Here is a 144,179-nt window from a genome sequence, read left to right as displayed (position 1 = left end):
TATATACATATACACACATACACATATACATACATATATATATATATATATATACATATATACACATATATATATATATATATATATATATACATATATACACACATATATATATATACATATATATATACACATATATATATATATATATATATACATTTATATATATACAGTGGGGCAAAAAAGTATTTAGTCAGCCACCGATTGTGCAAGTTCTCCCACTTAAAATGATGACAGGGGTTTGTAATTTTCATCATAGGTACACTTCAACTGTGAGAGACAGAATGTGAAGAAAAAAAAATCCAGGTAGTTATATTGTGGGAATTTGAAATAATTTATTTGAAAATTATTGTGGAAAATAAATATTTGGTCAACCATTCAAAGCTCTTGCTGATGGAAGGAGGTTTTGGCTCAAAATTTCACGATACATGGCCCCATTCATTCTTTCCTTAACACGGATCAATCGTCCTGTCCCCTTAGCAGAAAAACAGCCCCAAAGCATGATGTTTCCACCCACATGCTTCACAGTAGGTATGGTGTTCTTAGAATCCAACTTAGTATTCTTCTTCCGACAAACACCACGAGTTGAGCTTATACCAAAAAGTTCTATTTTGGTTTCATCTGACCACATGACATTCTCCCAATCCTCTGCTGTACCATTCATGTGCTATCTGGCAAACTTCAGACGGGCCTGGACATGCACTGGCTTAAGCAGGGGGACAAGTCTGGCACTGCAGGATTACAGTATATTCCCTGTCGGCGTAGTGTGTTACTGACGGTAACCTTTGTTACTTTGGTCCCAGCTCTAAGCAGGTCATTCACCAGGTCCCCCCGTGTGGTTCTGGGATTTTTGCTCACCGTTCTCATGATCATTTTGACCCAACGGGATGAGATCTTGCGTGGAGCCCCAGATCGAGGGAGATTATTAGTGGTCTTTTATGTCTTCCATTTTCTGATAATTGCTCCCACAGTTGATTTTTTTCACACCAAGCTGCTTGCCTATTGTAGATTCACTCTTCCCAGTCTGCTGATGGTCTGGAATTCTTTTCCTGGTGTCCTTCGATAGCTCTTTGGTCTTGGCCATAGTGGAGTTTGGTGTCCGACTGTTTGAGGCTGTGGACAGGTGTCTTTTATACAGATAACGAGATCAAACAGGTTCCATTAATACAGGTAACGAGCGGAGGACAGAAGAGCTTCATAAAGAAGAAAGTTACAGGTCTGTGAGAGCCTTCCTTGTTTGAAGTGACCAAATACTTATTTTCCACCATAATTTACAAACAAATTCTTTAACATTCCTGTATTTTTTTTCCCACATTCTGTCTCTCACAGTTGAAGTGTACCTATGATGAAAATTACAGACCTCTGTCATCATTTTAAGTGGGAGAACTTGCACAATCGGTGGCTGACTAAATACTTTTTTACCCCACTGTAAGACTTTTAAAGTCATTTTGATAGTAGGCTAATATAGCTAATATAAACACTTACATAATGTGTTGCCTTCATTATAACACTTACACAAGACAAAGTAATTTTGATTGTAAGCTAATAAAGACACATGTGTTGCCTTCATTATAACAATACAATAGTTTCAAAGTCATTTTGATAGTAGGCTAATATAGCTAATATAGACACTTACATAATGTGTTGCCTTCATTGTAACACTTATACAAGACTTTTAAAGTCATTTTGATTGTAGGCTAATATAGACACATCATGTGTTGCCTTCATTATAACACTAATACAAGACTTTTAAAGTCATTTTGATAGTAGGCTAATATAGCTAATATAGACACTTGCATAATGTGTTGCCTTCATTATAACACTTACACAAGACAAAGTAATTTTGATTGTAAGCTAATAAAGACACATAATGTGTTGCGTTCATTATAACACTAATACAATAGTTTCAAAGTCATTTTGATAGTAGGCTTATATAGCTAATATACACACTTACATCATGTGTTGCCTTCATTGTAACACTTATATAAGACTTTTAAAGTCATTTTGATTGTAGGCTAATACAGACACTTACATCATGTGTTGCCTTCATTGTAACACTTATATAAGACTTTTAAAGTCATTTTGATTGTAGGCTAATACAGACACTTACATCATGTGTTGCCTTCATTATAACACATTAGAAATTTTAAAGTCATTTTGATAGTAGGCTAATATAGACACATCATGTGTTGCCTTCATTATAACACTAATGCAAGACTTTTAAAGTCATTTTGATAGTAGGCTAATATAGCTAATATAGACACTTACATGATGTGTTGCCTTCATTATAACACTTATATAAGACTTTTAAAGTCATTTTGATAGTAGGCTAATATAGACACATCGTGTTGCCTTCATTATAACACTAATACAAGACTTTTAAAGTAATTTTGATAGTAGGCTAATAAAAACATTTACATCATGTGTTGCCTTCATTATAACACTAATACAAGACTTAAGTCATTTTGATAGTAGGGTAATATAGACACTTACACCATGTGTTGCCTTCATTATAACACTTATACAACACTCTTAAAGTCATTTTGATTGTAGGCTAATATAGACACATGTGTTGCCTTCATTATAACACTAATACAAGACTTTTAAAGTCAGTTTGATTGTAGGCTAATACAGCTAATATAGACACATCATGTGTTGCCTTCATTATAACACTAATACAAGACTTTTAAAGTAATTTTGATAGTAGGCTAATAAAAACACATCATGTGTTGCCTTCATTATAACACTAATACAAGACTTTTAAAATAATGTTGATAGTAGGTTAATATAGCTAATATAGACACTTACACCATGTGTTGCCTTCATTATAACACTTATACAACACTCTTAAAGTCATTTTGATTGTAGGCTAATATAGACACATCATGTGTTGCCTTCATTATAACACTAATACAAGACTTTTAAAGTAATTTTGATAGTAGGCTAATAAAAACATGTGTTGCCTTCATTATAACACTAATTAAAGACTTTTAAAATAATGTTGATAGTAGGTTAATATAGCTAATATAGACACATCATGTGTTGCCTTCATTATAACACTTATATAAGACTTTTAAAGTCATTTTGATTGTAGGCTAATAAAGACACTTACATCATGTGTTGCCTTCATTATAACCCTAAAACAATACTTTTAAAGTAATTTTGATAGTAGGCTAATATAGCTAATATTGATACTTACATCATATGTTCCCTTCATTATAACACTTATATACAACTTTTAAAGTCATTTTAGTATTAGGACAATATAGCTAATATAGACACTTACATCATGTGTTGCCCTCATTATAACTCTTATACGACTTTTAAAGTAATTTTAGTATTAGGATAATATAGCTAATATAGACACATCATGTGTTGCCTTCATTATAACACTTATATACGACTTTTAAAGTCATTTTAGTATTAGGATAATATAGCTAATATAGACACTTACATCATGTGTTGCCCTCATTATAACACTTATATACGACTTTTAAAGTCATTTTAGTATTAGGATAATATAGCTAATATAGACACTTACATCATGTGTTGCCCTCATTATAACACTTATATACGACTTTTAAAGTCATTTTAGTATTAGGATAATATAGCTAATATAGACACATCATGTGTTGCCCTCATTATAACACTTATACAAGACTTTTAAAGTCATTTAGATTGTAGGCTAATATAGAAACTTACATCATGTGTTGCCTTCATTATAACACTTAACAAGACTTTTAAAGTCATTTTGATTGTATGCTAATATAGACACATCATGTGTTGCCTTCATTATAACACTAATACAAGACTTTTAAAGTCATTTTGATAGGCTAATATAGACACTCACATCATGTGTTGCCTTCATTATAACACTTATATACAACTTTTAAAGTAACTTTAGTATTAGGCTAATATAGCTAATATAGACACATCATGTGTTGCGTTCATTATAACACGTGTATAAGACTTTTAAAGTCATTTTGACAGTAGGCTAATACAGCTAATGTATATATATTATATAAGGCTTTAAATTTTTTTTGGTCCGATATGGCTCTTTTAACATTTTGGGTTGCCGACCCCTGGACTAAGCATTTCACTGGAGAAGCGCTCCAATTTTGTTGTATTTTTAATGCAGTGACAATAAAAGTATTCCATTCTACTTTTCCACTACGAGCCAAGATGCCTATGTTTGAAGGGGGTATGGACTTAGTGAAGTGTACTGATGGAAGTATTCCAACGGAGACACACCCCAAGTGTGCGTAGCGTACCATTTGGTAGTGTGCCTTGGTGAGGAGCAGGATGCCGCCCACGTAGGTCTTGTAGTGATAGATGGGGTGGAGCTCAGGCGACGCCACATGGAAAGGTCCTTCGGCGGGGAACGAGTAGTCCAGCGCTTCGTTTAGCGGCAGCAGGTCCACGTCGTGCATGGCCAGGTAGTCGGTGTCGTTGCCGCTCTCCAAGTAGCCCACGTTGATAAGAGATGCCCGGTTGAACCTGAGGCGGGGAGGAAACATGTCATCCTCCTCTTAAAGGGGAACATTATCACAATTTCTGAAGGGTTAAAACCAATAAAAATCAGTTCCCAGTGGCTTATTTTATTTTTTGAAGTTTTTCTCAAAATTTTACCCATCACGCAATATACCGAAAAACGGCTTCAAAGTGCCTGATTTTAACCGTTGTTATATCCACCCGTCCATTATGCTGTGACGTCACAGCAAGTCCACACAGATACAAACATGGCGGATAGCACAGAAAGGTATAGCGATATTAGCTCAGATTCAGACTCGGATTTCAGCGCCGTAAGCGATTCAACAGATTACGCGTGTATTGAAACGGATGGTTGGAGTGTGGAGGCAGATAGCGAAAACGAAATTGAAGATGAAACTGAAGAGGAAACTGAAGAGATTGAGCCATATCAGACAGCGGCACGGGAGGAAGCGAGGACGAATTCCGCGATCACCTTCTAACCAACAATTGGTATGTGTTTGTTTGGCATTAAATGTAGGTGGAGGTAAAGGCTGGATGCATATATAGCTACAAATGAGGCATAATGATGCAATATGTACATACAGCTATGATAGGAAAGGATAGGATAGGTCTTTATTGTCATTGCATGAGTACAACGAAACTTTGTTTTCAGCACAAACCTGTTCAAGATTAGACAAACAAACAGTGTACAGGGTTACAGAACAAGAACGCTGATTGGTCGCCATAAGGCGCCCCGTAAGAGATGGGAAAAAGGTAAACGCTGGGGAAGGATGAGTAAAAAAATACAATCCAGACTGGGATCCTAAGGGGCCCAGTTCGGAGTGGGAAAAAACCTCCGTAGCAAAGCACATATACATATTACAACATACACCTCGAGATAGAGGGGGTGTATGTGTGGCGTATATTTTTTTTGTGTGTGTGTATACGCCCGTAGTGTGTCTCTGTTCCGGGGCCTTGATGCATTGTGCCATCTCGTCCAAAGTCAACAACAAAAGGTGTGTGTGTCCATGAGAGACAAGAAGGGAGTTTGTTGTGTCTTCGCTGCGCTGTCCTTCGGGAGAGTTTTGAAGCCAGGGAAACAATCTAAGTTAGAATGATTTTTTTATACGGGTGAAAATAAAATTAGCTTTTCAGTCTAAATTGTCTATGACTGATCCTCAAACCTGCGGGGTAGAGAGTCCGATGTAATCCACAGTTCTTCCCGCATCCTCTAATCATTTGTGGCAGCTTTGGGGTACTTTGAAGACTGCCAGCAACTTTCATTTTGTCGACAAACCAGAGCAACGCTTACTCCAATCAGCAGAAGTCCTGTTGTCATAATTCTGAATAGGTGGATATCTTCACGTCCTCGACAGAAAAGGAGTGCCGCCAGGCACGCGGCCCTCCTTCTTCTCCCAAGAGTCCGTCGTGTGTCCAGCAACAACCGCTTCGTCACAACAACAGGTTCCCTCAAACCCAAGATCTTGTCAATTTTGTTGAGGCCAGTTAAATAGTTCCAATGTTTAGATATGGAGAGCAGTGCAAAAAGAGGCAAAAATAAAGTTAAGACAAGACAAAACAAAGAAGCAAGCAGGAGAGATAAGGGAGAGGAATGGGGAGCGTCCACCCTCGATGAGTGCCAGAGAGAATGCCAAAATAGCATGTTAGCATCGATTAGCTTGCCGTCATGCCGTGACCAGATATGTCTGATTAGCACACTCCACATAAGTCAATAACATCAACATAACTCACCTTTGTGCATTCATGCACGTTATAAGTTTGGTGGACAAAATGAGACAGAAAAAGAAGATAAATCACGTCTCAGCCAACATATCCAGGGGGTTTACCTCGCTCGTCTGCGGGAAAAGTCTGCCGTCGTCCCTGAATAGCTCGCACTCCGGCAGATTCAGTGGTGGTCTATTTTCCAATATTGCATATTTCTTTGACTTTATCGTTGTAAATGCATCTGCTTTGAGTGTCGCAGGATATCCACACATTCTTGCCATCTCTGTCGTAGCATAGCTGTCGTCGGTAAAGTGTGCGGAACGAACGAGGGACTTTCGCATCTTTTGGCCACTGGTGCAACTTAAATCCGTCTCTGTTCGTGTTGTTACACCCTCCGACAACACACCGACGATGCATGATGTCTCCAAGGTAAGAGAAAACAGTCGAAAAAACGGAAAATAACAGAGCTGATTTGACTTGGTGCGTGTAATAATATTGAGAAAATGGCGGATGCTTCATGTGGTGACGTCAAGGGTGAAAGGTCATCGCTCCGACAGGATATCAAATGAAAGGCGTTTAAATCGCCAAATTCACCCTTTTAGAGTTCGGAAATCGGTTAAAAAAACATATAGTCTTTCTTCTGCAACACCAAGGTAGATATTGACGCTTACATAGGTCTGGTGATAATGTTCCCCTTTAAAGGCCCACTGAAATTAGATTTTCTTATTTAAACGGGGATAGCAGGTCCATTCTATGTGTCATACGTGATCATTTCACGATATTGCTATATTTTTGCTGAAAGGATTTAGTAGAGAACATTTAGTAGAGAACATCCACGATAAAGTTCGCAACTTTTGGTGCTAAGAGAAAAGCCCTGCCTCTACCGGAAGTAGCAGACGATGACATCACATGTTTGATGGCTCCTCACATATTCACATTGCTTTTAATGGGAGCCTCAAACAAAAAGAGCTATTCAGACCGAGAAAACGACAATTTCCCCATTAATTTGAGCGAGGATGACAGACGGACTAAAAAAAAAAAAACGCGATTGCATTGGGACAGATTCCGATGTTTTTAGACACATTTACTAGGTTAATTCTGGGAAATCCCTTATCTTTTTATTGTGTTGCTAATGTTTTAGTGAGTTTAATAGTACCCGATAGTCGGAAGGGTGTCACCACGGGTGTCTTGACGCGCAGTGTCTCAGGGGAGTCGACGGCAGCTATGGACAAGCTCGGCTTTTCTCCGGTAAGAACTGACTTTTTAACCATAATTTTCTCACTGAAACCTGCTGGTTGAATTCCGGTAGGATCCATGTTCGCTTGACCGCGCTCTGATCCATAGGAAAGTTTCACCTCCAGGAATTTTAAACAAGGAATCACCGTGTGTTTGTGTGGTTAAAGGCTAAAGCTTCCCAACTCCATCTTTCTTCTGTGACTTCTCCAATATTAATTGAACAAATTGCAAAAGATTCAGCAACACAGATGTCCAAAAAACTGTATAATTATGCCGTTAAAGCAGACGACTTTTAGCTGTGTGTGTGTGCAGCGCTCATATTCCCTAACAGCCCGTGACGTCTTGCGTACACGTCATTATTACACGACGTTTTGAAGATGAAACTCCCGGGAAATGTAAAATTGTAATTTAGTAAACTAAAAAGGCCGTAACATTGCAACACATTGGCATGTGTTGCAATGTTAATATTTCATCATTGATTATATAAACTATCAGACTGTGTGGTGGGTAGTAGTGGGATTCAGTAGGCCTTTAAATGAGGTCACATGACTAGATCACCTGTAGTGGTCCGCCTGGTTGACGATGAGGATCTTGTGGCGGATCTTCTTCTGGCTGAGGAAAGTGTGCATGAAGGGGACGAAGACCATCAGTTCCTCGAAGCGCTCCCTGAAGGGGACCACCACGGCCAGCGCGTGCGGGCCCCACGACGTCTCGTCCCCCCACGCCGACTCCGCCTTACTCTCAGGCCGGCATGGCTGCTGGGGGGCGTCCCTGCCGTGGTGCGGGGAGGCGGCCGGGCCGTCGCCGGAGCAGCTGAGCTGCAGCCAGAGCAGCGGGGCGGACAGCAGCACGAGGCAGAGTGCAAAGAGCTTCCACACTGAACATCTCCTTGGAAGACACCTGCTGGCGTGCGCACACACACACACACACACACACACACACATGCTATCATTGCATAACAACTCCCATCACAACAAACTTTTTCGCCAACCGCTCCTACTAAACACCAAAATCAGAGATGTTGTCACGTTGTGTAAATGGTCAATAAAAACAGAATACAATGATTAATACAACCTTTTCAACCTATATTCAATTGAATAGACTACAAAGACAAGATATTTAACAATCGAACAGGAAAACTTTGTTTTTTTTAGCAAATATTAGTTCATTGGGAATTTGATGCCTGCAACGTGTTTCAAAAAAGCTGACTCAAGCGGCAAAAAAGACTGAGAAAGTTGAGGAAGGCACATCAAACACTTAATTGGAACATCCCACAGGTGAACAGGCTAATTGGGAACAAGTGGGTTCCATGATTGGGTATAAAAGCAGCTTCCATGAAACAAGGATGGGGCGAGGGTCACCACTTTGTGAACGAATGTGTGAGCAAATTGTCCAACAACATTTCTCAACCAGCTATTGCAAGGAATTTAGAGATTTCACCATCTAAGGTCCGTAATATCATCGACAGGTTTGGAGAATCTGGAGAAATCACTGCATGTAAGCAATGATATTACGGACCTTTGATCCCTCAGGCGGTACTCCATCAAAAAGCAACATCAGTGTGTAAAAGATATCACCACATGGGCTCAGGAACACTTCAGAAAACCACTGTCAGTAACTACAGTTGGTTGCTACATATGTAAGTGCAAGTTAAAACTACTATGCAAAGCCAAAGCCATTTATCAACAACACCCAGAAATGCCAGCGGCTTCGCAGGGCCTGAGCTCATCTAAGATGGACTGATGCAAAGTGGAAAATTGCTCTGTGAGCTGACGAGTCCACATTTCAAATTGTTTTTGGAAAGTGTGGACGTCGTGTCATCCAGAACGAAGAGGAAAAGAACCATCTGGACTGTTATAGGTGCAAAGTTCAAAAGCCAGCATCTGTGACGGTATGGGGGTGTATTAGTGCCCAAGGCATGGGTAACTTACTCATCTGTGAAGGCAATATTAATGCTGAAAGGTACATACAGCTTTTAGACATGTTGCCATCCAAGCAACGTCATCATAGACGCCCCTGCTTATTTCAGCAGGACATTGCCAAGCCACGTATTACAACAGCATGGATTCATAGTAAAAGAGTGCGGGTACTAGACTGGCCTGCCTGTAGTCCAGACCTGTCTCCCATTGAAAATGTGTGGTGCATTATGAAGCCTAAAATACTGCAACAGACTGTTGAACAACATAAGCTTTATATCAAGCAAGAATGGGAAAGAATTCCACCCGAAAAGCTTAAAAAGTTGGTCTTCTCAGTTCCAAAACTTTTACTGAGTGTTGTTAAAATAAAAGGCCATGTAAAATAGTGGTAAAAATTTCCCTATGACTACTTTTTGCTACGTGTTGCTGCAATTAAATTCTAAGTTAATGAGATTGGCACCAGCGGCCCCCGCAGCCCCAAAGGGAATAAGCGGTAGAAAATGGATGGATGGATGGATGATTATTTGCACCAAAAAAAATGTTTCTCAGTTGCAACATTAAATATATTGTCTTTGCTGTCTATTCAATTGAATATAAACTGATAAGGATTTGCAAATCATAATATTCTGTTTTTATTTATGAATTACTCAACGTGCCAACTTCACAGGTTTTGGGTTTTGTACATATACGTGTACAGTAGATCTTCGCCACCCAAAAAAGGCTTGTCTTGGTCTTGAGACTTGAAAAGGCTGAGAGATGGTAGTCTTGTTTCTTTCCTGAACGGTCCTTTAGCTAAATATGCTAGGAGGATATGCTAACCGCCAGCTAGCGCACTTGAAAATAAGCAAGGCGGATTGACAGAAATATCAACACCAAGTAGTATAGTATCAGGGCGATACCACAGTGGTTGGATCAACATTTTTTTTACTATCAAAAAATATTTTCTATTGTTTACAAACTCAGGAAATAAGCCCTTAGACACAGGAGGTCTTTAAAGGGAAAAAAACCAAAGGATTTTAATCAGAGCCAACAAATTAAATATTTAATTGACATCGTTACGCCGCCATCCTTTGTTTTGGTCTGATTCTAATGGTGATGAAAACATATCAGTATCAGAACTGATATGACCAATAATGTCCCTGTAACTACTTGGTATTGGATCGATACCCAAATCTGTAGTATGAGTAAAAATACATTGAAGTATTGAAATAACTGAAGAATAAGTGATTATTACATTTTAACATAAGCGGTAGAACATGGATGGATGGGTAGATAGAACAAAAAGTAACCAATTATTAACAATAAATTAACAAGTAGATTACCGTAAATTCCGGACCACATGCTAAATCTTTTTCAGAAACTTTGAGCCCTGCGGCTGATGAAATGGCGTCGCTAATTTACAGATTTTTAACAAACCATTTAGTGCTTTCAACCGGAAGTAGAAGTGTCATTCCATCTTAAAACCACCCACTGCGGTTCTACTCGTTTGGATTCTTCATTCACCACTCCAAGCAATGTTTATAAGTTTCACAATATAAGCAAAACAATACTTACTTACTAAACCATGCCCTTTGTGATGTCCGTAGGAGTGTTTTCATGCATATTTGTAAATACTACTGTAATGACACTAGCTAATGTGCTAACACATTTATGAGTATATTTGTTAGTATTGTTACCTTCAGCATTCTTTTTGTATTGCTTCAGTTTCACAAATTCCTCAGTAAATTCAACAAAACGTCACTGTGGAGTTATTGAGTATTGAATTTATTAGAGAGCTGGCTTCCGCAGCTAGGGAGTCCATGACGATGACTTCTGTTTTGTTTGATCAGCCGTTTTACTGCTGTGCTACAGACACATTTTGGAAACAATTAAGGTATGAAAACAAACATTTACAGAATCTTTGTGTAAATTACTAATTTCGCTACATACATACATACATACATACATACATATAAATATATATGTATATATATATATATATACATATATATATTACACATATATATATATACATATATATATGTATATATATACATACATATACACACACATATATATATGTATATATATATTACACATGTATATATGTATATATATATACATACATATACACACACATATATGTATATACATACACACATACACAAACACACATATATATATATATATATATATACTTATCTACATATACATACATACATATACACACACATACGTACATATACAGTATATACATATACAATTTTTTAAATATACATACACATACAAATATATACATATATATATACACACACATATAAGCATATACATATATACATACATATATAAATGTATACATACATATATAAATGTGTGTATATATATATATACACACACATATATAAATATATATATACACACACACATGTATATATAAATATATATATATATATATATACACATATATATATACACACACACACATATATACATACATATGTATGCTTATATACATATACATACACATACACATATACACACATACATACATATACAGTATATACATATACAAAATTTACATATACATACACATACAAATATATACATATATACACACATATATATATATGCATATATATATACATACATATATAGATTTATGTATATATATATACATATATAAATGTGTATATATATATACACACACATATATATATCTCAAATATATATACACACACACATATATATACAAACACACATTTATACAAACACACGTATACACACACACACCTTATAGTTTGGTGCGGCTAATATATGTGGGAAATATTTTTTCCCCAAAATGTTGTGGGTGCAGCCTATAAGCCGGTGCGCTATACAGTCTGAAAAATTAGGGTAAACAAAACAAAATAAAACAATTGGAAATTATGTGATATGTTATTGCATAACTTAGCAGGTACAATAGAAGCGTTTGTAACCGGTTTTGAAAAAGTAATATCATCATATATATACCAAATAATATATTATAATACATGTACATCGTTATAGCATGAGGCTGCAGTATATATCGCGGTAAAGATAGCACCCATCCGTACTCTGTATGCAACCTGTTTAGCCTGGTCCTCCAGTGATGATAACACTCAATAATAAGAAATGAAGTTTATTTGCCGCAATGAAGAATTATTGAGTTAGGAGAGTGGCACCACACAGACATGGAGACTGACACTTTGCCGTTAGCCGCCTCTGTATCAGCTATTTCTTCCGGTGGACGGGCTGAGCATCAAAAATAGGAATCGATGTTTAAAAACTTGGAACAGTTCCGAAGAGAATTGGAATGTGAGACATGGTTCCAATCGATGCCCGACGCCAAACCCTACCTTTATTCTGACCGAACCCAGGGTTTAAGATAAACTTTTACCGCCTTCAGGATAATTTTTCTCAGTTTTTCTCACCTTTTCTTGATCATTGTAAAAGGTTAATGTACCAATACATCATCTACATCAGGGGTCTCAGACACGCGGCCAGCGGTCCAATTGCGTCTCTCTCTCTCTCGCTCTCTCTCTCTCCCCGGCGCCAGGGAGCCGAGCGGACCGGTAGCTTCCGAAGCACTCCGCTGAAGGACCGAGCGACAATACAAAACCGTGGTGCACTGGACCCCAGCGCTGATACGCCGACAGAGAGTCGCTGGGCGAATCGGACGTGTAACATGTTAGTCGTGATGTTAGCCCGTTCGGGGCTAATTGTGCTACCGTAACTGTAAACTCCAGGGTGAGCCACACACCCCACCCTCGGTGGCTCCAGACAGAGACAATTTCTGTTATTAGGGTCCAAAAAGGCTCTTTCAACATTCTGGGTTGCCTACCCCTGCGTTAAGGGAAAAACGGCAAATGTGTGAAAGCGACAGAAACGTTGCCATGGAGACAGGTTTTTTTTTACGTGCCTGGCTGGAGTTGCACCGCGACACCTGTTTGTCAATGATAACAGTCCCCAATAACCTGGACCAATTCAAACCGATATATTTTTTGTTTGTTTAATTTGCATTGCCTCATATTACTTAATTCTCATTTTGTTCACTTATATTTTGTTGTTATTTTGCGTTGAAAATAAAAATAAAGGCATTTAAAAATATATTTTTTTAAGAAATATTTTCTTGCAACCCAGCCTCACCAACACTCTGCATCCAGTGGCCCCCAGGCAAATTGAGTTTGAGACGCCTGATCTACATATTGTTGGCTGCCTTCTTCAAAAGACTAAATACGATACTTCTTGAGGTTTCATAAACGATTACTCATTTTGTCGTGAAGTTATCTTCCCCTTAGGTCTTTCTTTCTAACTGTTGTCTCTTATAGAATGGTTTCTCATTAGCCCCCGTGGCTTTACCTTTGCTGTGGTCGCTGCTAATAACATCAGGTCTCGGCTTAGCAGCACATGCGGCTTTGTGCCGCTTCCATAAGTCTTCAAGTGAGAGACTTTTAAAGTGACGTGTCAGACGCTCGTCTTGAACCCTCCATGTTTAATTATTGCAGAACAAGTTTGGCGTACTACTAGTGAAATGTCTTCTTCTAAAATGCTGAAGAAATGCCCAAGCGCAGCGCCATGATGATTTATTTTCACACTACAGGTGGCACACGTGGTATAATGACACCACAAATATGCAACCACACCGTAGGCAAGGGAACGGTTGTAGCTACAAAAGCAAGACCAACGACTTTATTTTTATCAGCTCATTTTATTGGTTGATTTATCGTAATTATTGATGTGACGTCATGATTACCATAATTGCCCAAGTACCACATTAATAGATTAGAATAGAATAGAACATTGTTCAATTCTTAGAAAGTAATCAGTACATGTATTTTGGGACCAACAATAGTTTAAGTATTCTTTCCGGTCTTTTCTCATTCCTAACATTTCAGTAGAACATGCAATTACTGGCTGTACAACTCCCTTTGTTCATGCAAGGCAGTCACAAATGTCTCAAACATTTCCCGTTTGTCTCACTGTTTTGGTAAAGACGTGCATTATAGGGCCTAAAAGTGTGATGTGGAAACGCATTGCATTGTGGGTCTTGCTGGAATTAATCACTTATCAACATGGCTGAATGCAAGATTATGCGCTTGCTGAATGCAAGATTATGCGCTTAATTTTTTTTTTTTTCTTCCGAATGCAGCTGAGATAGGCTCCAGCACTCCCTGCGAGCCCGAAAGAGACAAGCGGTAGAAAATGGATGGAGGGAAGTTCAAAACATGGCGCAAACGTGCGGCATCATTAACTACCAGCACTGTGGTCATGATTGCTTTCGGGGGGATTTGGTGACAATTTTCTCATTTCCAGCGTGAAAGTCAAGCTGAAAGAAGTTGGGTTATGAAGCTGTTTAAGAGATGGCGAATATCAGCCCTGAGATGATTGAACATAACTTTTAACGCCATCACAGCATTTTCACACTGCTAAGTTTTAATCAGAGCATGTTTTATTGAGTTTCACACATAGCATTTAGTAGGCGGTTAGTGTTAGCCAAACTAGCTGCGGGTGAGTTTAAAAAAACAACGTACAGTACTTTTGATAAAAGTATGTTGTCTGTTTACTTTTAGTCTTGGGTAGGCACAAAAATTAATGAGTATTGTTTCAGTGATCAAAGTATTTAAAAAGTTTTTGTATTTTCTGGGAAACCTGCTAACGTAATAAAATCAACGTTATGAATTATTGATCTTTTTAAGGGTCCAATTATTATTCTTTGCATCTTTGCAAAAAGTTCTACATTCCTGTTTTTTTCTGTCAAGATGAGTAAACATTATGAGATATAAATTGAACTTTTAAAAATTAATTTATAATATTTTTTTATTTTTAACATTTTTATGAGAGACACACTTCGGTGTCCCGGGACCAAACCTGAAGGGAGCATGAACGGTTAATTTATATATATATATATATATATATATATATTTATATGTAGGTGTGGGAAAAAAATCACAAAAAATCTCCTGATGATTGAGGGAACCCCTCATGAAACAGATCTGTAGAGATGAAGTAGTCTTGTGATTTTTTCCCACACCTACATATTGCGCTCTACCACGGTATCGAGCACTATTCTCCGGATAATCCAATCAAGACATATATATATTTATATATATTTTTTTCTATATACAAAACCCAAAACCAATGAAATTGGCACATTGTGTAAATGGTAAATAAAAACATAATACAATTATTTGCAAAACCTTTTCAACTTATATTCAATTGAATAGACTGGAAAGACAAGATATTTAATGTTCCAACTGAAAAACATTTTTTTTTTGCAAATAATCATGAACTTAGAATTTAATTGCAGCAATACATTGCAAAAAAGTTGTCACAGGGGCATTTTTACCACTGTGTTACATGGCCTTTCTTTTTAACAACACTCAGTAAACGTTTGGGAACTGAGGAGACCAGTTTTTGAAGCTTTTCAGGTGGAATTATTTCCCATTCTTGCTTGATGGATCCCGACTACATGTCAACCGTCAGTTTTCGGTGAGAAAATTGTGGTAATAAGTCGCCTCTTACCGGGGATAAGCGGTGTTTCTGTCCTGCTGCAGCTTCGTGACTTCCCTCAGAGACTCTGGCGTCAACACACCCGTGGGCACATCCCTCCGACTATCAGGTACTATTTAACTCACTAAAACACTAGCAACACAATAGGCAGATAAGGGATTTCCCAGAATGATCCTAGTATATGTGTCTAAAAACATCTGAATCGCTATCACTGCAATCGCCTTTTTTTTTTCTCTCTCTAGCCCTTCACTCAAATTTCCTCACCTACGAATCTTTAATCCTCGCTCAAATTAATGGGGAAATTGTCGCTTTCTCGGTCTGAATAGCTCTTGCTGCTGGAGGCTCACCTTATAAACAATGTGAGGAGCCCTACAACCCGTGATGTCACGCGCACATCGTCTGCTACTTCCGGTAAAGGCAAGGCTTTTTTATTAGCGACCAAAAGTTGCGAACTTTATCGTCGATGTTCTCTACTAAATCGTTTCAGCAAAAATATGGCAATATCGTGAAATGATCAAGTATGACACATAGAATGGACCCACTATCCCCGTTTAAATAAGAAAATCTAATTTCAGTAGGCCTTTAAATAAAACCTCTGCTGCGTTTTTTATGAAAACTTAGGACTACTACGCTACTGCGTTTTAATGTCGGTCCTTATGATGGTACTTGGAGAGCTAAGTGTTGTCTGAGGTGATAGTTGGTGAAAAAAGATGTTAGCAGCACACAACAAGCAAACATGACAAGCAGGCTCACTTCAACCTCTGTTTTCTCAACATGCTAACTCCTTATTAAGGCCTACCGAAACCCACTACTACCGACCACGCAGTCTGATAGTTTATATATCAATGATGAAATATTAACATTGCAACATATGCCAATTCGGCCTTTTTAGTTTACCAAATTGCAATTTTAAATTTCCCGCGAGTTTCTTGTTGAAAACGCCACGGAATGATGACGCACAAGCGTGACGTCACGGACTGTCAGGAAATATTAGCAGCTGCACCACTCGCGGCTAAAAGTTGTCTGCTTTAACCGCAAAATTACACAGTATTTTGGACATCTGTGTTGCTGAATCTTTTGCAATTTGTTCATTTAATAATGGAGACTATAAAAAAGAATGCTGTTGGTGGAAAGCGGTGGATTGCAGCTGTCTTTTGCATCGAGACACAGCCGGTGTTTCTTTGTTTGTTGTGAAGCACAGCGGTCAAGCGAACATGTTTTCTCTACGTCAACCAGCATGTTTTGGAATGGGGAAATTGTGATATATATTTTACCGGAGACATCAGTGGATTATTCGTCGTCCTGCAGCAGCTGTCAAAAAAGGCAGCGGTGAGCTTGGCTCCTCGGCTTCTCTCTGAGACACTGCGTGTTCACCGCAGCCATCTGACCTCGAGGTATGTCCTTATAATCTTTAAAATCTCACTGAAACACTATTAAAACAGTAAGCAGATAAGGGATCTTCCAGAATTATCCTGGTAAATGTGTCTAATTACATCGTTTTTTTTTCACTATCAATATCCTAATTCACAAATCTTTTATCCTCGCTCAAATTAATGGGGAAACTGTCGCTTTCTCGTTTTGAATTGTTCTTACTGCTGGTGCCTCACATTATGAACAATGTGAGGATGTGAGGAGCTCTACAACCCGTGACGTCACGCGCACATCGTCCGCTACTTCCGGTACAGGCAAGGCTTTTTTATTAGCGACCAAAAGTTGCGAACTTTATCGTCGATGTTGTCTACTAAATCCTTTCAGCAAAAATATGGCAATATCATGAAATGATCAAGTATGACACATAGAATGGACCCGCTATCCCTGTTCAAATAAGAAAATCTCATTTCAGTAGGCCTTTAAATAAAACCTCTGCTGCGTTTTTTATGAATATTTAGACCTACTACGCCACTGCGTTTTAATGTCGGTCCTTATGATAGTACTTGGAGAGCTAAGTGTTGTCTGAGGTGATAATTGGTGAAAAAAGATGTTAGCAGCACACAGCAAGCAAACATGACAAGCAGGCTCACTTCAACCTCGGTTCTCTCAACATGCTAACTCATTATAAAGGCCTACCGAAACCCACTACTACCGACCACGCAGTCTGATAGTTTATATATCAATGATGAAATATTAACATTGCAACACATGCCAATACGGCCTTTTTAGTTTACTAAATTGCAATTTTAAATTTCCCGCGAGTTTCTTGTTGAAAACGTCGCGGAATGATGACGCTTACGCGTGACGTCACGGACTGTCAGGAAATATTAGCAGATGCACCATTATCGGCTAAAAGTCATCTGCTTTAACCGCATAATTACACAGTATTTTGGACATCTGTGTTGCTGAATCTTTTGCAATTTGTTCATTTAATAATGGAGACTATAAAGAAGAATTCTGTTGGTGGAAAGCGGTGTATTGCAGCTGTCTTTAGCACCGAGACACAGACGGTGTTTGTTTGTTTGTTGTGAAGCAGAGCGGCCAACCGAACATGTTTTCTCTACGTCAACCAGCATGTTTTTGGATGGGGAAATTGTGATCTATATTTTACCGGAGACATCAATGGATTATTCGTCGTCCTGCAGCAGCTGTCAAAAAAGGCAGCAGTGAGCTTGGCTCCTCGGTTTCTCTCTGAGACACTGCGTGTTCACCGCAGCCATCTGACCTCGAGGTATGTCCTTACAATCTTTAAAATCTCACTAAAACACTATTAAAACAGCAAGCAGATAAGGGATCTTCCAGAATTATCCTAGTAAATGTGTCTAATTACATCTGAAACGCTCACACTGCCGCCGCCACATTTTTTTTTTCCCTAGTCCTTCACTATCCATCCATCGATTTTCTACCGCTTATTCCCTTTTGGGGTCGCGGGGGGCGCTGGCGCCTATCTCAGCTACAATCGGGCGGAAGGCGGGGTACACCCTGGACAAGTCGCCACCTCATCGCAGGGCCAACACAGATAGACAGACAACATTCACACTCACATTCACACACTAGGGCCAATTTAGTGTTGCCAATCAACCTATCCCCAGGTGCATGTCTTTGGAAGTGGGAGGAAGCCAGAGTACCCGGAGGGAACCCACACATTCACGGGGAGAACATGCAAACTCCACACAGAAAGATCCCGAGCCTGGATTTGAACCCAGGACTGCAGGACCTTCGTATTGTGAGGCAGACGCACTAACCCCTCTGCCACCGTGAAGCCCAGTCCTTCACTATCAATATCCTAATTCACAAATCTTTCATCCTCGCTCAAATTAATGGGGAAATTGTCGCTTTCTCGGTCCGAATTGCTCTTATTGCTGGTGGCTTCCATTATAAACAATGTGAATATGTGTGGAGCCCTGCAACCAGTGACGTCACGCGCACATCAACTGCTACTTCCGGTACAGGCAAGGCTTTTTTATTAGCCACCAAAAGTTGCGAACTTTATCGTCAATGTTCTCTACTAAATCCTTTCAGCAAAAATATGGCAATATCGCGAAATGATCAAGTATGACACATAGAATGGACCTGCTATCCCCGTTTAAATAAGAACATCTCATTTCAGTAGGCCTTTAATTAACTCAGTCTTTCACTCACTCAGCCTTCACTTCGTGATGAACAACTTTTTGTGATGACTCATTTCTTGGGAAACCAACAAGGACTGACTTCAGTTTTCTTTTTTTTTTTTTAAATAAATAAATAAAGCAAATGTTATGTATAATAAAAAAAATTCTCACCTTCTCTCCTCCTTGAAGTAGAGCACAGGCTTTCTTCTCGACGAGAACATCATGTTTTAAAAAGTCATTCATCTAACAGTGGCTGTGCTTTGATTTTTTTATTTTTTTATTTTTTTTTTTCAATTTTTTACCATTGTGGCATCAATAGACTAAATAAGTCCATGGACTTGGCCAAAGATTCAGCAAAAAGTGAGCAGATTAAAAATGCAGTTTTCCAGGAAGCTGCTGCCCGGTGTGTACACGTAGCATGCTAGCATACCTGCAGCTAGCTATGCTAACGTGCTAGCGCTAGCTTCAGGCTAAAAAGCAAGACGTGGGTCGCCGTGACAGCGCCACGCACCGACCGCTTTTTAAATGTGTGAGCCGACACGGACGAGCAGTTAGAAGACATAAACACAACCAGACATTTTCTTCCTCCTCTCAGTAAAAGTTCACGTTAAGAAAACATCCGGCGATAACAGGTGCAACGTGTATAAGTTCGAATAGGAACAAATTGGATGCGAAATTAATGTTCCTACCTCCTTAAAACCTTGGCCATGTCCAGGGTCTGTTGCGCAGCAGCATGTTCCCCAAACAATTATTGCTTGTGTCTGCCGACCAGATTTTTTTTTTTTAATTTATTGATTTTAAAAGGTCAGAGGAGAAACTCATCTGTCGGGAGTTTACCTCCGGTTAGTGCGAAATTCTCTCTTCCTGAAATATTTGTATCCGTATCGCGGGAGCGCGCATGGGGGCGGAGCTTTGTGGCTCGTTCAGACAGCGGCAGCACTCTGCGCGTTATTAGCGATGCCAATCCATCCATCCATCCATCCATCCATTTTCTACCGCTTATTCCCTTGTGGGGTCAATGATTGTAAATATTAGGCTGACCATATAGTGAAATCCCAAAAAGAGAACACATACAGTGGGGCAAAAAAGTATTTAGTCAGCCACCGATTGTGCAAGTTCTCCCACTTAAAATGATGACAGAGGTCTGTAACTTTCATCACAGGTACACTTCAACTGTGAGAGACAGAATGTGAAAAAAATTCCAGGAATTCACATTTTAGGAATTTTAAAGAATTTATTTGTAAATTATGGTGAAAAATAAGTATTTGGTCACTTCAAACAAGGAAGATCTCTGGCTCTCACAGACCTGTAACTTCTTCTTTAAGAAGCTCTTCTGTCCTCCACTCGTTAACTGTATTAATGGCACTTTTTTTTTTACTTGTTATCTGTATAAAAGACACCTGTCCACAGCCTCAAACAGTCAGACTCAAAATTCCACTATGGCCAAGACCAAAGAGCTGTCGAAGGACACCAGGAAAGGAATTGTAGACCTGCACCAGACTGGGAAGAGCGAATCTACAATAGGCGAGCAGCTTGGTGTGAAAAAATCTACTGTGGAAGCAATTTTCAGAAAATGGAAGACATACAAGACCACTGATAATCTCCCTCGATCTGGGGCTCCCGTGGGGTCAAAATGATCATGAGAACGGTGAGCAAAAATCCCAGAACCACACGGGGGGACCTGGTGAATGACCTGCAGAGAGGTGGGACCAAAGTAACAAAGGTTACCATCAGTAACACACTACGCCGACAGGGAATCAAATCCTGCAGTGCCAGATGTGTCCACCTGCTCAAGCCAGTGCATGTCCAGGCCCGTCTGAAGTTTGCCAGAGAACACATGGATGATACAGCAGAGGGTTAGAAGAATGTCACGTGGTCAGATGAAACCAAAATAGAACTTTTGGGTATGAACTCAACTTGTTGTGTTTGTAGGAAGACGAATACTGAGTTGCATCCCAAGAACACCAGACCTACTGTGAAGCATGGGGGTGGAAACATCATGCTTTGGGGCTGTTTTTCTGCTAAGGGGACAGGACGATTGATCCGTGTTAAGGAAAGAATGAATGGGGCCATGTATCGGGAGATTTTGAGCCAAAACCTCTTTCCATCAGTGAGAGCTTTGAATGGTTGACCAGATACTTATTTTCCACCATAATTTACAAATAAATTCTTTAAAATTCCTACGATGTGAATACCTGGATTTTTTTTTCACATTCTGTCTCTCACAGTTGAAGTGTACCTATGATGTACCTACACCTGTCCACAGCCTCAAACAGTCAGACTCAAAATTCCACTATGGCCAAGACCAAAGAGCTGTCGAATGACACCAGGAAAATAATTGTAGACCTGCACCAGACTGGGAAGAGCGAATCTACAATAGGCAAGCAGCTTGGTGTGAAAAAATCTACTGTGGGAGCAATTTTCAGAAAATGGAAGACATACAAGACCACTGATAATCTCCCTCAATCTGGGGCTCCCGTGGGGTCAAAATGATCATGAGAACGGTGAGCAAAAATCCCAGAACCACACGGGGGGACCTGGTGAATGACCTGCAGAGAGGTGGGACCAAAGTAACAAAGGTTACCATCAGTAACACACTACGCCGACAGGGAATCAAATCCTGCAGTGCCAGATGTGTCCACCTGCTTAAGCCAGTGTATGTCCAGGCCCGTCTGAAGTTTGCCAGAGAGCACATGGGTGATACAGCAGAGGGTTGGAAGAATGTCACGTGGTCAGATGAAACCAAAATAGAACTTTTGGGTATGAACTCAACTCGTCGTGTTTGTAGGAAGAAGAAGACTGAGTTGCATCCCAAGAACACTAAACCTACTGTGAAACATGGGGGTGGAAACATCATGCTTTGGGGCAGTTTTTCTGCTAAGGGGACAGGACAATTGATCCGTGTTAAGGAAAGAATAAATGGGGCCATGTATCGTGAGTTTTTGAGCCAAAACCTCCTTCCATCAGTGAGAGCTTTGAATGGTTGACCAAATACTTATTTTCCACCATAATTTACAAATAAATTCTTAAAAATTCTTACAATGTGAATTCCTGGATTTTTTTTCTTCACATTCTGTCTCTCACAGTTGAAGTGTACCTATGATGAAAATTACAGACCTCTGTCATCATTTTAAGTGGGAGAACTTTTTTGCCCCACAGCACGACGAGGCCGGTACTAAGTGAAAATTTGCCAATGATACTTGAACCATGAATAGATTAACGTGGACCCCGATTTAAACGAGTTGAAAAACTTTTTCTTTTTTTTAAACTTTTATTTATAAATTTTAACATTTACAAACAGACGAGAAACAATAATCAAAGTAAGTACAAAAACAGTACAAAAACAGTACAAAATAAAACAGCGCCAGGGGGTTGTAAATTCAAAGTAACTAAAGTAGAATATATATTTATATATATATATATATATATATATATATATATATATATATATATATATATATATATATATGTTAAGGTAACGTGTGGAGTTCCCCAGGGTTCGGTCCTTGGCCCTGCACTCTTCAGCATCTACATGCTGCCGCTAGGTGACATCATACGCAAATACGGTGTTAGCTTTCACTGTTATGCTGATGACACCCAACTCTACATGCCCCTAAAGCTGACCAACACGCCGGATTGTAGTCAGCTGGAGGCGTGTCTTAATGAAATTAAACAATGGATGTCCGCTAACTTTTTGCAACTCAACGCCAAAAAAACAGAAATGCTGATTATCGGTCCTGCTAGACACCGAACTCTATTTAATAATACAACTCTAACATTTGACAACCAAACAATTAAACAAGGCGACACGGTAAAGAATCTGGGTATTATCTTCGACCCAACTCTCTCCTTTGAGGCACACATTAAAAGCGTTACTAAAACGGCCTTCTTTCATCTCCGTAATATCGCTAAAATTCGCTCCATTCTGTCCACTAAAGACGCTGAGATCATTATCCATGCGTTTGTTACGTCTCGCCTCGACTACTGTAACGTATTATTTTCGGGTCTCCCCATGTCTAGCATTAAAAGATTACAGGTTTTACTACTTACGTATAAAATACTACACGGTCTAGCTCCATCCTATCTTGCCGATTGTATTGTACCATATGTCCCGGCAAGAAATCTGCGTTCAAAGGACTCCGGCTTGTTAGTGATTCCCAAAGCCCAAAAAAAGTCTGCGGGCTATAGAGCGTTTTCCGTTCGGGCTCCAGTACTCTGGAATGCCCTCCCGGTAACAGTTCGAGATGCCACCTCAGTAGAAGCATTTAAGTCTCACCTTAAAACTCATTTGTATACTCTAGCCTTTAAATAGACTCCCTTTTTAGACCAGTTGATCTGCTGTTTCTTTTCTTTTTCTTCTATGTCCCACTCTACCCTGTGGAGGGGGTCCGGTCCGATCCGGTGGCCATGTACTGCTTGCCTGTGTATCGGCTGGGGACATCTCTGCGCTGCTGATCCGCCTCCGCTTGGGATGGTTTCCTGCTGGCTCCGCTGTGAACGGGACTCTCGCTGCTGTGTTGGATCCGCTTTGGACTGGACTCTCGCGACTGTGTTGGATCCATTGTGGATTGAACTTTCACAGTATCATGTTAGACCCGCTCGACATCCATTGCTTTCCTCCTCTCTAAGGTTCTCATAGTCATTATTGTCACCGACGTCCCACTGGGTCATTATTGTCACCGATGTCCCACTGGGTGTGAGTTTTCCTTGCCCTTATGTGGGCCTACCGAGGATGTCGTGGTGGTTTGTGCAGCCCTTTGAGACACTAGTGATTTAGGGCTATATAAGTAAACATTGATTGATTGATTGATTGATATATATATATATTATATATATATATATAGATATATATATATATATATATATATACATATATATATATATATATATATATATATATATATACAATATATATATATCTATATATCTATGGATATATATATATATATATATATATATATCTATGGATGTATATATATATATATATATATATATATATATCTATGGATATATATATATATATATATATATATATATATATATATATATATTAGGGCTGCGAATTTTTGGGTGTCCCACGATTCGATTCAATATCGATTCTTGGGGTCGCGATTTGATTATATATCGATTTTTCCGATTCAACACGATTTTCGATTAAAAAACGATATTTTTCCGATTCAAAACGATTCTGTATTCATTCAATACATAGGATTTCAGCAGGATCTACCCCAGTCTGCTGACATGCTAGCAGAGTGGTAGATTTAAAAAAAAAAGCTTTATAATTGTAAAGGACAATGTTTTATCAACTGATTGCAATAATGTAAATTTGTTTTAACTATTAAACGAACCAAACATATGACTTTTTTTATCTTTGGGAAAATATTGGACACAGTGTGTTGTCAAGCTTATGAGATGCGATGCAAATGTAAGCCACTGTGACACTATTGTTCTTTTTTTAAATTTTTTATAAATATCTAATGATAATGTCAATGAGGGATTTGAAAATTTAAAAACAAAACGTCTTGGGTTTTGAAGAGCAATAACAACGCCTAAAACGGGCCGATTTTAATTCTATTTCTATAACAAAAATTTAGATCCTTAGTAAAATGAAACGAAAACAGACCAAAAGGGATGTTTTATTTATTCCGACAGCGGAAGTTTTTATTTTCAAAGTAAAAGCAGGATACTACGGTACCCTTGCAACCGGCTAAAATGTATTTGATGCCCCCACAAATGAATTATTTTAGACATGGCGCAACGATCATAGAATACATCTATAGATATCTCTATACACATACAAAAAAAGGTGGAGGCAAAAAAAAAAGATTGGATTTATAGTACCGTTTCTACAGGCCAGCACGGTCCAGGCTTTAAAATTGCTACTTCCGGTTACAGTGTTGGCATATGAAAAGACGTCCATTCTGGTCTGTTTTCCAGTTTCTGTTGATATGTGCGTAGAGATTTCCGTAGGTGTCAGCCCTCCTTGTGCATTATCTAAAAATAATTTATGTGTAGTACCCCAAAGACATTTTAGTCAAAGTCAGTAATCATCCCTGCTTTTATTTTGACATTGATTGAGTGATTGATTGACACTTTTATTAGTAGATTGCACAGTTCAGTACATAAATGGTAACACCCGAAGAAGTTTTTCAACTTGTTTAAGTCGGGGTCCACGTAAATCAGGGGTGTCAAACTCAGTTTAGATCGGGGGCCACACGGAGAAAAATCTACTCCCAAGAGGGCCCGACTGGTAAAATCACGGCACGATAACTTAAAAATAAAGACAACTTCAGACTGTATTCTTTGTTTTAAAATAAAACGAGCACAATCTGAAAATGTACGAATCATAATATTGTTGTTTTGTTTTTTTCATTTACATGTTGCGGTTTATATTATCCTATTTTTATTTGTTGTTATTTATACTTTCTGAATAAATTATGTGATAATGTTCATCAGTCAACACATTGGTGTTAATTTTCAAACTCATCATGATTCAAAAATGTTATCAAAATCAATTTACAGGATGTTATTTATGTAATTTGCTCATTTTCCTCGACTGATGTACTAATATGTGTGTTTGGTTTTTTTTACATATGGAGCATCATCTGCAAAGATACAAATAATTGCTATTGCGACATCTAGTGGACACATTTAGAACAGCTGTTTTTTTCATTAAAAAATTTCAACTAATTTTTATACCGAGCAAACTCATCCCGCGGGCCGGATGAAACCGGTTCGCGGGCCTCATCCGGCCCACGGGCCGTATGTTTGACACCCCTGACGTAAATCAATTCATGGTACAAATATATACTATCAGCATAATACAGTCATCACACAGGTTAATCATCAGAGTATATACAGTGAATTATTTACATTATTTACATATATTTTCTGGTGTTTGTACATTTAAAAAAACATTTGTTTGGTGTGTTTTATCGTTTTTTATTTACTTATTTTAGGTATCGTATAATACATAAAATTAAAATTGAGGTAATTATTGTTGTGTACCTCCCTTTATTCGATCTCGAATTCTCAAATGCAATTCAAAAAAATAATTTTGGGCAATTTTTTCTATTTTTATTTCTGAAACAAAAGTTGAACAACTATTTAATGACATGTTTTTTAAAACGACAATAGACTCTTGCTGAACAAAGGTGTTAGTGTAATGCTAAAAACATTTACCATGAATCGATTAACGTGGACCCCGACTTAAACAAGTTGAAAAACTTATTCGGGTGTTACCATTTAGTGGTCAATTGTATGGAATACGTACTCTACTGTGCAATCTACTAATACAAGTTTCAATCAATCAACTTGCTTTATAGATAATATATTTATTTAAATAGAGCATTTTTTCCCCTCTGTTGACAGCAGTGTTGGCGCTAGGAATTTTCCAAATGGGGTCCATAGGACCCCATCAAGTCCTAAAAATGGGGTCCCACAGTAAATTTTTGGGGTCCCACTTTTTTGTAAGCGTTTTGAAAACAAATGATAAACGTATGCATTGTCCTGTAATATCTCACATTATGTACTGTGTTTTGGAAAAAGGTTGTGATAAACGTTAATTAATTCATTAAAATAAATAATATGCATATGTAAATTTATTCAGTTATAAACATTCATTCACTTTCTTCTTTCCTTCATGGATCTAAACTTTACTGCTGCTGGTAGTTTTTTTCTATGTTTTTATTTAAAAAGTTGTAGGTGTATCTATTTCGGTATAAGAGTGTAAAAAGTATTTTGCTTGGGTCATGAAATGATGATAATGGTGTGCCAGGGCATACATACATTTTATATTTAACGCTTAAATCTCTGGAGTCTACATCAACTTCAGATCTATTCCTCATTTCAAAATGTTTTAGTTTTTTTTATGTTGTTTTTTGTTTTTTTCTTTTCCGCCCTTTTTTGTCAAACAAAACTATGTTTTTTTAAGGCAATCACACAAAATATGCCAAATATTCCACCCAAAATATTTTTCATAGTGTAATATTTCATGTGATGTAATCAGGGTTGAGGTGGGGGGTTGGTGGTAGCAGGGGGTGTGTATTGTAGTATCCCAGAAGAGTCAGTGTTGCAAGGGGTTCTGGGTATTTGTTCTGTTGTGTTACGGCGCGGATGTACTTCCAAAATGTGTTTGTCATTCTTGTTTAGTGTGGGTTCACAGTGTGGCGCATATTTGTAACAGTCTTAAAGTTGTCTATACGGCCACCCTCAGTGTGACCTGTATAGCTGTTCAAAAATAATGCCTTGATTGACAGTCATCCACTGCCTCTTTCTCTCACACTCTCTGTTCCTGCCCCTCCCTCATGAATGTTGCTGCCTGCGCACACCTTTTTGCGTTCGGACCTGTTCTTCCTTCGGTCAACGCCCCCCTGGTTTTTTTATGACGCATAAGCTGGTTTTAAATCAATCAGAGACAGAGGTTGCTCATTTCGATATTTTATATCCAAAACGCTTTGGGAGATCAATCTAGATACAACAGTTCAATGCACGGCCCAAATTGATCTAAACTAAAAATGGCAGTTTCTCCCTCCTTCCTCACACTCCCCCCTCCCTCGGACAGTTGAGATAACAGATTGTTATGGCTTCATTCCTACATTCCAAATTCAAGGTCTATGGAAAGCCTCACACTTTAGCTGTCCTAATATCTGACTAGGAAATTAAAAGACAACCAAATCCAACAACCTTCACAATTTGTTTTGTATTAAACCCCTCTTAACCCTTTCCGTACATTGAAAATATACGCAACCTTGGCTCATAATTCCGGACATTTGAGGTATTTAAGAAACCCCGCCCGGACACCCCGGACAGTCCCGCAAAAGAGAACATGTCCGGGGAAAAGAGGATGTATGGTCAGTCTACTAAATATTATGTATACTTTTTATGCGATTATTAACATGAGTCCAACTTCACAAGTTTTGTTGTTGATGATGCTAAGTATCTACAGAATAAAACACATGATGTTAGGATATCAATTAAAGAAAATAGCGGGGTAGGGGGGCACATTTTATGTCAGCACAGAAATATTAGCTGTGTCCCATTTTAGGGTCTGCATCCTTCGAAGGACACATACTATGCGGTCGACAAAGTGTGGGTCCTAGCGAGAGTCCTCCAGCAGCGGCTCAGTCGCACAAGGTTAAAAAAATGGCCAAAAAAATAAATAATATAAAATAAAATAAATGATAAAATAATAATAATAATACTTAAACAAAATACATAAAAAATTATAATTAAAACAACAAAATAAAGAAATAAAAAAAGATTAAAAAATGGCTAACTTAAGAGAAGAATGTCGAATCATTTTGTGTTCTCTTGGTCCTTTACATTATGTTTTCACCTTATTTATTTTAATAGCTACCGGCACCGTCTGATTTTCCTGCGGTTAGAGACGACCGCTCATGGGAGACGGTTGTCATGGAGATGTGTCACGTGTTGACCAGCGTTGGAAAGCTGTTTTTCCTAATTATTAGTTAATGATGGATTTATTTTCATGCTTGTTGAAGTGGAACATGTACCTCTCAGTCTATCTATACAGCAACACCACACGATCTTACTTTATTTAGATGTGATTCACAGTCGATGTAACGGTAATTTTCTAATCTTGTCAATTTGTCAACTCCTTTGTCCCACGCGCCATTAGATGTAACACTCCTCTCTGGGGGGAGGGGGGAAACTAGGATGACAGGGGATGCAGAACAATAAAAGTGCAATAATTTTTCATGACATGGTCACTACTGCCTAGTTTCTCTTGCTATATTCTTATTGTACTGTTATATTTTTATTCTCATTGTTTATTTTTATTTTTATTCTTATTGTAATCATTTTCTATTTTGTTTCCATCGATACACCCATTTTTTACTTTTTAAATTCGATATCAATTCTGTACACTGCTGCTGGAATTCTAATTTTCCTGAGAGAACTCTCCTGAAGAAATCAATGAAGTATTATTTATTCATCTATCTATTTGGTTTTATTATAGCCTGTAATAGTCAATCAATCAATCAATCAATGTTTATTTATATAGCCCTAAATCACAAGTGCCTCAAAGGGATGCACAAACCACAACGACATCCTCGGTAGGGCCCACATAAGGGCAAGGAAAAACTCACCCCTGTGGGACGTCGACCATGATGACTATGAGAAACCTTGGAGAGGATCACATATGTGGGAACACCCCCCGTAGTAAATATTGGGATAGCATAATATTATTATTATCATATAATTATTTGCAATGAAGGGAGAGGAAATTAATCACAACAACTACAGTTTCAGTGCATGAGTTTATACATTTGTATCTGTTGTAAAACAAATTTTGTGGAGATTGTCCTCTAGTGGGTTCCTCAGACCACCACACACTGCCACGAGAGCCCGGATTTCCGGGTACAACACTGTTTTATTTTCATAAATCCTGCAAGTGTCGTGGAAATTTCTTAAAGACGATCCTTTAGTGAGAAATAGCTTTAAAATGATTTATTAAAGTAACAAACAAATAATAACAAGCTTTGCAAAGTGAGACCAAACCAGAACGACACATGCGTTCGTTCCAGCTTGTTCTAACTCCTTAAGAGTTTGACATGACAATTATACATTCTCAGAAGTCCCACCCTCCATGCTCATTTACATACAGTACACCAGTGGAAGGAATACCCAAAGTCCTGTGAAGGGGAGAGGGTGTCGTTTGCCCAGAGGGGGTGGGGTCACTCAGGAAAGGGAACCAATTTAGCTCTGTTGGGAGTCAGGAAGAGGAACACACGTGCCCACGTCAACTATAGTCCACATGTTACATCTAAGACACAGGAGACAGAGCCTAATCAGATAATACATCTCATGCTAAGTGTCACATTCTTGAGCCCAATAAACAACTTTTGGCGAGCCGTTCAAAGAACATCATCAATTAAAACGAGTACAAGTAATTTTGCTATCACACAAGGCTTTTGCTTTCCAGCAAAATGTCTTTTTATGAGTCCGTGTCTCTCAGTCTCTCTCTGGCTCCCACTCCAACGCCAACCACGTGTCTCGTTCCGGCTGCTGCTAATAAAGGCGACAGGTGATTAGACAACAAGGCCCACCTGGGCCATCTACTCACTTGTCGCTGTCTTCGAGGCCGGTCCTGGCACGCCCCATTCCGCGGCAGGCTCGCAGGCCACGCCCCCCCTCCACAAATTTGTTTTTAAATGATCATCCAAACTGGTATATAAGTGTTTTGTGTCATTTCTTTTTGGTCATTTGTTGTCCAAGTCCTCCTCCTTGATTATTCTGCACAGCAACAAAAAGTAAAGTTAAACACTAGATCACAATAATCAGCAATAGAAGTAAACATTTTCAAATAAAATGCAAATGTACGCAAAAAAAAAATAGTAATAACTAATATCGGCATGTTGTGAACTTCTGGATCTGCCTCCCGGGAGACTTTCAGCTGCTGGGTCTCTGCAACACCAGAGTCCGTTAGGAAACACTGGATGAGATACCAATGAAGAGACAGGGCTGCGGTGCTGAGGTCGTTATGGTGTCTTCTGAGGTGGGGTGGCACTTGGTGAAAAACGTTTGAAAAGTGCTGATCTAGTGTTTTCAAACAGGACAAAAAACTTAGTGAAATCTTGTAACTTTTATCAGAACATTATTGCAGTTGTTTTACAGTCAGATTTATTCTCAAATTGTAGCTCAGTGAAAGCAAAACATTGTTAAAAATGTTTTTTATCTTAAATGGAAGTATAAGTAACTACAGTTGGTCGCTACATCTGTAAGTGCAAGTTAAAACTCTACTATGCAAAGTCAAAGCCATTTATCAACAACACCCAGAACAGCGCCAGCCTCCCTGGGGCCGAGCTCATCTAAGATGGACTGATGCAAAGTGGAACAGTGTTCTGTTGTCTGACGGGTCCACATTTCAAATTGTTTTTTGGATAGTGGACTTTGTCCTACAGACCAAAGAGGAAGTGATCTTCAAACTGAGGTACGCCGCTTGAAGAAAGTAGTGTTTTACTTTCCTATATCAAATGCTATATTAAATGTTACTGTTCAAACTGTGTGTAATGTTAGTGTATGATTATACCCTTTAAATTAAACCTCTGCCTTGTTTTTAATGAGTACACTACTGTGTTTTAATGTTGGTCATCATGGTGTTTTCTGAGGTGGCACTTGGTGAAAAACGTTTGAGAAGCGCTGATCCAGTGTTTTCAAATGTACCAAACAGGACATAAAAAACTTTGTGAAATCTTGTAAACTTTATTAGAACATTATTTCAGTTGTTTTACAGTCAGATTTATTCTCAAATTGTAGTTCAGTGAAAGCAAAATATTGTTAAAAACAGGTTTTTAATTTTCAATGGAAGTATAAAGCGAACTGTGGACACAAACAAATGGGACAGATGTTGATGCGAGTGCAGTTTTTGGAAAAATATTTTCAAGCCCGTCATTCAAAATTGTACATTTTCTTAAGTGGGACACAAGTAACAGAAACGTGACCCCCCCTTCTACACACTGATGAACGTAAACACTGCATAGATTGTTAAAGAGTCGTTTAAAACAAGTCCACGTGCACTCGGTAAGATAATCTCTCGTGATCTTCACAGGCTAAAACCATGTTGCCGTCTTTTTTTAAAAGAAATCCCACGGGGCGACGCGTGCGTCACTAAGACGACAATTTGCGACAAGCGGTCATCGAAGCAGATGGCGGACTGCAGGCGCGTCGTCACAGAGAGCAAATATGGGGTGTATAAAAACAACGGAACGTGTGGCGACGACGTTTCGGCTCGACTTCAGAGCGAAAGCCGTCAATAAATAGTTCGCCTGACCACTTGTCTGTCATCGTCTCGGCAAGGTTCCAGTAACTTCTCTGCAAGTCATGTGCTGCCACGGCGCTCTACTCAATCACTTCATAGGGTAAATACAAATATACATTCATACATACAAACACATGTACACATACATACATACATACATACACACGCAAACATAGATACGCATACAAACACACATGCATGCATGTATGTATACATACCCACATTCACACATTCACACATGCATACATTCACACATGCATACATACATACATACATACATACATAAATCTACACGCAGTGAAAGATTTAGACTAGCTTCTTGGCCTCGAAGAAGCTCTTTAGGTGTTTCATCTGCCAGATGCCGATGGCCACCAGAATGAGGGTCTGGACGATGGACCACCAGAGGACGCGCTGGTTGGTGCTCTCACTGGTCTGACGAAAGCGCTCCTCGCGGTACTAAAGGAGAAAAGACAGCAGTGTTGATTATTTCTTCACTTGAATTAAAGGGGAACTGCACTTTTTCAATCCAATCCAATCCACTTTATTTATGTAGCACATTTAAACAACAAGAACGTTTCCAAAGTGCTGCACAGCCAGGTTAAAAACAATATTAAAAAACAATATTATGCTCCACCAATGACTGAATAAAGAAATAAAAAAATAAATATAAAACCAATATAAAAAACAATATGATTAAAAACAATTTTAAAGGGTAAAATCAATTAAAACAGTAAAATAGAAATCAAAGTGTATAAAAAACACAGAGGACAACAGAGGACCACACAACTCACGTAATGTTAAAAGCCAAAGAATAAAAGTGGGTCTTAAGACAAGACTTAAGCAGTTAGAACATGGAAGAGCACAGTGTTCCAGGGCTTAGGGCCGACCACAGAGAAGGCCCTGTGTACCCTGGTTTTAAGTCTGGTCTTGGGCACCACGAGCTGCAACTGGCTCTCGGACCTCAGAGCGCGCGCAGGAGTGTAAATATACTGAGGTGCCAGTCCATGTAAAGATTTAAAAACAAACAGCAATGTTTTAAAATCAATTGTAAAATGAACAGGGAGCCAGTGCAAACTCTGAAGAATTGGGGTTATATGCTGGCGTTTCCTGGCCCCTGTTAAAAGTCGTGCTGCCGCGTTCTGGACTAACTGCAACCGGGAGAGATCTTTTTGGCTAATGCCAGCATAAAGTGCACTGCAGTAGTCCAGGCGACTTGAAATAAAAGCATGCACGACTTGTTCAAAAAGGTTAAAAGATAAAAACAGTTTAACCTTTACTAAAAGACAAAGGTGATAAAAACACGATTATAAAACGCCATTGACTTGTCAAGTTTAAAATGATTTTTGGATGGAATTTTGCCTGTCATTCACAATCCATATGTAAGAAGAGAACACTTTTTTTTTTTTAATGCACTAAGCCAGGGGTGCCTAAACTACGGCCCGCCAGCGTGCAAAATCCGGGCCACAGGTAGTCCCGAGTAGAAAAAACAACAACTTTTTATTTATTTATTTTTTTAGTCTGTTCTTTCTAGCCCATCCATCAATCCATTTTTACCATTTGTCCCTTTTGGGGTTGCGGGGGGTGCTGGAACCTATCTCAGCTGCATCCCAGCAGAAGGCATTGTAGACCTTGGACAAGTCGCCACCGCATCGCAGGGCCAACACAGATAGACAGACAACACTCACATTCACACACTAGGGACCATTTAGTGTTGCCAATCAACCTATCCCCAGGTGCATAGCTTTGGAGGTGGGAGGAAGCAGAATACCCAGAGGGAACCCACGCAGTCACGGAGAGAACATGCCAACTCCACACAGAAAGATCCCGAGCCCTGGATTGAACTCAGGACTATTCAGTTTATAGTGTGTATGTGGAGAGAGATAGATAGATAGATAGATAGATAGATATATATATATATATATATATATATATATATATATATATATATATATATATATATATATATATATTAGGGCTGGGCAATATTGCCTTTTTTTAATACCGCGATATTTTTAGGCCATATTGCGATATACGATATATATTACGATATTTTGCCTTAGCCTTGAATGAACACTTGATACATCTAATCACAGCAGTATGATGATTCTATGTGTCTACATTAAAACATTCTTGTTCATATATGCTACTTTTAAACTTTCATGCACAACTAAGTCAATTTACCAAAACTGTATTTATTAAAGTTATTAGCAGGTGACTTTTCAAATGATGCTACATATTAGCAGTAATGCTACTTTTGGTAGCAACGCTTGTGCCCCACACTTGAAAAATTAAAGTTGTCTATTCAACATATTCCCGCTTGAAGCCGAACCACCGCCAGACGATGGACCCCGTGCTGTTTTTCTTGGGAAATAGTTCTTCCTTCATTTTTTACGTGATTCGCGCCTTCTTTCTCCGCAACAAACCGCTAGCATCACAGCTAACGTTAGCCACGCCGCGACCTCTCCACTGGGCGAGGGCGTATACGTATGACATGACAGTGACGTATGAAAGTGTGCCTGCTTGTCTGTGAGTAGACACAGGAAAGAGTGTAATGCCCGCAGCTGTGTGAAAACGTCTACTCGAATATTACGATAGTCATTTTCTATATCGCACAGAGACAAACCAGCGATATACTGTATATCGTATATCCCCCAGCCCTTTTATATATATATATATATATATATATATATATATATATATATATATATATATATATATATATATTAGGACTGCGAAACTTTGGGTGTCCCACGATTCGATTCAATATCGATTCTTGGGGTCACGATTCGATAATAAATCGACTTTTTCGATTCAATGCGATTCTCGATTCAAAAACGTTATTTTTCCGATTCAAAAGGATTCTCTATTCATTCAATACATAGGATTTCAGCAGGATCTACCCCAGTCTGCTGACATCCAAGCAAAGTAGTAGATCCAAAAAAAAAAAAAGCTTTTATAATTGTAAAGGACAATTTTTTATCAACTGATTGCAATAATATAAATTTGTTTTAACTATTAAACGAACCAAAAATACGACTTATTTTATCTTTGTGAAAATATTGGACACAGTGTGTTGTCAAGCTTATGAGATGCGATGCAAGTGTAAGCCACTGTGACACTATTGTTCTTTTTTTTTTTACAAATGTCTAATGATAATATCAATGAGGGATTTTTAATCACTGCTATGCTGAAATTATAACAAATATTGATACTGTTGTTGATAATATTCATTTTTGTTTCACCACTTTTGGTTTGTTCTGTGTCGTGTTTGTGTCTCCTCTCAATTGCTCTGTTTATTGCAGTTCTGAGTGTTGCTGGGTCAGGTTTGGTTTTGGAATTGGATTGCATTGTTATGGTATTGCTGTGTAGTGGTTTGTTGGATTGATTAAAAAAAAAAAAAAAAAAAAAATAGATTTAAAAAAAAAAAAAAAAAAAAGAGAATCGATTATGAATAGCGCAACGTATTCAAATTCGATTTTTTCCCATTCATCCATCTTCTTCCACTTATCTGAGGTCGGGTCGCGGGGGCAGCAGCCTAAGCAGGGAAGCCCAGACTTCACTCACCCCAGCCACTTCGTCTAGCTCCTCCCGGGGGATCCCGAGGCGTTCCCAGGCCAGCCGGGAGACATAGTCTTCCCAACCTGTCTCGGGTCTTCCCCGTGGCCTCCTACCAGTCGGACGTGCCCGAAACACCTCTCTAGGGAGACGTTTGGGTGGCATCCAGACCAGATGCCCGAACCACCTCATCCGACTCCTCTCGATGTGGAGGAGCAGCGGCTTTAATTTGAGCTCCTCCCGAATTACAGAGCTTCTCACCCTATCTCTAAGGGAGAGCCCCGCCACACCGCGGAGGAAACTCATTTCGGGCGCTTGTACCCGTGATCTTGTCCTTTCGGTCATGACCCAAAGCTCATAACCATAGGTGAGGATGGGAACGTAGATCGACGTAGATTTCTAGCGCCAACACTGTATAATGTTGCACTATCCCGCCGAGACCCCCGTGACACATCAAAATGGTACAACCCGCTTACTCTTTGGTAGTTCTGCTCCTTCTGGATCTGGTCCACTTGCTCCACCAGCTGTCTCACTCTCAGCTGCAGCTCGGTCAGTTTGTCTTTGGCGGCGATCTCAGCGTAGTTGTTGGCGTGCTCGCCGACTTGAATGTCCAGGTGAACCCTCTGCAGTGCAGCGCCAGGAAAACACTCATCAGGATGTTGCGGCGGCATTCAAGTGTAAAAGATAAAAAAACATCGGGCGCAGTCCTTACCAGCATGCCTCCAGCAAAGAGGGAGAACTTAGAGGAGTTGGAGTGAAGGCAGATCTGATGTTCCCCGGGTGTGTGAGACGTGAAGGTGAACCTTCCCTCGGAGCCGTACTGTCGAGACAGAATCACCTGCAGCCAGCACACATGTTAGTCAATCCTGCACCTTTAAAGTCCTACTGAAACCCACTACTACCGACCACACAGTCTGATAGTTTATATATCAATGATGAAATATTAACATTGCAACACATGCCAATACGGCCTTTTTAGTTTACTAAATTGCAATTTTAAATATCCCGCGGAGTTTCTTGTTGAAAACGTCGCGTATGATGACGCGTGTTTGTGACGTCTCGGGTTGTAGCGGACATATTAGCCCAGCACCACACACGGATAAAAGTCGTCTCTTTTCATCGCATAATTACACAGTAATTTGGACGTCTGTGTTGCTGAATCTTTTGCAATTTGTTCAATTAATAATGGAGACTATAAAGAAGAATACTGTTGGTGGAAAGCGGTGGTTTGCAGCTGCCTTTAGCACCAAAACACAGCCGGTGTTTCTTTGTTTGTTGTGAAGCTTTAACACAGAGCGGTCAAGCGAACATGTTTCTCTACGTCAACCAGCAAGTTTTTGGATGGGGAAATTGTGATATTAAGTCGGCTCTTACCGTAGACTTCAGAGGATTATGGGACCTCCTCCTGCAGCTCAAAAAGGCAGCTGTGATCTTGGCTCCTCGGCTTCTCTCAGAGACACTGGCGTTCACCGTAGCCACCCGACTTTCAGGTATGACTTTACAATCTCACTAAAACACTTTTAAAACAAAAAGCAGATAAGGGATCTTCCAGTATTATCCTAGTAAATGTGTTTAATTACATCTGAAACGCCGCCTGCCGTCGCCTTTTCTATTTTTTTTTCTAGTACTTCACTCTCACTATCCTCATCCACCAATCTTTCATCCTCGCTCAAATTAATGGGGGAATTGTCGCTTTCTCGATCCGAATGGCTCTAGCTACTGCTGGCTATGATTGTAAACAACGTGAGGATGTGAGGAGCCCCACAACCCGTGACGTCACACGCACATCGTCTGTTACTTCCGGTAAAGGCTAAGCTTTTTTATTAGCGACCAAAAGTTGCGAACTTTATCGTCGATGTTCTCTACTAAATCCTTTCAGCAAAAATATGGCAATCTCGCAAAATGATCAAGTATGACACATAAAATGGACCTGCTGTCCCCGTTTAAATTAGAAATTCTCTTTTCAGTAGGCCTTTAAAACCTACTGAAACCCACTACTACCCACCACGCAGTCTGATAGTTTATACATCAATGATGAAATATTAACATTGCAACACATGCCAATACGGCCTTTTTAGTTTACTAAATTGCAATTTTAAATTTCCCGCGAGTTTCTTGTTGAAAACGTCGCGGAATGATGACGCGTATGCGTGACGTCACGGACTGTCAGGAAATATTAGCAGCTGCACCACTCGCGGCTAAAAGTCGTCTGCTTTAACGGCATAATTATACAGTATTTTGGACATCTGTGTTGCTGAATCTTTTGCAATTTGTTCATTTAATAACAGAGACTACAAAGAACAATGCTGTTGCTGGAAAGCGGTGGATTGCAGCTGTATTTAGCACCGAGACACAGCCAATGTTTCTTTGTTTGTTGTGAAGCGGAGCGGTAAAGCTAACATGTTTTCTCTACGTCAACCAGCATGTTTTTGGATGGGGAAATTGTGATATATATGTTACCGGAGAAATCATTGGATTATTTGTCGTCCTGCAGCAGTTTTTAAAAAAGGCAGCTGTGAGCTTGGCTCCTCGGCTTCTCTCTGAGACACTGCGTGTTCACCGCAGCCATCCGACCTCGAGGTATGTCTTTACAATCTTTACAATCTTTACAATCTCACTAAAACACTATTAAAACAAGCAGATAAGGGATCTTCCAGAATTATCCTAGTAAATGTGTCTAATTACATTTGAAATGCTCACACTGCCGCCGCTTTTTTTTATTCCTTCACTATCAATATCCTAATTCACGAATCTTTCATCCTCGCTCAAATTAATGGGGAAATTGTTGCTTTCTCGGTCCGAATTGCTCTTACTGCTGGTGCTCCCATTATAAACAATGTGAATATATGTGGAGCCCTGCATCTCGTGACGTCACGCGCACATACTTTCGGTAAAGGCAGGGCTTTTCTATTAGCGACCAAAAGTTGCGAACTTTATCGTTGATGTTCTCTACTAAATCCTTTCAGCGAAAATATGGCAATATCGCGAAATTATCAAGTATGACACATAGAATGGACCTGCTATCCCCGTTTAAATAAGAAAATCTCATTTCAGTAGGCCTTTAAGGCCTACTGAAACCCACTAGTACCCACCATGCAGTCTGATAGTTTATATATCAATGATGAAATATTAACATTGCAACACATGCCAATACGGCCTTTTTAGTTGACTAAATTGCAATTTTAAATTTCCCGGGAGTTTCGTCTTGAAAACGTTGTGTAATTATGACGTGTACGCAAGACGTCACGGGTGATTAGGAAGTATGAGCGGTGCGCACACACACAGCTAAAAGTCGTCTGCTTTAACCGCATAATTACACAGTATTTTGGACATCTGTGTTGCTGAATCTTTTGCAATTTGTTCAATTAATATTGGAGAAGTCACAGTAGAAAGATGGATTTGGGAAGCTTTAGCCTTTAGCCACACAAACACACGGTGATTCTTTGTTTAAAATTCCTGGAGGTGAAACTTTACTATGGATCAGAGCGCGTACATGAATCAAGACGGAATGTCAACCAGCAGGTTTCGGTGAGAAAATTGTGGTTAAAAAGTCGCTTCTTACCGGAGAAAAGCTCAGCTTGTGCCGTCCATAGCTGCCGTCGACTCCCCTGAAATTGGCGTCAGGACACCCGTGGACACACCCCTCAGACTATCAGGTAATATTAAACTCACTAAAACACTACTAACACAATAGAAAGATAAGGGATTTCCCAGAATTATCCTAGTAAATGTGTCTAAAAACATCAGATTCCGTCCCAATGCAATTGCGTTTTTTTTTTCTCTAGTCTGTCGCTATCAATATCCTCAAACACGAATCTTTCATCCTCGCTCAAATTAATGGGGAAATTGTCGTTTTCTCGGTCTGAATAGCACTTTTTGTTGGAGGCTCCCATTAAAATCAATGTGAATATGTGAGGAGCCCCCACACTTGTGACGTCATCGTCTGCGACTTCCAGTAGAGGCAGGGCTTTTCTCTTAACACCGAAAGTTGCGAACTTTATCGTGGATGTTCTCTACTAAATCCTTTCAGCAAAAATACGGCAATATCGCGAAATGATCAAGTATGACACATAGAATGGACCTGCTATCCCCGTTTAAATAAGAAAATCTCATTTCAGTAGGTGTTGGAGCCAAATGTCCTTATTTGTATATATTGTTTTTATTGTATTTTCTCTAATTGATGCTTGCCTCAGACCATGTTGAATTTCCTTTTCGGCAAATTGCTCCACCCACTTCCTGTTAAGAACCAGTAAGTGTTGACAGGGATGGGACGGTTGCTATGGTGTGGTTACCCTGGTAACCTCCTTAAATAGGGTCCAGGTGTGAGCACGGGATGGCGATTGGAAGACAAACAGTTTTCGACTTATTGTATTGCCCTTGCCTCTGGGCCGATACCGAGGGCGACTGTGTTGACCAGTTTGACGCGTGTCAAGGAACGTGTCGTGTGAAGCCGTGACTGACGTGAGTTTTTGTGACAATGCTGTATGCCAAGGTCAGCATACTTTTGTTGTATAGGATGCATTTGATTTTATTTGTTAGCTTAAAAATAAACGGATTCTCATATCCAATCACAGTTCTACAGTACTGGACATTCTATCCCTTACACGCGTCAAACTGGTCAACACAGTCGCCCTCATTATCGGCCCAGACTAAAGGGCAATACAGTTCTCCCGTCGAAAGGCAAAACCTAGTAACTCACTTCTAGCTAATTTTTAGAAAACAAAGGAAAACCAATCTATCTTGATGCGGTCTTACAAAGATTTACAAAGTCATCAAACGTATAGATGTTTTCTTGAGCTTTCATTTTCTTGCCGATTGAGCCATGGATTGAATCTGCTCTCATGAACGTGTGCCCTTTCTCCAGATATTTTATCACAATCTCGGGTGGGCCCCATTCTGCGTTTGCACATTGGGCAAGAGCCGTGTACAGCGTCCAGTTTTTATTTTGACCTCCACAGTTATCTGCCCAAAAGAGTATGCAAGGGGAATAATCAAAAACAATACATTTAATGAAGGTGCTTCCAACGTCCTGGGCCAATCTTCCAAATATCCCCTCGTGCCATAATATCACATAATCAGGTTGACCGTCGGCCCCCATTCGTGCAAATGTCTCATTAAAGACAATAAGGCGACTGACAAAGAAGCTCCGATTGGTCCCTTGAGATACTAGGTTTTTCTGTTGTATCTACGCGGTTATGTGGTAGTTGCTAGGTCCTGCCATGCGCGTAACAGCTTACTTACGGAACAAATTACAATACCGCATACACTAATGTAAAGCATATCACCTAGGAACTCCAAAATTATTATCAGCTCAGTTTTGACCCAAATTGAGTTACTGGGTTTTGCCTTTGGACGGGAGAGTAGGCCATTAATGTCTTGATGAGAACTGATGTACCTTTTCGTCAGGGTCTTTGACCTCCACAAACATGCCTAGACCCTGCGTAGCCGGGAGATATTCCTCTTTCTGTTTGTCGTACAGCTGAGTCCGATAGTTTCCTGTGAAACAAAACACAAATCCTGCTATAATTCAGTTGGCCATTTTATTGCAGCCACAAACACTGAAATAAAGTGCCTCCAGGTGAATAAGTCATATTTGACGTTATGATTAACTATTGCAAAGAACCAAATAGAAATACAGTAAAGTAATGCATAATTCAGCCAAATACAATAAATAAGACGTATCCACAGTTGCTGCAACTTTGATATAAATGATTAGCTTCAGTGTTGCCATGTTAGCTAAAAGTTGGTCAGCTAGCCGTTAGCGTTAGCATGGCAGCTCGCTTCGTTACCGATGATCATCGTCTCATCTGGGATTTCTTCTATGAAACATTTCTTTTCCGTCTCCCCGATGTGGAAGTACAAGGCGGAGACGAGGCTGCAGAAGACGTTGAAAAGTAAAAACGACAACAGAGCAGAATACATTCTGACAGTCGCCATCTTATTGCCAGGAGAGAGCGTTACCGCGCCTGCGCGGACGCCGCAGCGCCACGTAACCCCACGGACCGACACTGACCAATCAGCGAAGCGCAAGATAATGCCTCGATTTTAAAACTGTTTATATTTTCATCTAATATCAATAAAGTGACTGAATAGAGCAGGGGTGTCAAACTCAAATACGGGGTGGGCCAACATTTAAAACTGAACAAACCGGTGGGCCAAGGTTAAACAAATTAACCTTTTAATAGGGACCGAAAAAAGTTTTGCATTGAATATTGAACAAGCAAGGCTTACATAACTTTATAGTGACATGCAAACTCGAGTTTCAAATAATAATAATAGTAAAAAAATTTAAATGGCGTATCAAATAAAATTGAAATAAAAATTAAATGCCTATTTTTTATTTGCTTTCCATCCATCCATCCATCCATCTTCTTCCGCTTATCCGAGGTCGGGTCGCGGGGGCAACAACCTAAGCAGGGAAACCCAGACTTCCCTCTCCCCAGCCACTTCGTCTAGCTCTTCCCGGGGGATCCCGAGGCGTTCCCAGGCCAACCGGGACACATAGTCTTCCCAACGTGTCCTGGGTCTTCCCCGTGGCCTCCTACCGGTTGGACGTGCCCTAAATACCTCCCAAGAGAGGCGTTCGGGTGGCATCCTGACCAGATGCCCGAACCACCTCATCTGGCTCCTCTCGATGTGAAGGAGCAGCGGCTTTACTTTGAGTTCCTCCCGGATGACAGAGCTTCTCACCCTATCTCTAAGGGAGAGACCCGCCACCCAGCGGAGGAAACTCATTTCGGCCGCTTGTACCCGTGATCTTATCCTTGCGGTCACGACCCAAAGCTCATGACCATAGGTGAGGATGGGAACGTAGATCGACCGGTAAATTGAGAGCTTTGCCTCCCGGCTCAGCTCCTTCTTCACCACAACGGATCGGTACAACGTCCACATTACTGAAGACGCCGCCCCGATCTGCCTGTCGATCTCACGATCCACTCTTCCCTCACTCGTGAACAAGACTCCTAGGTACTTGAACTCCTCCACTTGGAGCAGTGTCTCCTCCCCAACCCGGAGATGGCATTCCACCCTTTTCCGGGCGAGAACCATGGACTCGGACTTGGAGGTGCTGATTCTCATTCCGGTCGCTTCACACTCGGCTGCAAACCGATCCAGTAAGAGCTGAAGATCCCGGTCAGATGAAGCCATCAGGACCACATCATCTGCAAAAAGCAGAGACCTAATCCTGCGGTCACCAAACCGGAACCCCTCAACGCCTTGACTGCGCCTAGAAATTCTGTCCATAAAAGTTATGAACAGAATCGGTGACAAAGGACAGCCTTGGCGGAGTCCAACCCTCACTGGAAACGTGTTCGACTTACTGCCGGCAATGCGGACCAAGCTCTGGCACTGATCGTACAGGGAGCGGACCGCCACAATAAGACAGTCCGATACCCCATACTCTCTGAGCACTCCCCACAGGACTTCCCGAGGGACACGGTCGAATGCCTTCTCCAAGTCCACAAAGCACATGTAGACTGGTTGGGCAAACTCCCATGCACCCTCAAGAACCCTGCCGAGAGTATAGAGCTGGTCCACAGTTCCACGACCAGGACGAAAACCACACTGTTCCTCCTGAATCCGAGGTTCGACTATCCGGCGAAGCCTCCTCTCCAGTACACCTGAATAAACCTTACCGGGAAGGCTGAGGAGTGTGATCCCACGATACTTGGAACACATCCTCCGGTCCCCCTTCTTAAAGAGAGGAACCACCACCCCGGTCTGCCAATCCAGAGGTACCGCCCCCGATGTCCACGCGATGCTGCAAAGTCTTGTCAACCAAGACAGCCCCACAGCATCCAGAGCCTCAAGGAACTCCGGGCGGATCTCGTCCACCCCCAGGGCCTTGCCGCCGAGGAGCTTTTTAACTACCTCAGCGACCTCAGCCCCAGAAATAGGAGAGTCCACCACAGATTCCCCAGGCACTGCTTCCTCATAGGAAGACGTGTTGGTGGGATTGAGGAGGTCTTCGAAGAATTCCTTCCACCTATCCACAACATCCGCAGTTGAGGTCAGCAGAACACCTATTTGCTGTCCTTTTCAGGTAAATATCAAAATAAACTTTTTTCACAGGTTAAAAATAAATTTAAAAATAAAATAACAATAATGAATGAATCAAGCATTCAAGTCTTGAAGTAGCAAGAGAAATAAATACATACTGTATTTAAATAAATACGTTAATTATTGCTCAGTTTGCTTAGCCAATTTGCTTTAACACTAAATATGAAAAAAGCAACACTTATATTACTTAACAGTGCAAAATCTTAATAGTGGTGGTTGCGGAGGGTGTATATTGTAGCGTCTTAGAAGAGTTAATACTGCAAGGGGTTCTGGGTATTTTGTTTATGTTGTGTTACGGTGGGGATGTTCTCCCGAAATGTGTTTGTCATTCTTGTGTGGTGTGGGTCCACAGTGTGGCGCATATTTGTAACAGTGTTAAAGTTGTTTATACGGCCACCCTTAGTGTGACCTGTATGGTTGTTGACCAAGTATGCCTTTCATTCACTCATGTGTGTGTTTAAAAGCCGCATATATTTTGTGATTAGGCCGGCACGCTGTCTGTATGGAGTAAAAGCGGACGTGACGACAGGTTGTAGAGAACGCTTTAAGGCAGGGCCTTTAAGGCACGCCCCCAATATTGTTGTCCGGGTGGAAATCGGTTGAAATTCGGGAGAATGGTTTCCTCGGGAGATACTCGAGAGGGGCACTGAACTTCGGGAGTCTCCTGGGAAAATCGGGAGGGTTGGCAAGTATAAGTATTAGCGGTGAATGCAGCTGTTTAATATCGGTGGGCCAGAACTAACGTTAATTTGATATTGCTTCAAGGGCCAAATTAAATTACACGGCAGGCCAAATTTGGCCCGCGGGCCAGAGTTTGACACCCGTGGAATAGAGTGTAAAAAATGTTTTAACAAAAAATACTTATTTTTAAAGGTAAAAAAAGGACTAGTTTATTTAATTTAATTTAAAAAGAAAACAAAATTGAAAAACAAAACTTCGTAGGTTTTGAAGAGCAATAACAACGCCTAAAACGGGTCGAATTGAATTTGATTCCAATAACAAACATTTAGATCCTTAGTAAAAAGAAAGGAAGACAGACCAAAACGGATGTTGTTTTTTTTTTTTTTTCAGAGTAAAAGCAACGTTACCCGTGCAACCGGCTAAAATGTATTTGATGACCCACAAATAAATTATTTTAGACATGGTACAACGATCGTGGAATACATCTACCGATATCTCTATGCACATACAAAACAAAGGTAGAGGCAAAAAAAAAAAAAAGTTGGATTTATAGTACCGTTTCTACATGGCCAGCACGGTCCAGGCTTTAAAATTGCTACTTCCGTTTTCAGTGTTTGCATATGAAAACACGTCCGTTCTGGTCTGTTTTCCAGTTTCTGTTGATATACACGTAGTGTCAGCCCTCGTTGTGCATTGTCTAAAAATAATTTCTGTGTAGTACCCCGAATACATTTTAGCTAAAGTCAGTAATCAACCCTGCTTTTATTTTGATATAGGTTTTCCGATGTATGTATTTTAAAAAAACATCTGTTTTGGTCTGTTTTATCGTTTTTTATTTACTGGGGATTTTCATTATTTGTTACATGATACATAAAATTTAAATTTAGATGATTATTGTTCTTCGGTCCGTGTACGTCCCGCTCATTCGGTCTCGAACTCTGAAATGCAATTCAAACAACTAATTTTGGGCCACTTTTTCTATTTTTATTTCCTAAACAAAAGTTGGACAACTATTAAATGACACATTTTTTTAAAACGACAATAGGATAAATAACTGCTTGATTGATTGATTGAAACTTTTATTAGTAGATTGCACAGCACAGTACGTATTCCGTACAATTGACCACTGAATGGTAGCACTTGAATAAGTCTTTCAACTTTTTTAAGTCGGGGTCCACGTTAATCAATTCATGGTAATCAATTCATGCTTCCGGTTCAATTTGTCATCACACAGATAAACACACATTTTTGTATTTTGAATAAACATTAATCGGATTTTTGTATTTAAAACAGCAAACAATCAAATTTTATGGCAATATTTTAATGACAAGCAACCCTTTTTGTTTCTTTTTTCAAATCTGCCACATATTGTAAAATTCGAAAAACAGCCCTAACTATTGTTTTTTGAATGGCGTTTCAGAATTGGAAATGTAATGAAAGGACACGGACCTTCATTTTCACCCAAAAATAACGCTTTGTTTTTTTATTTGTGTGTGTTTTTTCATTTATTTTTTTTGCATTTTATAATTTCATTCAAATAAACCTAGTCGTTCTATTGTTTCATAATTTCCATACATAGAATTAAAATAATTAAAGCAAAATATAAAAATCACGTGTGTTTTAATCGACGGATGCCGAAACGTCACTTCCGCTCAGGCGTTGCCACGGTAACCAGAAATGGCGCCGGGTAAGTAGCGCTGCCGTATTGTGTTGCGATGTACGAGTAAATGATGGCTTTTAAAAGTTGTATTTGACTGTAGTTGTATTAGAATACGTGAGCGCTTTTTACTCTGAGAGGCTACAGTTTGACATGTTTTAATATTCCCTTCTAAATGCAGTTTTGTAAATTGAACGAGCAAAAGTTAAGAATCGGAAGCTAATACTAGAACCTACCAGTAAAACCACAGTAAATTACAATTTTACTAGCACCACATGTTATCGATCCATTTTCTCCCGCTTTTCCCTTTTCACTGTTTCATTATTCTGATAATTACAATTTTTCACTGTTGTTTTGCTATTTCGTTGTTTCTTCTGCAGGAAGCCAGCCAATCGTATCCTCCATGTAAACAGTGAGGTTGATGTTGCACGTGTGTGTGTGTGCGTGCGTGTGTGTGTGTGTGTGTGCGTGTGTGTGTGTGTGTGCGCGTGTGTGTGTGTGAGAGTGAGTGAGGAAACGTCCCGCAATTTAGGGATATCATCATTAGTAATATCATCAAAAAGTTCAGATAATCTGGAGAAATCACTGCACGTAACATTGGATGCCTGTGATTTTCGATCCACATGCTAAGGAACACTTCAGAAAACCTCTGTCAGTAACTACAGTTGGTCACTACATCTGTAAGTGCAAGTTAAACCTTTACTATGCAAAGTGAAAACCATTTATCAACAACACCCAGAAACGCTGCCGGCTTTGCTGGGCCCGAGATCATCAAAGATGGATTGATGCAAAGTGGAAAAGTGTTCTGTGGTCTGACGAGTCCACATTTGAAATTGTTTTTGGAAACTGTGGACGTTGTGTCCTCCGGAACAAAGAGGAAAAGAACCATCCGGACTGTTCCAGGCGCAAAGTTGAAAAGCCAGCATCTGTGATGGTATGGGCGTGTATTAGTGCCCAAGGCATGGGTAACTTACACATCTGTGAAGGCACCACTAATGCTGAAAGGTACATACAGCTTTTGGAGCAACATATGTTGCCATCCAAGCAACGTTATCATGGACGCCCCTGCTTATTTTAGCAAGACAATGCCAAGCCACGTGTTACAAAAGCATGGGTTCGTAGTAAAAGAGTGTGGGTACTAGACTGGCCTGCCTGTAGTCCAGACCTGTCTCCCATTGAAAATGTGTGGCTCTTTTCAATAATTCCAAACAAACCTTCTCAAATCTGGTTTAAATCACTAGACTCACACATCAATTAATTTCTTTGGAAAAATAAACCAGCACTAATCAGCCTTAAAACTTTACAAAAAACCCAAAGAATATGGAGGTCGAGAACTTCCAAACTTTTCCCATTGTGTGTGTGTGTGTGTGTGTTTGAAACCTTGACCTTTGCCTTCAGCTGTCATCCACTCCTCTGCAGGTCCTCTTGTACCTCAATAGTTGGTACTTTGGAGCTTTCTACCTGGCTGAAGTTCTCATGTTCATCTATAAAGGTGCCTTTACAACCTGTCAGACATCTGCATGTATACTACATTGACTTTTACTCATGTTGTCTGCAGGTATTTTACTGCCGTACCCAACTGGTAATTTGGTTCTGGATGTGGTCCTACTGGTTCTCTTCCTCGGACTGGAGATACTCAGGATATTCTATGGTGGGTGTGTACTTCTAGTGCGGTGGGTCTCAAATGGGGGTACGCGTACCGCTGGGAGTAGTTGAAGGTATGCCAAGAGGTATGTGAGATTTTTCAAAAATATTCTAAAAATAGCAACAATTCAAAAATCCTTTATAAATATATTTATTGAATAATATTTAAACAATATATGAATGTAAGTTCATAAACTTTGAAAAGAAATGCAACAATGCAATATTCGGTTTTGACAGCTAGATTTTTTGTGGACATGTTCCATAAATATTGATGTTAAATATTTCTTTTTTTGTGAAGAAATGTTTATAATTAAGTTGATGATTACTTCTATGTGTAGAACTTTTTATTTATAATTGAATCACTTGTTTATTTTTCAACAAGTTTTTAGTTATTTTTATATCTTTTCTTCCAAATAGCTCAAGAAAGACCACTACAAATGAGCAATATTTTGCACTGTTATACAATTTAATGAATCAGAAACTGATGACATAGTGCTGTATTTTACTTCTTTATCTATTTTTTTCAACCAAAAATGCTTTGCTCTGATTAGGGGGTACTTGAATTTAAAAATTGTTCTCAAGGGATGCATCACTGAAAAAAGGTTGAGACCCACTCTTCTAGTGGACCAAAAAGTCAATTTAAGCCAAGGCCTGTTCATTCTTTTTCCAGCGAGGGCTGCATACCATACATAAAAAACTGAAGGCCGCAGGGGCCACTTATGTTTAGTCCAGCGTAACGCATGTTGTCTGTACAAAACCCAAAACCAGTGAAGTTGGCGCGTTGTGTAAGTCGTAAGTAAAAACAAAATATAATGATTTACTCATATTCAATTGAATAGACTGCAAAGACAAGATATTTAATGAGCGAACTGAAAAACGCTGTTATTTTTTGCAAATATTAGCTCATTTGAAATTTGATGCCTGCAACATGTTTCAAAAAAAGCTGGCACAAGTGGCAAAAAAGACTGAGAAAGTTGAGGAATGCTCATCAAACACTTATTTGGAACATCCCCAAGATGAACAAGCTAATTGGGAACTTTGGGTATAAAAGCAGCTTCCATAAAATGCTCAGTCATTCACAAACAAGATTGGGGCGAGGGTCACCACTTTGTGAACAAATGCGTGAGCAAATCATCAAACAGTTTAAGATCAACATTTCCCAGTGAGCTATTGCAAAGAATTTAGGGATTTCACCATCTACGGTCCGTAATATCATCAAAAGGTTCAGAGAATCCGGGGAAATCACTGCACGTAACATTGGATGCCCGTGATTTTCGATCCCTCAGGCGGTACTGCATCAAAAAGCGACATCAGTATGTAAAGGATATCACCACATAGGCTCAGGAACACCTCAGAAAAACCACTCTCAGTAACTACAGTTGGTCACTACATCTGTAAGTGCAAGTTAAACCTCTACTATGCAAAGTGAAAGCCATTTATCAACAACACCTAGAAACGCTGCCGGCTTTGCTGGGCCCGAGATCATCAAAGATGCATCGATGCAAAGTGAAAAAGTGTTCTGTGGTCTGACGAGTCCACATTTGAAATTGTTTTTGGAAACTCTGGACATTGTGTCCTCCGGAACAAAGAGGAAAAGAACCATCCGGACTGGTCTAGGCGCAAAGTTGAAAAGCCAGCATCTGTGATGGTATGGGGGTGTATTAGTGCCCAAGGCATGGGTAACTTACATATCTGTGAAGGCACCATTAATGCTGAAAGGTAACATACAGCTTTTGGAGCAAAATATGTTGCCATCCAAGCAACGTTATCATGGACGCCCCTGCTTATGCCAAGCCACGTGTTACAAAAGCATGGGTTCGTAGTAAAAGAGTGCGGGTACTAGACAGGCCTGCCTGTTGTCCAGACCTGTCTCCCATTGAAAATGTGTGACACATGAAGCTTAAAATACCACAACGGAGACCACAGACTATTGAACAACTTAAGATGTACATCGAGCAAGAATGGGAAAGAATTCCACCTGAAATGCTTAAAAAAATCAGTTCCCAAACGTTTACTGAGTGTTGTTAAAAGGAAAGGCCATGTAACACAGTGGTAAAAATGCCCCTGTGACAACTTTTTTGCAGTGCATTGCTGCCATTAAATTCTAAGTTAATTATTATTTGCAACAAAAAAAATATGTTTCTCGGTTGGAACATTAAATGTCTTGTCTTTGCAGTCTATTCAATTGAATATAAGTTAAAAAGGATTTGCAAATCATTGTGTTCTGTTTTTATTTACAATTTACACAACGTGCCAACTTCACTGGTTTTGGGTTTTGTATATAAAAGATACTGAAACCACTGCAATAGAAGTCTGTCAACATATGCTTAACTATCTGAACACAACATCCACGTCTTTGTGTTATTGTTAATAAAGCATATTCTATGTAATTCCGCCATATATTAAGCATTTTCAAGCATAATAATGACTAAATGAACTAAAAATATCAATAATACAGTCATATTGGCCACGAGAATAAAACAAAAATAATGAGACCACGCTGTTCAGTATCGTGGCCACTGATTGGCTCAGCCTTAGGCAGCATTGCTAACATTAGCATGGTGTCTTTTTTTTAATCCAAGTTTGCAGCTGAACCTCTCAGGGTCATATAACTTGGTACTCGACACACGCTAACTGTTAGCATGCTACCTATTTTTTCAAGCTGAATTTTCATGCGTATGCTTCATAGTCAAACAACCTGGTACTTGACGCATTCTAACTGTTAGCATTTAAGTTCGGCTTGCACATTTCAGCATCCACGCGCAATTACTCCTGAAACCGCATGTCTTTTTTTGTGTCGTGCTTTTGATTGATTGATTGAAACTTTTATTAGTAGATTGCACAGTACAGTACATATTCCGTACAATTGACCACTAAATGGTAACACCCCAATAAGTTTTTCAACTTGTTTAAGTCGGGGTCCACGTTAATCAATTCATGGTAACGAAGTTACCATGGTAACTGATCTAACCCAGTATGTGTTTATTTTGTCTTTAAAATGTGTCGAAGGCTAATTAACAAAAAATAAGCCCTTTTTTTTGGTTTCTAGTCACATACAATTGACAAGAATAGTCAAAAATGCATTACATGTTTTTTCCCCAACGAGTAACAAAAAAAAAGAATAACTTAAAAAATAAATTAGAAAAACAACAACACAAATAAATATCCACATAAAACCACAGGCATTCCTGAATGGCCCCAGAGCAGTGGTTTTTAACCTTGTTGGAGGTACCGAACCCCACCAGTTTCATATGTGCATTCACCGAACTCTTCTTTAGTGAAAAATAAAATGTTTTTTTTTTTTTTTCAAATTCAAAACAAAGCTCAATGTTTTTTGGTAACACTTTAGTATGGAGAACATTTTGTAAGTACCGTATTTTTCGGAGTATAAGTGGCTCTGGAGTATAAGTCGCACCGGCCAAAAATGCATAATAAAGAAGGGGAAAAAAAACATATATAGGTCGCACTGGAGTATAAGTCGCACTTTTTTGGGACATTTATTTGATAAAACCCACACCAAGAATAGACATTTGAAAGGCAATTTAAAATAAATAAAGAATAGTGAACAACAGGCTGAATAAGTGTACATTATATGAGGCATAAATAACCAACTGAGAAGGTGCCTGGTATGTTAAAGTAACATATTATGGTAAGAGTCATTCAAATAACTATAACATATAGAACATGCTATACCTTTACCAAACAATCTGTCACTCCTAATTTCTAAATCCCATGAAATCTTATACGTCTAGTTACGGGTGTAACGGTACGTGTATTTGTATTGAACCGTTTCGGTACGGGGGTTTTGGTTTGGTTCGCAGGTGAACCGAACGACACGGACATATAAGTAGCGCACCGCACGTTGTGTAAACAGTGCACACCGAGGCACCATGAATTAATTTACGTGGACCCCGACTTAAACAAGTTGAAATACTTATTGGGGTGTTAGCATTTAGTGGTCAATTGTACGGAATATGTACTGTACTGTGCAATCTACTAATAAAAGTTTCAATCAATCAAAAAAACAACAACACACGGCATGCTAGCAACGACTGGGCTATGATAAACTGACCACACCTCCTCTTTTCACGGGATATGTCCTCTTTGTGGGGCTGTCCAGGTGGGGTTTCTTAAATGCCTTGAATGTCCGGCATTTTAAGTAATGGTTGTGTGTATTTTCAATGTACGTTCAGGGTTAAGAAGGGGTTAAAAACCAAAAAAAATAGTGGTGCACACAGCGTTAACATTAGAAAAGGGAGGGGCAGAGACAGAGAGCGAGAGAGTTAAGATAAACGCGCGTTGCGTCGCCAGGCTCTGCTTTTTATCCTTTGATTAATCAGATTCAATTATTTATTATCTATAGCAGGGGTTTCAAAAGTGTGCCCTGGAGGCCATTTGCGGCACACAGCTAATGTTTTAAAGGCCCAAGGCACATTCTAAAAATACTATTAAAATAAACAAAAACATAAACAAAAGTGAAATAAAAAATCTTAAAGGCTAAATGTAATTTAGAAAAACTTGCAACGTTTACTAATAAAACAAAGCTGTTTTTTGTTTCTTTCAAACTGTCATTGTTTAAAACATAATATTGAATCAAAATCAATGTTATTATGAATTATTGACCTATCCAAGTTTCTGATTACTTCACATCAAATATTTCACTAAGAAAATTATTTTTGGTGGTAGATTTAGCAAATTTGTTAAATAAGTAATCAAAAAATGTATATTTAGTTTTTTTCTTACTGTACCGAAAATGAACCGAACCGTGACCTCTGAACCGAGGTACGTACCAAACCGAAATGTTTGTGTACCGTTACACCCCTACGTCTAGTCTCTTACGTGAATGAGCTAAATAGTATTATTTGATATTTTACGGTAATGTGTTAATAATTTCACACATAAGTCGCTCCTGAGTATAAGTCGCACCCCCGGCCAAACTATGAAAAAAACTGCGACTTATAGTGGGAAAATTAGGCCTTGCCGAATAATGCATTAATAAGAACTTAATGACTAGTTAAGCGCCAATATGTTACTAATTTGCATGTTAATAAGCACCTATATTTATGGTGAATATGTTCCCCGTACTAAAGTGTTACAATGTTTTTGTTACTGGTGCACAAAATGAACCGTGCATGAACATCACCTCTTTCAAACAACAAAACCAACACAGTGCATGAACTCACAACAAATGACACACCTGCAAATCAGTCAGCTGTTGCCAGATCCGTAATACACCGATAGGGAGAAATTTGTATTTACACGATGAGTCGGGTATGTTTTGACCTCCGCCGAACCCCTGAGGCCGACTCACCGCACCCCTAGGGTTCAATCGAACCCTGGTTAAGAACCACTGACCCAGAGAGATGCAAAAACCGACAAGCACACAAAAGGCTCATCAACAACCCACATTTCAGTTGTGATTCAAGCCCTTTTAAATGGCAGAGAGATATGGTAAAAAATACACTATATTGCCAAAAGTATTAGGCCACCCATCAGAATGATCAGAATCAGGTGTCTTAATGACCTGGCCCGCCCGCAGGTGTATAAAATCAAGCACTTAGGCATGGGGACTGTTTCTACAAACATTTGTCAAATTATGGGCCACTCTCAGGAGCTCAGTGATTTCCAACTTGTAACTGTCTTAGGATGCCACCTGTGCAACAAATCCAGTCATGAAACTTCTGAGGGACGAGTCTGGTTTTGGAGATTGCCAGGAGAACGGCACATTTCGGACTGCATTGTGGCGAGTGTGAAATTTGGTGGAGGAGGCATTATGGTGTGGGGTTGTTTTTCAGGAGTTGGGATTGGCCCCTTATTTCCAGTAAAATGCTCCAGGATACCAAAACAATTTGGACAATTCAATGCTCCCAACCTTGTGGGAACAGTTTGGAGCGGGCCCCTTTCTCTTCCAACATGACTGTGCACCAGTGCACAAAGCAAGGTCCATAAAGACATGGATGACAGAGTCTGGTGTGGATGAACTTGACTGGCCTGCACATAGTCCTGACCTGAACTCAATAAAACACATTTTGGATTAATTAGAACGGAGACTGAGAGCCAGGTTTTCTCGAACAACATCCGTGTGTGACCTCACCAATGCGCTTTTGGAAGAATAGTCTTAAATTTCTATAAAAATACTCCGCAACCTTGTGGACAGCCTTCCCAGAAGAGTTGAAACTGTAATAGCTGCAAAATGTTGACCGAGATCATATTGAACCCTATGGGTTAGGAATTGAATGGCACTTCAAGTTTGTATGTGAGTCAAGGCAGGTGGCCAAATACTTTTGGCAATATAGTGTAGTTGGCGTAGCACAGTGTTTTTCAACCTTTTTTGAGCCAGGGCACATTTTTTGCGTTGAAAAATGCGGAGGAACACCACCAGCAGAAAACATTAAAAAACGAAACTCAGTTGACAGTAAAAAGTCGTGGCAAGCATGCATGACTATAGCTCTTGTCTCAAAGTAGGTGTACTGTCACCACCTGTCACATCACACCCCGACTTATTTGCCGTTTTCCTGTGTGTAGTCCTTTACTTCTTGTCTTGCGCTCCTATTTGGGTGACTTTTTCTCTTTTTTGGGTATTTTCCTGTCACAGTTTCATGTCTTCCTTTGAGCGATATTTCCCACATCTACTTTGTTTTAGCAATCAAGAATATTTCAGTTGTTTTCATCCTTCTTTATGGGGACATTGTTGATTCTCATGTCATGTTCGGATGTACATTGTCTTTGTCTGGATGTACATTGTCTTTGCTCCACAGTAAGTCTTTGCTGTCGTCCAGCATTCTGTTTCTGGTTACTTTGTAACCAGTTCAGTTTTAGTTTGGCTCTGCATAGCCTTCCCTAAGCTTCAATGCCTTTTTTTAGGGGCGCTCACCTTGTATTTATTTTTGGTTGAAGCTTTAGACACCTTTTTTCACCTGCACACTGCCTCCCGCTGTATCCCACATCTACAAAGCAATTAGCTACCGGCTGCCACCTACTGATATGGAAGAGTATTACACGGTTACTCTGCCGAGCTCTAGACAGCACCGACACTCAACAACAACACATCATTTGCAGACTATAATTACTGCTTTGCAAAACATATTTTTAACCCAAATAGATGAAATCAGATCATCTCCCACGGCACACCAGACTGTATCTCAAGGCACACTAGTGTGCTGCGGCACAGTGGTTGAAAAACACTGGTGCAGCGCATGCCACAGCGAGCCGGCTGTGGCATGGGAGGAAGTGGGAAGTGTATAATACTTATTGAATTAAGGAAAGAAATCACGGAAAACATGTGGTAGAGGTGTGTGTAGCCACTTTGGTGAAATGTAGCATTTTCAACGTTACTTTACTGTGTGTGTGTGTGTGTGTGTGTGTGTGTGTGTGTGTGTGTGTGTGTGTGTGTGTGTGTGTGTGTGTGTGTGTGTGTGTGTCTCCAGCCTGGAAGGGCAACTTGTGCGAGCACTCGCTCACCACAGCCGTGTCGCTCTTCCTGCTGCTGCCGTGCGCCACTCTGGCCGCCTACTTCCTGCTGCTGCAGACCTTCGTCCTGCGTCTGGAGTTCCTCCTCAGCATCGTGCTCCTCTGCTTCTAACGGCCTCCAGTTCCTGCTGGGAGTCCTCGCCTTGTCTGCCTTCTCCAGGTCAGATCCAGCCCCCCCGCCCCTCCCCGATCCGGTTGTTTGGTGTGAAAAGTTGACGTGGTTTGTTTCCCTCCTGCAGGTCCGTAGTTTACTGAGCAGCACGAAGCTGAGTCGGTGACGTCATGTCTGATCATGAAACTCGCTGTAAATATTTTTGTTTATGGAAGCTTTTTACTTTTATACAAAATGACAAATTGTGTGTAAATAAAGGATTATGAGACAGGCAGACTTTTGGCATCTTGCAGCATGTCAGGTGAGCAGCGCCCACACCTGTCACTCTCCCTTGTGGACTGAGTGGTCAATATGTTGATAATGGACACCAATTTGTTGTCATTTTATTTCACAAACCGTCTGCATGTGTCCAATCTGGACCGCTACATTGGAATTAAAATGCAGCCTGCCACATCGTTTAATGTGGTCCGCCATTTCATTTAGTTTTGGCCTACCATATCATTCTAGTGTGGTGCGTCCCACAATATTACTATGGGATGCCACATAATTTTAATGTGGCCTACCACATCATTTCATGTGGTTTGACATAACATTCTATTTTGGCCCGTCCCACAATTTTATCATGGCATGCCACATAATTGTATTGTGGCCTGCGGTATCATTTTATGTGTCCTACTATATCATTGTAATTTGTTTAGCCACGTCATTTTATCATGGCCCACCACATCATTTTATAATGGACCATCACATCATTCTAAAGTGGCCCGCCACACCATTTTATGGTTGCCATCACATCATTTTAAAATGGCCCATCACATCATTTCATTTTGGACCACCACATCATTCTAAAGTGGCCCACCACTTCATTCTAATGTGGCTCGCCACTTCATTTTATCATAGCCCACCACATCATTTTAAAATGGCCCATCACATCATTTCACTATGGATCACCACTTTATTCTAAAGTGGCCCACCACGTAATTTTTTTATGGCCCACCATATCATTTTAAATTGGCTGACCCCATTATTTTTTTATGAACCACCACATCATTCTAAATTGGCCCGCCACATCATTTTTTTTTGGACCACAACATCATTCTAAAGTGGACCATCGCATCATTTTATTGTGGCCCACCACATCAATTTATTATGTATCACCATATAATTGTAATGTGGCCCGTCGCGTTCATTCTAAAGTGGCCCACCACCTTAATTTATTATGGATCACCACATCATTCTAAAGTGGCCGGTCGCATCATTTTATTGTGGCCTGCCACACCATTATATGGATGGCCCGTCACACTTAATTTCATCATGGACCACCACATCATTCTAATGTGGCTCACTACATAATTTTTTTATCGACCACCATGTCAATCAATCAATCAATGTTTACTTATATAGCCCTAAATCACAAGTGTCTCAAAGGGCTGCACAAACCACTACGACATCCTCGGTAGGCCCACATAAGGGCAAGGAAAACTCACACCCAGTGGGACGTCGGTGACAATGATGACTATGAGGACTTGGAGAGGACCACATTTGTAGGCCCCCCCCCCCTCCCCACCTCTAGTATAATATCATTCATAAGTGGCCCACCACATAATTTTTGTATGGCCCACCAAAATTAATTGTATTATGGACCATCACAACATTCTAAAGTGGCCAGCCACACCTTTTTATGGTCACCACCACATCATTTTAAAATGGCCCGTCACATCATTTAATTATGGACCACCACATCATTCTAAAGTGGCTCGCCACATCATTCTAAAGTGGCCCACGACATCATTTTATTTTGGCCTGCCACACCATTTTATGGATGGCCCGTCACATAATTTCATCATGGACCACCACATCATTCTAATGTGGCTCACCACATAATTTTTTTATCGACCACCATATCATTCTAAAGTGGCCCGTCGCATCATTTTATCGTGGCCTACCACATCATTCTAAATTGGCCCGCCACATCAACTTATTATGGATCACCACATCATTCCAAAGTGTCCCGCCACCTCAATCAATGTATTATGGATCACCACATCATTCTAATGTGGCCCGTCGCTCTATTTTATCGTGGCCCGCCACATAATTTTATGCTCGCCCACACATCATTTTAACATGGCCTGTCACATTATTTCATTATGGACCACCGCATCATTTTATTATGGACCAGCACATCATTCTGAAGTGGCCCACCAAATAATGTCATTATGGACCGCCACATGATTCTAAATTAACCCGTTGCATCATTTTATTGTGGCATGCCACACCATATTATGGTCGCCAGCACATCATTTCATTATGGACCACCACATTATTCTGAAGTGGCCCGCCACATAATTTTATCATGGACTACCACGTCATTTCAAAGTGGCCCGCCACATAATTTTATATGAACCACCACATCATTCTGAAGTGGCCCACCACATCATTCGAAAGTGGCCCGCCACATCATTTTATGGTCGCCACCAAATCATTTTAAGGTGGGCGGTCACATTATTTTATCATGGACCATCACATCATTTAAAACTGGCCCGCCACATCATTTTATCATGGACCACCACATCATTCTAATGTGGCTCACCACATGATTTTTTTTATCAACCACCATATCATTCTAAAGTGGCCCGTCGCATCATTTTATCGTGGCCTACCACATCATTCTAAATTGGCCCGCCACATCAACTTATTATGGATCACCACATCATTCCAAAGTGTCCCGCCACCTCAATCAATGTATTATGCAGACATCATTCTAATGTGGCCTGTCGCTCTATTTTATCGTGGCCCGCCACATAATTTTATGCTCGCCCACACATCATTTTAACATGGCCTGTCACATTATTTCATTATGGACCACCGCATCATTTTTATTATGGACCAGCACATCATTCTGAAGTGGCCCACCAAATAATGTCATTATGGACCACCACATCATTCTGAATTGGCCCACCACATCATTCTAAAGTGGCCCGCCACGTAATTTTATTATGGACCGCCACATAATTTTATCGTGGACCACCACATCATTCCAAAGTGACCCGTCACATCATTTTATCATGGACCGCCACATGATTCTAAATTAACCCGTTGCATCATTTTATTGTGGCATGCCACACCATTTTATGGTCGCCAGCACATCATTTCATTATGGACCACCACATTATTCTGAAGTGGCCCGCCACATAATTTTATCATGGACTACCACATCATTTCAAAGTGGCCCGCCACATAATTTCATATGAACCACCACATCATTCTGAATTGGCCCACCATATCATTCTAAAGTGGCCCGCCACATAATTTTATTATGGACCGCCACATAATTTTATCATGGACCACCACATCATTCCAAAGTGACCCGTCACATCATTTTATCATGGACCGCCACATGATTCTAAATTAACCCGTTGCATCATTTTATTGTGGCATGCCACACCATTTTATGGTCACCACCACATAATTTCATTATGGACCACCACATTATTCTGAAGTGGCCCGCCACATAATTTTATCATGGACTACCACGTCATTTCAAAGTGGCCCGCCACATAATTTCATATGAACCACCACATCATTCTGAAGTGGCCCACCACATCATTCGAAAGTGGCCCGCCACATCATTTTATGGTCGCCACCAAATCATTTTAAGGTGGGCGGTCACATTATTTTATTATGGACCACCACATCATTCTGAATTGGCCCACCACATCATTCTAAAGTGGCCCGCCACATAATTTTACTATGGACCGCCACATAATTTTATCATGGACCACCACATCATTCCAAAGTGACCCGTCACATCATTTTATCATGGACCGCCACATGATTCTAAATTAACCCGTTGCATCATTTTATTGTGGCATGCCACACCATTTTATGGTCGCCAGCACATCATTTCATTATGGACCACCACATTATTCTGAAGTGGCCCGCCACATAATTTCATATGAACCACCACATCATTCTGAAGTGGCCCACCACATCATTCGAAAGTGGCCCGCCACATCATTTTATGGTCGCCACCAAATCATTTTAAGGTGGGCGGTCACATTATTTTATCATGGACCACCACATCATTCTGAATTGGCCCACCACATTTTTCTAAAGTGGCCCGCCACATAATTTTATTATGGACCGCCACATAATTTTATCGTGGACCACCACATCATTCCAAAGTGACCCGTCACATCATTTTATCATGGACCGCCACATGATTCTAAATTAACCCGTTGCATCATTTTATTGTGGCATGCCACACCATTTTATGGTCGCCACCACATCATTTCATTATGGACCACCACATTATTCTGAATTGGCCCGCCACATAATTTTATCATGGACTACCACGTCATTTCAAAGTGGCCCGCCACATAATTTCATATGAACCACCACATCATTCTGAAGTGGCCCACCACATCATTCGAAAGTGGCCCGCCACATCATTTTATGGTCGCCACCAAATCATTTTAAGGTGGGCGGTCACATTATTTTATCATGGACCACCACATCATTCTGAATTGGCCCACCACATTTTTCTAAAGTGGCCCGCCACATAATTTTATTATGGACCGCCACATAATTTTATCATGGACCACCACATCATTCCAAAGTGACCCGTCACATCATTTTATCATGGACCGCCACATGATTCTAAATTAACCCGTTGCATCATTTTATTGTGGCATGCCACACCATTTTATGGTCGCCACCACATCATTTCATTATGGACCACCACATTATTCTGAAGTGGCCCGCCACATAATTTTATCATGGACTACCACATCATTTCAAAGTGGCCCGCCACATAATTTCATATGAACCACCACATCATTCTGAAGTGGCCCACCACATCATTCGAAAGTGGCCCGCCACGTCATTTTATGGTCGCCACCAAATCATTTTAAGGTGGGCGGTCACATTATTTTATCATGGACCACCACATCCTTCTAATGTGGCTCACCACATAATTTTTTTATCGACTACCATATCATTCTAAAGTGGCCCGTCGCATCATTTTATCATGGCCTACCACATCATTCTAAATTGGCCCGCCACATCAACTTATTATGGATCACCACATCATTCCAAAGTGTCCCGCCACCTAAATCAATGTATTATGGATCACCACATCATTCTAATGTGGCCCATCGCTCTATTTTATCGTGGCCCGCCACATAATTTTATGCTCGCCCACACATCATTTTAACATGGCCTGTCACATTATTTCATTATGGACCACCGCACCATTTTATTATGGACCAGCACATCATTCTGAAGTGGCCCACCAAATAATGTCATTATGGACCACCACATCATTCTGAATTGGCCCACATCATTCTAAAGTGGCCCGCCACATAATTTTATTATGGACCGCCACATAATTTTATCATGGACCACCACATCATTCCAAAGTGACCCGTCACATCAATTTATCATGGACCGCCACATGATTCTAAATTAACCCGTTGCATCATTTTATTGTGGCATGCCACACCATTTTATGGTCGCCACCACATCATTTCATTGTGGACCACCACATTATTCTGAAGTGGCCCGCCACATAATTTTATCACGGACTACCACATAATTTCAAAGTGGCCCGCCACATAATTTCATATGAACCACCACATCATTCTGAAGTGGCCCACCACATCATTCGAAAGTGGCCCGCCACATCATTTTATGGTCGCCACCAAATCATTTTAAGGTGGGCGGTCACATTATTTTATCATGGACCATCACATCACTTAAAACTGGCCCGCCACATCATTTTATCATGGACCGCCACATCATTCTAATGTGGCTCACCACATAATTTTTTTATCGACCACCATATCATTCTAAAGTGGCCCGTCGCATCATTTTATTGTGGCCTACCACATCATTCTAAATTGGCCTGCCACATCAATTTATTATGGATCGCCACATCATTCCAAAGTGTCCCGCCACCTCAATCAATGTATTATGGATCATCACATCATTCTAATGTGGCCCCTCGCTCTATTTTAATCGTGGCCCGCCACATAATTTTATGGTCGCCCACACATCATTTTAATATGGCCTGTCACGTTATTTCATTATGGACCACCGCATCATTTTATCATGGACCAGCACATCATTCTGAATTGGCCCACCACATCATTCTAAAGTGGCCCGCCACATAATTTTACTATGGACCGCCACATAATTTTATCATGGACCACCACATCATTCCAAAGTGACCCGTCACATCATTTTATCATGGACCGCCACATGATTCTAAATTAACCCGTTGCATCATTTTATTGTGGCATGCCACACCATTTTATGGTCGCCACCACATGATTTCATTATGGACCACCACATTATTCTGAAGTGGCCCGCCACATAATTTTATCATGGACTACCACGTCATTTCAAAGTGGCCCGCCACATAATTTCATATGAACCACCACATCATTCTGAAGTGGCCCACCACATCATTCGAAAGTGGCCCACCACATCATTTTATGGTTGCCACCAAATCATTTTAAGGTGGGCGGTCACATTATTTTATCATGGACCATCACATCATTAAAAACTGGCCCGCCACGTCATTTTATCATGGACCACCACATCATTGTAATGTGGCTCACCACATAATTTTTTTATCGACCACCATATCATTCTAAAGTGGCCCGTCGCATCATTTTATCGTGGCCTACCACATCATTCTAAATTGGCCCGCCACATCAACTTATTATGGATCACCACATCATTCCAAAGTGTTCCGCCACCTCAATCAATTTATTATGTATCACCACATCATTCTAATGTGGCCCGTCGCTCTATTTTATCGTGGCCCGCCACATAATTTTATCATGGACTACCACGTCATTTCAAAGTGGCCCGCCACATAATTTCATATGAACCACCACATCATTCTGAAGTGGCCCACCACATCATTCGAAAGTGGCCCGCCACATCATTTTATGGTCGCCACCAAATCATTTTAAGGTGGGCGGTCACATTATTTTATCATGGACCATCACATCATTTAAAACTGGCCCGCCACATCATTTTATCATGGACCATCACATCATTCCAAACTCGCCCGCCACGTCATTTTGTGGTCGCCATTAAATAATTTTAAGCTGGCCCGTCACCAGTGTTGCCACAGTTACCTTGAAAAACTAATCTGGTAATGACTACTGATTGCTCCTTTAGAAAGTAACTTAGTTACTTTACTAATTAGTTGATTTTAAAAGTAACTAAAATAGATCACAAGTTACTTTATTAGTTACATTCAGCAATGCAGCTACCGACATTACCCCCGCCGCCTCAACATAAAAATTACTTGCGATTTTGCCAATACACACTTTATTCGGGGCGGTATAGCTGAGTTGGAAGAGTGGCTGGATCAGCAACTTGAGGATTGCAGGTTCGATCACCGCTTCCGCCATCCTAGTCACTGCCGTTGTGTCCTTGGGCAAGACACTTCACCCAGCTGCTCCCACTGCCACCCACACTGGTTTAAATGTAACTTAGATATTGGGTTTCACTATGTAAAAGCGCTTTGAGTCACTAAAGAAAAGGGCTATATAAATATAATTCACTTCACTTATATAACATCAACAACTGCACTTAACACAGTGGTTCTCAAACTTTTTTTGTCATCCCCCACTTTGGACAAGGGTGAGTTTTCAAGCCCCACCTGCCCCCGTCACCCCAACAGAACGCTAATGCCAAGCTTAACATTTTCAAATTTATTGAACATCAAGTATACATTCAAACTCAATAACATAAAATAACATCAAGTTTTGGGTTGATTAGTATTTTTATGTTTTTTATGTATTTGTCTATGTTGTTATGTTTTTATATATGAATTTGCACTAAATTTGTTTTGCTTACAATTTTGTTGTACAATGTACAATGAAAATAAAGATCTATTCTATCCTATTCTATTCTATTTACAGAGGGTAAATTGGACAATAAAAAAGGAGGATTTCCTCCAAATTCTTCAGCACAACCTAAAATCATCAACCCCGAGGTTGGGTCTTGGGCACAGTTGGGTGTTCCAACAGGACAATGACCCCAGAGATGTCCGATAATACCGGACTGCCGATATTATCGGCCGATAAATGCTTTAAAATGTAATATCAGAAAATATCGGTATTGGTTTCAAAATTAACGGTATCTGTTTCAAAAAGTGAAATTCATGACTTTTTAAAATACCGCTGTGTACACAGACTGAGGGAGAAGTACAGAGCACCAATACACGCTAAAGGCACTGCCTTTGCGTGCTGGCCCAGTCACATAATATGTATGGCTTTTCACACACACACACAAGTGAATGCAAGCCATACTTGGTCAACAGCCATACAGGTCACACTGAGGGTGGCCGTATAAACATCTTTAATTAACACTGTTACAAATATGCGCCACACTGTGAACCCACACCAAACAAGAATGACAAACACATTTCGGGAGAACATCCGCACCGTAACACAACATAAACCCAACAGAACAAATACCCAGAACCCCTTCGCACAATAACTCATCCGGGACGTTACAATATACACCCCCCCCGGTAGCCACCCCCACCACCACCAAAACCACGCCCCCCCAACCCTGACCATAAACTCCTCATTCTCTCTCAGGGAGAGCATGTCCAAAATTCAATAATAAGTATGGCAGTGCCATGTTGGCATTTTTTTCCATTACTTAAGTTGATTTATTTTAGAAAATCCTTGTTACATTGTTTCATGCATCCATCCAGCAGGGCATCATAACAAAATTAGGCATTAGGCATAATAATGTGTTAATTTCACGACTGCATGTATCGGTTGATATCGATATGGGTAATTAAGAGTCGGACAATATCGGAATATCGGATATCGGCAAAAGAGCCATTATCGGACATCTCAAAAGTGGTAAAGGAATGACTAAATCAGGCTAAAATTAAGGTTTTAGAATGGCCTTCCCAAAGTCCTGACTTAAACGTGTGGACAATGCTGAAGAAACAAGTCCATGTCAGAAAACCAACAAATTTAGCTGAATTGCACCAATTTTGTCAAGAGGAGTGGTCAAAAATTCATACAGAAGCTTGTGGATGGCTACCAAAAGCGCCTTATTGCAGGGAAACTTGCCATTGGACATGTAACCAAATACTGCATTTTCTTGAAATGCCGCAGGACATATAGTATGCGCCTGCCTTGAATTACTGCTGGGTCAAACTCGCTTCCCAAAATAATTAGCGCATGCTTAGTATTACCGCCTGGTCAGACTCGTGATGTCTCAAGTGACACTTCCCCTGTCATTATTTTCAAAATGGAGGAGGCTGATTTCAATACAGGTAATTTCAAATCGCATAAAGGGATGAAGATTAAGAGCTATTCAGTAGGATTTAAAGTCCAAGCTTACATCACACTCAAACTTTTACTGCATGCCTTTGGTAAGTGGTGGCGTGAGAAGAGGTTCTAAAATAATTAGCGTATGCTTACTTTTACCGCATGCCTTTGGTAAGCGCAGGAGTGAGAAGAGGTTTTAAATTAATTAGTGCCCCGGCGGCAATTCAAGGAAATACGGTATTAACATTGCTGCATGTATACTTTTGACCCAGCAGATTTTATCACATTTTCAGTAGACCCATAATGAATTCATAAAAGAACCAAACTTCATGAAAGTTTTTGTGACCAACAAGTATGTGCTCCAATCCCTCTATCACAAAAATAAGAGTTGTGGAAATGGTTGGAAACTCAAGTCAGCCATGACATTATGTTCTTTACAAGTGTATGTACATTTTTGACCACGACTGTATATTCACTTTTATATTTGGCGCCCCTGATCAATGACACTAAGCTGCAGTTCCGTCGTGTGAGCAGAGGGGGCAGCAGCAGCGCTTGATATAATTCCGCAGTTTCTCCGTAAAAGAAGAAGCCGGTAGCGCCCTGTCGCGAATCAGCATCTCGTAACACTTGTCATCTTGTTTCTTTTCCCTTTGTTTTAAAGCCAAACATGTACGACCAAGACGAAGGTAAGGCGCTAGATTTATGCACTTTATAGACCACACATGTGCTCTGCGGCCATAAATCGATCACAGCGCAGGTGCTAACGCGCATGCTAACGTTAGCCACAGTCACTGAATGAACACAATAGCATCACAACTACAAACTCGCATATTCTAACTAGCTGTTTGCATCTAAAACATTTTGTAGCACACATACTAGCCATTCTTGACCTCGACGAGCACACGTGTTAATGTCAATAGCAAATAAATAAAGTGCGCAGCATGGTGGAAGAGGCGTTAGTGCGTCTGCCTCACAACACGAAGGTCCTGAGTTCAATCCCGTGCTCGGGATCTTTCTGTGTGGAGTTTGCATGTTCCCCCCGTGACTGCGTGGGTTCCCTCCAGGTAATCCGGCTTCCTCCCACCTCCAAAGACATGCACCTGGGGATAGGTTGATTGGCAACACTAAATTGTCCCTAGAGTGTGAATGTTTTCTGTCCATCTGTGTTGGCCTTGCGATGAGGAGGCGACTTGTCCAGGGTGTACTCCGCCTTCCAATTGTGGCTGAGATAGCCACCAGCACCCCCCCGCCCCCCCAGATGCTAACTGCTTTATTCAAGCCAACATGTCAGGCACACTATTAACTTTTGTTGTGCGGTAACTTTCTTCTGTTGATCATGAGTTGTCATGTCTGCGTGCAGAGAACCAGTACGAGGAAGATGATGATGAGATCACGCCGGATCTGTGGCAGGAAGCATGCTGGATCGTCATCAGGTGAACTTCCACTACATACTGTACACCTGTAATCAGTGATGACGACATTCTTTTCTCTTAAACTAGGTTTAGGTATGTGTGAACTAGGGCTGGGCGATATGGCCTTTTTTTTTTAATATCTCGATATCTTTAGACCATGTCACGATACACGATATATATCTCGATATTTTGCCTTAGCCTTGAATGAACACTTGATGCATATAATCACAGCAGTGTGATGATTCTATGTGTCTACATCAGGTGGTGTCGCTCCGGGGGTGGGTGGGTGTACGGATCGGGGTAACTCGGGCTGTCGCCATCGCTGCCACCACAGCCTGGGGGGGCAATAGACTACAGACTGTGGTGAGGAAGCCTACAACTTTAGGTTGTGTTTTCCGCTCCATTTGCTGAATGGCGATATACAATATATATCTCAATATTTTTTCTGGATAGTAAAAACAAAACAGTCTGTATGTCATTATTATGACTTAGTAAGTCAAAATAATGACAAAATTATGACTTAGTAAGTCAAATTAATGACTTACTGTAAGTAAGCGTGCGCAATAAGCGTTTGAAAAAAAGAGCTTATAAGAGATTATTTTTAAATTATTTAAATTGAGTAGCAACGTTACAATTACCAGGAAAAAAAGCTTTTAAAAATATATTTTTGAAATTGAGTTTTCAACAGTGGGTGCTTTTGTGTAAAGGCAATCTAATAAAATCTATTTACGTAAAAAAAACATAATAAAATGCCATTTAGCGCAAATAACTCCATATTATACAAGGATACAAGAGTTTTGACAGCAGGTACGGCGTGAGAGTCTGTTGAAATAAAAAGTGTTTCTCGTTTTCCTGTTGGTCCTTTTTTTTTAATGATCTGGCAGCAACCAGCGTCATCTCACAAGACCCTCGGGTGCCGTGAATGTCAATTAAGTGACAAAAGTGACGTCTTGGTGAAGATTATTGGTTGCTAATTTTTTTAATGCCTAGCTGGCGATCGACTGACACACCTTCCGCGATCCACCGGTAGTTTGCGATAAACGTAATGGGCACGCCTGTTTGAAGAGTTTGGTGTCCTCTTTTAAAATAAAGCTTTGTCTTTTCCAGCTCTTATTTTGACGAGAAGGGTTTGGTGCGGCAGCAGCTGGATTCTTTCGATGAGTTCATCCAAATGTCCGTGCAGAGGATAGTGGAGGATGCTCCACCCATCGACCTGCAGGCTGAAGCCCAGCACACCTCAGGAGAGGTGGAGGAGCCGGTAAGCACCTGGTGGAGGTGAAAGGGACCCGGTTCCAATCAGGCCTTGTGACAAGTGTGACGTCTGTTGCAGCCTCGTTACCTGCTGAAGTTCGAGCAGATCTACCTGTCCAAACCCACGCATTGGGAAAGGGACGGCGCTCCGTCTCCGATGATGCCCAACGAGGCCAGACTCCGAAACCTCACGTAGGTCCCCGTCCCCTCTGAGAATGTTCTTCTTTCCCCGTATCGCACTTAGTCCGTGCGGTCTTCTTGTCGTTCCTCCCCCAGATACTCGGCCCCTTTGTACGTGGACATCACCAAGACCATCATCAAGGAGGGCGAGGACCAGCTGCAGACTCAACACCAGAAGACATTCATCGGGAAAATACCCATCATGCTGCGCTCCACCTACTGCCTCCTGAGCAGCCTGACGGATCGTGACTTGTGTGAGTTGCACGAGTGCCCCCTCGACCCTGGAGGATACTTCATCATCAACGGCTCGGAAAAGGTGCGTTGTGGGCGCCTCGGGCCCTTATGCTAGGCCAGGGGTCGGCAACCCAGAACATTGAAAGAGCCATATTGGACTAGAAATACAAAAAAAAAATCTGTCTGGAGCAGCAATAAACGAAAAGCCATATATAAGTCTTATAATGAAGGCAACACATAACGTAAATGTCTATATTTGCTATACTATGGGTTGCAGGATGAAATGTAATATTTATTCTACACATTTTTACAACATTGGAAAACGTTAGTAAATCAGAGGCTAGTTGTGAGAGAACTCCTGGAAATTACTGGCTTAGAATGGCCAAAATATACAGGTGTGTGTCCAAGTTAAAGGAAACGGCAGGGTGTCTGCTTCTAATGGATTTATTACAATCTTTGGCAAGCTGGGTAACGTTTGCTATGGTATGGAACAACATGGCACACAAACGACTATCTGAAATGCAGCCAATATTACATACAGATAATATGTCATGAGACATGCAAAACTGAATTATATACAAAGAGGATAAAAGTAAAAGAAATTAAATGCGCTGAAATATACCTACAAATGAGGTATAATGACGCAATATGTACACACAGCTGGCTTAAATAGCCTGATTAGCACTCCGACAAGTCAATAACATCAACAAAGCACACTTTTGTGCATTCACGCACAGCATGAACGTTTTGGTGGACAAAATGAGACAAAGGAGTGGAAGATTTTACATGTAAACAAACCGTTGCGTCACAGTCCACATTAATTCATGAGTTCAAAAAGCGCCGAAATTAGTGGGACAAAACGATGTTCACCAAATACTCTCATCAGTGAAGCATTCACACAAACATATCAAACAGTGGGCTTTCTAACAAGTGGGAAAGTTTGCGTCATGTTTGTCCTCAAACAAAAACCATACTAAAACCAAAAAATTATTCTCTCATTTTCCGTTTTCAATCCTTTTTTCAAAAAATGCTACAGGGAGCTAGGGTGGCACTAAAGACCCCCATGCTAGGCTAACCGTTGAAGATTACCAATTCCAAACTTTTCAGACCGTAGAGCGCTCTGCCGATTTTTTTTAGAAAATAAAAGGATTTTAAGTGCACCTTGTAGTTGGAAAAATGCAGTCAATCTTAATTGTAAACGTGTGTGTTGTTGGTGCTCAGGTGCTCATTGCTCAAGAGAAAATGGCCACCAACACGGTTTACGTGTTCGCGAAGAAGGACTCCAAGTACGCCTACACGGCGGAATGTCGGTCCTGTTTGGAGAACTCGTCTCGTCCCACCAGCACCATCTGGGTCAGCATGATGGCCCGTGGAGGGCAGGTAAGTCCCAATGTCTGCTGGCCGTCGATTTGTAGGGAAACGTGTCTGACGTGCTGATGGTCTCTCAGGGAGTGAAGAAGAGCGCCATCGGCCAGAGGATTGTGTCCACGCTGCCGTACATCCGACAAGAAGTCCCCATCATCATCGTGTTCCGAGCACTGGGCTTTGTGTCGGATCGAGACATCCTGGAACACATCATCTATGACTTTGATGACCCCGAGATGATGGAGATGGTGACTATGGCCGACTGTGTGCTCGGTGGTCTGCACCGGGCTGACGCGTGGCCGCGCTCTCGTTCCGCAGGTGAAGCCGTCTCTGGACGAAGCTTTCGTCATCCAGGAGCAGAACGTGGCCCTGAACTTTATCGGATCCAGGGGCGCCAAACCCGGAGTGACCAAGGAGCGGAGAATCAAGTACGCCAAAGAAGTTCTGCAGAAAGAAATGCTGCCGCACGTTGGCGTCAGCGACTTCTGTGAGACCAAGAAGGCCTACTTCCTGGGGTGGGTTCACACTCTCTACCATTCACCCAACAAAATGCTGCGTCACTTGATTGTGTGTGTGCGTGTGTGTGTAGGTACATGGTCCACAGGTTGCTGCTGGCCGCACTTGGTAGACGAGAACTTGATGACAGAGATCACTACGGAAACAAGAGACTGGACCTGGCTGGCCCACTCTTGGCCTTCCTCTTTAGAGGGTAAGTCCCTCTCTCTCTTTCTCTGTGTGTGCGCAATCCTAGAAATATAACAGTACTAGGGCTGGGCGATATATCGATATACGCTGTATATCGCGGGTTTGTCTCTGTGCGATTTGGAAAATTACTATATCGGGATATTCGAGTATACGTTCTCACGCAGTTGCTTTTAGCTGCGGGCATTACACTACAGGCTCTTCCCACTCCTTCTTGTGTCTCCTTCTCACAGACAGCAAGTGCACAAACTTACATACGTCACATACGTATACTCCCTCACGGAGCAGAGAGGTAGCAGACTGGGTAACGTTAGCTGTGATGCTAGTGAAGCTGTGCGAGTGGTAATACGAGAGAAAGAAGGTGCGAATGAAGGAAAAATTACAGCAGGGGTCCATCGTCTGGCGGTGGTTTGGTTTCAAGCGGGAAGATGTCAGACAACTTTAATTTGTCAAGTGTGGGGCACAAGCGTTGCTACCAGAAGTAACATTACTGCTAATATGTAGCGTCATTTGAAAAGTCACCTGCTAATAACTGTTTAATAAATACAGCTTTGGTCAATTGACTTACTTGTGATTTCCTTCTCTGCATGAAAGTTTAAAATGAGTATATATTAATGCAGTATGAATAAGAATGTTTTAATGTAGACACATAGAATCATCATACTGCTGTGATTATATGTATCGAGTGTTAATTCAAGGCAAAGTATCGAGATATATATCGTGGATCACGATATGGCCTAAAAATATTGAGATATTAAAAAAGGCCATATCGCCCAGACCTAAACAGTACACAGTAAAATACTGGACCGCTCGGTCCGCCCTGCAGAAAACAATCCGTCCTTATTGACTTTGGTTTTTCGGTTTTGTAATTAATTGTGTCCGTGGAGTCTTAAAAAGTATTAAAAAGTATAAAGTCCAATAATTTGAATTTAAGGCCTTAAAGTCTTAAATTCCATCCATGTCTTGTAAATATTCTTAAATGCGCTTATCTAGGGCTTCACGGTGGCAGAGGGGTTAGTGCGTCTGCCTCACAATACGAAGGTCCTGCAGTCCTGGGTTCAAATCCAGGCTCGGGATCTTTCTGTGTGGAGTTTGCATGTTCTCCCCGTGAATGCGTGGGTTCCCTCCGGGTACTCCGGCTTCCTCCCACTTCCAAAGACATGCACCTGGGGATAGGTTGATTGGCAACACTAAAATTGGCCCTAGTGTGTGAATGTGAGTGTGAATGTTGTCTGTCTATCTGTGTTGGCCCTGCGATGAGGTGGCGACTTGTCCAGGGTGTACCCCGCCTTCCGCCCGATTGTAGCTGAGATAGGCGCCAGCGCCTCCCGCGACCCCGAAAGGGAATAAGCGGTAGAAAATGGATGGATGGAAATGGCGCTTATCTGAAGTCGGGTTGGGGGTGCAGCAGCCTGAGCAGAGAAGCCCAGACTTCCCTCTCCCCAGGTACTTACATCTATTTATATACGAGATCTTTAAAAAACATATATTAACGTTATTTTATTTGTGTTTGCTGCGATTCAACGCCTCAGATATAACCAGGGTTTCCCTTACATTTAATTAATTAAAACTGAACTCAAAAGCCCCCACACATTAAAAATGTATGAATAGATATGTACAGTATGTGTGTCAAAAAAATAGTTTTTGGAATAGTAAATGGGTTATACTTGTATAGCGCTTTTTTACCTTCAAGGTACTCAAAGCGCTTTGACACACTTACTTTGTTACACACTGTTACTATGTCGGGTGCATCAGGGACGGCAGAGAGGAGGAGTTTCGGAACCTGGTGAGGGACTTTGTTGTCTGGTGCCACACGAACGTCTTGCAGCTCAATCCGTCAAAGACCAAGGAGCTGGTCATTGACTTTGGGAGGTCGAGTCCACGGTCACAACCTATTGCGATCGAGGGAGTTGAGGTACAGACCGTGGACTCATTCAAGTACCTCGGGGTTTGGGTGGACAATAAGCTGGACTGGACTGTTAACACGGACCACCAGTACAAGAAAGGACAGAGCAGGCTGTACTTCCTCAGGAGACTGCACTCCTTCAACATTTGTAGAAAACTCCTGTGGATGTACTACCAGTCTGTGGTTGCCAGTGTTCTGTTCTACATGGTAGTGTGCTGGGGGGGCAGTACATCTAAGAAGGACAGCTCCAGACTTGAGAAACTGATCAGGCGGGCCGGTTCTACAATCGGAATGAAACTGGACTCACTGGTGACTGTGGCAGAGATGAGGACTGTGGACAACCTAGTGAGCATCCTGGATGATGCCAGTCACCCTCTGCATAGCGTTATCAGTAGCCAGAGGAGCCTGTTCAGTGCTAGACTGCTTCATCCCAAGTGCAGGACTAATAGACTCAAGGACTCCTTTGTCCCACACGCCATTAGACTGTACAACTCCTCTCTGGGACGGGGGACGGGGGGTACTAGGATGACAGGGGATGCAAAACATTAACAGTGCAATACGTTTTCATAACATGGTCACTACTGCCTACTTTGTCTTTTTATATTGTTATTCCCATTGTTTTTATTATTTTTGTAATATTTCTCTATTTTGTTTCCTTTTAAACCCCCATTATTTACTTTTTACTTTTTTCTTTAAATTGATCTCAACTCTGTACACTGCTGCTGGAATTTTAATTTTCCTCAAGGAACTCTCCTGAAGGAATCAATAAAGTACTATCTATCTATCTATCTATCTATGGTCATCTAATTAGTTACTATTGTCATCTAATTAGTTTCTATGGTCATCTAATTAGTTACTATGGTACTCTAAGTCACATCAGCTGAGATGAGGCACCAAGCAGTGTGGGTGGGGAGCGTTTCCACAGAGTGTTTCCAGAACGACAAGCCTGGGTGTCAGGGACAGACACGGAAGGAGATTTTTCAACAAAATTCTAAAGCTTAGTGATATATCAGATATATCCGATTGTAGGTGTTTTTTTTTTACCCTTCGCGTTCATATTTCTTTGTTTGTTGCATTTTTGTTGCCTTTCACTTCATTGTATAATATGCCCATTGAGAGGAGGTGTGACGTTCATATGTTGTCAATATTCAGTGTTTTATCGTTCATAGTTCATGTACATTTTGTGTGTCTCAATCAGTAAAAAATTTAAAATTCCATTCCGTTTTTTGAGGCGGTCCGTCATAACGTTTTTAGCATTCAATCAGACATCATTGGGAGGTTTTGTATTAGTGTTCCCAAAAATAGATATACCGGTCGCCCCAGACACATTTTTTTTCTCTAAATTTGCCCCCCGAAGCAAAATAATTGCCAAGGCCTGGTGGAGATGATCATATCTATGTACAGATTTACTTTAGAAAAGAGAAGTGTTGTTGCATAACTTGTATTGGACTTTATTACATGCTTGGGTAGAATTTTATTGAACAAACACAGTTTTTTTCTTAGTAATATAGACGTTTTTGAAGTTTGCGCCTGTAACAATCCAGATGGTTCTTTTGCTTTTTGTTCCGGAGGACACGACGTCCACAGTTACCAAAAACCAATTTAAATGTGGACTCGTCAGACCACAGAGCACTTTTCCACTTTGCATCAGTCCATCATAGATGAGCTCGTGCCCAGCGAAGCCGGCGGCGTTTCTGGGTGTTGTTGATAAATGTCTTTTGCGTTGCATAGTAGAGTTTTAACTTGCATTTACAGATGTAGCGACCAACTATAGTTACTGACAGTGGTTTTCTGAACTGTTCCTGAGCCCATGTGGTGATATCCTTTATGCAGTGGTGTAGCTTTTTGATGCAGTACCGCCTGAGAGATTGATAGTCCGTAATATCATCGCTTATGTGCAGTGATTTCTCTAGATTCTCTGAACGTTCGTTGAGAAATGTTGTTCTTAAACTGTTCAACAATTTGCTCACACATTTGTTCACAAAGTGGCGGGCTTCACGGTGGCAGAGGGGTTAGTGCGTCTGCCGCACAATACGAAGGTCCTGCAGTCCTGGGTTCAAATCCAGGCTCGGGATCTTTCTGTGTGGAGTTTGCATGTTCTCCCCGTGAATGCGTGGGTTCCCTCCGGGTACTCCGGCTTCCTCCCACTTCCAAAGACATGCACCTGGGGATAGGTTGATTGGCAACACTAAATTGGCCCTAGTGTGTGAATGTTGTCTGTCTATCTGTGTTGGCCCTGCGATGAGGTGGCGACTTGTCCAGGGTGTACCCCGCCTTCCGCCCGATTGTAGCTGAGATAGGCGCCAGCGCCCCCCGCGACCCCGAAAGGGAATAAGCGGTAGAAAATGGATGGATGGATTTGTTCACAAAGTGGCGACCCTCGCCCCATCCTTGTTTGTGAATGACTCAGCATTTCATGGAAGCTGATTTTATACCCAATCATGACACCCACCTGTTTCTAATTAGCCTTTTTCCCTGTGGGATGTTCCCAATAAGTGTTTGATGAGCATTCCTAAACGTTCTCAGTCTTTTTTGACACTTGTGCTAGCTTTTTTGAAACATGTGGCAGGCATCAAAGTCCAAATGAGGTAATAATTGCAAAGTTTTCCAAGTAACTTGTCTTTGCAGTCTATTCAATTGAATATAGGTTGAAAAGGATTTGCAAATCATTGTATTTTGTTTTTATTTACGATTTACACAACAAACCAACTTCACTGGTTTTGGTGTTCGTACGAAAGCTGAGGTACCCAATGCGCGTGTGTTAGTGTGTTGGTCGTTTGAAGGAACCTTATGTCTTCCTTGTCAGCGCTTTGTTCGTCTTGTTCCCAGCGTGTGACGTTTGCTATGTGCATGTACCCGCCTCCATGTGAGGCATAACTTATGCTCAACTACTGAGGTGTCACACCATCTCTTCAGAATGTTCAAGAACCTGCTGAAGGAGATCAGGATGTACGCACAGAAGTTCATCGACCAAGGGAAAGACTTCAACCTGGAGCTCGCCATCAAGACCAGGATCATCTCAGACGGCCTCAAGTACTCGCTGGCCACCGGCAATTGGGGAGACGTCAAGAAGGCCCACCAGGCCAGAGCGGGCGTGTCCCAGGTGAGGTTGGCCGCTCATGACACGCCCACATCGGCCTGGACCGTGTCCCTTAACCGTCCCATCGCTCACAGGTGCTGAACCGCCTCACCTTTGCTTCCACACTGTCTCACCTCCGCCGAGTCAACTCCCCCATCGGTCGAGACGGAAAACTGGCCAAACCCAGACAGCTGCACAACACGCTTTGGGGGATGGTGTGTCCCGCTGAGACCCCCGAGGTAAGCACGATTCCCGTTTTTAGGAGTCGAGGCCCATAACTGACATCCATTTGCTGTTAAAGTTAGTTCAACATTGTAAATACTGTGGTATTTCAGAGTCAAAATCATCACAATAACGCCTTGGAAATTTGCGGCCTTTTTGAATTGGGCAGTACATATCCCAAAATTCCCTGCGTAACACGAGTGTGCCAGGTCCTTGTGTGGAGAGAGAAAGGGTGTTTTTTTTCCCCCGGACATTTCCTGAAGTCTTCTTTCAAATCTGTCCGTAACTATTTGTGTTACGTTGCTAACAGACAGACCAACAAACCCTGAAGTGGCGAAAATACAAACTCTTTGGTCTGCGTGCACTGCTGCCTTCGTCTGGAGTGTTTACATGACGACACATAAAGCCGGTCAGAAGTTGAGATGTCTTAACTAGACATCTCAACTTTTTTGCCGATATTCTGATATTGTCCGATACTGATGTATACAATCGTAGAATTAACACATTATTAAGCCTAATTTTGTTGTGATGCCCCGCTGGATGCATTAAACAATGTAACAAGGTTTTCCAAAATAAATCAACTCAAGTTATGGAAAAAAATGCCAACATGGCACTGCTATATTTATTATTGAAGTCACAAAGTGTATTATTTTTTTAAACCGTCCTCAAAACAGCTGCTTGGAATTTGGGACATGCTCTTTCTAAGAAAGCATGAGGAGGTTGAGGTGGGCGGGGTTGGGGGGTGTATATTGTGACGTCCCGGAAGACTTACTTCTGGGTATTTGTTCTGTTGGGTTTATGTTGTGTTATGGTGCAGATGTTCTCCTGAAATGTGTTTGTCATTCTTGTTTAGTGTTGGTTCACAGTGTGGCGCATATTTGTAACAGTGTTAAAGTTGTTTATACGGCCACCCTCAGTGTGACCTGTACGGCTGTTGATCAAGTATGCATGCATTCACATGTGTGTGTTAGATGTAGATATTGTGTGATTGGACTGGCACGCAAAGGCATTCCCTTTAAGGTTTATTAGCGCTCTGTACTTCTCCCTACGTCCGTGTACCACTCCGTACAGCAGCGTTTTAAAAAGTCATACATTTTACTTTTTGAAACCGATACCGATAATTTCCGATATTACATTTTAAAGCATTTATCGGCCGATAATATCGGCAGTCCGATATTATCAGACGTCTGTAGTTTTAACCCACTTTTTTTCCCAATAACTTTGAATCGATCAATCAATCAATCAATCAGACTTTATTCATAAAGCGCTTTTCATCCTAACAGAAATGCAACACAAAGTGCTTTACAGAGTTAAAAACAAAACCCCGGTGACCCCAGAAATATCGTGAACTTTTGACTATAAAGAATTCTTGGCTCCTTCACGTAGATTATATTTGAGACATTTTTCAAACTGGCTGACATCATTTCGTCCTGGATGTTACATAAAGTTTGAAAATGTTTCAGCTGCTGCCTGCTCTTTTTTAATTTTATATCAATCTCCTATTCCTCATCCGTATCCAATTCACAAAAGAGCTCAAATAAATGCCATGCCAGATATCAAAACATATATTTAGGAAGAATTATTGACAGAGTAATTTTTATTCTTAAATGAATCTAAATTTGGGCAACAAATGCAGGGCCTGTTGCTTGAGCAGTGGTTATTACTATCTACCTCACTAGTAGTTATTTGTTTGTATCGTATGTGTTTGTATAGTGTATCTACCGATGTAGTTTTGTTGGGAAAAAGGTTACAGATTTGAAAAAAAAAAGGTATATACCGTATTTTCCGGACCATAGGGCGCTCCGGATTATAAGGTACACTGCCTATGAATTATCTATTTTTGATCTCTTTGCATATATAAAGCGCACAGAAATATAGGGCGCATCAAAGGAGTCTAATTATTATTTATTTTTTTCTAAGTCTAAAACACTTACTTGTGGTCTACATGACATGTAATGGTGATTATTTGGTCAAAATGTTGCATAAGTAATGTTTTACAGACCATCTTCAAGCCGCTTTTTGACAGTCGCTTCAGAATGCGCCGTATTGTGGGCGGTCTTATTTACGTGGCTCACCTTCGGCAGCGTCTTCTCCCCGTCATCTTTGTTGTAGCGGTGTAGCGTGCAAGGATGGGAGTGGAAGAAGTGTCAAAAGATGGAGTTAAGTGTTTTAATGACATTTAGACTTTACTTAAATCCATAATGGAGCAGCATCTACTCGTCCAGAAACACCGGAAATGTGTCCTGTGAAAAAACTGTCGGACCGGAACTCTCTAGTAACTAAAGTTCCTTGGGTGAATAATGTAAACTCACTCCACAGGTATATGTTAGCGCTTGCATAGCGAGTTTACTGACGGATATAAGTAGGAACTTTACATTACTTTATTTTAGAAATGGCAACAGCGGAGGATCAATGTCTCATAACAAGAAGATAGAGGAAAAAGAAGAAGTTAATCGCCCCAATTTGTTGGCACGGACTACAAAGGCGGGCTTGTGCAATTTTTCAGGATTTATGCAGATCCCAAATACAGTTTAGCAGTTACCAGCAGTTAAAAAAAGTTGCTTTTGCAGAATATTACAAAACAAAACGCCAGATAATATCTTACCTTATACACACACACCATAATAATATGTATGTTGAAGTACAGTACAATCCATCAAGCAGAGCGGTTTCATAGCTTACCAAAGTCGTACTAAAACATTTTAATGGATTTTTGAGCGCCGTGTAATGTTCTATATTTTCAATGGAACATATAAAATGTTGGTGTTGTTTACTTGAGGTATATTGCCATAATATTGCCGTCTACATGTATCTCTTATGTTTGACTGCCATCTACTGGTCACACTTATTAAACCATGTACCAAATATAATTGCTTCGAGGCCGGTAAGCAAAACCAGAATTATTCCGTACATTAGGCGCATGGGGTTATGAGGGGCACTGTCGGGTTTTGAGGGAAAAAGGATTTTAAGTGCGCCTTATAATATGGTATTTAGATATACGCTGGCGCCGATAATCGGTCGATCTCTACCACAATCCACCATCAGATGTCAACTGATTGGTTGGATGTTTCAGGGTCACGCTGTGGGCCTGGTGAAGAATCTTGCCCTGATGGCTTACATCTCTGTGGGATCCCAACCGTCTCCCATCCTGGAGTTTTTGGAGGAGTGGAGTATGGAGAACCTGGAAGAGATCTCTCCTGCTGCCATCGCAGAGTCAGTGCCCAACACACACACACACACACACACACACACAGACACACACACGGACTAATGTAACGCCACACAAAGCATATCTGAGTTTGTGTAATGTTGTAGCGCCACCAAGATCTTTGTCAACGGCTGCTGGGTGGGAATACACAAAGATCCCGAACAGCTGATGAACACGCTGAGGAAGCTTCGGCGTCAGATGGACATCATCGTGTCTGAGGTGACGCCTGTTTTCTCACGCCGCTCGTGCTCGTTAAATCAGCGTCCGCGTCTCCTTGACCTCCTCCAATGTCCCAGGTGTCCATGATTCGAGACATCAGAGAGCGCGAGATCCGAATCTACACGGATGCCGGGCGGATCTGCAGACCGCTGCTGATTGTGGAAAAACAGAAGCTGCTGCTGAAGAGGCGGCACATAGACCAGCTTAAAGAGCGGGAGTACAACAACTACAGGTGAGGCACCGGGTCCACAGGTAAGCCACAAGGAGTGGGTCCACGTGATGAGGTGTGTCTCCTCCTTCAGCTGGCAGGACCTGGTAGCGAGTGGCGTGGTGGAGTACATCGACACGCTGGAGGAGGAGACTGTGATGCTGGCCATGACCCCTGATGACCTGCAGGAGAAGGGCGTAGCTTACTGCTCCACCTACACTCATTGTGAGATCCACCCGTCTATGATCCTGGGAGTGTGCGCATCCATCATCCCTTTTCCGGATCACAACCAGGTGGGACCTGCCATCATTGTGCTTTTTGTCCAACTTAAGGCAGATATTTGGGAATATTGTTCGATCCTTCTAAGGTTCTGAGGGTTTAATCAAGGAAAACTGTATCACGATATAGTGTATTTTATATCGTTCGATATGGATAATTGAAATTTTTCATGACCTCTGGAAAATAAGGACCAGGGGTAAAATTCATTAAATGTAAACATTATTGTTTCAAATGTAACCTTCCTCTGATTATAATCCCCTCAACTATCAAGGCAGAAAAGGAAAGGAAATTTCAACACAAGCATAGAAAACACTAGGGTTGTAACAGTACACAAAAATTTCGGTTCGTCACGTACCTCGTTTTAGAGGTTACGGTTCGGTTCATTTTCGGTACAGTAAGAAAACAACAAAATATAATTTTTTGGGTTATTTATTTACCAAATTTGCTAAATCTTCCACCAAAATTATTTTTCTTAGTGGAATATTGGATGTGAAGTAATGGGAATCTTTGGATAGGTCAACAATTCATAATAACATTGATTTTTATTCAATATTATGTTTTGAGCAATGACAGTTTGAAAGAAAAAAAGCAGCTTTGTTTTATTAGTCAACATTGCAACTTTTTCTAAATTACATTTAACCTTCAAACTTATTTATTTCACTTTGGTTATGTTTTTGTTTATTTTAATAGTATTTTTAGAATGTGCCGTGGGCCTTTAAAACATTAGCTGTGGGCCGCAAATGGCCTCCGGGGCACACTTTTGACACCACTGCTGTAGATAATAAAAAATCAAATCTGATAAATAAATGGATAAAAAGCAGTGCCTGGAGACGCATGAGTGTTTATCTTAACTCTCTCGCTCTCTGCCCCTCCCTCACGAATGCTGCTGCTGCGCGCACAATTTGTTTTGTTTTTAACCCCTTCTTAACCCTGAACGTACATTAACACACGCAACCATAACTCAAAATGCCGGACATTTGAGGCATTTAAGAAACTCCGCCCGGCTATTCCCGCAAAAGAAGAGATATCAGGTGAAAAGAGGACGTATGGTCATTCTATCCTAGCCCGATCACTGCTAGCACCGGACATGAGTTTGACACGTGTGGTTTAGATAGTTTCGCTCAGTGACCTTGTGGTTAGAGTGTCCGCCCTGAGATGGGTAGGTCGTGAGTTCAAACCCCGGCCGAGTCAGACCAAAGACTATAAAAATGGGACCCATTATCTCCCTGCTTGGCACTCAGCATCAAAGGTTGGAATTAAGGGTTAAATCACCAATATGATTCCCCGAGCGCGGCCACCGCTGCTGCTTACTGCTCCCCTCACTTCCCAGGGGGTGGAACAAGGGGATGGGTCAAATGCGGAGGTTAATTTCACCACACCTAGATGGTTGTGTGTGTGACTATCAGTGGTACTTTAACTTCATATCATGACCTATACCGGATTGCTTTTAGCGTCTCACGTGTTGACCTTCAGTCTCCCAGGAACACGTACCAGTCAGCCATGGGCAAGCAGGCCATGGGCGTCTACATCACCAACTTCCACGTGCGAATGGACACGCTGGCGCACGTCTTGTACTACCCTCAAAAGCCACTGGTCACCACGCGCTCCATGGAGTACCTGCGCTTCCGAGAGCTGCCAGCAGGTACAAAGCGGGAGAAACGCCGAGTTTATCACTATTTGACCGGAAACCTCCTGTTCTGCAGGCATCAACTCCATCGTGGCCATCGCCTCCTACACGGGCTACAACCAGGAGGACTCCGTGATCATGAACCGCTCAGCGGTGGACCGAGGCTTCTTCCGGTCGGTCTTTTATCGATCCTATAAGGAACAGGAGTCCAAGAAAGGCTTCGATCAGGAGGAGATCTTTGAGAAACCCACACGAGAAACCTGTCAGGGTGAGTAAAGCCAACAGAGTCCCACCTCCGCTTCCCTTCCCTGGAGATGCGAGTGACTTTCTGTGTCCAGGGATGAGGCACGCCATCTACGACAAACTGGACGACGACGGGCTCATCGCACCTGGCGTGCGCGTCTCCGGCGAGGACGTGATCATCGGCAAAACCGTGACATTACCAGAGAACGACGACGAACTGGACAGCACCAACCGACGCTATACCAAGAGGGACTGCAGCACCTTCCTGAGGACCAGCGAGACCGGCATCGTGGACCAGGTGATGGTGACCCTGAACCAGGAGGGCTACAAATTCTGCAAAATCCGGGTAAGACTGCCTGTGACGCAAAGTCACTTTGAACATTTCCTTTTTCGACTTTCGCCTTTTCACTTCCTCACCGCTCTGTTGCCCCGCTAGGTTCGCTCTGTCCGGATTCCTCAAATTGGAGACAAGTTTGCCAGCAGACACGGACAAAAAGGAACCTGCGGGATCCAGTACAGACAAGAGGTATACAAGAAAGTCATACAGGCAGTGGGCGCGTCTGTGACGGTTGTTTTCTTTTCCAAGGACATGCCGTTCACGTGCGAGGGCATCACACCGGACATCATCATCAATCCTCACGCCATCCCGTCCAGAATGACAGTCGGCCATTTGATCGAGTGCCTGCAGGGCAAGGTGACGTCACTCATCACACATCAATCTGTACCATATTTCCATTGCCTTCACTTTTCAAAATGTGCTAGCTTGTTGCTAATTTACATTGCATATGCCATATACAGTCCTGGTCAGAAGTTTACATACACCTATAAAGAAAATAATGTCATGGCTGTCTTGAGTTTCCAATAATTTCTACCTCTCTATTTTTTCGTGATAGAGTGATTGGAGCACATACTTGTTTGTCTCAAAAAACATTCATGAAGTTTGGTTCTTTTAATAAGTTAAAGTTAAAGTGCCAATGATTGTCACACACACACTAGGTGAGGCGAAATTATTCTCTGCATTTGACCCATCACCCTTGATCACCCCCTGGGAGGTGAGCGGAGCAGTGAGCAGCAGCGGTGGCCGCGCCCGGGAATAATTTTTCGTGATTTAACCCACAATTCCAACCCTTGATGCTGAGTGCCAAGCAGGGAGGTAACGGGTCCCACTCATATAGTCTTTGGTATGACTCGGCCGGGGTTTGAACTCACAACCTACCGATCGCAGGGCGGACCCTCTAACCACTAGGCCACTGAGTAGGTAGTATGAATTTATCATATGTCTACTGAAAATGTGAGCAAATCTGCTGGGTCAAAAATATACATGCAGCAATGTTAATAGTGAAGTGAATTATATTTATATAGCGCTTTTCTTTAGTGACTCAAAGCGCTTTTACATAGTGAAACCCAATAAACATTTAAACCAGTGCAGGTGGCACCGGGAGCAGGTGGGTAAAGTGTCGGGCCCAAGGACACAATGGCAGTGACTCGGAAGGCGGAAGCGGGTATCGAACCTGGAACCCTCAAGTTGCTGGCACGGCCGCTCTACCAACCGAGCTATACCGCCCCGTAATATTTGCTCACATGTTCCTTGGCACGTTTCACTGCAATAAGGCGCTTCTGGTTGATTTTTTGACCACTCCTCTTGACAAAATTGGGGCAATTCAGCTAAATGTGTTGGTTTTCTGACATGGACTTGTTTCTTCAGCATTGTCCACATGTTCTCAATGGGGTTTAAGTCAGGACTTTTGGAAGGCCATTCTAAAACCTTAATTCTACCCTGATTTAGCCATTCCTTTACCACTTTTGACATGTGTTTGGGGTTATTGTCCTGTTGGAACACCCAACTGCGCCCAAGACCCAAACTCCCGGCTAATTTTATTAGGTTGTTCTGAAGAATTTGGAGGTAATCCTCCTTTTTCATTTTGCAAAACAGACCCAGAGCATAATACTACCACTACCATGGTGGTAGTATTACGCTCTGGGAGGAATGGTGTTCCTGGGATTAAAGGCCTTATCTTTTCTCCTCCAAACATGTTGCTGGGTATCGTGGCCAAACAGCTCAATTTGGGTTTCATCTGACCACAGAACTTTCTTCCAGAAGGTATTATCTTTGTCCACGTCATCAGCAGCAAACTTTAGACGAGCCTTAAGGTGTCGCTTCTAGAGCTAGGGCTTCAATTGTCGCGTTTGTAACCGAGTCTAATGACTGCATCACATGAGCCCGTTTTAAATGGGCTCAGAGAAGTCAACAGGTGTCGTCAATCATAATCACTCACATGAAGTTAAGAGGCCTTGCAATGAAGCAAATTTGATTTGATTGTAACTTTTCTACATCACCCAAATTGATCATGTATGTTGCTGTATGTATACTTTTGACCCAGCAGATTTAGTCACATTTTCAGTAGACCCATAGTAAACTAAAAAAAAAAAGATCCAAACTTCATTACTGTTTTTTTGTGACAAACAGCTATGTGCTCCAATCACTCTATCACAAAAAATTAGTTGTAGAAATTATTGGAAACTTTTGACCACTGTTCTGCCCTCACTATACGTGTTAGGGTTATACAGCTTGGCAGACAGCTAAAAAACAATCCAAGACATCGATTAAAGTTCCAAAGCAGATTAATCCATTTAGGCTCTTTATTGTTGTTAATCTTGCTTTGTCTTTTTAGTATCTTTACTTTTGTCTTGCACAGGACGTTTATTTTTTGTAAAACTGAAATAAACACAATGACAAATGTATAAGCTATGTGATTCAAATAACATACTGAAATGTAATACACAATATGTAAATATTAGCTTTACACAAATATACATTATTATCATCAAATAAATACTGCTATACATTAGTAACATCAAACAAATACTGCTGAGTGTTGAAACTATTTCGATGGTGGAAATATACGACTGGCCGCCATTTTAGGTACTCAAAGCATCCATTGAAACAGTGCTCAAAAATCGTTTTTCAATAAACATCTTACTAGCAAATTGAACCACTTTCCACCTTAATATTGAGTTACATACACAAGTTAAAGGCCTACTGAAATGAGGTTTTCTTATTTAAACGGGGATAGCAGGTCCATTCTATGTGTCATACTTGATCATTTTGCGATATTGCCATATTTTTGCTGAAAGGATTTAGTCGAGAACATCCACGATAAAGTTTGCAACTTCCGGTGCTAAGAGAAAAGCCCTGCCTCTACCGGAAGTCGCAGACGATGACATCACATGTTTGATGGCTCCTCATATATTCACATTGTTTTTAATGTGAGCCTCCAACAAAAAGTGCTATTTGGACCAAGAAAACAACAATTTCCCCATTAATTTGAGCGAGGATGAAAGATTCGTGTTTGAGGATATTGATAGCGTCAGACTAAAGAAAAAAAAAACGCGATTGCATTGGGATGGATTCCGAAGTTTTTAGACACATTTACTAGGTTCATTCTGGGTAATCCCTTATCTTTCTATTGTGTTGCTAGTGTTTTAGTGAGTTTAATAGTACCTGATAGTCGGAAGGGTGTCTCCACGGGTGTCTTGACGCGCAGTGTCTCAGGGGAGTCGACGGCAGCTATGGACGGGGCAAGCTCAGCTTTTATCCGGTAAGAACGGCCTTTTTAAGCACAATTTTCTCACCGAAACCTGCCGGTTGACATGTGGTCGGGATCCATGTTCGCTTGACCGAGCTGTGATCCATAGGAAAGTTTCACCTCCAGGAATTTTAAACAAGGAATCACCGTGTGTTTGGGTGGCTAAAGGCTAAAGCTTCCCAACTCCATCTTTCTACTGTGACTTCTCCAATATTAATTGAACAAATTGCAAAAGATTCAGCAACACAGATCTCCAAAATACTGTATAATTATGCCGTTAAAGCAGACGACTTTTAGCTGTGTGTGTGCGCAGCGCTCATACTTCCTAAAAACCTGTGACGTCTTGCATACACGTCAGCATTACATGACGTTTCGAAGACGAAACTCCCGGGGAATTTAAAATTGTAATTTAGTAAACTAAAAAGGCTGTATTGGCACGTGTTGCAATGTTAATATTTCATCATTGATATATAAACTATCAGACTGTGTGGTCGGTAGTTGTGGGTTTCAGTAGGCCTTTAAACAGTTTGCTTACAGACTTATCTTTTCCAAGGCTTGTAAGAGCTAACACAACTTGTCTACTTCTCAATTGTCTCATGAAATGAACTGACATCGTCAACCTGGAAGTGCCCAAACTGAGTTGTAGTGTTTTCATATCGCCACCAGGTGTCAGTAGGAGTCTACAATCAAATGGGCATAACAACCAAGACTGTACATGCTACTGATTAGCATCAGTGATTTTACATGGCGATTTCAACACCGCCAAATGTGGAAATTAAAACTACAACTAGGACTAACACAATATACCAAACTCTGCATAGCCCACGTTTCTTTCCCGATTCGAACCGTTCCACCATCAAACAGCTGGGGTGTCATCGGTACAATACTTGCAGTACAAACACTTTGAAGGACTCTAAAGACAAGGCAACTTAATGGCAAAGACTACTTCCTGGCTTGGAAAGAATGATGTTGTGGGCCAGATTTTGAGTTTGAAACCTGTGACTTGTAGGAATTTTTTATGAGTCTGCCCAGAGTACTGCTTGAATGTTTTTTTGTTTTTTTTTTAAATCAGCCAGTGTTTAGTCTGCAGCCAAACATGACAGGTCTCCAGCGACGGTTTGATTATTTTTGGCAAGGTTTGATTTTAGGTGAATCAATGCCCCGTAGAACTGACAGAATTCAGTCTGTACTCTATGAAAGTACCAAATTTGGTACCCATTGTATCGATTCCCAGGTACTGTATTATTTCCAGTGTAAAAGGACACACTTCCACACATGAAATCCTTTAAATATATCTTTCTAGTTTTATTTTGAAACCGGGGCGGTCTTATTTGCTTTTTGCAGGTTTCTGCCAACAAAGGCGAGATTGGCGACGCCACGCCCTTCAACGACGCCGTCAACGTGCAGAAGGTGTCCAACTTGCTGTCAGAGTACGGTTACCACCTGAGAGGAAACGAGGTGAGGTCTTTAGGCCATGGCTCCTACGCCTGTTGACGTTGGAAGTGACGGACTGATTTGTGTTCAGGTTTTATATAACGGCTTCACAGGCCGCAAGTTGACCTCACAGATCTTCATCGGCCCGACGTACTACCAACGCCTCAAACACATGGTGGACGACAAGATCCACTCCAGAGCCCGAGGACCCGTCCAGATCCTCAACAGACAACCCATGGAAGGACGATCGCGGTAAGATGCACACTGTCTGTCCTTTTTACGTGTCTGTCTGTCTATGTCTATGTCTATGTCTTTGTGTATGTGTCCGTCTACGTGTGGTTGTGTTTGTGTGTCTGTCTTCGCGTGTTTGTGTGTCTGTGTAAGTGTTTGTCTACCTGTGTTTGTGTACGTGTCTGTCTACGTGTTTTTGTGTGTCTGTCCTTGTGTTTGTGTCTGTGTACGCGTCTCTCTATGTGTATGCGTGTTTGTGTGTCTGTCTGTACACGTTTGTGTTTGTGTCTGTCTGTGTACGCGTCTCTCCACGTGTGTCTGTGTACGCAAGTTTGTGTGTCTGTGTCTGTACACGTTTGTGTTTGTGTTCGTCCATGTGTCTGTGTACGTGTCTCTCTACGTGTGTCTGTGTATGCGTGTTTGTGTGTCTGTGTAAGTGTGTTAGTGTCTGATTACGCATTTTGTGTGTGTTTGTGTATGTTTCTTTGTGTGTCTGTGTGCGCGTCTCTGTGTCTGTTTGTGTCGTCTACGCGTGTTTGTGTGTGTGTACCTGTCTGTGTACGCGTCTTTGAGTGTATGTGTGTGTGTGTCTGTGTACGCGTTTTGTGTCTAAGTTTGTTTGTGTATGCGTCTTTGTGTGTCTGTCTACGCGTGTTTGTGTGTCTGTGTACGCGTCTTTGAGTGTATGTGTGTCTGTGTACGCGTTTTGTGTCTAAGTTTGTTTGTGTATGCGTCTTTGTGTGTCTGTCTACGCGTGTTTGTGTGTCTGTGTACGCGTCTTTGAGTGTATGTGTGTCTGTGTACGCGTTTTGTGTCTAAGTTTGTTTGTGTATGCATCTTTGTGTCTGTCTACGTGTTTGTGTGTCTGTGTGCACGTCTTTATGTGTCTGTGTACGTGTTTTGTGTCTAACTGTGTTTGTGTATGTGTCTTTGTGTCTGTCTACGTGTTTGTGTGTCTGTGTGCGCGTCTCTGTGTCTGTGTACGCGTCTTTGAGTGTATGTGTGTGTCTGTGTACGTGTTTTGTGTCTAACTGTGTTTGTGTATGTGTCTTTGTGTCTGTCTACGTGTTGTGTGTGTGCGCGTCTCTTGTGTCTGTGTTTGTGTCTGTTTACGTGTCTTTGGGTGTCTGTGCGTGTGTGTTTGTGTGTCTGTGTACATGTCTGTTTATGCGTCTTTGAGTGTATGTGTGTGTGTCTGTGTACGCGTTTTGTGTCTGTGTTTGGGTATGCGTCTTTGTGTGTCTTTCTAGGTGTTTGGGTGTCTGTGTATTTGTGTACGCGTCTTTGAGTGAATGTGTGTGTGTCTGTGTACGCGTTTTGTGTATAAGTGTGTTTGTGTATGAGTCTTTGTGGGTCTGTCAATTTTTTTGTGTGTGAGTGCGCGTCTCTGTGTATTTGTCTGTGTACGCGTCTTTGAGTATCTGTGTACGCGTCTTTGTGTGTCTGTACACGTTTGTGTCTGTGTACGCGTCTCTCTGTGTGTCTGTGTACGCGTGTTTGTGTGTCTGTCTACGTGTTTATGTTTGTGTCTGTGTAAGTGTTTTAGTGTCTGAGTACGCATTTTGTGTCTAAGTGTGTCTGTGTGCGTGTGTTTGTGTCTGTCTACGTGTGTTTGTGTGTCTGTGTACACGTCTTTGAGTGTATGTGTGTGTGTCTGTGTACATGTTTGTTTACGTGTCTTTGTGTGTCTGTGTACGGGTTTGTGTGTCGGTGTACGCGTCTGTGTCTGTGTACGCGTCTTTGAGTGTATGTGGGTGTGTGTGTGTGTCTGTGTACATGTCTTTGTGTCTGTGTACGTGTTTGTGGGTTTTTGTACGTGTGTTTGTGTCTGTGTTCCCATTTGTGTGTCTGTCCACGTGTGTTTGTTTGTCTGTGTACGCATTTGTGTCTGTGTACGCGTCTTTGAGTATCTGTACGCGTCTGTGTGCGCGTCTTTGAGTGTATGTGTGTGTGTCTGTGTACGCGTTTTGTGTCTAACTGTGTTTGTGTATGCGTCTTTGTGTGTTTGTCTGTCTACGTGTGTTTGTTTATGTGTCTTTGTGTGTCCGTGTACTTAATGGTGTGTCTGTGTACGCGTCTTTGAGTGTATATGTGTGTGTGTGTCTGTGTACGTGTTTTTGTGTCTGTGTATGTGTCTTTGTGAAGTGAATTATATTGAAGTGAATTATATTTATATAGCGCTTTTCTCTAGTGACTCAAAGCGCTTTACATAGTGAAACCCAATATCTAAGTTACATTTTAAACCAGTGTGGGTGGCACTGGGAGCAGGTGGGTAAAGTGTCTTGCCCAAGGACACAACGGCAGTGACTAGGATGGCGGAAGCGGGAATCGAACCTGCAACCCCCAAGTTGTCTGTGTATGCGTCTTTGTGTGTCTGTGTACGTGTTTGTGGGTTTGTGTACGTGCGTTTGTGTCTGTGTTCCCATTTGTGTGTCTGTCTACGTGTGTTTGTTTGTCTGTGTACGCGTGTTTGTGTACATATCTTTGTGCCTGTTTAGGCGTCTTTGTGTGTCTGTGTTTTTGTGTCTGTGTACCCATTTGTCTGTCTGTGTGTTTGTGTCTGTGTGTATGTGTGTTTGTGTACGTGTTTGTGTGTCTCTGTACGCGTCTTTGTCTAGTGGTCTTTGTGTGTCTGTCCACGTGTGTTTATGTGACTGTGTACGCGTGTTTGTGTATGTATGTCTGTCTATCTGTCCTGTGTGTACGTTTGTGCCTGTGCATGTTTGTGTGTGTGTATGTCTTTCTGTCGTGTTTGTGTGTACCTGTTAGTGCATCCGTCCTGTGTGTGCGTGTGTTTCTGTCTTTTTGTCCCGTGTATGTACATGTGTGTGTGTTTGTGTGTGTGTGTGTTTACGCGCGTATGTTTGACCTGCGTGCCTGACCTTTTGTTTGTTTGTTTGTGTGTGTGTGTGTGTGTGTGTGTGTGTGTGTGTGTGTGTGTGAGAGAGTTTGTCCTGTGTCTGACGTGTGTGTGTGTGTCTGTCTGTCCTTTCTGTGTGTCTGACCTGTGTGTGTGTGTGTGTGTCACTGCACAGCGATGGCGGTCTGCGATTTGGGGAGATGGAGCGTGACTGTCAGATCGCTCACGGCGCCGCTCAGTTCCTGCGAGAGCGTCTCTTCGAGGCGTCCGATCCCTACCAGGTGCACGTGTGCAACTTGTGCGGACTCATGGCCATCGCCAACACACGCACACACACCTACGAATGTCGGGGCTGCCGCAACAAGACACAGGTACCACACACACGCATCACGTGACTCAAGGAGGCCTACACCGTGAGTGTGTGTGCGTGTGTGTTTCAGATCTCGCTGGTGCGGATGCCGTACGCGTGCAAACTTCTTTTCCAGGAGTTGATGTCCATGAGCATCGCCCCTCGTATGATGATATCATAGAGCGCCTCGGCCTATCAGACACCTGCCTGCAGGTGGACTCTTTTTAAGTTTCCTAAAAGTCGTCTTTTTTTTTGTGAAGATTTTGTAAGCGACAATAAAGGTTTGTCTCTTGACCTTATTTATTGATCATTTGGTTCCGCCCCCTGGGGGTGTGGAGAGTGAAATGCACTCCCAGCTGGTCAGCGTCACGCTTGGCTTTATCCATCAACTCTTTATTGACAATACATATTGAGGATGTCTACAAATTAGCGATAAACGGTAAACTTTTAAATGAAAAGTCCTGTAAAAAACTTTGTTCAACTACAGACCGGTGACTTTACGAGAGAAGTGAATTAGTGCTAGCTAGCTTAAAAATTAACATGAAAACATGAGACAATAACATATTTCCCCAACATAAAAGGCGTTCCCCAATCTAAACATCTGAACATCAAGGATATTCAATTGTGCTCACTAAACGTTCCATCAATAATGATTTGCGGATCGACACTGGCGATACTTTTATGCAATATCGATTGTCAAATCGAAATATATACGGTGTACATTTTAGTTATTTGAGATAATGTATATCACGAACAGGAATACACTGTCTACTATGTCACTGAGATCACCACAAATACACTAAAAATACTTTTCAATTGTTTTTTTAATTTAATTAATCTAGAAAGCTCCTCTCTGAGCTGCTACCTTACCGTGGTAGAGGAGTTTGCGTGTCCCAATGATCCTAGGAGCTATGTTGTCTGGGGCTTTCATGCCCCCTGGTAGGGTCTCCCAAGACAAACAGGTCCTAGGTGAGTGACCAGACAAAGAGCAGCTCAAATACTTCTATGGAATTACAACAAAATTAACCCAGATTTCCCTCGCCCGGACGCGGGTCACCGGGGCGCCGCTCTGGAGCCAGGCCCGGAGTTGGGGCACGATGGTGAGCGCTTGGTGGCCGGGCCTGTCCCCATTGGGCCCGGCCGGGCACAGCCCGAAAAGGCAACGTGGGTCTTCCCTCCAACGGGCTCACCACTCATGGGAGGAGCCATAGAGGTTGGGTGCATTGTGAGCTGGGCGGCAGCCGAAGGCAGGTCACTTGGCGGTCCGATCCTCGGCTACAGAAGCTAGCTCTTGGGACGTGGAATGTCACCTCACTGGGGGGAAGGAGCCTGAGCTAGTCCGCGAGGTAGAAAAGTTCCGGCTGGATATAGTCGGACTCACCTCGACGCATAGCAAGGGCTCTGGAACCAGTTCTCTCGAGAGGGACTGGACCATCTTCCACTCTGGCGTTGCCGGCAGTGAGAGGCGACGGGCTGGGGTGGCAATTCTTGTTGCCCCCCCGGCTCAAAGCCTGCACGTTTGAGTTCAACCCAGTGGATGAGAGGGTAGCTTCCCTTCGCCATCGGGTGGGGGGACGGGTCCTGACTGTTGTTTGTGCTTACGCACCAAACAGCAGTGAAACCTGGAGAGGCGTGATTGGGAAGAATGGTCGCCCGGATCTAAACCCGAGTGGTGTTTTGTTATTGGACTTTTGTGCTCGTCACGGATTGTCCATAACAAACACCATGTTCAAACATAAGGGTGTCCATATGTGCACTTGGCACCAGGACACCCTAGGCCGCAGTTCCATGATCGACTTTGTAGTTGTGTCATCGGATTCGCGGCCTCATGTTCTGGACACTCGGGTGAAGAGAGGGGCGGAGCTTTCTACCGATCACCACCTGGTGGTGAGTTGGCTGCGATGGTGGGGGAGGATGCCGGACAGACCTGGGAGGCCCAAACGCATTGTGAGGGTCTGCTGGGAACGTCTGGCAGAGTCTCCTGTCAGACAAAGTTTCAATTCCCACCTCCGGAAGAACTTTGAACATGTCACGAGGGAGGTGCTGGACATTGAGTCCGAGTGGACCATGTTCCGCACCTCTATTGTCGAGGCGGCTGATTGGAGCTGTGGCCGCAAGGTTGTTGGTGCCTGTCGTGGCGGTAATCCCAGAACCCGTTGGTGGACACCAGCAGTGAGGGATGCCGTCAAGCTGAAGAAGGAGTCCTATCGGGTTCTTTTGGCTCATAGGACTCCGGAGGCAGTGGACGGGCACCGACGGGCCAAGCGGTGTGCAGTAAAAGCGGTCGTGGAGGCAAAAACTCGGACATGGGAAGAGTTCGGGGAAGCCATGGAAAACGATTTCCGGACGGCTTCGAAGCGATTCTGGACCACCATACGCCGCCTCAGGAAGGGGAAGCAGTGCACTATCAACACCGTGTATGCTGCGGATGGTGTTCTGCTGACTTCGACTGCGGATGTTGTGGATCGGTGGAGGGAATACTTTGAAGACCTCCTCAATCCCACCAACACGTCTTCCTTTGAGGAAGCGGTGCCTGGGGAATCTGTGGTGGACTCTCCTATTTCTGGGGCTGAGGTCGCTGAGGTAGTTAAAAAGCTCCTCGGCGGGAAGGCCCCGGGGGTGGATAAGATCCGCCCGGAGTTCCTTAAGGCTCTGGATGCTGTGGGACTGTCTTGGTTGACATGACTCTGCAGCATCGCGTGGACATCGGGGGCGGTACCTCTGGATTGGTAGACCGGGGTGGTGGTCCCTCTCTTTAAGAAGGGGGACCGGAGGGTGTGTTCCAACTATCGTGGGATCACACTCCTCAGCCTTCCCGGTAAGGTTTATTCAGGTGTACTGGAGAGGAGGCTTCGCCGGATAGTCGAACCTCGGATTCAGGAGGAACAGTGTGGTTTTCGTCCTGGTCGTGGAACTGTGGACCAGCTCTATACTCTCGGCAGGGTCCTTGAGGGTGCATGGGAGTTTGCCCAACCAGTCTACATGTGCTTTGTGGACTTGGAGAAGGCATTCGACCGTGTCCCTCGGGAAGTCCTGTGGGGAGTGCTCAGAGAGTATGGGGTATCGGACTGTCTTATTGTGGCGGTCCGTTCCCTGTATGATCGGTGCCAGAGCTTGGTCCGCATTGCTGGCAGTAAGTCGGACACGTTTCCAGTGAGGGTTGGACTCCGCCAAGGCTGTCCTTTGTCACCGATTCTGTTCATAACTTTTATGGACAGAATTTTTAGGCGCAGCCAAGGCGTTGAGGGGATCCGGTTTGGTGGCCACGGGATTAAGTCTCTGCTTTTTGCAGATGATGTAGTCCTGATGGCTTCATCTGACCGGGATCTTCAGCTCTCACTGGATCGGTTCGCAGCCGAGTGTGAAACGACCGGAATGAGAATCAGCACCTCCAAGTCCGAGTCCATGGTTCTCGCCCGGAAAAGGGTGGAATGCCATCTCCGGGTTGGGGAGGAGACCCTGCCCCAAGTGGAGGAGTTCAAGTACCTAGGAGTCTTGTTCACGAGTGAGGGAAGAGTGGATCGTGAGATCGACAGGCGGATCGGTGCGGCGTCTTCAGTAATGCGGACGTTGTACCGATCCGTTGTGGTGAAGAAGGAGCTGAGCCGGAAGGCAAAGCTCTCAATTTACCGGTCGATCTACGTTCCCATCCTCACCTATGGTCATGAGCTTTGGGTCATGACCGAAAGGATAAGATCACGGGTACAAGCGGCCGAAATGAGTTTCCTCCGCCGTGTGGCGGGGCTCTCCCTTAGAGATAGGGTGAGAAGCTCTGCCATCCGGGAGGAACTCAAAGTAAAGCCGCTGCTCCTCCACATCGAGAGGAGCCAGATGAGGTGGTTCGGGCATCTGGTCAGGATGCCACCCGAACGCCTCCCTAGGGAGGTGTTTAGAGCACGTCCAGCTGGTAGGAGGCCACGGGGAAGACCCAGGACACGTTGGGAAGACTATGTCTCCCGGCTGGCCTGGGAACGCCTCGGGATCCCCTGGGAGGAGCTAGACGAAGTGGCTGGGGAGAGGTAAGTCTGGGCTTCCCTGTTTAGGCTGCTGCCCCCGCGACCCGACCTCGGATAAGCGGAAGATGATGGATGGATGGATGGATGATCTAGAAAGTGTTTATATTTTTATTTTGAGAGTTTGTAATATTTTAGATCAGGGATCTCTAAACTTTTCCCACCAAAGGCTGCATACTGAAAGGTCAAGTATGCGGGGGATTTTAAAATATTTTTTAATTAAAAAAAAAAAAAGCTCAAAGTTATTTATATTTAAATAGAACCAATTGTATTATAGGTGACTAATTATATTATTATTAATCTTTAGTTTGAACATTTTTTTCTCATTACTGTCTGATTTTCAAAAATTTTTTATTACATTTTCATTGTTGTTTTTTCTTCTCCCAACAATTTTCTGCACGTAAAAATACGATATGCAAGTAAAAAAAATTTTTTCAAGTTAAACTTTTGGCAGTAAAATTCCTTCCTGCCGGATCCACACACCTGTAGTTCACACGCTACAACAGGTGGTGCTGTTAAGTCCATTTAAGACCTTCAAACAAGCTCAACCTGTAAGTGTCCCTCTCTTTTTTCATCTATTTTACTTCCCACCCTGCTTCTTCTTCTTCTTTGTTAGTTTTGACGAACAGCAACATGCACAAAAAAACAGAATTTGACAGTCTTAAATTGACTCAGCAGCTCCACCTGTCGTTGTGTGGACCATGCAGGTTGGAATATTACTGCCCAAAGTTTTTACTTGCAGGAAATTGTTTTTATACTTCCAAATCTTTTTTTATAATTGCAGAAATGTTTTATACTACCAAAGTTTTTTTTCTACTTGCACAACATTTTTTTCTACTTGCTAGTGTTTTCTGCAATATTGGATACTATTAAAGTTTAAAAGGTGTGCATTTTCAAGCGGTACATATACTTTGTATGTTAAATTGTTAAATTGAAAACAAATCCATTAAATTTACTGAGAATATATTAAGTACTTATCATTTCCAAGATGTTGTGTCCTGAGCAAGACACTTCACCCTTGCTCCTGATGGGTGCTGGTTAGCACCTTGCATGGCAGCTCCCTCCATCAGTGTGTGAATGTGTGTGTGAATGGGTAAATGTGGAAGTAGTGTCAAAGCGCTTTGAGTACCTTGAAGGTAGAAAAGCGCTATACAAGTACAACCCATTTATTTATTATTACTTGCAGAATAGTTTTTATATTTAATTGCAGAATTTTTTTTTTGTATATGCAAATCTTTTTTATATAATTGCATAGCATGTTTATACTTTCAAAAACGTTTTTCTACTTGCAGAATTTTTTTTTTGAATTTGCTATTTTGTTTTACTTGCAGAAAACTTTTATATTTGCAAATCCTTTTCTTAATAACTGCAGAACATTTCTCTACTTATATTTGCAGACAATTGTTTTTTGTTTTAAAAAAAATGTAACTTGCCCCAAAAAATGTTCTGCTTGCAGAAAATAATTTTTCTACTTGCAAATCTTTTTTTCAACTTGCAAAACATTTTTTATATTTGCTATTTTTTTTTTACTTGCAGAAAATGTTATATTTGAAAAATGTGTTTTTTACTTGCAGAAAATTGGTTTTATATCTGTGGATCTTTTTTTTTTTTTTTTACTTACAGAAATTTGTTTTTGTATTTTATTTTTTTTTTTACTTGCAGAAGTGTTTTTTCTACCTCCAGAAAATATTTTTTTATATTAGCAAAAAATTTTTTTAGAATTGCAGAAAATGTTTATATTTGCAGAACATTGCTTTTATACTTGAAAATCCCTTTTTTTTTACTTGCAGAAAATAGTTTTTATATTTGCAAATCTTTTTTTTTTTAATAATTGCAGAAGATGTATATACTTTCCAAAAGTTTTTCTGCTTGCAGAAAATTTGTTGTACTTGCGGATCTTTTTTCTTGCAGGAAAATGTTTTTGATTTAAATTTTGTTTTACTTGCAAAAAAGTTTTTTCTACTCGCAGAATGTTTTTTTATATTTGCGAATCTTTTTTTATATAATTTCAGAAAATTTTTATACTTGTGGATCTTTTTTTACTTGTATAAAATTTTTTCTGTTTTCAATTTTTTTTAACTTGCAAAAATATTTTTTCTACTTGCAGAAAATTTTTTATACTTGCCAACTTTTTTTTACTTGCATAAAATAGTTTATCTTTTTTAAAAATGTTTTTTGTACCTGCAGAAAATAGTGTTTATATTTGCAAATATTTTTTCCACTTGCAAAAAATGTTTTCTATTTGCAGTTTTTTTTTACTTGCAGAAAATATATTTGCAGAAAAAAACAATACGTGCAGAAAATGGTTTTTATACTTGCAGAATCTTTTTTCTCTACTTGTTTGTTCATATTTGCAATTTTCTTTTTTACTTACAGAACATTTTTGTAATTGCTAACTTTTTTTACTTACAGAAATGTTTTTTTCACTTGCAGAAAAGTTTTTATGCCTGCAAATCTTTTTTTTACTTGCAAGAAAGGTTTTACATTTGCAATTTTTTTCTACATGCAGAAAATGTGTTATAGTTGCAGAAAAATGTTTACTTACAGAAAATTGTTTTTATATTTGCGGATTTTTTTAAATAATTGCAGAACATTTTAATACTTACGGATTGTTTTTAATTGCAGAAAATTGTTTTTATACTTTCAAATCTTTTTTTAATTGAGGAAAATAGTTTTTATTTTACTTTAAATTAAAGACAATTTAGTTTTTTTTACTTGCAAAGGGTTTTTTTTTTTTTACTAGTGGAATTTTTTTTTTAACTTGCCGTTTAAGTGAGAATTTTTTTTTCTTACACACCGTTTTTTAATTGCAGAACATTTTTCTTTTTTTTTTGGCGCGGCACCGGGTTGAGAGTTTGGCGGTGCCAGCAACCTGAGGGTTTATGGTTCGATCCCCAGCTTCTACCAACCTAGTCACTTCCGTTGCGTCCCTGAGCAAGACACTTTACTCTTGCTTTTGATGGGTCGTGGTTAGGGCCTTCCATGGCAGCTCCCGCCATCAGTGTGTGAATGGGTGAATGTGGAAATAGTGTCCAAGCACTTTGAGTACCTTGAAGGCAGAAAAGTGCTCTACAAGTCTAAAACATTTACTTGTGACTCATTGGACAAGAGTAAAAAACATGTTTGTGGAGTCTTGGCAGTAATTTCACTCCATAGTCGTCAAAAAAGGAGCGTGATTGGTGGGAACTACTTTTTCTTCTGCCTTCTTCCAGCAAGAAAATGACAAATCAAAATGAGTCACTCAGTATTATAAAGCAGCAAGTGCAAGTATCATTTTATTGCTCGCTATTTAGAGATAGAGTTCAATGTAAATAAGATTTGATATCATTTAACGACGATTTCCCAAAAGCAGCCACACTTGAAATGCACAACTTTTACCAAACATATATTGGGTACATTTGCACACAGTAGCGAATCAAATCGGTATTTCTGATACCAGCCACAATTTTACTTGATGGTATCGCACATCACTATCGATTGTTACCTGAAGCGATATGACAACAGGAAGTAAATTTGTGTGACACACCCAAAACCTGTTTTTTCTTTAGCATTAAAAAAAATTAAAAGGGAAGAAAATACAGTAAAATAAAAATTGCCAAATCAATATTAAAAAAAAACATCTGTGTTGCTATTAATTGTATTTATATTTTCAACAAAACTTTGTTTGTATAAGTACTTTATGAGCACAGTCAACAATGATGTTTATTGTTCTTATCGTTACATCCCTACTACAAATAAAATATGCCAGCAATCAGAGAGAATAAATGTCAGGCGAGTCAAGGATGAAGATCAGCCGCTCACAGTTCTTCCTCCTTCATCACTGAAAGGAAATGACATCATCAGTAACTCACTTCCTACCAGCCAATCAGCTCTTACCTTTCTGGACGACCATGTCATCCATGGACTCCACCACCTCGATGGATCCCACAGCCGACGCTTCGCCTTTGGCGTTGGTGGCATGGCACTCGTAAGAACCCTCCTCCTCTTTGGTGAGTGGTGAGATCTGAAAGGTCAAAGGTCACATGCGTTAATGTCTCAAAAGTTTTTCTCCCCCCCGCCCCAACCCCCCCAGGTGACACGGCGACACGGACCAGAACCCAGCCCGTCACTTGATGCTTCTCCGGGCCGCCTCGGGTCTGGATGGCCAGGTTGTCTCGGTCTCCGGGAAGAAGCTCCACCCTCTTTCTCCCGGTGATCACCTGATGACAGGACGATGTCGTCATTGGTCAGTCCACGCCGCTGCATGTTCTTTAAAAACTTTTACCTTAAGGGCTGCCTTCAAGTTTGGTCCCAGGGACCCAAAAGTCATTAAATTGTAAAAAGAATAGGTCCTATATTATGATCATTATTTTTTATTCAACCCTTACAGTAAATGTCTATATCAACTTCTGGTCTGTCGCTATAAAGCATTTTTTAAAATGTCTTTACGTTTTATGCCTTTTCTGTCAAAATCCTGTTTTTAAGGGAAAAACACAAAATATGCTATATTTTCCCTGAAAATGCTTTCAAAGTGGAATATTTGATGTGAAGTAATTGGATACTTAGGTCAATTATTTGAAAAAAATCATTTTAATTCATTATAATTTTTTGAGCAATGACATTTAAAAAAGAGACCCACTCATAAAAGTGTTAAAAAAGTCATATTCCTTTTTTTATTATTGTATTTTTTTTAACTTATGTCTCTTGCTCAACTTCAAATCAATCTGGCGATTGATTTGGGACGGCGTGGCGCAGTGGGAGAGTGGCCGTGCGCAACCCGAGGGTCCCTGGTTCAAATCCCACCTAGTACCAACCTCGTCACGTCCGTTGTGTCCTGAGCAAGACACTTCACCCTTGCTCCTGATGGGTGCTAGTTGGCGCCTTGCATGGCAGCTCCCTCCATCAGTGTGTGAATGTGTGTGTGAATGGGTAAATGTGGAAGTAGTGTCAAAGCGCTTTGAGTACCTTGAAGGTAGAAAAGCGCTATACAAGTACAACCCATTTATTTATTTATTATTATAAGTTTTTATGTTTTCATGTGGGAATAAGTTGATTGGCAACACTAAATGGTCCCTAGTGTGTGAATGTTGTCCGTCTATTTGTGTTGGCCCTGTGATGAGTTGGCGAATTGTCCAGGGTGTACGCCGCCTTCCGCCGATTGTAGCTGAGATAGGCACGAGCGCCCCCCGCCACCCCAAAGGGAATAAGCGGTAGAAAATGGATGGATAAACCTTTAATACATACATTGACATAAAGTCAATGTATGTATTAGCAGATCTTTGTTGTACTTGCATAAAAAAGGTTTGTACTTTCCAAGAAACCCCTGATTTTTGTGGTAAAACATTTTTAAATATGCAATGTTTTCCCCCCAAAAAATATTTCAAAGTGGAATATTGGGAAATATTTGGAGGCTTAAACATGTCAACAATTCATAACAAAATAAATTTTGTTTAATTATTTTTTTCAAAATTTACAGCTTTAAAACAAAAAAACACACACTCTAAAAGCCTCACTGACCCAAAAGGATCCCAGTCATCCATCCATCCATCCATCCATCCATTTTCTACCGCTTATCCCTTTCGGGGTCATTAAAGTGTTAAAAAGCAAGTCATATATTGCTTTTTTTTTTTTACTTTGAACACTAAAATATCGGCGGATAAACCTTTTAATCTGTACGTTGACATAAAGTTGAAATGTTTTCATGTTTTTATGCTGCTTTTGTCGTCAAAGAAAAAAAAAAGTAAATATGCAATATTTTCCTCCAAAAAGTGGAATATTTGATGTGAAGTAATAGGATTGTTGAATAGGTCAATAATTCATAATATTGATTAAAAAAATAAATATACTGTTTTTCCTTGAATTGCCGCCGGGGCGCTAATTAATATAAAACCTCTTCTCACTCCTGCGCTTACCAAAGGCATGCGGTAAAAGTAAGCATGCGCTAATCAATATAAAACCTCTTCTCACTCCTGCGCTTACCAAAGGCATGCGGTAAAAGTAAGCATGCGCTAATTAATATAAAACCTCTTCTCACTCCTGCGCTTACCAAAGGCATGCGGTAAAAGTAAGCATGCGCTAATTATTTTAAAACCTCTTCTCACTCCGGCACTTACCAAAGGTATGCAGTAGAAATTTGAGTGTGATGTAAGCTTGGACCTTAAATCCTACTGAATAGCTCTTAATCTTCTTCCCTTTATGCAATTTCAAATTACCGGTATTGAAATCAGCCTCCTCCATTTTGAAAATGATGACAGGGGAAGTGTCACTCGCGACGTCATGAGTTTGACCAGGCGGTAATACTAAGCATGCGCTAAATATTTTGGGAAGCGAGTTTGACCCTCCAGTAATTCAAGGCAGGCGCATACTAGGAAATACGGTACATATATATTTTTGTTCTTAGTGATGACAAAGAAAAAATTGCCTGCATGAAAGTTTTGTTACTGGAGTCAACATTGCAACTTTTTTTTGTTACATTTCACCTGTTTGTTATTTTATTCCACTTTTTTATTTTTTTTTCCAAATAGTATTTTTAGAACGTTTTATATTGAAATGTTATACTATATTATCATCAGAATTGTTTTAAGAATGAATGGGACATTTTGTATTTTCTGTCTGGGTGCTCTTATTGTGTAAAAAGGAAGCAGGAAGTTGGTGTAAAGATAGCGTCGTCGTTGTTGTTGTTGGCATTGAGCGGGCATACCTTCCTCCAGGTGAGCACAGGTGTGGGCACGCCCACCGCCTCACAGCTGAGGTACACCTGAGCGCCGCTCACGTTGAAGACCCGGCCGGGGGGCGTGACGATGAGAGGAGCTGCACAGACACGATGAGACAGGTCAGCATTCTGTTGGGTCTGAGCGCGCTCAGTGCGGAATTCTGTGTTTGCGTGAGGATTAGAAAGATAGACGCTGACGTTCCGCCTGGACGAGCAACTTGAGTCGACATGCGGGAACCAACATCGCCGCATTCTTGCTGCGCCCCACATCGTGTTGTTTTAAGTCTGAAACACGCTGAGTCGACATGTTCCATGTTGGCCTAGTGAGTGACGGGAAAAACACCTGAGCGTGACCCCGACCTCCCCTCCAGCAGGTGTCAGCGTGACCTTTCAAACACCCCTTCCTCGAGCACAGTGCTTCTCAATGCTTTTATGTCACGCCCCCCATTTGTCTGTATGTGTCAAGATAGTTATTTCATAACACTAAAGATGCCATTATGGTATTGCCTCTCACGCCCTCTTCCCCCCCCCCCTCCGATACCTAAGAGTCATCTGTATGTTTCAAAATATAAGATTTTGCATCTCATGCCCCCTTTCTTCAACACTTTACAGTCATATCTGATTCTTCAAAATATAACAATTTTGCCTCTCACGCCCCCTTTCTTTGACACCCAAGAGTCATCTGTATGCTTCAAAATATAAGATTTTTGCCTCTCATGCCCCCTTTCTTCAACACGTAACAGTCATATCTGTATGTTTCAAAATAGAAGATTTTTGCCTCTCACGCCCACTTTCTTCAACACTTAACAGTCATATCTGTATGTTTCAAAATATAAGATTTTTGCCTCTCACGCCCCCTTTCTTTGACACCTAAGAGTCATCTGTATGTTTCAAAATATACACTTTTGGCTCTCACGCCCCCCTTTTCCCTCGACACCTAACAGTCGTTTCAAAATATACGCTTTTGCCTCTCACGCCCCCTTTCTTCAACACCTAACCGTCATCTGTATGGTTCAAAATATAGGATTTTTGCCTCTCACACCCCCTTTCTTTGACACCTAACAGTCATCTGTATGTTTCAAAATATACACTTTTGGCTCTCATGCACCCTTTTTCCCCTGACACCTAACAGTCGTTTCAAAATATATGATTTTTCCTCTCACGCCCCCTTTCCCCCGACACCTCACAGCTATCTGTATATTTCAAAATATACGCTTTTGCCTCTCATGCCCCCTTTCTTCAACACCTAACAGTTGTAAGTTTCAAAATATACGATATTTGCTCTCACGCCCCGCCCCCTTTTTTCAACACCTAACCGTCATCTGTATGGTTGAAAATATAAAATTTTGCCTCTCACACCCCCTTTTCCCTCGACACCTAACAGTCATTTCAAAATATACGCTTTTGCCTCTCACGCCCCCTTTCTTCAACACCTAACCGTCATCTGTATGGTCCAAAATATAGGATTTTTGCCTCTCACACCCCCTGTCTTTGACACCTAAAAGTCATCTGTATGTTTCAAAATATACACTTTTGGCTCTCACGCACCCTTTTCCCCCGACACCTAACAGTCGTTTCAAGATATATAATTTTTCCTCTCACGCCCCCTTTCCTTCGACACCTCACAGCTATCTGTATGTTTCAAAATATACGCTTTTGCCTCTCATGCCCCCTTTCTTCAACACCTAACAGTTGTATGTTTCAAAATATACGATATTTGCCTCTCACGCCCCCTTTTTCAACACCTAACCGTCATCTGTATGGTTCAAAATATAGGATTTTTGCCTCTCACACCCACTGTCTTTGACACCTAAAAGTCATCTGTATGTTTCAAAATATACACTTTTGGCTCTCACGCACCCTTTTCCCCCGACACCTAACAGTCGTTTCAAGATATATGATTTTTCCTCTCACGCCCCCTTTCTCTCGACACCTCACAGCTATCTGTATGTTTCGAAATATACGCTTTTGCCTCTCATGCCCCCTTTCTTCAACACCTAACAGTTGTATGTTTCAAAATATACGATATTTGCTCTCACACCCCCTTTTTTCAACACCTAACCGTCATCTGTATGGTTGAAAATATAAAATTTTGCCTCTCACGCCCCCTTTTCCCTCGACACCCAACAGTCATTTCAAAATATACGCTTTTACCTCTCACACCCCCTTTCTTCAACACCTAACCGTCATCTGTATGTTTCAAAATATACGATATTTGCCTCTCACACCCCCTTTCTTTGACACCTAACAGTCATCTGTATGTTTCAAAATATACACTTTTGGCTCTCATGCACCCTTTTTCCCCTGACACCTAACAGTCGTTTCAAAATATATGATTTTTCCTCTCACGCCCCCTTTCCCCCGACACCTCACAGCTATCTGTATGTTTGAAAATATACGATTTTTGCTCTCACGCCCCCTTTCTTCAACACCTAACTGTCATCTAACTGTCATCTGCATGGTTCAAAATATACACTTTTGCCTTTCACGCCCCCTTTTCCCTCGACACCTAACAGTCATCTCAAAATATATGCTTTTGCCTCTCACGGACCCTTTCTTCGACACCTAAAAGTCATCTGTATGTTTCAAATTATAAACTTTTTCCTCTCTCGCCCCCTTTCTTCGACACCAAATAGTCACCTGTATGTTTCCAATATTTTGCTTTTGCCTCTCACGCCTCCTTTCTTCGACACCTAAAAATCAACTGTATGTTTCAAAATATACAGTTTTGCCTCTCACACCCCATTTCATCGAAACCTAACAGTCGTTTCAAAGTAAACACTTTTGCTTCTAACGCCCCCTTTTCCCTCGACACCTAACAGTCGTTTCAAAATATACGCTTTTGCCTCTCACGCCCCCTTTCTTTGACACCTTATAGTCATCTGTCTGTTTTAAAATATACACTATTGCCTCTCACGCCCTCTTTTTTTGACACCTAACCGTCATTTGTATGGTTTAAAATATACTTTTGCCTCTCACGCCCCCTTTTTCCCTCGACACCTAACAGTCGTTTCAAAATATATGCTTTGGCCTCTCACGCCCCCTTTTTTCAACACCTAACAGTCATCTATGTTTCAAAATATACACTTTTTCCTCTCACGCCCCCTTTCTTTGACACCTAACCGTCATCTATATGTTTCAAAATATACGCTTTTGCCTCTCACGCCCTCTTTCTTCGACACCTAACAGTCATCTGTATGTTTCCAAATATACACTTTGCCTCTCACGCCCCCTTTCTTTGCCACCTAACCGTCATCTTTGTTTCAAAATATACACTTTTGCCTCTCACGCCCCCTTTCTTTGGCACATAACTGTCATCTGTATGTTTCAAAATATACACTTTTGCCTCTCACGCCCCCTTTCTTTGGCACATAACTGTCATCTGTATGTTTCAAAATATACACTTTTGCCTCCCTCGCCCCCTTTCTTCGACACCTAACAGTCATTTGTATGTTACAAAATATACACTTTTTTCCTCTCACGCCCCCTTTCTTTGACACCTAACGTCATCTGTATATTTCAAAATATACAGTTTTGCCTCTCATGCCCCCTTTCTTCGACACCTCACAGTAAGCTGTTTGTTTCTAATATACACTTTTTCCTCTCACGCCCCCTTTCTTTGACACCTAACAATCAACTGTATGTTTCAAAATATACAGTTTTGCCTCTCCCACCCCATTTCTTCGAAACCTAACAGTCGTTTCAAAATAAACGCTTTTGCCTCTCACGCCCCCTTTTCTCTCGTCACTTAACAGTCGTTTCAAAATATACACTTTTGCCTCTCACGCCCCTTTTCTTTGCCACCTAACAATCAACTGTATGTTTCAAAATATACACTTTTGCCTCTCACACCCCATTTTTTCGAAACCTAACAGTCGTTTCAAAATAAACGCTTTTGCCTCTCACGCCCCCTTTTCCCTCGACACCTAACAGTCGTTTCAAAATATACGCTTTTGCCTCTCACGCCCCCTTTCTTTGACACCTCAGAGCTATCTGTATGTTTCAAAGCATACGCTATTGCCCCCAGGGGACAGAATTTTTTTTTCACCCCCCCTGAACTTGATGTTTATTTCATTGTCAAGATAGTTCTTGACTAACACTTAACATGCTATTGCCTCTCACGCCCCCCCAGGGGGTCCGCCCCACTACTTAAGAAGCATTTCGCTCGCATGTGTCAACGTGACCCTTGACCCCCTGAACAGGTGCTCTCACCTGCGGCGCAGCGTCCTTTGTTGTGGATGGTCACTTCCGCTTGTCCGTCTTCCCGCGCTCGCACGGCGGCGCTCTTCAGGGCGCAGGCGTTGGCGTAGGTGACGCCATCGCTCCCGCACACCTGGTAGTTGTTCTTGCACGTGCACACGCCCTGCTTGCTCTTCTTGTCCTCGGAGGCGCGCACGCACTCCAGCCCGGGTCCGCAGCGGCGGTTGGCCGCGCGGCGCCCGCCACACTGCTCCCCTTCCGCCGCGGCGCAGGTCGCGCAGCAGCCGCACGGGTCCGTGATCGAGCCGGCGGGACAGCCGGCGTCCGGGAGGGGGGCGCACCGGGCCGGGTCGCAGGGTTCGCACCCGGGAGCCGCCGCCTGAGCGAAGAGGATGCAAAGCAGCGTAATGAGACACGTCAGCACAAGTTTGGACGCCATGATGCGGACCGGTTGAAGTTCACAAGCTTCTGAGTACAGAACGGAACCACGGGGACTCTGGGATGCAGACTCCGCCTTGTGGGATGAGAGGGAGGGACTTAGGAAGGAATCCATGTTGGGATGTTTCTCTCCCACGCAATTTATTGAAGGAACATTCCATGCAGCACACACAATATTATCATGACACTCCAGCATCCTCGGGAAATACACCTTGAGATCTCATGAAGATCACATCAAAGTCATAATCATTCCTCCAGCAAAAGTCATAATTATCAGAGCAAAGTCATAATTATGAGATTAAAAGTCATAATTGTCAAATCAAGTCAAAATGGTCAGATCTAAACCCTTAATGATGAAATAAGTCATAAGAGTCAAAATTATGAGATCAAAAGTAATAATTATCAGATCAAAAGTCGTCATAATCAGATTAAAGTCAAAATTATCAGATCAACACAGGGGGCATATAGCTCGGTTGGTAGAGCGGCCGTGCCAGCAACTTCAGGGTTGCAGGTTCGATTCCCGCTCCTGCCATCCTAGTCACTGCCGCTGTGTCCTTGGGCAAGACACTTTACCCACCTGCTCCCAGTGCCACCCACACTGGTTTAAATGTAACTTAGATATTGGGTTTCACTATGTAAAGCGCTTTGAGTCACTCGAGAAAAGCGCTATATAAATACAATTCAATTCACTTTACTTCACAATTGTGAAATAAGTCATAATTATGAGAAGTCGTAATGATCAGATAAAAATGAATAATTACGAGATCAAATCATTGTGAGAAGTCATAATTACAAGATCAAATCATAATTATCAGATCAAAAGTCAAAATAATTAAATCAAGTAATTATAATCAAAATCAAAAGTCATAATTATCAGATCAAAAGTCAAAATAATTAAATCATGTCATAATGATCAAAATTAAAACTCATAATTATCAGATCAAAAGTCATAATTATCAGATCAAAAGTCCTATCAGATTAGGTCAAAATTATTACGTCACGTCATGATGATTAAAGCTAAAGTCATAATTATGAGATCAAAGGTCATATCAGATAAAGTCAAAATTATTAAATCAAGTCAAAATAATCAGATCAACGCTGACAATATTGAGAAGTCATAATGATCAGATATAAAGTCATAATTACGAGATCAAATCAAAAGTCTAAATTATTAAATTAAGTAATAATGATCAAATCAAAAGTCATAATTATGAGATGAAGTCATATCAGATCAGGTCAAAATTATTACGTCAGGCCATGATTAAATCTAAAGTCATACATATCAGATCGAGTCATAATTATTAAATCTAAAGTCATAATTATGAGATCAAGTCATGATTATTAAATCAAAAGTTATAATTATGACAAAGTCAACTATGAGATAAAAAGTCACAATTATGAGATCAGAAGTCTTAATTATTAAATCAAGTCAAAATGATCAGATCAATGCTGACAATTATGAAATAAGTCAATTATGAGAAGTCATAATAATCAGTTATAAAGTCATAATTACGAGATCAAATCACAATGATCCAATCAAAAGTCAAAATAATCAAATCAAGTCATAATGATCAAATCAAAAGTCATAATTATGAGATCAAAAGTCGTATCAGATAAGGTCAAAATTATTACGTCAAGTCATGATGATTACATCTAAAGTCATAATTATCAGATCAAGTCATAATTATTAAATTTAAAGTCATAATTGTGAGTTCAAAGGTCATATCAGATCTAAAGTCATAATTATGAGATAAAGGTCAAAATTATTCAATCAAGTCATAATTCAGATATCAAAAGTCAAAATTATGACAGTCAACTATTAGATAAAAAGTCAAAATAATGAGATCAGAAGTCTTAATTATTAAATCAAGTGAAAATGACCAGTTCAACACTGACAATTATGAAATAAGTCAATTATGAGAAGTCATAATGATCAGATATAAAGTCATAATTACGAGATAAAATCACAATGATCAAATCAAAAGTCTAAATTATTCAATCAAGTCATAATGATCAAATCAAAAGTCAGAATTATGAGATCAAGTCATATCAGATCAGGTCAAAATTATTACGTCAAGTCATGATTAAATTTAAAGTCATAAATATCAGATCAAGTCAGAATGATTAAATCCAAAGTCATAATTATGAGATCAAGTCATGATTAAATCAAGTCATAATTATGAGATTGAGTCATAATTAAATCAAAAGTCATAATTCAGAGTTCAAAAGTCTAAATTATGACAAAGTCAACTATGAGATAAAAAGTCAAAATTATGAGATCAGAAGTCATAATTATTAAATCAAGTGAAAATGATCAGATCAATGCTGACAATTATGAAATAAGTCAATTATGAGAAGTCATAATGATCAGATATAAAGTCATAATTACGAGATCAAATCACAATGATCAGATAAAAAGTCGAAATTATTACATCAAGTCATAATTATATCAGATCAAGTCATAATTATTAAATCTAGAGTCACAATTATATCAAAAGTCATAATTATTCAATCAAAAGTCATATTAGATCAAAAGACATTATCAAATTAAAATCATAATTCAGAGATCAAAAGTCAATTATGGCGAAGTCAACTACGAGATAAAAAGTCAAAATGATGAGATCAGAAGTCTTCATTATTAAATCAAAAGCCATAATTATCAGATCCACTCTCAAAATTATGAAATAAGTCATTATGAGAAGTCATAACTGAGATAAATTAAAATTATGAAATTCAAAGTCAAAATTATTAGAAAGTCAGCTGTAATATAAAGTTAAAATTATGAGATCAGAAGTTAAATTTAAATCAAGTCATAATCAGATCAAAAAACAAAATTATGAAATAAGTCATAATTATGAGAAAGTCTTAACTGTGAGATACAAAATAAAAATTATAAATTTAACATTTCAACTTTTTATTTCATAATTGTGACTTTTCAACTAATGTCATCTTTATCTCATATGTAAGACTTAAGTCATTATTAAGTCTTTATCTCATAATCATGACTTTTGACCTCATTTCATCTTTTTATCTCATGATTATGACTTCAGTTCATCTTTTTGTCTCATGATTACGTCTTACTGTTGGGTAGTTGTTTAGTTGCAGAGGAGCTGCCACAGTTTCTACAGGAAAAAAAACAAAGCAGTGAGTAGGAAAACAGGAAATGTTTGAGGGTCCCTAGTAGATTTGTATTGTCTGCAGTGGACAGGAAATGAAGTTCTAGCTATGGGGTCAAGCGAGTCCAGCAGTGAAATGTTCCAGTTTACTTGCTACTTGCAGTACTTGGCCACCAGGGCGGCCAGCAGGTCTCTGTACGGCGTGTCCGAGCGTCTGCTGGGAACTTTCAGGAGCTTGTGCAGGGCGCGAGAACGAAGGAGCAGATTGTGACCCAGGCCCACCACGCTGGAGGAGAACCAGTAGAGCGCCATGGACTGGAGGGGAAAGGGGTCGGCACAGCTAGGTTAGATCTTCCCCAAGTCAACATGAAGACCAGGGTGTCAGACTCCTTTTCGTGGAGGGCCACATCGCTTTATGGGGGCCTCTTACATCACTTGAATATGCAACTTATTATTCTATTTCATAACTTGCAGCTCGGTTAAAGTTAAAGTACCAATGATTGTCACACACACACTAGATGTGGCGAAATTATTCTCTGCATTTGACCCATCACCCTTGTTCACCCCCTGGGTGGTGAGGGGAGTAATGGGCAGCAGTGGTGCCACGCCTGGAAATCATTTATGGTGATTTAACCCCCAATTCCAACCCTTAATGCTGAGTGCCAAGCAGGGAGGTAATGGGTCCCATTTTTATAGTTTAGTTTGGTTTATTAAGGATCCCCATTAGTCTACACCGCAGTGGAGACTATTCTTTCTGGGGTCCAGGCAAAAAACATCACACAACCACAAAACAAAAGATTAAAATGCAGTACAACATGATCCAATAATAAATTGTCATAATACAAAAATAGCAACAACAAAGAACCAAAAAATACTAATAACTTTTGTTACATAATAATTTTCATACCGAAGATAAAAATAGATATACTGTATAAAACAAAGAACCAATGGCCTAAAATATACACATTAGTGTACCAAAGACAAACAATAAGTGACGAAAAAGTATCATCCATCCATTTTCTGCTGCTTATCCCATAATCAATAAAATACTCAATAGTCAATAAAAAGAGTCATGACATTAGGTACAATCTAGAACAGGGGTGTCAAACTCAAATACAGAGTGGGCCAAAATTTAAAACTGAACAAAACCACAGGCCAAGGTTGAACAAATGAACCTTTTAATAGGGACCCAAAAACAAGTTTTGCATTGAATATTGAACAAGCCAGGCTTGTATAACTTTATAGTGACATGCAAACTGAAGTTTTAAATAATAATAATAATAATAATTAAAAAATATCAATGGCATATCAAATAAAATTTAAATAAAAATGTAATGCCTCTTTTCTATTTGCAGCCCTCTGAGGTAAATATCTAAATAAACTTTTTCCACAGGCTAGTAATACATTTGCAAATAAAATAACAATAATGAATGAACCAAACATTCAAGCCTTGAAGTAGCAAGAGAAAGTGTATGAGTAAAATGTTAATTATTGCTTGGGGTGGGGGTATATTTTAGCGTTCCGGAAGAGTTAGTGCTGCAACGGGTTCTGGGTATTTGTTCTGTTGTGTTTATGTTGTGTTACAGCGCGGCTGTTCTCCTGAAAAGTGTTTGTTATTCTTGTTTGGTGTGGGTTCACAGTGTGGTTCATATTTGTAACAGTGTTAAAGTTGTTTATACGACCACCCTCAGTGCGAACTGTATGGCTGTTGAACAGGTATGCTTTGCATTCACTTGTGTGCGTAAAAGCTGCATATATTATGTGACTGGGTTGGCACGCTATTTCTATGTAGGAAAAGCGGACGTGACGACAGGTTGTAGAGGACGCTAAAGGCAGTGCTGTTAAGGCACGCCCCCAATATTGTCGTCCAGGTGGAAATCGGGAGAAATTCAGAAGAATGGTTTCCCCGGGAGATTTTCGGGAGGGGCACTTAAATTTGGGAGTCCGGGAAAATCGGGAGGGTTGGCAGGTATGAGTATTACTGGTGAATGCAGTGTTGATGCAGTGTTAATGCAGCTCGAATGTTAATTTGATATTGCCTCAAGGGCCAAGTGAAATTACATGGCGGGTCAAATTTGGCCTGCGGGCCAGAGTTTGACACCCAAGATCTAGAATAATCTCTTTACACAATACTTCTCCTTTTAGTCTATTCTTAAAGCCCACTATGCTGGTGATTGATAGCACATATTGTGGAAGTCGATTCCAGTAAGTGATTGCTCGATACATTACAGTCTTTTTCAATACATCACTTTTGGGTTTAAGACGGGTATGACTCAGCTGGGATTTGAACTCACGACCTACCGATCTCAGGGCGGACACTCTCACCCAGGGGTCACCAACCTTTTTGAAACCAAGAACTACTTCTTGGGTACTGATTAATGCGAAGGGCTACCAGTTTGATACACACTTAAATAAATTGCCAGAAATAGCCAATTTGCTCAATTTACCTTTAACTCTATGTTATTTTTAATAATTAATGATATTTATCTTTGTGGCAACACTGATCATCTTAATGATTTCTCACAATAAATATATATTTTTGATGACATGTTTTAAATAGGTTAAAATCCAATCTGCACTTTGTTAGAATATATAACAAATTGGACCAAGCTATATTTCTAACAAAGACAAATCATTATTTCTTCTAGATTTTCCAGAACAAACATTTTAAAAGATATTCAAAAGACTTTGAAATAAGATTTAAATTTGACCTGGGGATAGGTTGATTGGCAACACTAAATTGGCCCTAGTGTGTAAATGTGAGTGTGAATGTTGTCCGTCTATCTGTGTTGGCCCTGCGATGAGGTGGCGACTTGTCCAGGGTGTACCCTGCCTTCCGCCCGATTGTAGCTGAGAAAGGCACCAGCGCCCCCCGCGACCCCGAAAGGGAATAAGCGGTAGAAAATGGATGGATGGATGTACAGATGTTCTTGATTTGTCAGAATATGTTTTTTGAATTTTAATCATAATAAGTTTGAATAAATATTTCACAAATATTCTTCGTCGAAAAAACAGAAGCTAAAATTAAGAATTAAATTAAAATGTATTTATTATTCTTTACAACAAAACAAATACATTTAATTGAACATTGATTTCCATTGTCAGGAAAGAAGAGGAAGGAATTTAAAAAGTAAAAAGGTATGTGTTTAAAAATCCTGAAATAATTTTTAAGGTTGTATTTTTTCTCTAAAATTGTCTTTCTGAAAGTTATAAGAAGCAAAGTAAAAAAATAAAATAAATGTATTTAAACAAATGAAGACCAAGTCTTTAAAATATTTTCTTGGATTTTCAAATTCTATTTGAGTTTTGTCTCTCTTAGAATTAAAAATGTCGAACAAAGCAAGACCAGCTTGCTAGTAAATAAATAAAACTGTAAAAAATGTTGGTAAGTGCTGCTATTTGAGCTATTTTTAGAACAGGCCAGCGGGCCACTCATCCGGTCCTTACGGGCTACCTAAGTTGGTGACCCCTGCTCTAACCACTAGGCCACTGAGTAGGTTTACAGTCACAATAATTTGACTGTAAAATTATTATTTTGTTTTTTTACAACATATTACTGTAAATAGAGAAAACGTACCACACTTTTTTAAGGTTAAAACTGGCAGTTTAGTTGCAATACATTTATTGTAAAATTGCCTTTTTTTTTGTTGTTTTTTTTAACAACATATTACAGTAAGTAGAAAAACAGTACCACTGTGTTGGGGGTTTTTACGACAAAGAACTGGCAGTTCATTTGCAAAGATTTTTTTTATGTAAAGTTGACTGTTTTTTGCAGCATATCACTGTGAATGGAAAAACAGACCTGCAGTTGTTTTTTTTTTACAACAAATTACTATGAACGGAAAACCGAACGGGACAAGCGGTAGGAAATGGATGGATGGAAAAACAGTACTGCTGTTTTTTTTTTTTTATGTTGCTTTTTTTACAACGAAAACTGGCTGCTGCCCCTGCGACCCGACCTCTGATAAGCAGAAGAAAATGGATGGATGGATGACAGTTTTTTACGGTAAAAAACTGGCAGCTCAGTCGCAATAATTTTTATGTCAAATTGACAGTTCATACAGCATATTACTGTAAATGGAAAAACAGTACTGCTATTTTTTTACATTAAAAGACTTGGTCACAATAACTTCTCCGTAAGATTTACTGTGTTTTTTACAGAATATTACTGTGAATTGAAAAACAGTACTGCAGCTTTTTTACGGTATAAATATGGCACTTAAGTTGCAATAAGCTTTTTTTTTTTTACAACAACTTATTGTGAATGGAAAACCGAACGGGACAAGCGGTAGAAAATGGATGGATGGAAAAACAGTACCGCTGTTTCTGTTTTTTTACAACGAAAACTGGCAGTTCAGTCGCAATAATTTTTAAGTAAAATTGACAGTGCAGCTTTTTTACGGTATAAATCTGGCAGTTAAGTTGCAGTAAGTTTACTGTAAAATTGACTGTTTTTTACAGCATATTATGGTAAGTAGAAAAACAGTACCACTGTTTTGGGGTTTTTACGACAAAGAACAGGCAGTTCATTTGCAAAGATTTTTTATGTAAAATTTACTGTTTTTTTTTACATCATATTACTGTGAATGGAAAAACAGACCTGCAGTTTTTTTTTTTTTTTTTACAAAAAATTACTCTGAATGGAAAACTGAACGCGACAAGCGATAGAAAATGGATTGATGGAAAAACAGTACAGCTGTTTTTTTTTGTTTGTTTTTTTAACAACGAAAACTAGCAGTTCAGTCGCAGTCATTTTACCATAAAATTGACAGTTTTTGTTTTTTTATACACAGCCACGAAGTGGCTGGGGAGAGGGAAGTCTGGGCTTCCCTGCTTAGGCTGCTGCCCCCGCGACCCGACCTCGGATAAGTGGAAGAAGATGGATGGATGGGTGGGTGCCAGCTTTTTACTGTAAAAAACTGGTGGCTCAGTCGCAATAATTTTTATGTCAAATTGACAGTGTTTATATAGCATATTACTGTAAATGGAAAAACAGTACCGCTGCAATTTTACAGTAAAAAAAAAAGTGAGCTCAATCCCAATAATTTTTATGTCAAATTGACAGTGTTTATATAGCATATTACTGTAAATGGAAAAACAGTGCTGCTATTTTTTTACAGTAAAAAAACTCAGTCACGATAACTTCGTAAGATTTACTGTTTTTACAGCATATTACTGTGAATGGAAAAACAGTACTTCAGCTTTTTTACAGTATAAATATAATACATTTTATTTGATATAGCGCTTTTCTAAGCACTCAAAGACGCTAGATGGCACTTAAGTTGCAATAAGTTTACAAGGCTGTTTTTTTAAATGTTAAGGCTGTTTTTTTACAGTAAAAAAGTTGCAGCTCGGTCGTAATAAGTTTACTGTAAAATTGACAGTTTTTTACAGCATATTACGGTGAATAGAAAAACAGTACCGCTGTTTGTTTTTTTACGACAAAAAACTGGCAGTTCAGTCGCAATAATTTTTCACGTAAAATTGACAGTTTTATATGACATTACTGTGAATGGAAAAAACAGTACAGCTGGGGTTTTTTAAAGACAAAACTGGCAGCTCAGTCGCAATAATTTTACCAGAAAATGTACTTACTTTTTTGTTTTTTTACAGCATATTTTCAATTTAAAAACAGCACGGCTGTTTTTTTTAACGGTAAAAAACTGGCCGCTCATTCATAATAATTTAACGGAAAATTGACAATGTTTTACAGCATATTATTATAAAAGGAGAAACAGTATGGCTGTTTTTTTACAGTAAAAAAACTTGCAGCTCAGTCGCAATTATTTTACCTTAAAATTGACTTTTTTTTTTACAGCACATTACTTTAAATTGAAAAACAGTACAGCTCTTTTTTACGGTAATTTTTTTTTTTTTTTTTACAGAATATTACTCTAAATGGGAAAAACAGTACTGCTGTTTTTTTTACAGTAGCTAGGTCGGAATAACTTCACCGTAAAATTGACTGTGCATATTACTGTCAATGGAAAAACAGTACTGCTGGTTTTTTACGGTACAAATGGCAGTTTGGTCGCAATAAGTTTACTGTAAAATTCACAGTTTTTTTTACAGAATATTACTGTAAATGGCGGGCTTCACTGTAGCAGAGGGGCTAGTGCGTCTGCCTCACAATATGAAGGTCCTGCAGTCCTGGGTTCAAATCCAGGCTCGGGATCTTTCTGTGTGGAGTTTGCGTGTCCTCCCCGTGAATGCGTGGGTTCCCTCCGGGTATTCCGGCTTCCTCCCACTTCCAAAGACATGCACCTGGGGATAGGTTGATTGGCAACACTAAATTGGCCCTAGTGTGTGAATGTGAGTGTGAATGTTGTCTATCTGTGTTGGCCCTGCGATGAGGTGGCGACTTGTCCAGGGTGTACCCCGCCTTCCGCCCGATTGTAGCTGAGATAGGCGCCAGCGCCCCCCCGCGACCCCAAAAGGGAATAAGCGGTAGGAAATGGATGGATGGATACTGTAAATGGAAAAACTGTACTGCTGTTTTTTAGTTTTGTTTTTTACAGTAAACAACTTGCAGCTCAGTTAACTTCACCATAAAATTGAATGTGTTTTTACAGCATATTACTGTGAATAGAAAAACAGTACAGCTGTTTTTTTTAACAGTAAAAAACTTACAGCTAGGTCGCAAAAACTTCCCCGTAAAATTGACTGTGTATTTTAGAGCATTTTACTCTGAATGGAAAAAAAAAATACTGCTGCTTTTTTTACGGTATAAATGGCAGTTTGGTCACAATAAACTTACTGTAAAATTCACTGTTTTTTACAGCATACCGTATTTCCTTGAATTGCCGCAGGGCATATAGTATGCGCCTGCCTTGAATTACTGCCGGGTCAAACTCGCTTCGCAAAATAAATAGCGCATGCTTAGTATTACCGCCTGGTCAAACTCGTGACGTCACGAGTGACACTTCCCCTGTCATCAGTTTCAAAATGGAGGAGGCTGATTTCAATACCGGTAATTTGAAATCGCATAAAGGGAAGAAGATTAAGAGCTATTCAGTAGGATTTAAGGTCCAAGCTTACATCACACTCAAATTTTTACTGCATACCTTTGGTAAGTGCCGGAGTGAGAAGAGGTTTTAAAATAATTAGCGCATGCTTACTTTTACCCCATGCCTTTGGTAAGCGCAGGAGTGAGAAGAGGTTTTATATTAATTAGCGCCCCGGGGGCAATTCAAGGAAATACGGTATACTGTATTTATTTTTTTAATCAATATTATGAATTATTGACCTATTCAACAATCCTATTACTTCACATCAAGTATTCCACTTTTTGGAGGAAAATATTGCATATTTTTTTTCTTTGACGAAAAAAGGGCATAAAACATGAAAAAATTTAAACATTATGTCAACGTACAGATTAAAAGGTTTATCTGCAGATATTTTAGCGTTGAAAGTAAAAAAAAAAAAATCAATATATGACTTGCTTTTTAACACTTTAATGACCCCGAAAGGGATAAGCGGTAGAAAACGGATGGATGACTGGGACCCCTTTGGGTCTCTGAGGCTTTTGGAGTGTTTTTTTTTTTTTAAAGCTGTAAATTTTGAAAAAAATAATAAAAATTTATTTTGTTATGAATTGTTGACATATTTAAGCCTCCAAATATTTCCCAATATTCCACTTTGAAATATTTTTTGGGGGGAAAACATTGCATATTTAAAAAATTTTTGCCATAAAAATCAGGGGCTTCTTGGAAAGTACAAACCTTTTTTGAAATCACATAAAGGAAGAAGATTAAGAGCTATTCAGTAGGATCTAAGGTCCAAGCTTACATCACACTCAAATTTTTACTGCATGCCTTTGGTAAGTGCCGGAGTGAGAAGAGGTTTTAAAATAATTAGCGCATGCTTACTTTTACCACATGCCTCTGGTAAGCGCAGGAGTGAGAAGAGGTTTTAAATTAATTAGCGCCCCGGCTGCAATTCAAGGAAATACGGTATTACTGTAAATATAACAAAAGTACTGCTGTTTTTTTAACGGTAAATATCTGGCAGCTTAGTCGCAGTCTGTGTACTGTAAAATTCACAATGTTTTACAGCATATTACTGTAAATGGCAAAACAGCACGGCTGCAATTTTACGGTGAAAAAAGGCAGCCCAGTCTGAACAATTTTACTGTAAAATTTAAGCCATTTGTTGTTACTGTAAATAGACAGCTGCTTTTTCATAGTATAATTTTGCCAGTTTTTTACTGTTAAAAACAACACCTGTAGATTTTACGGTGTATTATTTTATATTATATATACATTTTTGACAGTTTTATCTTACTTTTTTTTTTCATTTGCACAAAGTCAATTTCACAATTTTACCGTAAAATCGTGTGGCTTTTAAAGTGCATAAAATTTGCTGAAAATTTAAATTTTCCTGAAGGAATAAATTAAGTACTATCTAATCTAATGTAATCTAATCTAATAATTTGCTTTGACATCATGTCAAGCAAATACATTTTTTTAATTTAAGTTATTGGATGATTTTCAAGCTGAAAAAAGAAGAAAAGACGATATCTCCAGGCCAATTAAAAGGATGTGGCCCTCGGACCTTGAGTTTGACCCCTGTGGCGTAGACCACCGAGTGGGAGCGGACCAGAACTCACCGAAGGGACGGCGGCGGCGACGGGAATCATGAGCAGGACGAAGCCTCGCATGGCGTAGGTCAGCCATTTGTGAAAAGACGACGCCGTGGACCTCTGGAGGGAAAATACCTGAGGAAGAAAGCGCGGCGATGTCATCGAGGAGTCATGTGACCCGGCAGCTGTCCGTCACGCACCTCAATCGTGAGCAGGTTCACCAGGCCTAGGGAAAGTGGGAGGAGCCAGGTGGTGTCGGGCGACGTGAGGTCGGCGAACCACAGAGCGCCGCCGGTCATCAGATCCGGCCTCAGGGCTGCAACGCAAACACAGGCTAGTCTTAGTCTCAGGCCACGGACCCGGACCCCGGCCGGTCTCACCCTGGTTTTCCAGGCTGAGGTTCCGCAGGGCCAGGGACAGGCTGATCCAGAGGGGCAGCTGGACCCACACCAGCAGGCTGGCTTTGACCGGGTGACAGTTGTCCCGGATGTACAGCTGGGACACCACGCGGCGCAAGTTCTTGCGGAACTGGAACCTGACCAAGAAGAAGAAAGACCGGTGTCATGGAGTTCCTGGAAGACTGAGGAACAACTCCGCCTCTTCTCACCGGCACTGTTTGTCCGTCCAGCCTCTCTCCTTGGCTCGCACGGACACCTCGTACCGGAGCCTCTTCGCCAGCACCGCGATCTCCGCCTGGAGCGCCTCCACCTGCATGTTGCCATGGTTACGAGAGACACGGATGAGAGGGGGCAGGTTGCCATGGTTACAGTGATGGAGGCCAGCACAGCAACAAAACAAATACTAAATTACAATTTTAAATTTCCCGCGGAGTTTCTTGTTGAAAACGTTGCGGAATGATGACGCGTGTTTGTGACGTCAATGGTTGGAGGGGACATTTTAGCCCGACACCACACAAAGCTAAAAGTCGTCTCTTTTCATCGCATAATTACACAGTATTTTGGACATCTGTGTTGCTGAATTTTTTGCAATTTGTTCAATTAATAATGAAGTCAAACTAGAAAGACGGAGTTGGGAAGCTTTAGCCTTTAGCCACACAAACACACGGTGATTCCTTGTTTAAAATTCCAAGAGGTGAAGCTTTACTATGGATCAGAGCGGTCAAGCAAACATGGATCCGACTACATGTCAACCGGCAGTTTTCGGTGAGAAAATTGTGGAAATAAGTCGCCTCTTACCGGAGATCATCGGAGCTTCTGTCATGCTGCAGCCACGTGGCTTCCCTCAGAGACTGGCGTCAACACACCCGTGGCCACACCCCTCCGACTATCAGGTATTATTTAAGTCACTAAAACACTAGCAACACAACAGAAAGATAAGGGATTTCCCAGAATTATCCTAGTAAATGTATCTAAAAACATCTGAATCGCTCCCAACGCAATCGCCTTTTTTTTTTTTTCTAGTCCACCACTCTAAATTTCCTCATCCACGAATCTTTCATCCTCGCTCAAATTAATTGGGAAATTGTCGCTTTCTTGGTCCGAATAGCTCTAGCTGCTGCTGTCTAAGATTGTAAACAATGTGAGGATGTGAGGAACCCTTGAACCCGTGACGTCACGCGCATATCGTCTGCTACTTCCGGTCCAGGCAAGGCTTTTTTATTAGCGACCAAAAGTTGCGAACTTTATCATTGATGTTCTCTACTAAATCCTTTCAGCAAAAATATGGCAATAACGCAAAATGATCAAGTATGATACATAGAACGGACCTGCTATCCCCGTTTAAATAAGAAAATCTCATTTCAGTAGGCCTTTAAAGATCTAAACTACTTATTTGGGAATGTCCGGTGAGCAACGTTCCCTCAAAGGTGAGCGCCTGTGCAATTGCGCACTGATCGCGCGTCCTCTGCCCACGGCAATTCTATGCCGTGCACAAAATCCAATAAAAAAAAATTCAATTTTCAAAGTAATTTACTACAAGAGGCCACAGAGACAACAGTTTTCGTTATCACTGTTCAATCATTGTAACGTCTGTCGAGACGCTTTAAGGAGGACAAGAATTCCATCAATCACTTTATTGAGCAGAACTCTTTATAAACACATGACCAAAAACATCGCTAAACAATTTCCATCCAGCAAAGCTGGTCATTTTCTGGCGTACAAAGCCAACCAAAACCAACTTTGCCATCTGGCATATCAACAGCAGTCGGTCGCTCTTTCTCACTTGTGCCAGCACATATGGCACTGAGCCAGTGATGCGTTTACAGCCACACCAAAAGTCGGACATTTCCAACACCGCACATTATGTGTAATTCCAGGTCGTTACACTACGATTTACCAATTAAATGTGTGCTCATTCTACTGTCATTTATTAAGAATCTTCATTTATAAATATTAATCATGAAATGCTGTTATTATATTAAAGAAATACTAATAAAAAGATGTATATTTTACAAACGGAAAGTTACAGGAATGTACACATGATTCAGTGCTTACATCTCATTGTGCAACATGTGGATGTTTTAATGAGAACTGAATGCGATATCTGAAAGGGGTACAAATGATTACCAAAGCAGGACCCCACCCAGTAGAGATGCGAGGTTTGCGGTCTCATCCGCGGAGTCCACGGATAAACCACAGGTCGGGCGGGTGACATGACGAAAAAATTGATTTTAATTAGATTCGGGTGGGTGGCGGTTGAACCATCCAGAAATATTTGATATACATGGTTCTGGGATCGGTATCCTTTGCCATTCAAAGAGCCATTTAAGACCCGTGTCACAAAGCGAAGAAGACAATAGGAGACGCTATTATTCTCTTGAATGACTGCCGGCAGTCACCCAGTTAATAAGTATTAGGGCGTGCTATGAAGTCATTGGCTTTGTCACCTTCTACAACATGTACGATCTGCATGTCAGTCCAGCAACATGTTGTGTGTGGCTTCCGCAGCAACACGCACACAACTGCAAGGCATACTGGGTGACACAGAGTACACTAATGGTTGTGATATAAACAATTTTAACACTCTTAGTAATATGCGCCACGCTGTGAAGCCACACAATACAAGATTGACAAACACATTTCGGGAGAACATCCTCACAGTAACACAACATAAACGCAACACAACAAATACCCATAATCCTTTGTATCCGTGACAATTCCTGACTATTTTATATAACCCGCTAGCAGCAAACGCCCCCCCGTGCGTCTGTAAGGTGGGCGGGGTTGGGGGCGCGGGGGTGTAAAATATATCCAGGATTGTCACGGATACAAAGGATTCTGGGTATTTGTTGTGTTGCGTTTGTGTTGTGTTACTGTGAGGATGTTCTCCCGAAATGTGTTTGTCGATCTTATTTGGTGTGGCTTCACAGCGTGGCGCATATTAATAAATGTTAAAGTTGTTCATATCACAACCATCAGTGTACTCTGTATCACCCAGTATGCCTTTCAATCTTGTACGTGTGATTGCGGAAGCTGCACACAACATGTTGCCGGACTAACAATCGGTTTGCACATGTTGTTGAAAGTGTCAAAGGCAATGGCTTCACAGCACGCCCAGGATGAACGCTATTGGATAGTCGCGAGAACGTTAGCGGCTCCAATTGTCTACATTACTCTGTGCAACACCTCTGTGAGTGGTAAAGGCAGCCGACATCTGATGTATTTCAGCGGGCGGTTGACGGGCGGGTACGGTTCTGATAAAATGTTGGTTCGGGTGGACGGCGTGTGGATGATATGATTGCCTATCCGCGCATCTCTACCACCCAGACATACAATACTAGTATAGTTTACAGCTCATGAAAAACAATATGTGTTGTTCTTGTCACTGTAAGTGGGCCAAAACACTTATATTAGTAAATGATCACATGGAAGTGACTGCTGTCATTTGATTATAATATGAAATGTAACTTGTTATTTAGTCAGGTTTGGGACAGGTGTGCTGCAGGTGTGGCCACAGTGTGCACGCCCGTTGTTGCTCACATGTGCTCCACTGAAGGCTCAGAGTTTTTGCATTTGCCACACACATGAAAAATTAGAGGGAACATTGCCGTTGGGCCAGATTATCGGACATCTGTACTTATAATAGATGGCTACATCTGAAGTTTCGTAATCATATAAGCAGTAAAAGTAATATATATTCTTATAACTTAAAGCATGTGGCCTTAATTTGCCCAGGTCTGGTCTAGCAAGTAAAAAGTCTCCATGCTCACCTTGCCAAGAATGACGAGCTGGTAGGCGGCGAGCGGCAGCGTCACGAGCGTCCTGACTGACAGCGTGCAGACGACGATGCTGAGCCACCACGGCAGACCGCTGCTCTGCTGGACGTGGACCAGGAAGTCTTCGGCCAGGTGCACAGGTGCCGAGTGCGACACCTGATGGTACCACCCAGAAGCGGCGTCCCCAGAGGACAGCCGGTGTTGCGCCGAGCTGTCAGAGTGAGTGATGGCCGAGGGCGAAGACTTCCTGAGGAACGCCGCGCCACAGGCGGTTCGGACGGGCAGCCGCAGAAGGCGGAGCCCCCCCAAAGCCAGCATGGTAGCACCCCCCCTGCTCCTCAACCACGTCACCTGTCAGGGGTCATCACAAAATGGAAGTTTATTTCAATCATGACAAATGCAAAACTTTGCTACAGCTGACAAAGTGAAGTCTAATCTCATTTTAAAGGCCTACTGAAACCCACTACTACCCATCATGCAGTCTGATAGTTTATATATCAATAATGAAATATTAACATTGCAACACATGCCAATACGGCCTTTTTAGTTTACTAAATTGCAATTTTAAATTTTGCGCGAAGTATCCTGTTGAATACGTGACGGTATGATGACGCGTGCGCGTGACGTCACGGATTGCAGTGGACATTTTGTTCCAGCCCCGATCCCAGCTATAAGTCGTCTGCTTTAATCGCATAATTACACAGTATTCTGGACATCTGTGTTGCTGAATCTTTTGCAATTTGTTCAATTAATAATAGAGACGTCAAAGAAGAAAGATGTCGGTGGGAAGCGGTGTATTGCGGCTGCCTTTGGCAACACAAACACAGCCGGTGTTTTCTTGTTTACATTCCCGAAAGATGACGGTGAAGCTTTACTATGGAACAGAGCGGTCAAGCGAACATGGTTCCCTACCACATGTCAACCGGCAGGTTTCGGTGAGAAAATTGTGGTAATAAGTTGGCTCTTACTGTAGACATGAGCGGAGAGCACCTGTCAAAGAGGCAGCTGCGAATTCCTCTCTTGCCTCCTCCGACCGGCCGCCCCCGAACGTGGGATGCTTCCACCGTGGAGGTGGGGGAAAAAAAATCTCAGGCCGGCCCCAACGGCTGCCTTCGCTTCGCCTCGTCGAGAAACGTGGCTTCCCTCAGAGACACCGCCGGTCACCACACCCATATGACTTTATAATCTCACTGAAACACTAGTAACACAATAAGCAGATAAGGGATCTTACAGAATTATTATAGTAAATGTGTCTAATAACATCTGAATCGCTCCCACTGCCCTCGCCTTTATTTTTTTTTCTTCTAGTCCTTCACTCTCACTTTCCTCATCCACAAATCTTCCATCTACACTCAAATTAATGGGGAAATCGTCACTTTCTCAGTCCGAATCGCTCTCGCTGCTGGTGGCCATGACTGTAAACAATGTGAGGAGCTCTACAACCCGTGACGTCACACGCACATCGTCCCGCTACTTCCGGTAAAGGCAAGTCTTTTTTATTAGCGACCAAAAGTTGAGAACTTTATCGTCGATGTTCTCTACTTAATCCTTTCAGCAAAAATATGGCCATATCGCGAAATGATCAAGTATGACACATAGAATGGACCTGCTATCCCCGTTTGAATAAGAAAATCTCATTTCAGTAGGCCTTTAATGTTGATGAAAATGTGACGTCAGCCGGAGGCTCACCTGTTTCAAATTATGACGTATCAGATTAACATTGTACAATCGAATATGAATAAAAACAAAAGACCAACCTTACATTAATTAAAACATTGACTTTTTTTCTTAGTTGACAACTGGCTGTTTGAGGGCGTTTTTGGTCACTTTTCTCCGCCGTCCCGCAGTCAGACAACAGCCGACAAGCCGCGGCGCATCTTGATGACGTAACCCGCTTCTTCGGCGACTACATGTGACGTCAGCAAAGCTATATTACCAAAAAATACATATTTGGCGCTGTTTTGTACTGTTTTTATAATGTTTTATACTGTTGTTGAACTATTTTGATTATTGTTTCTCATCTCTTTGTTAATGTTAAAATTTATAAATAAACATATTTTACTTCATGAACGTATACCAGGGGAGTCAAACATACGGCCCGTGGGCCGGATCAGGTCAACAGGTTTTATCCGGCCCGCCTGATGAGTTTGCCAAGTATTAAAATGAGTTGCATTTTTTTTTAATGAAAGGAACTGCTGTTCTGAATGTGTCCACTTGATGTCACAATAGCAATTCTGTTAAGACCAGCAAGATGTACAAAGTAAAGCAAGGGTAGGGAACCTATGGCTCTAGAGCCAGATGTGGCTCTTTTGATGACTGCATCTGGCTCTCGGATAAATCTTAGCTGACATTGCTTAACACGAAAAGTAATGAATAATTCCACTGGTAATCACAGTGTTGAAAATAACATTAAAAATATAAAACATTCTCATGCATTTTAATCCATCCATCCATTTTCTACTGCACCTGTTCAAGAAGTCGCATTATTGGTAAGAAGTATTTTATTTATTACTGGTTAGCTGCAGAATACCAATGTTATTTTAAAAAAAAAAGAGACTTATTGTACTCTAAAAATATTATTAATTAAAAATGCATACATTTAGTTGTATTCAGTGTTAAAAAATATTATATGGTTCTCACGGATATACATTTTAAAATCTTTGGCTTTCATGGCTCTCTCGGCCAAAAAGGTTCCCGACACCTGAAGTAAAGCTTGGAAACTTAAAGGCCTACTGAAATGAGATTTTCTTATTTAAACGGGGATAGCAGGTCCATTCTATGTGTCATACTTGATCATTTCGCGATATTGCCATATTTTTGCTGAAAGGATTTAGTAGAGAACATCCACGATAAAGTTCACAACTTTCGGTGCTAACAGGAAAGCTTTGCCTTTACCGGAAGTTGCAGACGATAACGTCACACGTTGATGGCTCCTCACATATTCACATTATTTTTAATGGGAGCCTCTAACAAAAAGTGCTATTTGGACTGAGAAAATGACAATTTCACCATTAATTTGAGCGAGGATGAAATATTTGTGTTTGAGGATATTGATAGAAAAAAAAGATGAAAAAAAAAAAAAAAACGATTGCATTGGGACAGATTCCGATGTTTTTAGAGACATTTACTAGGATAATTCTGGGAAATCCCTTATCTTCCTATTTTGTTGCTAGTATTTTAGTGAGTTAAACAGTACCTGATAGTCGGAAGTGTACATCCACGGCCGTGTGTTGACGCGCAGTGTCTCAGGGGAGTCGACGGCAGCTATGGATGGCACAAGCTCAGCTTTTCTCCGGTAAGAACTGACTTTTCAACCACAATTTTCTCACCGAAACCTGCTGGTTGACATTTGGTCGGGATCCATGTTGGCTTGACCGCGCTCTGATCCATAGGAAAGTTTCACCTCCAGGAATTTTAAGCAAGGAATCACCGTGTGTTTGTGTGGCTAAAGGCTAAAGCTTCCCAACTCCATCTTTCTACTGTGACTTCTCCAATATTAATTGAACAAATTGCAAAAGATTCAGCAACACAGATGTCCAAAATACTGTGTAATTATGCGGTTAAAGCAGACGACTTTAAGCTGTGTGTGTGTGTGCGCAGCGCTCATATTTCCTTAAAACCTGTGACGTCTTGCGTACACGTCATCATTACACGACGTTTTCAAGACGAAACTCCCGGGAAATTTAAAATTGTAATTTAGTAAACTAAAAAGGCCGTATTGGCATGTGTTGCAATGTTAATATTTCATCATTGATATATAAACTATCAGACTGCGTGGTCGGTAGTAGTGGGTTTCAGTAGGCCTTTAAATCTTACTGAATAGCTCTTAATCTTCTTCCCTTTATGCGATTTCAAATTACCGGTATTAAAATCAGCCTCTTCCATTTTGAAAATGATGACAGGGGAAGTGTCACTCGTGATGTCACGAGTCTGACCAGGCGGTAATACTAAGCATGCGCTAATTATTTTGGGAAGCGAGTTCGACCCGGCAGTAATTCAAGGCAGGCGCATACTATATGTCCTGCGGCAATTCAAGGAAATACGGTATTTATTTTGTTTATATATATAATAAAATAAATATATATAGCTAAAATTCACTGAAAGTCAAGTATTTCATACACACACACACATATATATATATATATATATATATATATATATATATATATATATACATATATATATATATATATATATATATATATATATATATATATATATACATATACATATACATATATCAATCATTCAATCAATCAATGTTTATTTATAAAGCCCTAACTCCCAAATGTCTCGAAGGACTGTACAAACCATTACGACTACGACATCCTCGGAAGAACCCATAAAAGGGCAAGGAAAACTCACACCCAGTGGGCAGGGAGAATGCTGACTATGAGAAACCTTGGAGAGGACCGAAAGCAATGGATGTCGAGCCGGTCTAACATGATACTGTGAAAGTTCAATCCATAATGGCTCCAACACAGCCGCAAGGGTTCAGTTCAAACCGGATCCAAGGCAGCAGCGAGAGTCCCGTCCACAGGAAACCATCCCAAGCGGAGGCGGATCAGCAGCATAGAGATGTCCCCAACCGATACACAGGTGAGCGGTCCATCCTGGGTCTCGATTCTGGACAGCCAGTACTTCATCCAAGGTCATTGGAAAAGAAGCGGCAGATCAACTGGTCTAAAAAGGAGGTCTATACATATATATATATATATATATGAAATACTCGAGTTGGTGAATTGGCTGTAAATATACTCCTCCCCTCTTAACCACGAAAACTTTTGTTAATTTTAGAGCGTTCCAGTCGGAGGGTTTTTCACGGGACACATGAAGCCACGGATGAGTTTTGGTTGTTGTTTTTAAACAAAAGCGAATGTCATTAACAGTTGCCTCCATCCTTTGACTCTCCGCCTTTTTGATTGATTGATTGAAACTTTTATAAGTAGATTGCACAGTACAGTACATATTCCGTACAATTGACCACTAAATGGTAACACCCCAATAAGTTTTTCTAACTTGTTTAAGTCGGAGTCCACGTTAATCAATTCATTACAGCGACATGTTTATCTTTGGTTAAATAAATGTATTTCAATGTGTTGGCACAATGTAACGTCTATCAAAAAGAGGATTTGGATGAACACATAAGAAAGGATTCAGGAAATCGGATGAGATTACGCTGGATCAGGGGTCACCAACCTTTTTGAAACCAAGAGCTACTTCTTGGGTACTGATTAATGCGAAGGGCTACCAGTTTGATATACACTTAAAGAAATTGCCAGTAATAGCCAATTTGCTCAAATTAACTTTAACTCTATGTTATTATTAATAATTAATGATATTTATCTTTGTGGAAACACTGTTCATCTTAATGATTTCTCACAATAAATATATATTTTTGATGACATGTTGTAAATAGGTTAAAATCCAATCTGCACTTTGTTAGAATATATAACAAATTGGACCAAGCTATATTTCTAACAAAGACAAATCAATATTTCCTCTAGATTTTCCAGAAAACTTTTTTTTAAAGAAATTTAAAAGACTTTGAAATAAGATTTAAATTTGATTTTACAGATTTTCTAATTTGCCAGTATATTTGTTTTGAATTTTAATCATAAGCTTGAAGAAATATTTCACAAATATTCTTCGTCGAAAAAACAGAAGCTAAAATGAAGAATTAAATTAAAATGTATTTATTATTCTTTACAAAAAAAAAAATGCTTGAACATTGATTTACATTGTGAGGAAAGAAGAGGAAGAAATTTAAAAGATAAAAAGGTATGTGTTTGAAAATCCTAAACTCATTTTTAAGGTTGTATTTTTTCTCTAAAATTGTCTTTCTGAAAGTTATAAGAAGCAAAGTAAAAAAAAAAGAATGTATTTAAAGGCCTACTGAAACCCACTATTACCGACCACGCAGTCTGATAGTTTATATATCAATGATGAAATATTAACTTTGCAACACATGCCAATACGGCCTTTTTAGTTTACTAAATTGCAATTTTAAATTTTGCGCAATGTATCCTGTTGAATACATTACGATATGATGACGCATGATCTTGGCTCCTCGGCTTCTCTCAGAGACACTGGCGTTCACCGCAGCCATCCGACTTTGAGGTATGACATTATAATCTCCCTAAAATGCTATTAACACAATAAGCAGATAAGGGATTTTTCAGAATTATCCTAGTAAATGTGTCTAATTAAATCTGAAACGCTCCCACTTCCGACGCCCGGAGCCGTCACTTTTTTTTTTTTTTTTTTTTTTTTTTTTTAGTTCTTCACTCTAATTTTCCTAATCCACAAATCTTTCATCCTTGCTCAAATTAATGGGGAAATCCTTGCTTTCTCGGTCCGAATAGCTCTTGCTACTGGAGGCTATGATTATAAACAATGTGAGGAGCCCTACAACCCGTGACGTCACGCACACATCATCTGCTACTTCCGGTAAGGGCAAGGCTTTTTTATTAGCGACCAAAAGTTGCAAACTTTATCGTCGATGTTCTCTACTAAATCTTTTTAGCAAAAATATGGCAATATCGCAAAATGATCAGGTATGACACATAGAATGGACCTGCTATCCCCGTTTAAATAAGAAAATCTCGTTTCAGTAGGCCTTTAAACAAATGAAGACCAAGTCTTTAAAATATTTTCTTGGATTTTCAAATTCTATTTGAGTTTTGTCTCTCTTAGAATTAAAAATGTCGAGCAAAGCGAGACCAGCTTGTTAGTAAATAAAAAAAAATAGAGGCAGTTCACTGGTAAGTGCTGCTATTTGAGATATTTTTAGAACAGGCCAGCGGGCTACTCATCTGGCCCTTATGGGCTACTGGGTGCCCGCGGGCACCGCGTTGGTGAGCCCTGCGCTGGATTGTCATCAAAGTCAGACCGGAAATTAACACTACATTTCACATTACATTACTTCCGCCGTTGATGAAATCATTCTTTATAAAGGGGTATAAAGCAACATAATATGAAAAATATGGGATGAATCACTTGTATAAAATACACCACTTATGTCCTAAATGAAATATTTCATTAGCGTACTTCCCTTTTATAGCTTTATTTTGAAGGCGGAAGTGGAACTCAGCCAGACAAGATGGCGGAGTATAGCCGGGCCGGGCTTGTGGGGGCTCTGCTCCTCTTCACGGCTCTCACCCTCCGCGACGTTTACGTCGGCAGGTCGAGTCCGCCATACAGCAGCGAACCCGGGCCGTCAGTGGACGTGAATCGGGGGATGGAGCCCGGCAAAGCTGCCAAATCGACAATGTATAGCGGGCCTGTGCTCAGATTCCAGTACTGGTGAGCTAACCGTTAGCATCAAGCAAAAACATTGACTCGTTTCACATGAGCTCACATTAAACACTACTGTAGCTTTTACTAGTGCTCTTAGTACTAAAAAACTGATTTGATTGGATAGAAAAGTAGTTGTCGTATTGTAAAATATACAAACACACACTATGAATGCTATGGATGATGTTTCGAAATTAGCTATTTAAAGCTACTGCGCATGCGCGTCAGCGATAAGTGTCGAGTTTAAAGGCCTACTGAAATGAGATTTTCTTATTTAAAGGCCTACTGAAACCCACTACTACCGACCACGCAGTCTGATAGTTTATATATCAATGATGAAATATTAACATTGCAACACATGCCAATATGGCTGGGTTAGTTTACTAAATTGCAATATTAAATTTCGCGCGAAGTATCCTGTTGAAAACGTTGTGGTATGATGACACGTGCGCGTGACGTCACGGATTGTAGCTATAAATCACCTGCTTTGATCGCATAATTACACAGTATTCTGGACATCTGTATTGCTGAATCTTTTTGCAATATGTTCAATTAATAACGGAGACGTCAAAGAAGAAAGATGTAGGTGGGAAGCGGTGTATTGCGACAGCCTTTAGTAACACAAACACAGCCGGTGTTTCCTTGTTTGCATTCCCGAAAGATGACGGTGAAGCTTTACTATGGAACACAGCGGTCAAGGGAACATGGTTCCCTACCACATGTCAAACGGCAGGTGGGGGGGTTTCCCCCAAATGTGGTCCTCTCCAAGGTTCTCATAGTCATCATTGTCACCGACGTCCCACTGGGTGTGAGTTCTCTTTGCCCACTGGGTGTGAGTTTGAATAAGAAAATTTCATTTCAGTAGGCCTTTAAACGGGGATAGCAGGTCCATTCTATGTGTCATACTTGATAATTTCGCAATATTGCCATATTTTTGCTAAAAGGATTTAGTAGAGAACATCGACGATAAAGTTTGCAACTTTTGGTCGCTAATAAAAAAGCCTTGCCCCTACCGGAAGTAGCAGACCATGTGTGTGTGACGTCACTGGATGTAGAGCTCCTTACATCCTCACTTTGTTAACAATCATAGCCACCAGCAGCTAGAGCGATTCTGACCGAGAAAGCGACAATTTCCCCATTAATTTGAGCGAGGATGAAAGATTTGTGGATGAGGATAGGATAAGAGTGAAGGCGGAAAAAAAAGGCGAGGGCAGTGACAGCGATTCAGATGTTATTAGACACATTTACTAGGATTATTCCGGAAAATCCCTTATCTGCCTATTGTGTTACTAGTGTTTTGGTGAGATTATATAGTACCTGAAAGTCGGAGGGGTGTGGCCACGGGTGTGGTGACCGCCAGTGTCTCCGGTAGGAGGAGGTAATAGTCCGCAGCTGTAGAAGGACGCAAGCTCCGCTCATAACTCCGGTAAGAGCCGACTTATTACCACAATTTTCTCACCGAAACCTGCTGGTTAACATGTGGTCGGGATCCATGTTCGCTTGACCACTCTGTTCCATAGTAAAGCTTCACCTTCGGGGCGGTTTAGCTCGGTTGGCAGAGTGGCCGTGCCAGCAACTTGAGGGTTGCAAGTTCGATTCCCGCTTCCGCCATCCTAGTCACTGCCGTTGTGTCCTTGGGCAAGACACTTTACCCACCTGCTCCCAGTGCCACCCACACTGGTTTGAATATAATTTAGATATTGGGTTTCACTATGTAAAGCGCTTTGAGTCACTAGAGAAAAAGTGCTATATAAATACAATTCACTTCACCTTCGGTAATTTTAAACAAGGAAACACCGGCTTTGTTTGTGTTGCTAAAAGCTAAAAGCTTCCCACCTCCATCTTTCTACTTTGACTTCTCCATTATTAATTGAAAAAATTGCAAAAGATTCAGCCACACAGATGTCCAGAATACTGTGTAATTATGCGATTAAAGCAGACTACTTATAGCTTGGATCGGGCTGGAAAAAAATGTCCGCTACAACCGGTGACGTCAAACTCACGCGTCATCATACGCGTCATCATACTGTGATGTTTTCAACAGGACACTTGGCGGGAAATTTAAAAATTGCAATTTGGTAAACCAAAAAGGCCGTATTGGCATGTGTTGCAATGTTAATATTTCATCATTGATATATAAACTATCAGACTGCGTGGTCGGTAGTAGTGGGTTTCAGTAGGCCTTTAATATTGGTAGCCTGCGTTTTAGTTTTTATCACTGTTTAAACCAGGCCTGGCCAATTATTTTGTCTCAGGGGCCACATTTAGAGAAAAAAATGTGTCTGGGGGCCGTTATATCTATTTTATGAACACTAATACAAAACCTCACAATAACGTCTGATTGAATGACAACAACATTATGACGGACTCCCTTTAAAAACATGACGGAATTTTAAATTTTTCTATAAAGGATAAAAGACTGAATATTGACAAAATATGATTGTCACACCCCCTTTCGGTCAACACATTTTACAATCAAGTGAAACGCAACAAAAATGCAACAAACAGTGAAATATGAACGCGAAGGGGTACAAAATAAACCCACCTACACTCTGATAAATCGGATACATCACTAAGCTTCAGAACTTAGTTGTGAAAATCTCCTCCCGCGTCATGAAAAGCTCCCCACCCACTTCTTGGTGGCTCGTCTGAGCTGCTGTGACTTACATTACCATAGTAACTAAGTAGATGACCATAGCAACTAATTAGATTACCATAGTAACTGGGACATTATCCATAAGCGCAGGTTCCAACCATTGAAATACTTTGTATAGTTAAAGACTTACAGTCATTTGAAAACAGCACTGCACATCATAATGGCAGCTACACTTTCCATCTTAAAGATGTAAAAAAAATTAATTTGGAATGTCCGACGGGCCAGAATGAAAAGCTTAACGGGCCGCATGTGCCAAAGTCATGTATTTTTTCACTTTTTATGTATCAACATGTTTTCCACTTGACCGATAGCAAACATGCTACATCTGTTGGCAAACACTAAACGTTCCCAAAATCATGACTTTTTTTCAACTTATGTATGTATTCACATATTTTTCACGTGCTCCCCAAAATATGTATTTTTTCCTCTTTTATGTATTCACGTATTTTCTAGTAAATGCTAAACTGTACCCCAAAGCTGCCACAAATGATTAGAGGATGCGGGAAGAACTGTGGATTACATCGGACTGTCTACCCCGCAGGTTTGAGGACCAGTCATAGACAATTTAGAGTGAAAAGCAAATTTTATTTTCACTCGCATACAAATCATTCTAAATATGGATTTTCGAGACTCTCTCGAAAGACACTGCAGCGAAGACACAACAAACTCCCTTCTTGTCTCTCATGGACACACACCTGTTGTTGACTTTGAACTAGCGACTGCACAATACATCAAGGCCGCGGAACAGTGACACACTACGGGCTCACACACACACATCCACAAAAATATATACGCCACACATACACACCCCATCCCCCCCAACCCAACGCCCTCGACGCAAATGCCGTAGGGGTGATGAATGGATGGTCAGCGCCTGAGAGCTGCGGCCTACCACCATGACCTTAAACTACCTTCCCTCTGTTGCTAGATATCTCAATATGTATGTTGTAATATGTATATGTGCTTTGCTATGGAGGTATTTTTCCACTCCAGACTGGGCCCCCTTAGGAGCCCAGTCTAGATTGTATTTTTTTACTCATCCTTCCCCAGCGTTGACCTTTTTCCCATCGTTTACGGGGCCCCTTATGGCGACCCATCACCGTTCTTGTTCTGTAACCCTGTAACACTGTTTGTTTGTCTAATCTTGAACAGGTTTGTGCTGAAAACAAAGTTTCGTTGTACTTGTGCAATGACAATAAAAACCTATCCCTATCACTGTCCATTAAGACCCTCCTTTCAAAAGGGAATAGTCCACCAGATCCTTTTATTATTGTAAGGCTGTCTAAAATGATTACAGGTGACTAGAAATGTATTCTAAACAAAGAAGTGCAAACAATCTCTTAAATGGTCGTTCTCGTCCCATCCTTACGTCCACTGAAGTTGATCGAAACTGAAAGTTAACTTGGCATGTGTGTAGGACACACACACTTTTTTTCCATTCTCCCTTAGTCCCAGTATTAAAACAGCCCACTTTGATGAATACCTGTACCCACTTCTAGTTTGTATGCACACTAATTTGTTGTCTGCATGTGTGTGTTTCCAGTATTTCCTGAGGCTACAATAAAGCATTCCAGGAGTACTCCCGGGCTATCAGCCAATTGTACCCAGACATGCGCATTGAAGGCGAAAACTTCCCCCCCACCCGTCTCAACAGGTGACCTTTTTAGACGTGAACCTATGATCATTAACTTGTAACGCTTCTTACAGCAGGACCAATTAGGCGTTTACCACAAGAACCTTGTGATACATTTGGGGACCGCAGCTTGAATTTTATTGGCAGGCGACACATTCTAAGGACAACATGAAAACATCCTAGATTAGAACGAAACTATCCATCCATCCATTTTCTACTGCTTTCGGGATCACGGGGGCGCTGGAGCCTATCTCAGCTACATTCGGGCGGAAGGCGAGGTACACCGTGGACAAGTCGCCACCTCATCACAGGGCCAACACAGATAGACAGACAACATTCACACTCACATTCACACACTAGGGCCAATTTAGTGTTGCCAATCAACCTATCCCCAGGTGCATGTCTTTGGAGGCGGGAGGAAGCCGGAGTACCCGGAGGGAACCCACGCAGTCACGGGGAGAACATGCAAACTCCACACAGAAAGATCCTGAGCCCGGTATTGAACTCAGGACTACTCAGGACCTTCGTATTATGAGGCACATGCTCTAACCCCTGTTCCACTGTGTTGCCCTAGAACGAAACTAAAAACAAGAATATGCAATTTTGGGGGTATTGGTTTTTATTTGCAGGTGACACATAGTAGAGACAACATAAAAACATCCTAAATTAGAACGAAACTAGTATTTCCTTGAATTGCCGCAGGGCATATAGTATGCGCCTGCCTTGAAATACTGCCGGGTCAAACTCTTCGCAAAATAATTAGTGCGTGCTTAGTATTACCGCCAGGTCAAACTCGTGACGTCACGAGTGAAACTTCCTCTGTCATCATTTTCAAGATGGAGGCTGATTTCAATCATTTGAAATCACATAAAGGGAAGAAGATTAAGAGCTATACAGTAGGATTTAAGGTCCAAGCTATTGAATACCGGTATTCTAAAAAGAACAGTAAGCAGCTATGTTTTATTAATATACCTGTGGAGCCGATGGTCCAACAGACAGGCAGGGTACGCTGTAGCCCTGCCCAAGATGGCAGCGAGGAGACGCTGAGCGAGTGGAGAGGAGGAGCGAAAGAGCGACCTGGACTGAGGTTTCATTGAAAAATAAACAAAGTCAAACTGCTCAAGCCATATCCTTCCTTGGTGGTCCTGGGAACCCGCAAGACGACGGCTTGAGACCGTCACAATACCGTTGCTGCTTCTGTTAAATATGAGTCATTAAATGACTCCCGCCTCCTGGTGGTAGAGGGCGCTAGTGATCCTTCTTGCGACTATTCGGCTGCAGAAGAAAAGAAATGTGTGACGTGATTGTGCTGGGACGCATATGACGCAGTGGGTGCACGACGGACCTTTGTTGGCTACATAAACAACCGGGCTGAAGTAAAGCATGTTCCAGTCCTAAATACCCAGTGTATTAACTATACATTAACACTTCATGTTGGCAGCGGTGGGATAAAGAGATCACACCCGGAGCAGAACAGGAGGGGGAGTTGTCCAAGGGGAATTGTGAAGTGAAGTGAATTACATTTATATAGCGCTTTTCTCTAGTGACTCAAAGTGCTTTACATAGTGAAACCCAATATCTAAGTTACAAAATTAAAGCAGTGTGGGTGGCACTGGGAGCAGGTGGGTAAAGTGTCTTGCCCAAGGACACAACGGCAGTGACTAGGATGGCGGAAGCGGGAATCAAACCTGGAACCCTGAAGTTGCTGGCACGGCCACTTAACCAAACAAGCTATGACAAGTCAGGTTTGAACACTTTAAACCAAGTCGAATCAGAGAATAATTTCTTTTTTTTTTCTCGTGTTAGCGTTCAACGGGAGTAAAACACATCGTTTAAACGCCTTTAAAATATTCATCTGGAACTTTGGCGTGGTTTGTGTTGTCAACACAGCTAGCTAGCGGTATAAAAAAAAATATTCTTAGAACATCCACACTCCACTGACCCAGTGACATAAAAAAAAAAGAATTCAGTCGTCGCCCGCACTCGAGGAGCCGAGCTAACTGATAGCAGCGGTCTGATAGCAGTTTTCTAAACTGGACTTTCAATAGAAGCAGGATGTAATAAAGGAGGATCTCCATCGAGACAGAGAGACTTTTAAAACTGAAGAAAGATCAGGAAGACTTCTATAAACAAGTTATCGATGCTTTTGATCAGAATGAGCTGGCATTGATTTCATTTATAAGTAAATGTAACACCACAATAACGTTTTGTTTATTAAATGGGCTTTTCATGATGGTATCCTTACATCACAATTAAATTTTTACTCCATGCCTTTGGTAAGTGCCGGAGTGAGAAGAGGTTTTGAATTAATAAGCGCCCCGGCGGCAATTCAAGAAAATACAAGAAGCAATTTTGAGGGTATTTGTGTGCCAATGCTAAAATGTGAAAGCAAACACTAACATGCTAATAGTTAGAATGCTTCAAGTACCAAGTCATATGACATGTAAATATTTTTAAGTATTTCTTATATATATGTATATAAATAGTCTGTTCATGAATGAGTATATCCGTTCGGCCACCGTGTTCAATGGAGAAGTGTGATCTACATAATTTGCAGGCAGCATACCCCTCCAGGAGAAGATTAGAATAGAGAGGATGCAGTATGTAAGATTGACGGTCACCACTGAATTAATAACGAATGTTTCCTAACTAAACTGAGAATAAAATTAAAGTTCAAATGAAAACACAGCTTCACTGCTTTAGTCATAATTTTTGCACTTTAAGAAACTTATCTATGACTTCAGCACCAGACTTCTTCTGTTTGTTTGACATTGTCATTACTGCCACAAGTGGTAGAAAAGTTTATTGCAATTAAGTACCTCTGCGGCCCATGCGGATTGCAGCTGAGAAACAAATATTTTTTTGCAACTACAAGTGCCCCAACAGTGGGTTAAGAAACACTGATGTAGGGCACATTTACCTGGAATATGCTTTCTTACCAATAAAACAATATGGATGTTGTGTTGAGACAGTGTACCAATATATTTATTGACCTATGTTTTAGTATCTTTAATCCTACAATTTTTACTGATGTAGCCCTCGCTGGAAAACGTTTGGAGTTTGTTCTGTAAGCCTCAAGCTGGTGTCTGCTGCGTCCACAGGATTCTTGGCAACTTGATCTCCTATGTAAAGCTTCTCTCCATCTTGTTGATCGTCAGCGGTCAGAACGTGTTCGTGATGCTCGGCGTCAACACGCCCAGAGCCTGGACCTGGAGTCAGGAGAACAAGGTGGGTGGTTGCCATGCCAACAGCTCATGTCGACTCGTCCCAGGCTAACGCCAACTGTCCTCGTCAGATTTTCTCCTGTCTGATGGCCTTCTTCCTTTGCAACATGATGGAGACCCAATTCCTGTCCACCGGAGCCTTTGAAGTTACTCTCAATGGTGCGTCTGATTTGGTCCGTCGCCTCATATCAAACACTGACTCTTAATTGGTCGTCTTGGTGCTGCCGCAGACGTTCCCATCTGGTCGAAGCTTCAGTCGGGTTATGTACCAAACATCCAAGAGATCTTCCAGATTCTAGACAACCACCTGAAGATGAACCAGGTGGATCCCGCAAGCTTCTCCACGGTTTAGAGGATTGAAGAGGGTCAACCAAGCAAAAGCAGGTGACATTTTTATTACTTACTACTTGGTAGGGCTGGACAATAATCACTTTTTGATTTTGATTATCGCTTCTCATGATCATGAAAAGATAATAATTGGATTAAAAAGAATTAATGGGCCGCGCAACTTGCATGTAAATTGCGTAGCTTGTAACAGGAAACAGGTGAGTGAGCGTATGAGTGGGGAAAAAAGACGTCTGTGATCTCATCATAGTTACTACTTTTTTTTGACACAGCGCTAACCAATAATCGCTGAACTTAACAAAAAAGATAAGGCGTATGATTTCCAGGTTGCAGTAACCGCGGAATAAGTCACATAATCCATGAATAAATGGAAAATAATATTAGGGAAAATGACCTAAATGTGACTGAAATGTTGTCATTGTAAGGAGAAGAAACAATTGTTTGGGGAAAATAATGTGTCTAGGAACGCTCATTCGCCACGTAAACATGCCAGAAATCAAACAATGTCGAAACGGTCACTTGAAACAGCGACTAAACTAGCAAGCTAAAGCTCGCAAGAACAATCCAAACACACACAACACATCTCATCTGCTTGTGTTGTTGTGAACGACATCATCGCTGTAACATACACTATATTGCCAAATGAATTTGGCCACCTGCCTTGACTCGCATATGAACTTGCAGTGCTATCTCATTCCTACCCCATAGGGTTCAATATGATGTTGGTCCACCTTTTGCAGCTATTACAGCTTCAACTCTTTTGGGAAGGCTGTCCACAAGGTTGCAGAGTGTGTTTAAAGGAATTTTCCACCATTCTTCCAAAAGCGCATTGGTGAGGTCACACACTGATGTTGGCCGAGAAGACCTGGCTCTCAGTCTCCGTTCTAATCCATCCCAAAGGTGTTTTATGGGGTTCAGGTCAGGACTCTGTGCAGGCCAATCAAGTTCATCCACCCCAGACTCTGTCATCCATGTCTTTATAGACCTTGCTTTGTGCACTGGTGCACAGTCATGTTGGAAGACGAAGGGGCCCGCTCCAAATTGTTCCCATAAGGTTGGGAGCATGGAATTGTCCAAAATATTTTGGTATCCTGGAGCATTCAAAGTTCCTTTAACCGGAACTAAGGGGCCAAGCCCCACTCCTGAATAACAACCCCACACCATAATTGCTCCTCCATCAAATATTACACTCTGCACAATGCAGTCCGAAATGTACCGTTCTCCTGGATACCTTCAAACCCAGACTCGTCCATCAGATTGCCAGATGGAAAAGCATCATTGATCACTCCAGAGAACGCGTCTCCACTGCTCTAGAGTCCAGTGGCGACGCACTTGACACCACTGCATCCGAAGCTTTGCATTGGACTTGGTGATGTATGCCTACAGTGGGGCATAAAAGTATTTAGTCAGCCACCGATTGTGCAAGTTCTCCCACTTAAAATGATGACAGAGGTCTGTAATTTTCATCATAGGTACACTTCAACTGTGAAAGACAGAATATGGGAAAAAAATCCAGGAATTCACATTGTAGGAATTTTAAAGAATTTATTTGTAAATTATGATGGAAAATAAGTATTTGGTCAACCATTCAAAGCTCTCACTGATGGAAGGAGGTTTTGGCTCAAAATCTCACGATACATGGCCCCATTCATTCTTTCCTTAACACAGATCAATCGTCCTGTCCCCTTAGCAGAAAAACAGCCCCAAAGCATGATGTTTCCACTCCCATGCTTCACAGTAGGTATGATGTTCTTGGGATGTAACTCAGTATTCTTCTTCTTCTTCCGAACACGACGAGTTGAGTTTATACCATTATGGATACATGGATGATACAGCAGAGGATTGGGAGAATGTCATGTGGTCAGATGAAACCAAAATAGAATTTTGGTATAAACTCAACTCGTCGTGTTTTGAGGAAGAAGAATACTGAGTTGCATCCCAAGAACACCATACCTACTGTGAAGCATGGGGGTGGAAACATCATGCTTTGGGGCTGTTTTTCTGCTAAGGGGACAGGACGATTGATCCGTGATAAGGAAAGAATGATGGGGCATTGTACCGTGAGATTTTGAGCCGAAACCTCCTTCCATCAGTGAAAGCTTTGAATGGTTGACCAAGTACTTATTTTCCAACATAATTTACAAATACATTTTTTTTAATTCCTACAAAGTGAATTCATGGATTTTTTTTTTCACATTCTGTCTCTCACAGTTGAAGTGTACCTATGATGAAAATTACAGACCTCTGTCATCATTTTAAGTGGCAGATCTTGCACAATCAGTGGCTGATTAAATACCTTTTTGCCCCACTGTAGATGCAGCTGCTCGGCCTTAGAAACCCATTCCATGAAGTTCTCTGCGTACTGTACGTGGGCTAATTGGAAGGTCAAATGACGTTTGGAGCTCTGTAGCAACTGACTGTGCAGAAATTTTTTGCACTATGCGCTTCAACATCCGCTGACCCCTCTCTGTCAGTTTACGTGGCCTACCACTTGGTGGCTGAGTTACTGTGGTTCCCAAACTCTTCCATTTTCTTGTAACAAAGCCGACAGTTAACTTAGGAATATTTAGGAGCGAGGATATTTCACGACTAGATTTGTTGCACAGGCGGCATCCTATGACAGTTTCACACTGGAAATCACTGGGCTCGGCCCAATCTTTCACAAATGTTAGTAGAAGCAGTCTCCATGTCTAATTGCTTAATTGTATACACCTGTAGCCGGGCCCAGTGATTAGGACACCTGATTCCGATAATTTCGATGGGTGGCCAAATACTTTAGACAATATAGTGTATTTGTACAAACTGGAGAAGAGCAGCTGTAACTTGGAAGTCGCAACGCGCTCTTTTTTTTTTTTTTTTTTTACTACCCAAATGCCATTCTTTGCTCATCAAGCTAAGAACAATAGCACTGCACCCTCCACCTCCCCTTCACAATAATAGCGTGGTGTGCCACATTCAGTCCGACTGCACTAACAAAATAAAGGTTACAAAAAGAGTACATTACACACGTATTATGCACTCAAAACACTTATTGGTAAATTTACACAATTATTATGCTTTGACCTAAAGCAAGGGTGACCAAAATATGGCCTGCCAGCGTCTTCAATTTGGCCCGTAAAACGTCACGAGTTCAACCAAGCATTGCAAATTCATCTTAAATATCAGGTGACCTCTGAATGCCACATATTTGCTGCCATCTTGTGGACAATGTGAGTAAATCAGATCAATGACCTTTGAAAGTACTTTAAAATAATCAGAGTCAGAAAGGAGTTTTATTAATCTACGAGGGGAATAGCACAGAATTTATTTTATGACACAATGAAAACAACCTTCTGTAGTCATGGTTACAAAAAATGCAACTAACATAAACTTAATGTAATCAATTCACTATCATGAATTGATTAACATCACTACATGAATTGATTAACATGGACCCCGACTTAAACAAGTTGAAAAACTTATCCAGGTGTTACCATTTAGTGGTCAATTGTACGGAATATGTACTGTACTGCGCAATCTACTTATACAAGTCTACATCAATCAATCAATAAAGGTGAACACACATGATCACACATAACACATCCTGAACATTGTGGATATTACGAAAAAAACATTTAAATCCATGAGACTTCATGATAGGAAAAGTGTAAAACACTCTCCACACTTATCCATGTTGGCTCATGTTAGCTGCTTGATACTTCTGATTGATTACAAACTTTAAGAAGGTCATCATGGATCATGGAAATAAACAATGTAGGGGTAAAACTTTCACATACTCCTAATAGCCAATTATATATCCAATATGAATGTGGCACACCACTCTCCCTTGTGGAGAGGGTCCGGTCCGATCCGGTGGCCATGTACTGCTCGCCTGTGTATCGGCTGGGGACATCTCTGCGCTGCTGATCCGCCTCCTCTTGGGATGGTTTCCTGCTGGCTCCGCTGTGAACGGGACTCTCGCTGCTGTGTTGGATCCGCTTTGGACTGGACTCTCGCGACTGTGTTGGATCCATTGTGGATTGAACTTTCACAGTATCATGTTAGACCCGCTCGACATCCATTGCTTTCCTCCTCTCTAAGGTTCTCATAGTCATCATTGTCACCGACGTCCCACTGGGTCATTATTGTCACCGATGTCCCACTGGGTGTGAGTTTTCCTTGCCCTTATGTGGGCCTACCGAGGATGTCGTGGTGGTCTGTGCAGCCCTTTGAGACACTAGTGATTTAGGGCTATATAAGTAAACATTGATTGATATATCAATCATATTAAGATAATATGTACACACTAGGGTTGTAATGGTATACCGGTATAAGTATAATACCGCGATACTAATGAATCATATTCAGTACAATACCGCCTCTAAAAAGTACCGGTCCCCAACACGCAGTGTCATTGCTGGTGTACGAGCAGAGGAGCATATTCGGCAGCGCACAATCACGGAGTACTTACAAGCAGACACAGTGTGTTAACAGAAAAGGGAGAATGGACTTATTTTGGCTTGAAAACTAACGATAAAGGTTAAGTTATTACACTGAAACGCCCTCAGGAAGAGGTGCTTTAAGACGTGGCTAGGTAGCTAGCGGCTAAAGTCCATTCGCAGTACGCAGTGTTGTAGCTACTTCTAAATCACTAATCCCTGACTCCATTGCGACAAATAAAGTAAGTTTCTTACAAGTATGACGAAGAATAGCTAACATGCTTCACTATACACCGCAGCTCACCGGCGACACAATGTTAAAGTCCTGAAATGAGATTTTCTTATTTAAACGGGGATAGCAGGTCCATTCTATGTGTCATACTTGATCATTTCGCGATATTGCCATATTATTGCTGAAAGGATTTAGTAGAGAACATCGACGATAAAGTTTGCAACTTTTGGTCGCTAATAAAAAAGCCTTGCCTTTGCCGGAAGTAGCAGACAATGTGCTTGTGACGTCACTGGTTGTAGAGCTCCTCACATCCTCACATTGTTTACAATCATAGCCAGCAGCAGCAAGAGCTATTCGGACCGAGAAAGTGACAATTTCCCCATTAATTTGAGCGAGGATGAAAGATTCGTGAATGAGGAAATTTATAGTAAAGGACTAGAAAATAATAATAGAAAAGGCGATTGCAGTGGGAGCGATTCAGATGTTATTAGACACACTTACTAGGATAATTCTGGAAAATCTCTTATCTGCCTATTGTGTTGCTAGTGTTTTAGTGAGATTAAATAGTACCTGAAAGTCGGAGGGGTGTGGCCACGGGTGTGTTGACTCCAGAGTCTCTGAGGGAAGTCACGGCAGCTGCAGCAGGACGGAAGCTCCGTTGATGTCTCCGGTAAGAGGCGACTTATTACCACAATTTTCTCACCGAAACCTGCCGGTTGACATGTAGTCGGGATCCATGTTTGCTTGACCGCTCTGATCCATACTAAAGCTTCATCTTCGGGAATTTTAAACAAGGAAACACCGGCTGTGTTTTTGTGGCTAAAGGCTGAAAGCTTCCCACCTCCATCTTTCTACTTGGACTTCTCCATTATTAATTGAACAAATTGCAAAAGATTCAGCAACACAGATGTCCCGAATACTGTGTAATTATGCGATTAAAGCAGACTACTTATAGCTTGGATCGGGCTGGAAATTAATGTCCGCTACAACCCGAGACGTCAAACTCACGCGTCGTCATATGCGTCATCATACCGCGAAGTTTTCAACACGACACTTCGCGGGAAATTTAAAATTGCAATTTAGTAAAGTAAAAAGGCCGTTTTGGCATGTGTTGCAATGTTAATATTTCATCATTGATGTATAAACTATCAGACTGCGTGGATGGTAGTAGTGGGTTTCAGTAGGCCTTTAAACACCATGGGTGGATCTACACCTAACATCCACTGTAATGATACCAAGTACAGGAGTGTATTGAGTCGATACCACTATGATTACATTCTTTAAAATTTATATTATGTTTATAAACTCAGGAAATATGTCCCTGGACACATGAGGACTTTCAATATGACCAATGTATGATCATGTAACTACTTGGTATCGGATTGATACCCATATTTGTGGGATCGTCCATAATTAATGTAAAGTATCTAACAACAGAAGAATAAGTGCATCCATTTTCTACCGCTTATTCCCTTTCGGGGTCACGGGGGGCGCTGGCGCCTATATCAGCTACAATCGGGCGGAAGGCGGTGTACATCCTGGACAAGTCGCCACCTCATCGCAGGGCCAACACAGATAGACAGACAACATTCACACTCACATTCACACACTAGGGCCAATTCAGTGTTGCCAAGAATAAGTGACTATTATATTTTAACAGAAGTGTAGATGGAACATGTTAAGAGAGAAAGTAAGCAGATATTAACAGTAAATGAACAAGTAGATTAATAATTCATTTTTTATTACTTGTTCTTAAAAAATTTGACAAAATAATAGAATGATAAATGACACAATATGTTACTGCATATGTCAGCAGCTAAATTAGGAGCCTTTGTTTGCTTACTTAGGAGTAAAAGACAAATTGTCTTGTATGTTCACTATTTTTTTTTTTTTTAAAAGTACCCTAAGATTTTTTGTTAAATTAAACCCAAAAATGCAATTTTTAGTGGACCCTTTTTATTTAGAAAAGTATCGAAATACATTTTTGTATCGGGACAACACTAGTACACACACACACACACACACATGGACACACACACAGGTTTGGACACCCCCTGACCTAAAATATTAGTAAAACAACAATTGTCCAAAGATGTATTTAACCAATAATTGTGAGCATTTTTGCATTTAATTAACAAACATTTTATACAATTTTATTTGACACAAAAGGTAAAAAACGGAATTAAAAACAAAACGGAAAAACAGATTTTTTTTGTATGTGTTTTTGTTTATATATTATTTGAATTTGTTATTACTATTATTGTTTTACTTGTTGAGGTTTATTTTGTTATTAATTTATATCTATTTTCAATTATATTTATATTTGTGGTACTATAAATTAATGAATAATCGTGTGATTATTTGTGATTACAAAATCAATTAAAATAATCGTGATTATTATTTTTGCCATAATGGTCCAGCCCCACTACTTGGTAAACAGGAATCCCGCATGTTATAATACCAAAAATGTCCGCCTTCTCAGACGTCTTGTCATGTCGCTTCCAGGTGTCCTGGTTGAGTAGGACGATCAGCCGCTGGCGTCCATGAAGGCTCGGTCTTAAAGCAGACTCTGCGGGGCCGTGCCGGAAGTTTCCCGCCAGCGACGAACGCCTCTCACCGCCAGGACATGCAGCTCAGCACCGGATTGGCCCAGGTCGTCTTTCTTGGTCATTTCTCTACCGAGTTTGAACATCAAGAGAAAATTACGCTGCTAATGTTAGCATTGTGCTTGCCTCAATTTAGACGGGAAGTCCAAAAATTTAATGTCAATCATGTTTAAAAACGACTGACGATCAAAGCCAACAAAACCGCTGAAATCTTTATGTTTTTGAGGGCAGGGCCTAAAACAACATCGTTAAGGCTTGTCTCCGCTTCTTTGTTAGCCTCGACAAAAACACTGCTGTATGTTAGTTCCCGCAGGGTATCTTTAATTGTCAATTCAAAATTGAGGAAGAATTTTGGAAATAAAGGATGACTGACTTGATGGAAATGAACTTGCTCGACTTTTTGGAGCTTTTAGATTTCAGCTGCATGCTAACTAGCGCAGAAAGCGTCAAACAAGATGCCACATAAACTTTATACACCAAGTACAAAACAAACATGCCCCTCGCTCCAACTTGTTTCTGTCTACTATTGACTGCAACCCAAGTGGACGAGGCAGATGGCCGCCCCACAGGGGACCTTCACCTTCGAGAATGGACAGAAAACTGTTAACTAGGTTGGAGATTGTTTTTTCAACTGATACAAAATGTCCACTTGAGCATTTTGTTTTAGAAATCAGCAACATTTTGTGTCAAAAAAAGCAATTTTAGGGTACCAAGCTAAGTTGGAAGTGCACCATAGCAAACAACATTTTTTTTTGAGGCAGGTGCTCCAATGCAAGCATGCATACATACATATATATACAGGTGCTGGTCATATTATTAGAATATCATGAAAAAGTTGATTTATTTCATTATTCCATTTAGAAAGTCAAACTTGTAGAATGCATACATTCATTCCAAACAGACTGATACATTTCAAGTGTTTTTTGCAAAAAAGGAGATGATTATAGCTGACAACCAATGAAAACCCTAAATTCAACATCTCAGAAAATTAGAATATGGTGAAAAGGTCAGATATTGAAGACACCTGGTGCCACACTCTAATTAGCTAACTAACTCAAAACACTTGGAAAAGCCTTTAATGGTCTTTTGTTTTGATTCTGTATGACACACAATCATGGGGAAGACTGCTGACTTGACAACTGTCCAAAAGATGACCATTGATAATTTAAAGAAGGAGGGCAAGACACAAAAGGTCATTGCCAAAGAGGTTGGATGTTCCCAGAGCTCTGTGTCCAAGCACATTAATAGAGAGGCGAAGGGAAGACAAAGATGTGGTAGAAAAAAGTGTA

General features: G+C 40.9%; 7 protein-coding genes and 1 long non-coding RNA gene across 16 annotated transcripts in view; 4 read left to right on the top strand and 4 right to left on the bottom strand.

Moving 5' to 3' along the window:
• Window positions 1–20,251, bottom strand: part of b4galt7 (xylosylprotein beta 1,4-galactosyltransferase, polypeptide 7 (galactosyltransferase I)) — a 21,480-nt gene extending 1,229 nt beyond the window's left edge. Inside the window, exons 1-4 of one of the 6 annotated variants that reach the window (XM_061891572.1) lie at window positions 19,568–20,065; window positions 19,428–19,472; window positions 7,990–8,334; window positions 4,272–4,497 (exon numbers count right to left, since the gene is read on the bottom strand). In XM_061891572.1, coding sequence (XP_061747556.1) covers window positions 4,272–4,497; window positions 7,990–8,334; window positions 19,428–19,472; window positions 19,568–19,620 — 669 coding nt within the window. In that variant the 5' untranslated portion in view covers window positions 19,621–20,065. Of the gene's footprint in view, window positions 1–4,271; window positions 4,498–7,989; window positions 8,335–19,427; window positions 19,473–19,567; window positions 20,066–20,085 lie in introns of those variants that run through there. The other 5 variants (XM_061891573.1, XM_061891578.1, XM_061891577.1 and 2 more) reach the window with 5 other exon arrangements.
• Window positions 20,252–31,601: 11,350 nt separating this feature from the next.
• Window positions 31,602–41,706, bottom strand: tmed9 (transmembrane p24 trafficking protein 9). Its single transcript, XM_061892184.1, has 5 exons — window positions 41,522–41,706; window positions 41,128–41,228; window positions 36,445–36,570; window positions 36,209–36,355; window positions 31,602–32,633 (listed from the first exon to the last, which is right to left on the bottom strand). Exons 1-5 carry the CDS (start codon window positions 41,667–41,669, stop codon window positions 32,484–32,486), a joined length of 672 nt encoding a protein of 223 aa, XP_061748168.1. The 5' UTR covers window positions 41,670–41,706; the 3' UTR covers window positions 31,602–32,483.
• A 4,349-nt stretch (window positions 41,707–46,055) lies between these two features.
• Window positions 46,056–55,815, top strand: tmem216 (transmembrane protein 216). Its single transcript, XM_061891790.1, has 6 exons — window positions 46,056–46,158; window positions 46,509–46,522; window positions 47,527–47,620; window positions 47,687–47,779; window positions 55,200–55,402; window positions 55,482–55,815. The coding sequence occupies exons 1-5, from the start codon at window positions 46,149–46,151 to the stop codon at window positions 55,352–55,354; spliced, it is 366 nt and encodes a 121-aa protein (XP_061747774.1). The 5' UTR covers window positions 46,056–46,148; the 3' UTR covers window positions 55,355–55,402; window positions 55,482–55,815.
• Window positions 55,816–65,199: 9,384 nt separating this feature from the next.
• On the top strand, window positions 65,200–89,561 carry polr2b (RNA polymerase II subunit B). Its single transcript, XM_061892174.1, has 24 exons — window positions 65,200–65,357; window positions 66,032–66,104; window positions 67,191–67,341; window positions 67,414–67,526; window positions 67,611–67,830; window positions 68,970–69,128; window positions 69,197–69,361; window positions 69,432–69,628; window positions 69,703–69,822; window positions 74,638–74,824; window positions 74,896–75,039; window positions 78,096–78,235; window positions 78,338–78,449; window positions 78,527–78,681; window positions 78,752–78,950; window positions 80,410–80,578; window positions 80,640–80,831; window positions 80,902–81,152; window positions 81,243–81,332; window positions 81,393–81,500; window positions 85,738–85,851; window positions 85,919–86,079; window positions 89,094–89,289; window positions 89,359–89,561. The coding sequence occupies exons 1-24, from the start codon at window positions 65,339–65,341 to the stop codon at window positions 89,446–89,448; spliced, it is 3,525 nt and encodes a 1,174-aa protein (XP_061748158.1). The 5' UTR covers window positions 65,200–65,338; the 3' UTR covers window positions 89,449–89,561.
• Window positions 89,562–96,525: 6,964 nt separating this feature from the next.
• Window positions 96,526–104,949, bottom strand: igfbp7 (insulin-like growth factor binding protein 7). The gene is made up of 5 exons (XM_061891988.1): window positions 104,184–104,949; window positions 99,960–100,069; window positions 97,372–97,479; window positions 97,157–97,283; window positions 96,526–97,100 (listed from the first exon to the last, which is right to left on the bottom strand). The coding sequence occupies exons 1-5, from the start codon at window positions 104,803–104,805 to the stop codon at window positions 97,078–97,080; spliced, it is 990 nt and encodes a 329-aa protein (XP_061747972.1). The 5' UTR covers window positions 104,806–104,949; the 3' UTR covers window positions 96,526–97,077.
• On the top strand, window positions 99,924–122,241 carry LOC133546144 (uncharacterized). The gene is made up of 2 exons (XR_009805001.1): window positions 99,924–100,091; window positions 120,440–122,241. It is a non-coding gene; the product is annotated as an uncharacterized LOC133546144 (long non-coding RNA).
• Window positions 104,720–122,396, bottom strand: LOC133546143 (cytochrome c oxidase assembly protein COX18, mitochondrial). Of its 3 annotated transcripts, none has more exons than XM_061891989.1 (7): window positions 122,243–122,396; window positions 120,475–120,831; window positions 116,914–117,014; window positions 116,687–116,841; window positions 116,507–116,622; window positions 116,334–116,441; window positions 104,720–108,040 (listed from the first exon to the last, which is right to left on the bottom strand). In XM_061891989.1, exons 2-7 carry the CDS (start codon window positions 120,796–120,798, stop codon window positions 107,879–107,881), a joined length of 966 nt encoding a protein of 321 aa, XP_061747973.1. In that variant the 5' UTR covers window positions 120,799–120,831; window positions 122,243–122,396; the 3' UTR covers window positions 104,720–107,878. The 3 variants fall into 3 exon arrangements, with proteins under 3 accessions (XP_061747973.1, XP_061747974.1, XP_061747976.1); XM_061891990.1 differs by having other exon boundaries at window positions 122,238–122,377; XM_061891992.1 differs by having other exon boundaries at window positions 122,170–122,317.
• Window positions 122,397–127,553: 5,157 nt separating this feature from the next.
• On the top strand, window positions 127,554–143,277 carry selenot2 (selenoprotein T, 2). Of its 2 annotated transcripts, none has more exons than XM_061892164.1 (6): window positions 127,554–127,785; window positions 131,976–132,086; window positions 135,167–135,293; window positions 135,361–135,448; window positions 135,520–135,669; window positions 142,790–143,277. In XM_061892164.1, the coding sequence occupies exons 1-5, from the start codon at window positions 127,583–127,585 to the stop codon at window positions 135,639–135,641; spliced, it is 651 nt and encodes a 216-aa protein (XP_061748148.1). In that variant the 5' UTR covers window positions 127,554–127,582; the 3' UTR covers window positions 135,642–135,669; window positions 142,790–143,277. The 2 variants fall into 2 exon arrangements, with proteins under 2 accessions (XP_061748148.1, XP_061748147.1); XM_061892163.1 differs by having other exon boundaries at window positions 135,520–135,673.
• Window positions 143,278–144,179: the final 902 nt, after the last annotated feature.

This window comes from Nerophis ophidion, linkage group LG29 (genome assembly GCF_033978795.1).
Source record: "Nerophis ophidion isolate RoL-2023_Sa linkage group LG29, RoL_Noph_v1.0, whole genome shotgun sequence".
Taxonomy (NCBI): Eukaryota; Metazoa; Chordata; class Actinopteri; order Syngnathiformes; family Syngnathidae; genus Nerophis; species Nerophis ophidion.
Note: the sequence above shows the minus strand (reverse complement) of the source record. Positions and strands in the feature narration are given on the sequence as shown.

Coding starts and splice junctions, on each gene's coding strand:
- tmed9 (XM_061892184.1), bottom strand. CDS start 41,669: ATGGCGACTGTCAGAATGTATTCTGCTCTGTTGTCGTTTTTACTTTTC. Junction 36,571..41,127: donor TCAAAGACCCTGACGAAAAG/GTACATCAGTTC, acceptor TGCTGGCTGCAG/GTGATTCTGTCTCGACAGTA. Junction 36,356..36,444: donor TCTTTGCTGGAGGCATGCTG/GTAAGGACTGCG, acceptor GCTGCACTGCAG/AGGGTTCACCTGGACATTCA.
- tmem216 (XM_061891790.1), top strand. Junction 47,621..47,686: donor TCTCATGTTCATCTATAAAG/GTGCCTTTACAA, acceptor TGTTGTCTGCAG/GTATTTTACTGCCGTACCCA. Junction 47,780..55,199: donor GATACTCAGGATATTCTATG/GTGGGTGTGTAC, acceptor GTGTGTCTCCAG/CCTGGAAGGGCAACTTGTGC.
- polr2b (XM_061892174.1), top strand. Junction 78,236..78,337: donor TCTCCTGCTGCCATCGCAGA/GTCAGTGCCCAA, acceptor GTAATGTTGTAG/CGCCACCAAGATCTTTGTCA. Junction 81,501..85,737: donor TCGAGTGCCTGCAGGGCAAG/GTGACGTCACTC, acceptor TGCTTTTTGCAG/GTTTCTGCCAACAAAGGCGA.
- igfbp7 (XM_061891988.1), bottom strand. CDS start 104,805: ATGCTGGAGTGTCATGATAATATTGTGTGTGCTGCATGGAATGTTCCT. Junction 100,070..104,183: donor CAAAGGACGCTGCGCCGCAG/GTGAGAGCACCT, acceptor GTGTCTGTGCAG/CTCCTCTCATCGTCACGCCC. Junction 97,101..97,156: donor TGACATGGTCGTCCAGAAAG/GTAAGAGCTGAT, acceptor ATTTCCTTTCAG/TGATGAAGGAGGAAGAACTG.
- LOC133546143 (XM_061891989.1), bottom strand. CDS start 120,798: ATGCTGGCTTTGGGGGGGCTCCGCCTTCTGCGGCTGCCCGTCCGAACC. Junction 116,442..116,506: donor TGAACCTGCTCACGATTGAG/GTGCGTGACGGA, acceptor TTTCTTCCTCAG/GTATTTTCCCTCCAGAGGTC. Junction 108,041..116,333: donor TCGCCGCCGCCGTCCCTTCG/GTGAGTTCTGGT, acceptor TTTCCCCTCCAG/TCCATGGCGCTCTACTGGTT.